The sequence below is a fragment of the Equus asinus genome, chromosome 2 (genome assembly GCF_041296235.1).
Source record: "Equus asinus isolate D_3611 breed Donkey chromosome 2, EquAss-T2T_v2, whole genome shotgun sequence".
In the NCBI taxonomy this organism is placed as follows: Eukaryota; Metazoa; Chordata; class Mammalia; order Perissodactyla; family Equidae; genus Equus; species Equus asinus.
In genome coordinates this window covers 67,356,006-67,469,285 of record NC_091791.1, presented here as the reverse complement: position 1 = coordinate 67,469,285, position 113,280 = coordinate 67,356,006, and the positions used below count along the sequence as shown (strand labels likewise).

The 113,280-nt window shown below is 39.6% G+C and overlaps 3 protein-coding genes, 1 long non-coding RNA gene and 1 pseudogene across 11 annotated transcripts; 3 read left to right on the top strand and 2 right to left on the bottom strand.

Moving 5' to 3' along the window:
- Positions 1-40,255: 40,255 nt before the first annotated feature.
- On the bottom strand, positions 40,256-60,368 carry LOC106828617 (cytoplasmic polyadenylated homeobox-like protein 2). Of its 4 annotated transcripts, XR_011495970.1 has the most exons (4): positions 59,861-60,061; positions 53,277-53,335; positions 45,135-45,331; positions 40,256-42,557 (listed from the first exon to the last, which is right to left on the bottom strand). XR_011495970.1 is itself a non-coding variant. In XM_070491379.1 (3 exons), the coding sequence occupies exons 1-3, from the start codon at positions 60,235-60,237 to the stop codon at positions 41,667-41,669; spliced, it is 1,095 nt and encodes a 364-aa protein (XP_070347480.1). In that variant the 5' UTR covers positions 60,238-60,368; the 3' UTR covers positions 40,257-41,666. The 4 variants fall into 4 exon arrangements, 3 of the variants coding, with proteins under 3 accessions (XP_070347480.1, XP_070347473.1, XP_070347476.1); XM_070491379.1 differs by lacking the exons at positions 53,277-53,335; positions 59,861-60,061 and adding an exon at positions 60,231-60,368 and having other exon boundaries at positions 40,257-42,557; XM_070491372.1 differs by lacking the exon at positions 53,277-53,335 and having other exon boundaries at positions 40,257-42,557; positions 59,861-60,050.
- Positions 60,369-60,501: 133 nt separating this feature from the next.
- TMEM254 (transmembrane protein 254) lies at positions 60,502-68,643 on the top strand. Of its 3 annotated transcripts, none has more exons than XM_070491402.1 (4): positions 60,502-60,634; positions 62,939-63,042; positions 63,220-63,279; positions 66,883-68,643. In XM_070491402.1, exons 1-4 carry the CDS (start codon positions 60,545-60,547, stop codon positions 67,001-67,003), a joined length of 375 nt encoding a protein of 124 aa, XP_070347503.1. In that variant the 5' UTR covers positions 60,502-60,544; the 3' UTR covers positions 67,004-68,643. The 3 variants fall into 3 exon arrangements, with proteins under 3 accessions (XP_070347503.1, XP_070347509.1, XP_070347494.1); XM_070491408.1 differs by lacking the exon at positions 60,502-60,634 and adding an exon at positions 60,792-60,930; XM_070491393.1 differs by lacking the exon at positions 60,502-60,634 and adding an exon at positions 60,853-60,986.
- On the bottom strand, positions 64,039-102,609 carry LOC139041166 (uncharacterized). Of its 2 annotated transcripts, none has more exons than XR_011495975.1 (3): positions 100,776-102,609; positions 90,486-90,671; positions 64,039-65,131 (listed from the first exon to the last, which is right to left on the bottom strand). It is a non-coding gene; the product is annotated as an uncharacterized lncRNA (long non-coding RNA). The 2 variants fall into 2 exon arrangements; XR_011495976.1 differs by lacking the exon at positions 64,039-65,131 and adding an exon at positions 74,162-75,067 and having other exon boundaries at positions 100,776-101,239.
- LOC139041163 (small ribosomal subunit protein eS1-like) lies at positions 85,201-86,130 on the top strand (annotated as a pseudogene).
- On the top strand, positions 96,566-109,176 carry PLAC9 (placenta associated 9). 2 transcript variants are annotated; one of them, XM_014837306.3, is made up of 4 exons: positions 96,566-97,040; positions 106,375-106,472; positions 107,747-107,870; positions 108,413-109,176. In XM_014837306.3, exons 1-4 carry the CDS (start codon positions 96,977-96,979, stop codon positions 108,451-108,453), a joined length of 327 nt encoding a protein of 108 aa, XP_014692792.1. In that variant the 5' UTR covers positions 96,566-96,976; the 3' UTR covers positions 108,454-109,176. The 2 variants fall into 2 exon arrangements, with proteins under 2 accessions (XP_014692792.1, XP_014692785.1); XM_014837299.3 differs by having other exon boundaries at positions 96,773-97,040; positions 107,747-107,883.
- Positions 109,177-113,280: the final 4,104 nt, after the last annotated feature.

Below are 113,280 nucleotides of genomic sequence, written 5' to 3'. Positions count from 1 at the left end.
TATGACATAAAACATTTCATTACAGAACTGAGAAAATATCTACAGCATACATTCACTGAAAGTACACATTTTAAACCATCTTCCTTGTAGGTCTTTAGGAAAATCTTCATACAAGACATCAAACATTTTACTACAGGCATGAGAGAATATCAATAACATTCATTCACTGAAAGAACACTGTGGTTAAACTATTCTCGTAGCTGTTTGGGAACATCTTCTCATAAGACAGTTCAAACAATTCCATATATGCCTACAGAACAACTATCACTCTCTTACAGTAAAGCAACACTGTGGCAAAACAATATAGCTTGTAACTGTTTAAGGAAATCTTAATATAAGACATTTTGAACCCATCAGTAAATGCCTTACATACAGGTATCATTTTTTTTACAATGAAATAACTTCTCAGTTAAACAGTCTTGTTTATGGCTGTTCAGGAAAAAAATCATATGACTTATCAAACATGTCACTACAATTATGAGAGAATATCTGTAACATTCATTCACTGAAAGATCATTGTGGCTAAACAATATTGCTTGTAGCTGTTTAGGAACATCTTAAGAGAAATTTCAAATATTTCAGTATATGACTACAGAACAGCTATTACTTTTGTAAATGAAAGGATGCTGTGATGAAACCAATTTCTGGTAGCTTCTTAGAAACATCTTTATAGAGGACAGCGTCAAGATGGTGACATAGGAGGACTCTGAATTCACCTCCTCCCATGGACAGAATAAATTTACAACTACTCTTGGAACAATTATTATTAAGAGAGAACAGAAAACTGGCTAAAAAGAATCCTGACAATAAGGGACAGTTCTGATTGAGGTGGAAGATACAGAAATCCACTTCTGGAGAGAAAAAAGCAACCTTTGAGCTGCAATGCTTCATGGCAGGCTGGGAGTAACCTTAAACTATGAAGCCTTCTCTGGAGGAGTCAGGGATCTGAGTGGGAGAGCATTACCAAAATAAGCAACTTTTGGTCTCAGTACAACCGAGACAAGTGTTATAATACTTGCCTTTCTGGCTATTAACTACAACAGGGAATACCCTGAGAAAAGTTATTGGATATAAGGGTAAAAAAAAGCCCGCTCTTAAAGGGCCCACACATAAATTCATCCATTTCAGAAAGCAATCTAAAATCATGAGAAAGAAAGGTACACAGTCCTTTGGTGAAAAGATACAAAGAGACTCAACTGATATGCTCTAGGTGCATCTCAATGAGAGGCAAGACCTTTCCAGGGACTTAAGATTGGTGGCAGCCATTATTGTGACCTAGTGCAGGCATGCTAACACAGATGCTGTCAGACAATATTGGAGTACCTTCCCTGGCCTGTTAGACCATGGGAATGCCACACCCACTAGAGCACTAATTTAATCCAGCTCAGCCAGGGTGGGCAGCCCACCCTAGGGACTGGCCCCAGCCAACAGCAAGCCCTTGGGCAACTTGTGGGCCAATATAGGTGGAGTGCCTGAAACCTATGTAACTGGGCAAGTGGGTCTGCCTCAGTAGGGTAGGGTGTACATGAGTGGTGGGCCTGCATTGGTGGAGTGTGTGGCACCTCTGCAGTGGGTGACTGGGTCCAATTCAGTTTTTCAGGTCACATACATGGGGCAAGAAGGTGTTCATGGAGCATGTAGCCCTGAAGGGGGTGGAGCCTGACAGCTGCAGCAGACTTGTGCTTGTCAAAAAACCACATAGGGGACTTGCCCCACTTCTCAATCTTGAAACAATTAGGTACTCCCATGCCTGGGGCTGGGCCCACTCAGCAGTAACAATGAGAGAGCTGACAACAGCCTCCTAGGCCAGAGGCCTACAACAATTGTAATCCCCTGAGTCTAGCAACCAATAATGCTGGAGGTCTACTCACTTAACAGAAAAACTGCAACAGGAATGTGCTATTAGAACTTGCATCCAACTATGCTGGGGCTCCCCATGCCTGATAAAGTGGCTGAAAGGATGATAGCAGCCACACACAGCTGAGCATAACAACCAGCAAGCTATGGGGACAGCCTAGCCTCCTTGGGTACCTGCAGCAAGAGCAACACTGCCATAAAATAAGGACACGTAAACCACAAAGGGAAAAACCCTGGAACATCGGGAACTGGTGATGAAAGGAAAGCACACTACTGGACCTCATAGGGAATCTTGTACACAAGGCCACGTCTCCAAACTGGGAGATGTAGCTGATGTAACTAATACATAGATATAAGCACAGAGAAGGAGGAAAATGAGGAGACAAAGGAATATGTTCCAAGTAAAGGAACAGAACAAAACCCCAGAAAAAGAACTAAATTGAACAGAAATAAACAATCTACCTGACAAAGAGTTCAAAAAAATAGTCATAAAGATGCTCATTGGTCTCAGGAGAAGAATGGATGAACTCAGTGAGAACTTCAACAAAGAAGTGGAAAATACAAAAAAGAACAAATCAGAAATTAAGAATACAATACTGGAAATGAAAAATTCTCTACAGGGTCTCAATAGCAAAGTATATGATATGAAGAATGGATTAGCAAGCTGGATGAAAGACTAGAGGAAATAACCCAGCCTGAACAAACAAAAGAAAAAAGAATTTAAAAGAATGAAGACAGTATAAGAGACAACTGGGACAACATCAAGAACAGTAATATCTGTGTTATAGGAGTCCCAGTGAGAAGAGAGAGAAAAAAGGGCAGAGAATCTATTTGAAGAAATAATGGCTGAAAACTTTTCTAACCTAAGGAAGGAAGCAGACATCCAGGTACAGGAATCACAGACAGCACAAAACAAGATAAATCCAAAGAGGCCCACACCAAGACACATTATAATTAAAATGTACACTATTAAAGATACAGAGAGAATTTTAAAAGTCACAAGAGAAAGACAACAAGTTACATACAAAGGAAACTCCATACTTCTATCAGCTGGCTTCTCAGCAGAAAACTTACAGGCTACAAAGGAGCAGCACGGTATATTTAAAATGCTGAAAGGAAAACACCTACGGCCAAGAATACTCTCCCTAGCAAGGTTATCATTCAGAATAGAAGGAGAGATAAAGACTTCCCCAAACAAGCAAAAGCAAATAATTTAACTCCAAGAAACCAGCTTTACAAGAAATGCAAAAGGGACTTATTTAAGTGAGAAAGAGAAGAACACAAATAAGAATAAGAAAATTATCAAAAAAGAAGACAATAAAATCACCAGTAAAGGCAACTATATGGTAAATGTAGCAGATAACCACCTATGAAGATAATACGAAGGTCAAAATACAACAGTACAAAAGTTATCTATTTCCATGACAAGAGAGTAATGGATACACATACATACAAAAAGAGGTTAGATAAAGGAGTGGAGTAAAAGAGTAGAGCTTTTAGCAAATGTCAAACTAAAGAGATCATCAACTTAATATAAACTGATATATACATAGGTTATTATCTATGAACCTCATGGCAATCACAAACCAGAAACCTATAACAAATATAGAAAAAATTAAGAGAAAGGAACCCAAACATAATACTAAACAAAGCCATCAAACCACAAGGGAAGAAGAAAGGGACGGAGAAGAACTACTAAAACACCCATAAAAATAACAAAATGGCAATAAGTACATTCTTATCAATAGATACAATAAATGTCAATGAGCTAAATGCTACAATCAAAGACATAGGGTGGCTGATTGGATAAAAAAACAAGACCTATATATATGCTGCACACAAGAGACACACTTCGGACCTAAAGACACTCACAAACTGAAAGTGAGGGATGGAAAAAGATACTCCATGCAAATTGCAATGAAAAGAAAGCTGGGGTAGCAATACTTATCTCAGACAAAACAGACTTTAAAACAAGAACTGTAACAAGATACAAAGAAGGGCACTACATGATAATAAGGGGAACAATCCAACAAGAAGATACAGTACTTGTAAATATCTATGCACCTAATATAGGAGGACCTAAATATAAAAGTGATTATTAACAGACCTAAAAGGAGAAATAGACAGCAACACAATAATAATAGGAGACTTTAACACTCCACTTTCACCAATGGATAGATCATCCAAACAGTAAATCAATAAGGAAATATTGGCCTTCAATAATAAATTAGACCAGCTGGACGTAGTAGATATATACCAAACATTGCATCCAACAACCTCAGAATACACATTTTTTTCAAGTGGACATGGAACATTCTCCAGGATAGATGACATATTAGGCCACAAAAAAGTCTCTATAAATTTAAGAACATTGAAATAAACCAAGCATATTTTCTGACTACAATGGTATGAAACTAGAAGTCAACTATAGGAAGAAAATTGGAAAAACCACAAATATGTGGAGATCAAACAAAATGCTACTAAACAACGATTGGGTCAATGGATAAATCAACGGAGAAATTAAAAAAATACCTGGAGACAAAGGAAAATGAAAATACAACATGCCAAAATTTATGGAACATAGCAAAAGTGATTCTAAGAGTAAAGTTTGTAGCAATATAGGCCTACCTCAACAAACAAGAAAAATCTCAAATAAACAATCTAACAGTGCACCCAATGGAACTGGAAAAAGAGGAACAAACAGGGCCCAAAATCAGTAGAAAGAAGGATATAATGAAAAGAGCAAAAATAATTGAAATAGAGTCTAAAAAAATAGAAAAAATCAATGAAATCAAGAGCCATTCTTTGAAAAGATAAACAAATTTGATAAAACTTTAGCTAGGCTTACCAAGAAAATAAGAGAGAGTGCTCAAATAAATAAATCAGAAATGAAAGTAAATTCAGAAACGAAAGAAGAGAAATTGCAACAGACCTAAAAAATACAAAAGATTATAAGAGAATACTATGAAAAGCTGTATATCAACAAATTGAATAAGCTAGAAAAAAATAGATAAATTCTTAGAATCATGAAAGCTTCCAAAACTGAATCAAGAATAAATAGAGAAATTGAATAGACCAGTCACAAGTAAGGAAATTGAAACAGTAATGAAAAACATACCCCAAAATAAAAATCCAGGACCAGATGGCTTCCATGGTGAATGCCAGCAAACATTCAGATAAGAAATGGTGCCTATCCAGATCAAACTCTTACAAAAAATTGAAGAGGAGGCAAAGCTTCCTAACTCATTCCACAAAATCAACCTTACCTTGAAACCAAAGCCAAACAAGGAAGACACAAAACAGAAAATTACAGGCCAATATCACTGATGAGCATCAATGCAAAAATCCTTAACAAAATACTAGCAAATCAAATACAAAAATATGAAAAATATCATGCACCATGACAATTGGAAGTAATTCCAGTGATGCAGGGATGGTTTAACATCTGTAAATCAGAGTGATACACCACATTAACAAAATGAAGAAGAAAAATCACATGGTCATCTCAACAGATGTAGAGAAATCCCTTGACAAGATAGAGCATACATTTATGATTTTAAAAAACTCTGAATAAAATGGTATAGAAAGAAAGTAGTTCAACATCATAAAGGCCATATATGACAAACCCACAGCTAATATTCTCAATGATGAAAAACTGAAATTTATCCATCTAAAACAGGAACCAGACAAGGGTGTCTTATTCCATCACTCTTATTTAACGCAGTATTGGAAGTCCTACCAGATCAATGGCAAGACAAAAAATAGGATCAAAATTGGAAAGTAAGAAGTGAAACCGCCACTTTTTGCAGATGACATGATTTTATATATAGAAAACCCCAAAGGATCCACAAAAGATTTTAGAAATAGTAAATGAATATGGTAAAGTTACAGGATACAAAATCAACCTACAAAAATGAATTGCTTTTCTATACACTAAGAATTGATTAGTAGAAAGAGAAATTAAGAATATAATCCCATTTACAATTGCAACAGAAAGAGTACAATACCTAGGAATAAACTTAACCAAAAAGGTGAAAGACCTACACTGAAACCTGTAAAACATTATTAAAAGAAATAGAAGAAGACACAAAGACATAGAAAGATATTTCATGTTCTTGGATTGGAATAATTTATATAGTTAAAATGTCCAGACTTTCTAAAGCAATCTACAGATTCACTGCAATCCTTATCAAAGTTCCAATGACATTTTTCACAAAGCAAAGAATCTTAAAATTTATATGGAACAATAAAAGACCCCAAATAGCCAAAGGAATCCTGAGAAAAAAGAACAAAGCTGGAGGTATCATACTCTCTGACTTCAAGATATACTCCAAACCTACAGTAATCAAAACAGCATGGTACTGGCACAAAACCAGACTCACAGATCAATGTAACAGAATTGAAAGCCCCAAGTAAAACCACACATCTATGGACAGCTAATTTTCAACGAGGGAGCCAAGAATGTAAAATGGAGAAAGGAAAGTCTCTTCAATAAGTGGTGTTGGGAAAACTGGACAGCAACATGGAAAAGAATGGAAGTAGACCATTATCTTACACCACACGCAAAAATTAACTCAAAATGGATTATAGACTTGAACATAAGACCTGAAACTACAAAACTTCTAGAAGAAAACCTAAGCAGTTCACTATTAGATGTTGGTCTTAGCAGCATATTTTCAAGTACCAGATCTGACTGGGCAAGGGAAACAATAGAAAAAATAAATGCATGGGACTACATCAAGCTAAAAAGCTTCTGCACAGAAAAGAAAATCAACAAAAATAAGACAACCTAACAATTGGGAGAAGATATTTGCAAACCGTATATCTGATAAAGGGTTAATATCCAAAATATATAGAGAACTCCTACATCTCAACAACGAAAAACTAACAACCCAATTAAAAAATGGTCAGGGGCCAGCCCTGTGGCACAGTGGTTGAGTTCACACATTCCACTTCTGTGTCACTAATTATGAGGGAAATGCAAATCAAAATTCCAGTGAGATACTACCTCACACCCATCAGAATGGCTATAATTAACAAGTCTTGGAGAGGATGTGGGGAAAATGGAACTCTCATACACTACTGGTGGGAATACAAACCAGTGCAGTCACTATGAAGAACAGTATGGACATTCCTCAGAAACTTAAGAATAGAACTTCCATACAATCCAGCTATTCCACTGATGGGTATTTATCCAAAGGACATAAAAACATGAATGAATAAAGATATATGCACCCTATGTTCACTTCAGCATTATTCACAATAGCCAAGACTCGAAAAAACACTTAGTGACCATCAAGGGATGAATAGATAAAGAAGATGTGGTCTACGTACACAATGGAATACTACCCCGCCATAAAAAAGGGTGAAATATGGTGATTTGTGACAACATGGATGTGCCTTGAGGGTATTATACTAAGTGAAATAAGTCAGAGGGAGAAAGTGAAATACCATATGATCTCACTCATTAATAGAAGATAAAAACAACAACAAAGTAACATAGAGACAGAGATTGCATTGATGGTTACCAGAGGGTGAAGGGAGGGAGGAAGGTGAAAGGGATGATTAGGCACATGTGTATCATGGTGGATTGTAGGCAGTCTTTGGGTTATGAGCGTGATGTAATCTACACAGAAATTCAAATATAGTGTTGTACAACTGAAGTTTGTATAATGTTATAGACCAATGTTACCACAGTAAAAAACAAAGATAAACCAAAATTGAATAAATAAATAAAAAGAAACTTCTTTATATGAGAATTATCAACATTTCACTACAGCAGTGAGAGAATATAACATTCATTCACTGAAACAACACGGGTTAAACCATGTTGCTTGCATTTGTTTTAAAAATATCTTCTTAAAACACATTTTTAAAACTTCAATATATGCCTTGTGGAATGGCTATCATGTTTTCACAATGAAGGAACACTATGGTGAAACCACGTTGCTCAAAGTTGTTTAAGAACAACTTCACATAAGTAATTTCAAACATTTCTTTACAGGCCTGAGGGAATATCTGTAATATTCATTCACTGAAAGAACAATGTGATTAATCCATCCTCCTTGTAGCTGTTCAGGAGCTACTTCTTATGAGACAATTCAAACACTTCAGTGTAGTCTGGAAAAAAGGCTATCAGCTTCTTACAGTAAAAGAACACTGTGGTGGAATCATCTTGCTTGAAGCTGTTTACCAACATGTTCATATAAGATACTTCAAAATTTCAGTATATGCCTTTCAGAACAGCCTTCATTTTCTTAGATTGAAAGGAAACTTTGGTGAAATCTTGTTGCTTGTAGCTCTTTAGGAACATTTTCATATAAGACTTATCACACATTTCAACATATGCATGAGAGAATATCTATAACATTCATTAACTGAAAAAACACTGTGGCTAAGACTTCCTGTTTGTAGTCATTTGGGAACATTTTCTTAGAGACAACTCAAACATTGCATTACATGCCTTATAGAATGACTGTTACTTTCGTACAATGAAAGATCACTGTCATGAAAACATCTTGCTTTAAGTTGCTTAGTAACATTTTTATTTAAGACATTTCAAATATTTCAGTGTAGACCTTACAGAGTGGTTGTCACTTTCTCAAAATGAAAGAACACTGTGGAGAAACCATCTTGCTTGTAGCCGTTTAAACACATCTTTATATAAGACTTATCAAACTTTTCACTACAGATGTGAGAGAGTGTAACATTCATTCACCAAAAAAATACTGTGATTAAACAACATTGCTGGGAGCTGTTTAGGAACATATTCTAATAAAACATTTCAAATTTTTCCGTGTATGTGGTACAGAATGGCTGTCACTTTCTTACAATGAAAGAACACTGTGATGAATCTGTCTTGATTGTTGCTGTTTAGGAATATCTTCACTTAAGGCATTTAAAACACTGAGTAAACGCCTTACAGAGCAGGTTTCCATTTCTTACAATGAAAGAACACTGTGGTTAAACCATCTTGCACATAGCTGTTTAGGAACATCTTCATATAGGACTTATCAAACACTTCACTATAGGCAGGGTGGAATATCTGTAAAATTCCTTCACTGAAAGATAAAACTTTGGTTAAACCATCTTGCTTGCAGCTGTTTAGGAACAGCTCCCTATAAGACCTATCAAACTTTTCATTACAGGTATTAGAGAATATATATAACACTCATTTACATAAAGAGCCTTGTGTTTAAAAAACATCTTCTTGTAGCTTTTTAGGAAGCTCTTTGTGTAAGCATTATGAAATATTTCAGTGCATTTGTGAGAAAATGTCATAACACTCTCACTGAAAGAACACTATGGTTAAACCATCTTGCTTGGAGCTGTTTAGGAACATCTTCATATAAGAGTTGCAAAACATTTCAATACAGGATTGAGAGAATATCTGTAACATTCTTTCACCGAAAGTACATGTGTTTAAACAATTTTCATTGTAGGTGTTTAGGAACATCTTTGTACAAGACTTTTCAAACATTTTACTACATGCATGATAGAATATCAATAACATTCATTCAATGCTAGAACACGGTGGTTAAACCATGCTACTTGTAGTTTTAGGAACATCTCATAAAACATTTCAAACATTTCTGTATGTGCCTTATAGAACACCTAACACTTTCTTACATTGAAGAAACACTGTGGTTAAACCAGGTTTATTTTAGCTGTTTGGGAACATCTTCTTATAAGACATTTTTTAAATTTCAGAATATATCTACTGAATGGATCTTTCTTTCATGAATGTTAGAACACTGTGGTGAAACCATCTTACTTGTAACTGCTGAAAAACATCTTCATATAAGACATCAAACATTTCACTACAGATGTGAGAGAATGTAACATTCATTCACTAAGAGAACACTGTGGTTAAACAATGTTGCCGGTACTGTTTAGGAACATATTCTAATAAGACATTTCAAATATTTCAGGATATGCCTTACAGAACGGATATCACTTTCTTACAATGAAGGAACAGTGTGGTGGCTCAATATTGCTTGTAAGTGTTTAGGGACATCATAATATAAGATATTTCAAACATTTCAGTAAATGCTTTACAAAGCCCCTGTCAGTTTCTTACAATGAAAGAACACCAAGGTTAAACCATCTTGCTTGTAGCTGTTTAGGAATATTTCCATTGTAAGACTTATCAAACATTGCACTATAGGCATGAGACCATATCTATAACATCCATTCACTGACATAGTACTTTGATTAAACCATCATGCTTGTAGCTGTTTAGAAACATCTTCTTATAAGACAATTCAAACACAGCAATTTATGCCTTATTGAACGACTATCACCTTCTTACAAAGAAGGAACACTGTTGTGAAAACATCTTGCTGGAAGCTGCTGAGGAAAGTCTTCATATGAGACATTTCAAACATTTAAGTATATGCCTTGCAGAGTGGCTGCCACTTTCTTACAATGAAAGAACACTGTGGCAAACCACCTTGCTTGTAGCTGTTTAGGAACATCTTCTGATAAGACATTTTTATCATTTCAGTATCTGACTTACAAAAAGGTATAACTTTTCTTTTGCTTTTACTGTACTTTTTAAAACTGAGGTTATATTAGTTTATAACATTTAAATTTCAGGTGTACATCTGTATATTTTGATTTTGTGTATATTACTTCATGTTCACCACTCAAAGATGAATTACTATCCATCAGCATACACACAGGCCCAGTGATCTCTTCCTCCCTCCACCCTTCCCCTCTGATAACCAACAATCTAATCTCTGTATCTGTGTTTGGTTGATGTTGCTATTGTTGTTTTTATCTTCTATTTATAAGCAAGGTCATATGGTGTTGGACTTTCTCCCTGTGACTTATTTCACTTAGCATAATACCTTAAAGGTCCATCCATGTTGTCACAAATGGCCACATTTTATCATTTTTTATGGCTCCATAGTATTCTACTGTGTATCTATACCACATCTTCTATATCCATACGTCCCTTGATGGGCACTTAGGGTGTTTCCAAGTCTTGGATATTGTGAATAATGCTGCAATGAACATAGGGTGCATCTATCTTTACACATTCATGTTTTCCTATTCTTTGGATAAATATCCAGCAGTGGAATAGCTGGATCATATGGTACTTCTATTCTTAATTTTTTGAGGAATCTCCATACTGTTTTCCATAGTCACTACACCAGCTTGCATTTCCATCAGCAATGTAGGATACTTCCCTTTACCTACATCTTCTCCAAGACTTGTCATTTCTTCTCTTGTTAATTATAGCCATTCTGATGGACATGAAGTGATATTTCATTGTAGTTTTGATTTGCATTTCCCTAATAATTACTAATGTTGAACAACTTTTCATGTTCCTGTTGGCCATCTGGATATCTTCTTTGGAAAACTGTCTTTTCAGATTTTCTCCCATTTTTTAATTGGGATGTTAGTTTTTTTGTTGTTGAGATGTATGAGTTCATTGGATATTTTGGATATTAACCCCTTATCAGATATATGGTTTATAAATGTCTTCTCCCAGTTGTTAGGTTGTGTTTTTGTTTTGTTGATGGTTTCCATTGCTGTGGAGAAGCTTTTTAGTTTTATTTGGTCCCATTTGTTTATTGTTTCTAGTGTTTCCCTTGCCTTGTCATACATGGTTCTTGAAATTTACTGATAAGACCAAAGTCTAAGAGCATACTGCTTATGTTTTCTTCTAGAAGTCTTATGATTCCAATCTTACAGTCAAGTCTTTAATCCACTTTGAGTTAATTTTTGTGTATGGGGTAAGATAATGGTCTAGTTTTATTCTTTTCATGTGGCTGCCCAGTTTTCCCAACACCATTTATTGAAGAAACTTTCCTTTTCCATGGTGTGTTCTCTGCTCCGTTGTCAAAAATTCACTGTTCATAGATGAGCGGTTTTATTTCTGGGCTTTCAATTCTGTTCCATTGATCTGTGTGTCTGTTTTTGTGACAGTGCCATGCAGTTTTGATTACTAAGGCTTTGTAGTGTATTCTTAAATCAGGGAGTGTGATGTATCAAGCTTTGTTGTTTTTCTTAGGATTCCCTTGGCTATTCAGGGCCTTTTGTTGTTCCATTTAAATTTTATGACTCTTTGCTCTATTTCTGTGAAAAATGTCATTGTAACTTTGATAAGGATTGCATTGAATCTGTAGATTGCTTTAGGAAGTACGGACATTTTAACTATGTTAATTTTTCCAATTCAAGAGTGTGAAATATCTTTCCATGTCTTTGTGCTTTCTATTTCTTTTGACAAAATTTTACAATTTTCAGTGTACTGGTCTTTCACCTTTTTGGTCAAGTTTATTCCTACGTATTGCATTCTTTCTGTTGCAATTGTAAATAATATTGTATGCTTAATTTCTCTTTCTACTACTTTGTTGTCACTGTATAGAAATGCAACTGATTTTTGTATGTTGATATTGTATCCTGCAAATTGACTGTATTCATTTACTATTTCTGGAAATTTTTGTTGAATTCTTTAGAGTTTTCTATATATAAAATGATGTCATCTGCAAATAGTCATAGTTTCACTTCTTTTCCAATTTGGATTCTTTTTCTTTCTTTTTCTTGACTGATTGCTCCACGTAGGACTGCCAAGGCTATATTAAATAAGAGTGGTGAAAGTGGGCATCCTTATCTGGTTCCTGTTCTTAGATGGATAGTTTTCAGTTTTTCTCCATTGAGAATGATATTAGCCATGGGTTTGCCATTTATGGCCTTTTTATGTTGACTTGCTTTCCTTCTATACCTATTTTATTCTGAGTTTTTATCATAAATGGATGCTGTATCTTGTTAAATGCTCCCTCTGCATCTATTGAGATGATCATGTGATTTTTGTCTTCCTTTTGTTAATGTGGTGTTTCACTTTGATTGATTTGCAAATGTTGAACCATTTCTGCATTCCTGGAATAAATCCCACTTGATCATTGTGTATGACCTTTTTAATGTATTGTTACATTCAATTTGCTAGTATTTTGTTGAGGATTTTTGCATCAATGTTCATCAGTGATATTGGCCTGTAATTTTCTTTTTTTGTGTTGTTCTTGTCTGGTTTTGGTAGTAAGGTAACGTTGGCCTTGTAGAATGAGTTAAGAAGATTCTCGTCCTCTTATTTTTTGAAAGAGCTGGAAATTGATAGGTATTATGTCTTCTTTTAATGTTTGGTAGAATTCACCAGGGAAGCCATGTATTCCTGGACTTTCATTTTCTGGGAGGTTTTTGATTACAGTTTCCATCCCTTACAGGTGGTTGGTCTATTCAAATTTTCCATTTCTGCTTGATTCAGTTTTGAAACATTGTATGATTTTAAGAAGTTATCTATTATTTCTAGTTTATCCAATTTATTGGTGTATAGCTTTTCATATACTCATAATCTTTTATATTTCTGAGGTTTTCATTGTAATTTTCTCCTCTTTCATGTCTGGTTTTATTTATTTGAGCATTCTCTCTTATTTTTATGATGATTCTGACTAAGGATTTGTCAATTTTGTTTACCTTTTCAAAGAACCAGCTCTTATTTTCATTGATTCTTTTCTATTGTTCCTTAGCCTTTATTTTATTTGTTTCTGCTCTTATTTTTATTATTTACTTCCTTCTACTGCTTTTGGGCTTTGCTTGTTCTTCTTTTTCCAGTCCGGTTATGTGCACTGTTAGATTTTTTGAGATTTTTCTTGTTTGTTTAGGTAGGCTTGCATTGCTATAAACTTCCCTCTTAGAACCACTTTTGCTGTATCCCATAAATTTTGGCAAGTTGTATTTTCATTTTTATTTGTCTCCAGGTATTTTTTTATTTCTCCTTTGATCATATCATTATTCAGTAGCATTTTGGTTAATCTCCACATTTTTGTGGTTTTTCCAATTTTCTTCCTGTAGTTGATTTCTAGGTTCATACCATTGTGGTCAGAAAGGATGCTTGGTATTATTTCAATCTTCTTAAATTTATTCAAACATTTTATGACCTAAGATGTGATCTATACTGGAGAAAGTTCTATGTCCATTTGAAAAGAATGTGGGTTCTGTGGGTTTTGGATAGAATGTTCCATATATACCTACTAAGTCCATCTGGTTTAATGTTTCATTTAAGGCCAAAGTTTCATGATTGATTTTCTGTTTGGATGATCTATCCTTTGATGTAGGTGGAGTATTAAAGTCCTTTAAAATTATTTCGTTGTTGTCTATTTCTCCTTATTTATGCTAATAATTACTTTATATATTTAGGTGCTCTTATGTTGGATGCATAGACATTTACCTGTGTTGTATCCTCTTGTTGGATTGTTCCCTTTATCATTACATAGTGCCCTTCTTTGTCTCTTGTTACAGTTTTTGTTTTAAAGTCTCTTTTGTCTGAGATAAGTATTGCTACCCCAGCTTTCTTTTCATTGCAATTTGCATGGAGTATCTTTTTCCATCCCTCACTTTCAGTTTATGAGTGTCTTTAGGTCTGAAGTGTGTCTCTTGTGTGCAGCATATATATAGGTCTTGTTTTTTATCCAATCAGCCACCCTATGTCTTTGATGGTAGCATTTAGTCTATTGACATTTAAAGTACCTATTTATAAGTATGTACTTATTGCCATTGTGTTACTTTTTTTCTGGGTGTTTTAGTTATTCTCTGTTCCACTCTTCTTCTCTTGCTCTCTTCCCTTATGGTTTGATGGATTTATTTAGTATTATGTTGGCTTCCTTTCTCTAAATTTTTTGTGTATTTATTATAGGTTTCTGGTTTGTGATTACCATGAGGTTCATATATAATAATATATGTATATATAGCCATCTATATAATGTTGATGGTCTCTTAAGTTTGACCTCTTGCTAAAAGCTCTACTTTTTACTCCCTTTCTCCTACATTCTATATTTTTGCTATCATATTTAACCCCTTTTTTGTGCATGTGTATCTGTTATCCTCTTATCATGGAAATAATTTTAGCAATCTTGTCTTTTGACCTTCATGTTCACTTCATAGGTGGTTGATCTGCTACCTGTATTGTATATATGCCTTTAACAATGATTTTCTTGTTTGGTTTTGTTGATAAATTTTTTATTCCTATCTGTGGTTTTTGTCTTTTCCACTTACATAAGTCCCTTTAGCATTTCTTGTAAGACTGGCTTATTGATATTAAACTTGTTTAGTTTTGGCTTGTCTGGAAAACTCTTTATCTCTCCCTCCATTCTGAATGATAACCTTGCCAGGTAGAGTATTCTTGTGTAGGCTTTTTCCTTTAAGCACTTTAAATAAATCACATCACTCCCTTCTAGCCTGTAAGGTTTCTACTGAGAAGTCAGTGGATAGACTTACGGGATTTCCTTTCTATGTAACTTATTGCCTTTCTCTTGCAGCTTTTAGGATTTTCTCTTTGTCTTTAGTTCTTGTCATTTTGATTATCATTTGTCTTGGTGTGGTCCTCTTTGGGTTCTTCTTGTTTGGTGCTCTCTGTGTTTCCTGTCTCTGGATGTCTGTTTCCTTCCTTAGGTAGGAGGGTTCAGCAATTATTTCTTTGAATGGCTTCTCTACCTCTTTGTCTCTCTTCTTCTCCTTCTGAGACACCTAATAAAGAAGTTATTGCACTTGATGTTGTCCCAGATGTCCCTTAGACTGTCCTCATTCTTTTTATTTTTTCTGTTCAGCTTGGGTGATTTCCTCTGGTCTTTCACCCAGCTCACTGATCTGTTCTTTTGTATCATCTATTCTGCTATTGATATCCTCTAGTGAATTTTTCCTTTCCTTTATTTTATTCTTTAGTTCTAGTTGGTTCTTTCTTATATTTTCCAATACTTTGTTCAATTTTTCACTATGTTCATCTATTCCTCTTCCAAGATTAGTGAGCATCCTTATCATGATTAGTTTGTACTTTTTATCAAGTAAGTTATTTGTCTCTGTTTCATTTAGTTCTTTTTCAGAGGATTTGCCCTGTTCCATATTTGGAAGATATTCTTTTGTCTCCTTATTTTGCCTATTTCTCTGTGCTTATATCTATGTTTTAGGTATATCTGCTATGTCTCCCAATCTTAGAGAATGGGCTTTATGTAAGAGATTCCTTATGAAACCAAGAAACATGCTTCCCTGTCATTACCTATTCCAGTGTTCCAAATGTGTCCCCTGTGTGGGCTGTGTGTGTCCTGTTGTGGCAGGGTGGCTCTTACTGCAGGCGTATGGGAAGGCTACTCTGTCCCTGGCTAGCTGGTTGTAAGGCTCAGCTGCATGTGACTTCTATGGTCCCTTCAGTCACTTTATTGGGCAGGGGATACCAGCATTGTTGGCTGAAAAGTCTAATATGACAATCCTCCTGCAGTTTTTCTGTTAAATAAGGAGGTATCCAGCATGGCTGGTTGCTAGGCTTAGGGACTCACACTTGCTGTAGGCATCTACCCTGCAAGGCTGTTGTCAGCTCTCTCAGGAGAGTAGCTGGGTGGCACTGGTCCCTGGTGTGGCAGCAAACAATTGTTTCAGGCATTGGAGGTGGGGCAGATCCCCTATGTGGTTATTTGAAAAGCACAAGTTTGCTGCAGCTGACAAGCCCCACCACCCTTGGGCCCATCCAACCCATCCACACAGTCCTGCCCTGAGTGCACACCCACCACACTGATGTGGACCCACTTACCCTGCTGCAGAGTCCCCACACACTCAGACACCCCAGGCCCACCCCTCATGCACTCTCTGTCCCATGAAGGCAGACCCATCCTCCCCACTGCAGTGAGACCACACATCCCACATATGCAGGCCCACAAGGGCTTGCTGGTCATGGGGCTCACCCCTAGGGAAGGCTACCTGCCCTGAGTGAGCTGGATTAAAACAGTGCTCTAGTGGTCAGGGAAAACTCCTAACATGCCAGTAACTCCAATGATGTCTGCCAGTATCTGTGTTAGTATGCCTATTATAGGTCACAATCATGGCTGCTGCCAATGTCTCAGTCCCTGTGGAGGTGGTCCCAGCTGCCTCCTTCTTCCTTGAGATGCACCCAGGGCCTATCATGTGAGTCTCTTTGCACCAAAGAGCTGAGCATCTTTCTTTCTGGTGATTTTGTGTTACTTTATGAAATGAGTAAATTTTTCATGGGCTTGTTAGGAGCAGGATTTTCTTTCTCTTATGTTCCATAGCTCTTCAAGGGGTATTCATCATTGTTTTTAAGAGCCAGCAAAGCCAGATACTATGACATTCATCTCGGTGGTGCTGAGTTCAAAAGCTACTTATTGTGGTTTAGCTCTCTGTGCTCAGATACCCTCTCCTCAAGGGAAAGCTTTGGACCTTAAGATTGCAATTGACTGTGAAGCACCATGGCCAGAATGTGTTGTTTTCTTCCCCAGAAAGATATTTCTTGATCTTTCACCTTAGTTAGCACTGTCCCTTGTTGTAGGGGTTCTTTTTATCCAGTTTCCAGTCGTCAAGTGTACTTGTGCCAAGGGTAACTGTAAATTTATTTGGTTCATGGGAGGAGATGAATTCAGAGTCCTGCTATGCCACCATTGTCTCAGCATTCCCCTGATAAGTCATATATGAAGATTTTTCTAAATATTTACCTTCGAGCTGGGTTCAGCACAGAGTAATTTCATTGTAAGAAAGTGTGTTCTGTAAGGCATAACATGAAATGTTTGAAAAGTCTTATAAGAAGATGTTCCTAAACAGCTACAAGCAAGAAGGTTTAACCACAGTGTTCTCTCAGTGAATGAAAGATATAGATAACCATCACACCTGTAGTAAAATCGTTGCTAGCTCTTATATGAAGATGTTCTTAAACACCTAGAAGCAAGATGGTTTAACCAGTGTTCTTTCAGTGAATGAGTGTTACAGTTATTCAGTCACACCTGTAGTGAAATGTTTATCATCTTATATGAAGATGTTCCTAAACAGCTACCGCGATATGTTCTGCAGTGTTCTTTCCTTGTAAGAATGTGACAGCCATTCTCCACAACATATACAGAAATACTTGAAAAGTCATACAAGATGTTCCTAAAGAGCCACAATCAAGATGGTTTAACCACAGTGTTATTTCAGTTAATGAATGTTATAGACATTCTATCCTGCCTGTGGTGAAATTTTTGATGGCTTACACGAAGGTGTTTCTAAACAGATACCTTCAAGTTGGGGTCAGTCAGTGTTCTTTCATTGTAAGAAATGATAGCCATTCTGTAAGATCTAACCAGAAATGTTTGAAATGTCTCATAATAACATGTTCCTAAGAATCTATAAGCAACATGCTTTAACCACAGTATTGCATCAGTGAAAAATGTTATATATATATTGTCATACCTGTAGTGAAATGTTTGATAAACCTTATGCAAGGATCTTCCTAAACTGCTAACTAGCAAGATCGTTTAACCAATGGATATTTTCAGTGAATAAACATTCTAGGTATTCTGTAATTCCTATGGAGAAATACTTGATAAGTTGTATATGAGGATTTTCCTAAATAGCTATCTACAAGTTGGATTCAACACAGTGTTAATTCCATGTAAGAAATTGATAGCCTTTCCTTAAGACCTAATCTGAAATGTTTCTAACATCTTCTATGAAGGTTCTCCTAAACAGCTACAAGCAAGATGGTTAACCTCTGTGATTTTTCAGTTAATGAATATTATAGATAATCTATCCCACCAGTAGTAAAAAGTATGTTATGTTCTATGAAGATATTTCTAAAGAGCTACCTTTTAGCTTCATTCAGCACAGTGTTCTTTCATTCTAAGAAAGTGATAGGCATTCTCTAAGGCCTAACCTGAAATATTTGAAAAGTCTTTCAAGAATATATTCCTCAGCATCTACAAGTAAGATCATTTAGCCACAATATTCTTGCAGTGATTGAATGTTATAGATATTCCCTCATTCCCGTAGTGAAATGTTTTATGTGAAGATGTTTCAAAACAGTTACAAGTAAGAATGTTTAACTACTGTGTTCTTTCAGTGAAAGAATGTTACTTATCTTATGTATTATCTTATGCTTGATGTGAAATATTTGATAAGTCTTATAAGAAGATGTTCCTAAACAGCTACCTGCAAGCTGGCATTCAGCGCAGTTTATTTCCCTGTAAGAAAGATCATTCTGTATGCCCCATGTAACAAAAGCTTGAAATTTCTTGTAAGAAAATGTACCTAAAGAACTACAAACAAGATGGTTCTGAACAGTGTTATTTCAGTGAATGAAAGTTATAGATATTCCTTCATGCTTGTAGTGAAGTTTACTATGTCTTATATGAACATTGCCTAAATAGCTACCAGCAAGATGGTATCATCAGAGTGTTCATTCATTGAAAGAAAGTGAAGGCATTCTGTTTAGCATATACTGAAATGTTTGAAAAGCCCATATGAAGATGTTCCAAAAGCACCAAGGAAAATGGTTTAAACAAGGTGTCTTTTCAGTGAATGAATGTTATAGATATTTTTTCACATGTACTGAAATGTCTGATAGGTCTTATAGGAAGATGTTCCTAAATACCTACAAGAAAGATGGTTTAACCACAGTCTTCTTTCACTGAATGAATGATATAGATACTCTATCCTGCCAATAGTGAAATGTTTGTTAAGTCTTATATGAAGATTTTTTTTTTTGAGGAAGATTAGCAGTGAACTAACTACTGCCAACCCTCCTCTTTTTGCTGAGGAAGACAGGCCCTAAGCTAACATCTGTGCCCATATTCCTCCACCTTATGTGTGGGACACCTACCACAGCATGGTTTTCCAAGTGGTGCCGTGTCCACAATTGAGATCCAAACCTGTGAACCCCAGGCTGCTGAGATGTGGAACGTGTGCACTTAACCACTGCACCACCGGGCCGGCCCCTATGAAGATATTTCTAAACAGCTACAAGTAAGATGGTTTAACAGATTTCTTTCCCTGAATGAAAGTTAAAATATTCTCTCCTGCCAGTAGTGAAATCTTTGATAAGTCATAAATTAAGACATTCCTAAGCAGCTACATGCAAGATGGTTGAAGTACAGTGTTCTTACAGTGAATGAATATTATATTCTGTCATGCGTGTAATGAAATTTTTGATAAGTCTTAAACGAAGATATTCTTAAACAACTACTTGAAAGCGGAATTCAGCACAGTGTGTTTCCCTGTAAGAAAGTGATAACTGTCCTGTACAGCATTTACTGAATGTTGGAAATGTCTTGTAAGAAAATGTACTTAAAAGGGCTACAAGCAAGATGGTGTAACCAACATATTATTTCTGTGAATGAATGTTATAAGTATTCTGATCTGCCTATAGTGGAATGTTTGATAAGCCTTATAAGAAGATGATTCTGGACAACTTACCTTCAACCTGGGTCAGCACAGTGTTCATTCATTGTAAGAAATTGATAGCTGTTCTCTAAGGCGTAAACTTAAATGTTTGAAATGTCTTATAAGAAGATGATCCTAAAGAGCTACAAGCAAGATGTTTAAACAGTGTTCTTTCAGTGAATGAAAGTTATAGATATTCCCTCACATTTGTAGTAAAATGTTTGATAAGTTTTATGTGAAGAAGTTCCTAAATAGATACCAGCAAGCTGGGTTCATCACAGAGTTCTTTCATTGTAAGAAAGTGATAGCCTTTAAGGCCTAACCTGAAAAGTTTGAAATGTCTTATAAGATGTTCCTAAACAGGTATAAGGAATATGGTCTCACCATAGTGTTCTTTCAGTGAGTGAATGTAATAGTCTGTCACATCTGTAGTGAAATATTTGATAAGTTTTATAAGATGTCCCTAAATGTCTACATGCAAACTGGGTTCAGCAGAATGTAGTTCCTATAAAGAAAGTAATAGCATCATGAATGGCATATGCTGAAATGTGTAAAATGTCTTGTAAGAAAATGTACCTAAAGAGCTCCAAGCAAGATGGTTTAACCACAGTGTTATTTCAGTGAATGAATGTTATAGATATTCTGTCCTACCTGCAGTGAAATGTATGATGAGTCTTATGTGGAGACGTTTCTAAACAGCTACATTCAAGCTGGGATCAGCACCTTGTTCTTTAACGTAAGAAAGTGATCAGTTTTCCCAAAGCCCTAACCTAAAACTCTTGAAAAGCCTTATAAGAAGATGTTCCTAAACAGCTACAAGTAAGATGCTCTAACCACAGTGTTCTTTTAGTGAATGGAAGGTGCAGATATTTCCTCACAGCTGTAGTAAAATATTTGATAAATCCCCTATAAAAGTGTTCTTAAACAGCTATGTGCAAGCTGGTTCAGCAAGCTGTTCTTTCCTCATAAGAAAATAATAGCCATTCTGTTCAGCATATACACAAATGATTGAAAAATCTTGTATGAAAATGTTCCTTAAGAGCTACAACATAGAGAGTTGGACTACAGTGTTATTTCAGTGCTTGAATATTATAGATATTCTATCACGGTTGTGGTGAAATATTTGAAAATCTTACATGAAGATTTTTCTAAACAACTACCTTCAAGCTGGATTTTCATAGTGTACTTTCATTGTACAAAAGTGATAGGCATTATCTAAGGTATAACCTGATATTTTTGAAAGGTCTTACAGGAAGATGTTCCTAAGCAGCAACAAGCAAGATGGTTTCAACACGTCTTCTTTCAGTGAATGATAGTTACAAATATTCCCTCAGGCCTGTGGTGAAATGTGTTTGATAAGCCTCACATGAAGCTGTTCCTAAAGAGCTACAAACTGGATGGTTATCTACAGTGTTCTGTCAGTGAATGATGTTACAGAAACTCAGTGACACTTGTAGTGAAATGTTTCTTATGTCTTACATGAAGATGTTCCTAAGCAGCCACCTGCAAGCTTGGTTCAGCACATGCTCTTTCCTTGTAAGAATATGATAGCCATTCTGTACAGCATATACTGAAATCTTTGAAAATCTTATAGGAGGATGTTTCTACAGCTACAAGTAAGATTGTTTAACTACAGTGTTCCTTTAGAAAGTAAATTTATAGACATTCTCTCCAGCCTGCAGTGAAAAGTTTGATAAATGTTGTATGAGGCTGTTTCTAAATGACTACCATCAAGCTAGGTTCAGCACAGTGATCATTTATTGTAAGAGTGTGATAGGTGTTCCATAAAGCATAACTTGAAATGTGTGAAAGGTCTTAAAAGATGTTCCTAAATAGCTACAATCAAGACAGTTTAACAGCAGTGTTATTGCAGTGAATGTATGTTATAGATATTCTGTTACAACTGTAGTGAATTCTTTGATTAAGTCTTATATGAAGGTGTTTCTAAGTAGCTAGCTTCAGGTGGGTTCAGAACAGTGTTCTTTCATTGTAATGAAGTCATAGTCATTTTATAAGGTATAATCTTAAATAATTCAAAAATCTTATAAGAAGATGTCTTATAGAGCTGTAAGCAAGAAGGTTTAACCAAAGTATTCTTTCAGTGAATGAAAGTTATAGATATTCACTCATGCAATAGTGAATTTTTTGATGTCTTATATGAAGATTTACTAAACAGATGCAAGAAAAATGCTTTAAGCACCATGCTCTTTCAGTGAATGAAAGTTATACATATTCTGACATGCCCATAGTGAAAAGTTTGATAAGTCTCACATGAAGATGTTCCTAAACAACTATGTGCACTCTGGGTCAGCACAGTGTTTTCCTTGCAATAAAGTGAAAGTCATTCTATAAGGCATATGCTGAAATATTTGAAATATCTTCTAATAAAATGTACCTAAACTGCTACAAGCACATTGGTTTAGCCACAGTGTTGTTTCAGTGAAAGATTATTATAGATATTCTCTCACACCAATAGTGAAATGTTTGATAATTCTCATATGGTGTTCCTAAAGAGCTACAATCAAGATCGTTTAACACAGTGTACTTTCACTGTAAGAAAGTGACAGATGTCTTTAGGGCATATAAGGAAATGTTTGAAATGTTTTGTATTAAAATGTTCCTAAACATCTACAAGCAAGATGGTTCACCACAGTGTTCTTTCACTGTAAGAAAATTACAGTCATTATGTAAGACATATACTGAAATGTTTGAAATGTCTTACATGAAAATGTTCCTAAATAGCTTCAAACAACATGGTTTAACCACAGTGTTCTTTCTCTGAATGAATGTTATACACATTATGTCAAACATTTCAGGTTAGGCCTTACAGAACAGCTATCAATTTCTTACAATGAAAGAGCATTGTGCTGAAAGCAGCTTGAAGGTAGCTGTTTACAAATGGTTACGCATAAGAGTTAGCAAACATTTCACAACAAGCAGGACAGAATATATTTAAAGTTCATTTAATGAAACAATAATATGGTTGAAATATCTTTTTTTTAGCTCTTTAGGAACATCTTATATTAAGACTTTTCAAACTTTTCAGTAGATGCCATACAGAATGGCTATCACTTTCTTACAACAAAAGAACACTTGGGTGAAACTATGTTGCTTGTAGGTGTTTAGGAACGTCATCAGAGAAGGCTTACATACAGTTCAGTACACCCCTTACAGAATGAATGTCACTTTCTCACAATTAAAGGATGCTGTGAATAAATGACCTTGTAGCTGTTTAGTAACATCATGATGTAACACTTAAACATTTCACTATTGGTGTGAAGGAATATCTATAACTTTCATTCACTTAAAGAACACTGGAGTTAAAAAATTTTGTAACTGCTTAGGAAAATCTTCTTATAAGAATTCTGAAAGATTTCGGTTATGCTTTGCAGAACCCTATCAATTTCTTGCAATGAAAGAACACCATTCTGAATCCATTTTAAATGTAGCTATTTAGAATCATCTTCATATAAGACTGTTCAACATTTCATTACAGGGGTAACACAGTTTCTATAAAATTAATTCATTGAAATAACAGCATAATTAAACCATCTTGCTTGTAGCTGTTTATGGATGTTTTCTTACAAGACCTCTCAAACATTTCACTACAGGCATCAGGGAATATCTATAACATTCATTATCTGAAATAACACTGTGGGTAAACCATCTTGCTTGTGCTGTTTAGGAACATCTTACAAGATATTTCAAACATTTCAGCTTAGACCTTACAAAATGCTGATCACTTTTATACATTGAAAGAATACTGTGCTTAAGCCATCTTGAATTTAGCTGTTTAGGAACATCTTCACATAAGACTTATCAACAACTCACTGCATGTGTGAAAGAATATCTATTACATTCATACACTGAACCAAGACTGTGGTTAAACCATCTTGCTTGTAGTACTCTGGGATGATCTTTTTATGACTTTGTAAACATTCCAGTATATGCCATACAAACAGCTATCACTGTCTCACAGGGAAAGTACGCTATTGTGAGCCCAGTCTGCACATAACTTTTTAGGAATATACAAATGCAGGTTAAAAAACATGTCACTACAGGCATGACAGAACACTTACAATGTTCATTCACTGAAAGAACATTGTGTTTAAATTGTCTTGCTTGTATTTGTTTAGGAATATTTTCTTATAAGACTTTTCAAACATTTCAGCTTATACCTTACAGAATGCCTCTCTTTCTTACAATGAAAGAACACTGTACTGAACCAGGCTTGAAGACAGCTGTTTAGAAACATCTTCATATAACTCTTAATGAACATTTCACTACAGGCAGGACAGACTATCTTAACATTCAATGATGAAATAACACTCTGGTTAAGCCATTTTGCTTGGAGCTCTTTAGGAACATCTTCATATATGACTTTTAAAACTTTTGACTATATGCCAAACAGAATGGCTAACAAGTCCTGACAAGGAAAGAACACTGTGCTGAACCAAGCTTTCAGGTAGCTGTTTAGAAATATCTTGATATAATACTTAACAAACATATCAATAAAGCTGTGGAAGAATATTTATAGTGTTCATTCACTGGAAGAACACTGTAGTTAAGCCATCTTGCTTGTAGCTTTCTAGGAAAATCTTTGTATAAAACATTTCAGACATTTTAGCTTAGGCCTGACAGACTGCCTATAACTCCCTTATAATCAAAGAACACTATGCTGAACCCAGCTTGCAGATACCTGTTAAGGAACATTCACATATAAGAGCTAACAAACAAGTCACTCCCTGCATGACAGAATATCCATAACATTCTTTCACTGAAAGAACACTGTAGTAAACCATCTTACTTCTAGCTCTTCAGAAACATCTTCTAATATGAGTTTCAAACATCTCAGTATATTCTGAACACAATGGCTATCACTTTCTTACAAGGAAAGAAACACTGTGTTGAACCTAGCTTGCACATAGCTGTTTAGGAACATTATCAAAGATTTCATTACAGGTGGGACAGATATCTATAATATTCATTCTGTGAAATCACACTGTGGTTAAACCAACTTGCTTGCAGCTGTTTAGAAACATCTTCCTCTATGGGTTTCCAAACAATTTAGAATATGCTGCACAGGATGGTATCACATTCTTACAATGAAAGAACACTGTGGTGAACCCAGCTTGCAGGTAGCTATTCAGGAACATGTTCATATCAGGCTTAACAAACATATCAGTACAGGTATGACAGAGTGTCTATAACATTCATTCACTGGAAGAACACTGCAGTTAAACCATCTTGCCTGTAGATCACTAGGAACAGCTTCTTATAAGATTTTCAGACATTTCAGTATATGTTATGCAGAACGACTATTACTTTATCACAAGGAAAGATCACTTTTCTAAACCCAGCTTGCAAGTAATTGTTTAGGAAAATCTTCATATAAGACAACAAACATCACAACCAGTGTGACGGAATATCTATAATGTTCATTCAGGGTAATAAGCCAGTGGTTAATCCATCTCGGTTGTAGCTGTTTAGGAACATCTTCTTACAAGACTTTTCAAGCATTTTAGCTAAGGCCTCACAGAACACTGATCATCTTCTTACAAAGAAAGAATATTGTGCTGTACCTAACTTTCAGGAACATCTTCTGATAAAGGTTTTCAAAGATTTTATTATATGGTTTAAAGAATGGTGATGACGTCCTTATAATGAAATAACACTGTGGTGAACTAAGCTTTCAGGTAGCTATTTAAGAACATCCTCATATAAGCCTTACAAAACATACCACTCCAGTTGTGACGTAATGTCTATAACGTTCAATCAAGGAAAGAAAACTGTGGTTAATCTGTCTTGCTTACAGCCATTTAGGAACGTCTTCATATAAGACAGATCAAACATTTCACTAAAAGCATGAGGGAATATCTATGAATTTCATTCACTTAAAGAACACAGGGGATAAAGAATCTTGTTTGTAGTTCTTTAGGAACATCTTCTATAAGACTTTTCAGCAGATGGCGTCAAGATGGTGGCATGGGCAGACTCTGAACTCACCTCCTCCCATGGACAGAATGAATTTACAACTACTCTTTGAACAATTACCCCTAAGAAAGAACTGAAAACTGGATAAAAAGAACCACCACAACAAGGGATGGTGCTGATGGCAGTGGAAGAGGCAGAAATTCCTTTCTAGAGAGGAAAAAAGCCATCTTATAGCCATGATTATTCGTGGCTAGCTGGACACAACCTTAAGGTACAAAGCCTTCCATACAGGAGTGGTGGATCTGAGCAAGGGAGCATTACCACAATAAACAGCTTTTGGACTCGGCACAACTGAGGCAAGTGTCCTAATACCTGGAATACTTTTGTTGGCTATTAACTAAAATGAGGAGTATCCCCAGAAACACTATCAGACACAAGGGGAGAAAAAGAGCCCATGCACCAATTCACCCTCTTCAGAAAGCTACCTAAAATCACCAGAAGGAAGGTGCACTATCCTTTGGTGAAAAGAGACTCACCTGATAGACTCTGGGAGCATCTCAATGAGAGGCAAGACCCCTGCAGGGACTTAGACATTGGTGGTAACCATTATTCTGGTCTACTTCAGGTGTGTTGAGACAGACACTGGCAGATACCATTGGAGTTCTTCCTCTGGCCTGTTAGTGCAGGAGTCTGCCCCCCCTACCCCCACCAGACCACCAATTTAGTCCAGCTTAACCAGGGCAAGTAGCCTGCAAAGAGCAAGAACTTAGACAACTTGTGGGTCCACATAGGTGGGGTGACTGATACAGATGCTACCAGGTGAGTGGATCTGCCTCTGTGGGGCAGGATGTGTATGAGGGGAAGGCCTGCATTTGTGGAGCATGTGGGGATTCTGCAGTGGGGCAATTGAGTCCACTTGAGTGAATCTGGACACACACTTAGGGCAGGACTCTGTTGACAGGGTGTGTGGCCCTGTGGGTGGTGAGGACTGTCAGCTGCAGCAGACTTGTGCTTCTCAAACAGCCACATAGGGGATTGGCCCCATCTTCCAAGGCCTGAAAAACTGGGCGTTCCAATACCTGTGCTAGGCCCACTCACCTACAACCCTGAGACAGCTGACAACAGCCTTGCCGGCAGCAGGCCTGCAGCAATTGTAAGGTATTGAGCCTAGCAACCAGCCATACTGATGGCCTACTCACTTAGAAAAACTGAAACAGGAATGTGCTATTAGTCCTTGCAGCCAACTATGCTGGAGCTTCCCATGCCTGATAAAGTGACTGAAAGGACCATAACAGCTAAATGCAGCTAAGCATTACAACCAGCATGCCAGGGGGACAGCCTACACTCCCTGGGCACCTGTAGCAAGAGCAACCCTGCTATAACAGAAGGACATATGTAGCCCACACAGAGACATCCAGAAAGAGTTGGAACTGGTGATGAGAGGGAAGCAAACTGCTGGGCCTCATAGGGAATCTTGTACATAAGTCCATCTCTCCAAGATTGGGAGGTGTAGCTGACATACCTAATACATAGATATAAGCACAGAGAAATAGGCAAAATGAGGAGACAAAGGAATATGTTCCATGTAAGGGAACAGGACAAAACCTCAGAAAAAGAACTAAATGAAACAGAGAAAAACAATCTAAGTGAAAAAGAGTTCAAGCAAAGAGTAATAAGATGTTCAGATGCTCACTGAGCTTGGGAGAACAATGGATGGATTTAGTGAGAACTTCAACAAGAATTGGCAAATATGAAAAAGAAGAAATCAGAAATTAAAAATGCAACACTGGAAATGAAAAATTCACTTGTGGGACTCAAAAGCAGAGTAAATAATACAGAAGAATGGATCAGCTGGATGAAAGACTAGAGAAATCACCCAAGCAGAACAGATAAAAGAAAAAAGAATTAAAAATAATAAGCACATTATAAGGGACCTCTGGAACAAGACCAAGTGCTCTTACATCTGTGCTACAGGTGTCCCAGAAGAAGAATATGGAGACAAAGGGGAAGAGAATCTATTTGAAGAAATAATACCTGAAAACTTTCCTAACCTAAGGAAGGAAGCAGACATCCAGGTACAGAGAGCACCAAACAAGATAAACCCAAAGAGGTCCACACCAAGACACATTATACTTAAAATGTCCTCTAATTAAACATAACGAGAGAATCCTAAAAGCCACAAGAGAAAGGCAACAAGTTATGTACAAAGGAAACCACATAAGGTTGCCTGCTGACTATTCACCAGAAGCTTTACAGGCTAGAAGGGAATAGAGTGATATATTTAAAGTGCTGAAAGGAAAACACCTACAGCCAAGACTACTCTCCCTAGCAAGGTTATCATTAGGATGGAAGGAGAGATAAAGTGTTCCCCAGACAATCAAAAACTAAGGGAGTTTATCACCAAGAAACCAGATTTACAAGAAATGCTAATGGAACTTAAGTGGAAAACAAAAGACCATAAGTAGGAATAGGAAAATTATCCAAAAAAGCAGTAAAATCACTGGTAAAGGCAAATATACAAGAAAGATCAACCACCTATGAAGCTAATATGGTCAAAAGACAAAAATACTAAAATTATCTATTTCCACGATAAGAGGGCAATGGATATACAGGAACAAAAAAGAGGTTAGATATGATATCAAAAACATAAAATGTGGAAGGAGAGGAGTAAAGGAGTAGAGCTTAGCAACAGATCAAACTTAAAAGACTATCAACTTAATATAGGTTGTTACATACATAGGTTATTTTATATGAACCACATGGTAATCACAAAACAGAAATTAATAATAAATACAAAAAAAATAAGAGAAAGGAACCCCAACATAATAAAAAAAAAAAAAGAAAGCCATCAAACCACAGAGAACAGAGCAAGAGAAGAAGAAAGGAACAGATTAGAACTACTAAAACACCCGGGAAAAATTAACAAAATGGCAATAAACACATTCTTACCAAGAGCTACTATAAATGTCAATGGAGTAAATGCTCCACTCAAAAAGCATAGGGTGGCCAATTGGATAAAAAACAAGACCCATATATATGCTGCATACAACAGACATACTTCAGACCTAAAGACACTCACAAACTGAAAGTGAAGGGATGGAAAAAGATACTCCATGCAAATGGCAAATGAAACAAAGCTGGGGTAGCAATAGTTATCTCAGAAAAAAGAAACTAAAACAAAAACTGTAACAGGAGACAAAGAAAGGCACTACATGATGATAAAGGGAACAATGCAACAAGAGGATATAACACATAAATATATCTGCAACCAACATGGGAGAACCTCCATATATAAAGCAGTTAATAAAAGACATAAAATGAGAAATAGCAACACAATAATAATAGGGGACTTGAACACACTACTTACACCAATGGATAGATCACCCAAACAGAAGATCAATAAGGAAACAGTGATCTTAAATGACACATTAGACCAATGGATTTAGTAGATATATACAGAACATTCCATCCAAAAACTGCAGAATACACATTCTTTTCAAATGCACATTGGACATTCTCCATAATATATCACATATTAGGCCACAAAACAAGTTTCAATAAACTTAAGAAGATTGAAATAATACCAAGCATCTCTTCTGACTACAACAGTATGAAACTAGAAATCAACTAAAGGGAGAAAATTGGAAAAGCCACAAAAATGTGGAGATTAAACAAAATGCTGCTGAATAACGATTGAGTCCATGAAGAAATCAAAGGAGAAATCAAAAAGTACTTGACAAATGAAAATGAAAATACGACATGTCAAAATTTATGGGATACATCAAAAGTGGTTCTAAGAGGGAAGTTTATAGCAATATAGGCTTACCTCAACAAACAAGAAAATCTCAAATAAACAATCTAACAGTGCATCTAACAGCCCTGGAAAGAGAAGAACAAAGATCAAAATCAGTAGAAGGAAAGATATAACAAAAATAAGAGGAGAAATAAAGTCTTAAAAATGGGGGGGGGAATCAATGAAACTAAGATCTAGTTTTTTGAAAACAAAATTGACTAACCTTTAGCTAGACTCACCAAGAAAAAAAGAGAGAAAACTTAAACTCAGAAATGAAAGAGGAGAAATTACAATGGATACATCACAAATACAAGATTGTAAGAGAATACTACAGAAAGCTATATGCCAACAAATTGAATGTTCTAGAAAAAATGGATAAATTCTTAGAATCGTGAAACCTTACAAAACTTAATCAAGAAGAAATAGAGAATTCGAATAGACCAATCACCAATAAGGAGATGGAAACAAATCAAAAAAGTCCCCCAAAATGAATTCCAGGACTAGGCATCTTCCCTGGTGAATTCTACCAAACATTCAAAGAGACACAATACCTATCCTTCTCAAACTCTTCCAAAAAATTGAAGAGGAGGGGAGGCTTCCTAATTCATTCTATGAAGCCAACATTACCCCGATACCAAAACCAGGCAAGGACAACACAAAAAAAGAAAATGATAGGGCAATATCACTGATGAACATCAATGCAAAAATTCTTAACAAAATACTTTCAAATCGAATACAACAATACATTAAAAATATACACTGTGATCAAGTGGGACTTATTTCAGGGATGCAGGGATGGTTCAACATCGGCAAATGCATCAACGTGATACACCACATTAACAGAATGAAGAATAAACTCTCATGATTATCTCAATAGATGAGGAGAAAATATTTGAAAGATACAGCATCCATTTACAATAAAAACCTTGAATAAAATGGGTATAGAAAGTACCTCAACATAATAAAGGCCATATATGACAAACCCACAGCTAATATCATTCCCAATGGTGAATAACTGAAAGCTATTCCTCTAAGAACAGGAGTTAGACAAGGATGCCCACTTTCACCACTCTTACTTAACATAATTTGGAAGTTCTAGCCAGAGCAATCAAGCAAGAAAAGGAAATAAAAGTGATCCATATTGGAAAGGAAGAAGTAAAACTGTCACTATTTGCAGATGATATGATTTTATATAAAGAAAACCCTAAAGAATCCACCAAAACGCTTTAGAAATAATAAATGGGAAAATAGTAAAGTTGAAGGGTAAAAAATCAACATAAAAATCAGTTGTGTTTCTATACACTAACAATGAAGTAGCAGAAAGAGAAATTAAGAAAACAATCCCATTTACAATTCCAACAAAAAGAATAAACTACCTAGGAATAAATTTAACTAAACAAATGAAAGACCTATACACTGAAAATTGTAAAACATTGTCAAAAGAAATAGAAGAAGACACTAAGAAATGGAAAGATATTCCGTGCTCTTGGAATGGGAAAATTTAACATAGATAAAATATCTATACTCCCTAAAGCAATCTACAGATACAATGTAATCTCTATCAAAGTTCCAAAGACATTTTTCACTGAAATAGAAACAAGAATCCTAAAATATATATGGAACAACAAAAGACATCGAATAGCCAAAGGATTCCTGAGAAAAAAGAACAAAGCTGGAGGTGTCACACTCCCTGATTTCAAATTATACTACAAAGCCATAGTAACCAAAACAGTATGGTACTGGCACAAAAACAGACACACAGATCAATGGAACAGAATTGAGAGCCCAGAAGTAAACCCACACATTTATGCACAGCTAGTACTCGACAAGGGAGCCAAGAGCATACGATGGAGAAAGGAGAATCTCTTCAATAAATCGTGGTGGGAAAACTGGACAGCCACATGCAAAGGAATGAAAGTAGACCATTCCCTTACACCATGCACAAAAATCAACTCAAAATGGATTAAAGTCTTGAATGTAAGACCCAAAACCATGAAGCTTCTAGAAGAAAACATGGGCAGTACGCTCTTTGACATCGGTCTGAGCAGCATATTTTCAAGTCCCATGCCTGACCGGGCAAGGGGAACAAAAGAAAAAATGAACAAATGGGACTACATCAAACTAAAAAGCTTCTGCACAGCAAAGGAAACCATCAACAAAACGAAAAGACAACCTAACAATTGGGAGAAGATATTTGCAAACCATATATCAGATAAGGGGTTAATATCCAAAATATACAAAGAACTCATACAGCTCAACAAAAAAAAAAACCCAACAATCCAATTAGAAAATGGGCAAAAGATCTGAACAGAGATTTCTCCAAAGAAGATATACCAATGGCCAACAGGCATATGAAAAGATGCTCAACATCATAAGCTATCAGGGAAATGCAAATCAAAACTACAATGAGGTATCACCTCACTCCAGTCAGAATGGCTATAATTAACAAGACAGGAAACAACAAATGTTGGAGAGGATGTGGAGAGAAGGGAACACTTGTTCACTGCTGGTGGCAGTGCAAACTGGTGCAGCCACTATGGAAAGCAGTATGGAGTATCCTCAGAAAATTAAGGATAGATCTCCCATATGATCCAGCTATTCCACTGCTGGGTATTTATCCAAAGAACTTGAAAACACAGAAGCATAAAGATACTTGCACCCCTATGTTCACTGCGGCATTGTACACAATCTCTAAGACTTGGAAGCAACCTAGGTGCCCATCAAGGGATGAATGGATAAAGAAGGTGTGGTATATATACACGATGGACTACTACTCAGCCATAAGAAATGACGAAATCCGGCCATTTGTGACAACATGGATGGACCTTGAGGGTATTATGCTGAGTGAAATAAGTCAGAGGGAGAAAGTCAAATACCATATGATCTCACTCATAAGTAGAAGATAAAAATGACAAAAAAAAAAAAAACATCGCATTGGAGATTGGACTGGTGGTTACCATTTGGGAAGGGGGGGAGGGCAAAAGGGGTGATTAGGGTCACATGTGAGGGGATGCACTATAATTAGTGTTCGGGTGGTGAACATGATGTAATGTATACAGAATTCGAAAAATGATGTACATCTGAAAAAAATAAAAATTAAAAATTAAAAAAAACAAAAATAAATTTAAAAAAATTTTTTAATTGTTAAAATGGTAAATTTTATATTATGTATTTCTTACCACAATTAAAAGTTTTAACAAAGTAACCAAATAAGCAAAGATGCAACCTTTATACTTCCAAGTGGTTTATGTTCCTTCTTGCCCCCAAACATGATGTGTCTCTCATTCATCCACCTTAAATCACACTGATTCTGCATCAAAGGAAAGGAGGCATGGATCAAGATTGTGAGAATGATGCTTTCCTCCTACTAAAGCAGAGGCCCTGATGAGCTTTGCAGCATGTGGAGCAGAGCTTGAAAATCTTCACTGAGAGGTTGTTCAGGTCACAAATGGTCCTCTGCTGATAGATATGGATTCAGAAAGATTGTCTTTTCCTGAAAATGTGGTTGACAAGAGTTGATGTAAAATGCTTGAGGTTTCTACAGAGAGCTAGTGTGGTTGGTCAAATGGACAAGATGGCTCTTCAGGTAGCTGGCCCTGCTGCTTCAGAAAAGTGTCTCAGTGTGTCCAGGCAGCTGAAGCATCCCATCATAGGTTTCCCATTCAGCAATCACAGACTGGAATGACTCATTCCAACGCTGCATAAAGAGAGATATGTCTCACGGACCCAGATCATGCAACTGTCACTGAGGACTGTCAGGGTCATGCTGAGGGGAGTCTTGGAAGGACAGAGCTGCCATGCCAGTGTGCTCATGCTCCCAGTATTTTCCTTGATATGGGGGCTAGAGAGGAGGGTGAGTAGGTGAAGGATGCCCCTCACTGTTGGTCCTGTTGACAAGTCACTCATAAGTGTCTGAGGAAGGTGAGAGTTCCCTCCTCCCTTCACAGCCTGAGAGGGCTGGACCACCATGGCCTCCAGTTACTGGCCCACATGGCCCCCAGAAAAAATCCAAGGAACAAAAGATGTGTGGAGTGGATAAAGAGTCAGTACAGGTGATTGTTTGCTGATGAAATAATTGAGCATAGGAAAGTGATGAGAGCTGCCTGGGGCAGTGTGCAGGTTGCTTTGTTCCAGCTGAACAGCCAGATAAGGTCTCCTACTTGGGGTCTTTCTGCCAGGAAATTCACAGCTTCACTTCTACTCTGCCCTGGGTGCTGAGCTCTTTGGTTCTGAAACCATATCTAGGATGGATAAAGGAAGATACGGATATCAGAGCATTCAGCTCTATCTTTCCTGAATACAGGAGAGGTAGAGGGCCATGCATGTTGGCCTAATCTCAGGGGGGATTCTATCTATACCTTTCTTCTGGTCTTTGAAAACTAGGTACAAATTCAGGGTAACTACTGAGACCTGTGTAGGAGTGGATCCCACATTTATTGGCTGGAATTATGGGCCTTTCACACTCTGCCCAGGAACTCTCTTTCTCTTCATTTCCTGGAAATCTATACCTTAATATCAATCACCTTATGAGTTCTAGGGCAAATATTTAGATATGCACCTCTTCTTTCCTACCCAGAATACTCCAAGTCCTCAAGTATATATGCATTCCTCGGAACCTTTTGTCTGTTTGCTAATGGCTGCAACCCAAATGGAAATCACCTAATCTGGCTCAGAGGTTATCCCTGGTTCAGTCATGGGTTGAAATTCATGCCTCTAGTCCATGTGTATAGTTGATGTGTATACAAGCACATCTATTATGGATGGAGGTCATGACAAAGGTAGCCACTGAATACAGATGGAAAAGAAAAATGGATCTAGAATCAGCCCAGGCTGGATCAGGAAAGGAGCTCTCCTGACCAGCTTGAGTTTCATAGATAAGAACACAGGGCTTCTGAATGCATGTTCAATTAGAATCCTAGGTTCTTTGATCCAAATGAGAGTTTCCATCTTGATTTACCCAAGCACCTGCTTCATAATTCACAAACATTTAACATACATGAAACCACTATCCTCATGACTTATGTAGAACAGTAGTTGTCCAGTAGGGGTCATTGTGCACCCATCCCCACCCCAGGTCATTGGCAATGACCCTAGATGCTTACAATTAGGAGAGGGGTGGGGTCAGGGCCTCTACTGGTGTCTAGTGCCTAGGGATCCAGGATGCTGATGAACATCCTCCCACACACAGGAAAGCCCTCACAACAGAGAACTAATTAGCCAAACATGATAGTACTGCCGGGGTTTGGAAGCCCTGCCACAGACTATGTTCTCAAAATAAGTATCAACTTTCACTTTTTTCCACTTTTTGTCCTACTATTGGTTCTAAATGCATATGCTCCTGCCAATTTGATTTGAAAATATGTCCTTTTTCCAGACTCAAACTCACAATGTCAGGTGTTTCCCATTATATATTTTTACGCTAGATCACTGGAATAACCCCAAATAGCCCTCATTTCTTCATCAACATCTCAGGGGGCATACCACTTCCAGAGAGGACAAAATTGTGTGCCACAGACAACTTATCCGAATTCTGGGTTCTGGAATGTCTGTTTGTCTAGCTAGTTCTTCCCTGGTGCTGATACCAGGAAATCAATTCCTCTCAAAGGCTTGAACAAGTTGGTGATCCAGTGATGGATGTCTCCTTTTGTCTGGCTTCTTTTGGTAAGCATTGTAAAGGAAAACTCGAGAAGAAAAAAGGGTTTTTAGGCGATCTTTCACATTTAACCTCAAAACAGAGATTTCTAAATATCATTCTGACAACCTTCACTCCCTCTTATTTCCCCGAGGAATTCATCAACAACTCTTGGCCCTTGGATAAAACCCCTGAGGTGACAGAAGAGCAGGACACTGCACTGCTTAGCAACAGCAGAAACAAAGTCCAAAGGCTTTCTTGCTAAGAACCTGCCTTTCCCAGCAAACAGTGGGATGATGTTTATATCTTTGACACTAGGATGCCCCAACCATACTATTATTTTTTCCTGTTCTGTGCAGTTGTTTGCAGAAAATTTGGGCACAACATGCAGAGTTGTTTATCCTCTCAAGGAGATCTATTACTGAACTGTATTTGGACTGCTGACTTCTTACCATGAGTCCTAAGATGAGGCTTATCCCATCCTTGGGTTTGATAGTCTCCTAAGGAGCATTCAGATCTCAGCCATCTCTATCTAAGCTGTGGTTTTCAAACCAAATCTAAGTGGGAAAAGAAGGTGTGAGTCATGTAACTCAGTCTATATCACTCCAAACATTGATCCAATTGAACAACGCTGGTTTGGCATCTGCTGGTGGAGTATTATCCATAAGAGAAAGGCAACGTATTATTCTAGGAATGTTATTATCTCAAATATTAGCAAGAAGTTCAGGACAGCACTTGATCCACACTCAAATTAGCATGTCTTCTATGATCATTCTCATAGTATCCAAAGTAAATTTCCCTCGTTCAAAACACTGCTATGTCTCCTCAAAGAAATCCCTCTCTCGGTCTCTGTCTATCTCTCTCTCTCTCTCTCTGACAGCCAAATCTCTCTGACAGGTGTTTCCACATGAATCACTTTCATTACCAGAGTTTGAGTAAATACTGTCTTCCCTATCCAGAACAGATACATAGAGAGATAAGAAAAATTTCTTCTTTTCAGCATCCTCCAAGACTGAGGTCATTCTAGCCAATTGTTAACCTGAGACTACATAATGCATACAAAACCCTGAACTCATTTATCTCTAAAAAGACATTTTTACTTATCTTCATCAGTTTAAATACTGCTTCACCTGGTATAATTATATACATCTATCTCTTTAATGATTAGGAGAAATTCATCACAACAGCAGTTGTTTCATTTTTACATCAACAATTTTATTCAAAATAATTCAATACAGAACTTTACTTCCAACACTCTTTTGTGTATGAATCACACTTCAGACATTAACTAAAGATTAGCCTATGAATTGGCAATTTCCATGAATTCTTACTCCACAGTTTTCTCTAAATTATATGTTATTGTTTTTGCTGTATTTAATCCAATAACTAAAGGCACCATATCATTATCATACTCATCCAATTCTGTACTATATTCTGTAAATCTCAAAATTTGCTTTCATTATCTCCTATGCAGAAAGCCTGAGCCAGTACATCATCCTTCCCCCATCAGTGAATACACACAACCAATATTTCCACTGTTAGTAAAAGTTATAAACAGAATTCTGTATTTGTGTTATTTTTCCATTATACAACAGGAAAAATTTCTTGGCAAAATACCTGATATAAGAGAATTGCTCAAAAATGTTTAGCCTAGCTTTTCTTGTTACTTTGATTCTGAGAGAGAATGAAATAGAAATTAATGCCAACCGTTATTCTAGGTTCTAGAATGTCAATTTCTTTGGTCAGTTGTTCCCTGGTAGCTATTCCAGGATAAGCGTTCTGTTCAAACCATGATTGGAGGATATCCTTTTCACTGTGGTTCAAAACAATCCTCCTTTGCTGGGCTCTCTTTGTAGTGAGCCTGATGAAAACAAAAAAGGGATAGGGAGCATGAAGGATTGTGGTGGAAGCACATAGTTTTTGTTTATTCCAGGTTGAAAGTCTGTACATTCAATGATGACTATATATTTTTACTTTAGGGACACAGATTAAGCCATGCTACTATGGACACAAATAGGTATAAATATATATTTTAGAAAGGATGATAATCAATGATCGAAGTATACAAAGCAAGAGTTTACAGAACATCCATGACATTACATGCAAAGAAAATAGGAAGGAACAGAACCTAGGAAAATTCCTGAAACTAAATGAAACAATATCATGAAAAAATTAAAAGTTTGAATAAAATCATAGAAGTTGGTACAGTGGAATAAATGACATATTTTGATAAAATTAAATATATAATGTTAGGAATTCCTTGTGTTTTGTCCAACTAAAATGTTAACTTTAACACTTCAGGTAAACAACTCATGTGTGGTACCCCTGGTTGCCATCTTAAACTTGAAATTACAGTAACACTTTTCAAAAAACACCATCCTTGGATCCAGTTTATCACTGGGTCTCCTCCAAAAACATATCCCTCCAATCATGGTGATAATTTAAACTTTCATAAACTCTGGAAAATAAATTAGGCTTTTGTTATTATAAAAGAAAACAGTGAAGAGGTTGATGGGAACTTATCACTTGAAATGCTGATCAAATCCATATTGGGAGAGTCACCTAGCTTTCACAGAGACTGCTGGCCAATTTAGCAAATCCCAGAGACACAGGATTTATCAAGACCTAGGGTGGCCCACCTATTTCTTAAATATCTTTCTATTTAATCATTTCATTAAATATTTAATGCCTTTACAAAGGATTTCAAAGCAATCAGATTAAGAGGAAGTGAAAGTAAAGATTACAGTAGGTAATTTTGCATCTATCATAATGCCTTTCCAAATATGACTTTGGTTCTGTGCTCTCTAGTTTATACATATATAAACATGTTGTTCTTTACTATGTTCAAGTTCTCTTGTTTCTTAATTATCTTGGCTCGGCCATTTTATTTTATGTTGGATAGGCTTTTTTTTTGTGAGGAAGATTGGCCCTGAGCTAACATCTGTTGCCAACCTTCCTCTTTTTGCTTGAGGAAGATTATCCCTGAACTAAGGTCTGTGCCAATCTCCCTCTATTTTGTATGTCGGATGCCACCACAGCATGGCTTGATGAGCAGTGTATAGGTCCGTGCCTGCAATCCAAAACTGCGAACCGCAGACTGCTGAAGCAGAGCACGTGAACTTAACTGCTACACCACCAGGCCAGGCCCTGGAGAGGCCTTGTAATTTGTGCAGCGTTCATGCATTCTCCACAGATTTTTTTGATCAGATCTTTTCTATTGAAAGCAGGTGTGTCATTTTTCAGCTGAGAACATTTTCAGTGAGAGACAGACAATGCCCCAAAGAGGTCAGGGTGTGGTTCTGAGAGGCAACTTTATCCACCATTCAAGAACTTTACAATGCTTTTTGCTAAATATTTTCAACGAGAAAGAAGTATTTGCTTATTTTGCAACTGCAATTCAAATATTTATTATAGAGTATGATGTAGAAAGAAATGAATAAACCTTTGTGCAAATGTTTGCTCCCCAATTCTTTCTTTCCATCTATCTGTCTTTGTCTAGGCGATTATAAAACTCAGTTTGACTTTCAAAAATTGCAGAATGGACATACTGATAGGCAGACAATCTTCATGGGACTTTTCCTTGGGGTGTACCTCAAAAACTGTGTTGGTTTCTCCTATTCTTGAGGAAATGAAAGGAATATTCTGTTCATTCTGTAACTATCTCCCATCTCTTACTATAATAGTAATTGCCACTCAGTGTAGTTTCTGCCATGTCAACCACTGTTGTGATGGGCTACCAAGGACTTGAAGTGAATTAAGATATAGGATCCAGATGAAGCACTTGTAAGGAGATAAAAATACCTGTGGTATTTCCTATAGGAATTCATTTTGACCACATCTTATCTGAGACAAGTAATAACACACTTTAAGAGGTTTAATACTCTTTTCACCCAAAAACTTTGCATACAGCTACCAGCCATCTGACTTCCACCCATGCCCCAGCCAAGAGAGGTATCAAAGGTACAGTTTGGCTCCTGCCTGCCTGGAACACATAAAGGCTTTTAAGGAGAGGCCCCTCAGTGACTGGGGACTATCTGAATCCCCACAGCAGTCTCCCCTCTGTAGCTGGCCAGTTGCCTGACACTCTTCTTTTCTTCTTCAACCTTGGTTCTCCACTGGAGCTGGTTGGGGAGCAACAGGACTGCACCTGACTCCCTGGGAAACTCTTCAGGGGTACAAAGTCCTTTGTTTAGGGCCAGCCACAAATTCCTGACTCCTGACTTGCACAAAGTACAAACTGGCCAGGCCAAGGAATGAGTCCCAACTCTCCAGCAAGAAACAGCACTTGGACCTTCTTCAGAGCCTAAGATCTGACCTAGACTGCTAGTGAGTGAATCCCAACTCCCCTTTCCAGGTGCTAAATCCTGCTCCAGAGGCAAAGGGGAGGCTTTTTGCACCTGAGGATTCCTCTCCGCTTTAACAGATGTTCCCCTGGAGGAGACTGTCAACTGATGGGAATGGACCAGACCTGACAGAGGCCTTCATGGGCAAGGTGACAAGATGTAATCCACTGCACAGGTCTGCATCCTGAGGCTTCTCTGGGCTGGCCTGGCCGGGTCTTTCCAAACCTCTGCCAAAGAAAGAAGGAAAGAATAAAAAGTACAAATATAAATTGTAAAATGCAATATACATTACTACATATGCTCCAGGCACATCAGTTAAGAGGATATTTCCAATGACTTTATAGCAATAAATTTGAGAACAGAGATGAAATGGACATATTCTTGGAAAAGTTCAACTTGGCAAAAATGACTCAAGGAGAAATGGTTGTCCTATGATCATTTAAAATATGGAATTAGTAGTCAAAAATCTTCCCATAAAGAAAACATCAGACTCAGACGGATTGACTAGAAAATTCATTTAATGAAGGAATAAGTTTTTACACAAGATTTTAGAGAATAGTGAGAGAGGTAGCAAACCTAATTCATTCCAAGGCTGGTTTAACATGATCCAGACCCCTAAAGATAGTGCCAGTAAAGAAAATGATTAGAGGCCCACTCCTTTGTGAACATAGATGCTATGATTGTAATCAAAATATTGGAAACTACAACCCAAAAATACATAAGAAGGATACATCATGACGTAGTTGGGTTATTCCAAAAACATGACATTCTTTGATATAAGAAAAATCTATTTAAATCACCACAGGAACAAGTTACAAGAGAAAAAAAATTATATAATTGCAATCAATGAAAAAACATTTAAGTGCTTCAAAATCCATAGAGAGGGAAGAAATAAAGAAACTGAACAAATTAGAAATAAGTGGACTCCTTTTGCAGAAATTGATAATATGCAGTATAGTAAATGCCACATACTAAATATGAAACTGGGAAATACTGACAACGATGTCACCTCTCACTCTGCTGATTCAATGTATTACTGCAGTTTTCAGCCAATACAGTAAAAGGAAAATAGAATAAGGATTGTATAGAAATACAGGTGCCATTACTGGCAGATGAGGTAATTGTGTACATATGAAATAATGTAGCATTCAGATGCTCAACTGGGTACTCTCAGATCTTGTGACATCTGCTTTATGCACATCCACAGGAGACTTGGTCAGAACACTCTGGGTTCCCAGGCAGCAGCTCTCAGGTAAGGGGGATGGTGGGGGCTGCACACCTGACCCAGCACAGGATCCTCCTGGGGCTCTTCAAAGGGCAACAGCTGGGCCTGTAGCTCCACTGAAGTTCTTGCCTTAAGTGGGGAAAACTTGGGTGGCCTCAACAAAGGGACTGCCTTTTAGATGTATGGAGACCTGGCTGACGTTTGGATGTCTCTCACAGTAGGGCTTCAGTGAGGCTGCTGCAGGACATATGGCTACTGCGGTGGCTCCATGGTGTAGGAACATTGCAGTAGCAGCCTCATAGGCCTCTCATCCAAAGGCTGCTGCAGTGGGGTCCTTCGGATTCTTGTTGGCTATCTCCCCTCTGAGGGGCAGAGAATATCTGAAACAGGTACTGTGCAAGGGCCTCTTTCTTCTGAAGCACAAATTGCTTTGGATTTGGCAACTGCTGTTTGCTGGTTGTCTTGCTATGTTTGTGTTTGTTGGTTTTGTGCTCCATCCTCTAGCCCAGCCCTAGAGGGCACTATAAGCTGTATGATCAGGGGCTAAAACACTGGTGGACACTGCTGCCCAACCAGAAGGGATCAACAGCTCATGGAGCTTTCCTCAAGACAGTGTTTATGTTCAGGCTCTGGAGAGGTGTTCGCCTTGATCTGCTGTGTGGATTACTATTGAATGTTATATGGTTATTATTTCCTGTGGCCACAATCTCGATCCCAGCAGTGGACCTTTGCAGACCCTTCATCCCAAAGATGCTGCATTTCAGAATGGGATTCCTCGGCAGCTCCTTGACGCATACCTTGCCCAAGAGGCATTGGCCGAGACTTGACCACCATTTGTAGAGGTGTATGCTGCAGCTGAGAACACAGGGGCTCTCCATTAGTTTGAGAAAACCCCCTCTGCTCTTGTGATGGAAGGGAAGGCACCTGCTGCCCTAAATCCCCACAACTCAGGTGCATTAGATACTGAGCCTGGAAGAGCAGATTCTCTTGATAATCCTGAAGCTGTTGAGGCTGCTGTAAAGGACATCTGCAACCATTAGCCTGCTGTCCTTGAAATAGTGAGTGATGACAATGGGCCTTCTTCTCCTGTTGCTGTTGCCTCTCTCCCTGCACAGTAGAAATATGGTGCAGAATGAAGGGCCTTGCATGCTGGCTTTCTTCTTTCTCAGGCCCATCCCTCTCAAAATACTGCACAGAAGATGTAGGAGGATGAAAAAAGAGTGCTGATTTGTAGCTGGAAAATGGATAGGCAGGACAAAGTTTACTTCTCGTATCACCTTGATACTCCAAAGTACAGCTTGGTTCCTTTACAATGCCTGGGACCATAGTGTCGCCTGGGCCATCCTGTTGACTGGGAATTTCCTGTGTCTCTAGAGAAGAACAGCCAGCTCTCCCCAGTACAGCCTCCTCAGTAGAAGAGAAGTTGTGCTCAGTGGTGTAGTTGGGAGATTCTGCCTGAGTATCCTGGAGGCTTAAACATGAACGACCTTGAACAGGGAATTCATGTAGTTTCCAAATAGCAAACATTCTGTGTCTCTCTCTGGGTGGCAGTCGGGCTCTTTTATTCTGGAACCAGTTCTAAAGAGAAAAAAAGAGTAGTGTTTTATCAAATTGACTTATCTGGTTATATTCCTCAGTATATTTCCATAATGTAGGAGAGAATTTTGTAGTTAAGCCTAGTCTCAGCATTATCACTGACTTTCCTCCTGACCTTGTACTCAAAAATAAAGGCAATCTTCCCTGGGGCTACACGTGTGATTATGGAAGTCATACAGTACACAGTTCCAAAACTCCAACCACCTTCAAAGTCTGCACTGGCCCTTCTGTACATTCAAACCTAAGCCTTTCAAAATCTGCCCCTAATCTGTTTGCAATCCTGTGTTTAGACAGAACCTACTCCCAGCTGTTCCCTAAATACACTGAATTTCTCCCACAACGTTAATTTACTCAAGCTGCTGCATAAGAATGAATTCATGGCTCAATGTATTCTAAATCATGTTCTTAAATTCATTGTTTTCAAACGTTATACATAAGCAAGAGTTTAAGTCATAACTTTACTGTATTTTATACGTGTCTCTAAGCATTTCATTTTAACACCTCTAGTCTCCATTGTTCATCCTCCCTAAAATGAGGATAATTATACATGCCAACCCATAATCCCCAGGACATTGGGTGAGCTGGAAATGATAAAATGCTTTTGTAGACAATCCATCCTAATAAGCCAGGGTTGCTGTAGACAGTTAGAGTCATGCAGCCTAAGCAACAGTACCTGGGGGCCTTTTGCCATCTGCTCACTCCTGGAACTGCCCTCTGGCTCCAAGTTCAGAATAGCTTTAGGCCATTAGTATCACTAAAGCTAAACGGATCTCTGATCCCCTCATGATGATTGTTTAAAGCAAAATTCTGACTGTGCACAGTGACCCTGACACCTCCAAACACACTTTCTCATTTTTTCCTCACAACTCCACAACATAGATAATTTTACAGAAAGCTGAGTTACAAGAGTCAATTTGTCAGAGATTATAGGGCCAGTTCGAATGTCGATTTCACGAAGACCCAACCAGAAAACAAGTGCTCACTTTCCCTAGTCTAACAGCCTGCCCTGATCCTCCCCCAACTGTGTTTGCTTCCTGATCACATCATGGACACTCTCTCTAAGCACATGCAGCTCAATTCAGTGCAAGGCAATTTGAATGGCCATATCTGTGAACTTCATGTTATAAAACTATCCTTGTGACATGTTTGGAGGATTAAAAAAAAAAAAAAACTAAAAAACAGTCTGAACTTGAGAAACCCAGTGGTCATGAATCCAGAAATGTAAAGAAAATACAGTATAAAAATGTTTTAAGTATTTGACCAGTCTCTATTGTTTCCTGGCTGTTACCTTTTTCAGAGTTTCTACTTAGTTATATGAAATCATTAACTTGTATTTTTCTTGAAATGTTTCCAACTCATGAAACTCTTATAATATGATGACATAATTACTTACATAGTATTTGCCTATACTTTTATCCTCCAAAGCTACTCTTGCATTCCCTTTCTTATTTCCACCAAGATAATTTCCTCCTATTGTCAAACAACCAATAAATTCAAAGATCTATGGACAATTACAGGACAAAGAGAAATAAGAAAATCTTCCTAATTGTGTGTATGGCACAAAAAGTACAGCTCTAATAAAATTTCATGGAGCTATTATCAATCATTTCTAAAAACAATCATATGAGAGATTCCCTGGACAAAATTTGGTTCACACAACAAATGGTTATGAAGCACCTGCTATAGCTGTGATGTATTGTGCCAAGTGATGGGACACTATTGAGCCAAGTCCTTTCTCTTGCACTTCAGACTTGGATATCCAACTATTTACTTACTATTTCCACTTGGAGGTTTAATTGGCATACTGAACTTAATATGTCCAAAGTAAAGCTCCTAATGCCTCTAGCATAAAACCACTCTATTTCAGGCCTCCCTATCTTAAAGGCAACTCTAATCTTCCACTTGCTTAGGCCAAAATTTTGGATCCCTCTTTATTGGATATACAGTGAGAAGATGCAAAGACCTCTCAGCAAACTATTGGCTCTACCTTCAAAATAATAGTTCTCTAGGTGCCAGCCCAGTGGTGCAGCAGTTAAATCCACACATTCTGCTTTGTTGGCCTGGGATCCACTGGTTCAGATCCTGGGTGCGGACCTATGCACTGCTTGTCAAGCCATGCTGTGGCAGGCGTCCCACATATAAAGTAGAGGAAGATGGGCACCGATGTTAGCTCAGGGTCAATCTTCCTCAGCAAAAAGAGGAGGATTGGTGGCAGATGTTAGCTCAAGGCTAATCTTCCTCAAAAGTAATAATAATAATAATAGTTCTTTATATTTCTACAGTCAGCAACCTAATCCAAACCATCATTGTCCTTATCCTAGATAATTACAACAGAATCTTAACTGGTCTCTGCTTCCAAACTTGATCCACAATAGTCTATTTTCCATAAAACACATACATAACATATTCATGCCCACATTGACATAAATAAGAAAAGTGACCAGATGTCAACACTTTGTTCTGTGTGATGAAATACTATGAAACTTTTTCAGAATTCTTTACATTTTATATTTGTCAATAAAAGATATATGAATGCAAAGCTTTGAATATTTCATTTACATCAATTATATATACTTGACAACGCAGTTGTTTGGCCAGTTCTTTTCGAGTGGTAAAATCAGGGTAAGGAGTCTCTTCAAATGTCTGATTAAGAATATACAATTCATCCGTAGTAAATTTATGTCGTTGTTTTCCCTTTCCTCCTCTCCATTTTGTTCCTTTAACTTCCTTATGATCATCTTCTTCGACTGGAGATCCTGAAAAATATATAAATGGAAAGGGAAATGCATTGAGGAATAATGATAGTATCTAGAAAAAGAAAAGACTGTTCACTGACTAACCATTCATAAAAGATTTTTAAAAAGTGGAACCCCACCTCACACCTATTTACAATAATAAGATTACTAATAGGTTAAAGGCCTATCTTTAAAATTATGAGGAGAAAATGAGATTTATGACCTCTAAGGTAGGGAATCAACTCAACAGCACTAGCAACAAGGGTAGGGAAGGATTTCTTTAGTTTAATAAGAAGTCACACATTATAAAAGAAAAGGCTGATGAAAAAATGCTCAGCCTCATTAGTAATTGAAGAAATACAAATAAACCAGCTCACACCCATCTGATAACCAACTTAAATGTATGGGACTAGAGTAGGGGAAGAATGATAAAGATTAAAGAAAATAGGAAATCAGAAGCAGGGTTGGTATAAGTATAAATTCTTAGAACCACCTTGGAAGTAATTTTATTATATACAATCAAATTGAAAATGCACATATCCTTCAACACAGCAATCAAAGGACACTTGAAAACAGTAGGAAGGTTTTGTAGTGAGGTTACATGAATGGTAAAAACAAGAACAAAACAAAAAAACAAGGTTTAACTATACACTGTCTATGAGAGACTCATTTTGGACCTAAGGACACATATAGGCCAAAGAGTGAAAAGATGGAAGAAGACATCCCATGCAAATAGTAACCAAAAGAAAGCACAGGTGGCTATACTAACATCAGGCAAAATATACTTCAAGTCACAACTGTTATGAGACTAAGACATTATATAATGACAAAAGGATCAATTTACCAAAGAGATACAATAATTTTAAGTATGACAGACCAAACCTCAGACCTCTCAAATATATGAAGCCAACATTGACAAAATTGAAGGTAGAAATAGTGAACAACATAATAATAGTAGGAACATCAATGCCCCACTTTCTATGATGGATAAAACAACCAAACAGAAGATCAATAAGGAAATAGAGGACTTGAACAAAAGTATAGACTAATTAGACATACCAGACATATACAGAACACCCCACCTAAATGCAGAATATACATTCTTCTCAAGTGCACATGAAACATTTTCTAGAAGAGACCATACATTAGGCCACAAAAGCAGTCTTAAAAAATTCAATATTGAAATCACACAAAGTATATTTCCAATTACAGTGGAATGAAATTAGAAATTAATAGCCAAAAGGAAGCTGAAAATCTACCCATCTGTAGAAATCAATCAACATACCCTAGAACAATCAATGGGTCAAACAAGTCACCATGGAAATTAGAAAATACCTTATGACAAGTGAAAATAAAAAACATAACACCAAAACTTATGGGATGCAGTGAAAGCAGTGCTAAGAGAGAATTTTTTAGCTGTAAGTGAGTACGTTAAAAAATATATCAAATCAACAACCTAACCTTAGACCTCAAGGGATTAGAAAAAGAACAAACTAAATCCAAATAGAAGACAGAAGGATATAATAAAGATTAAAGATTTTTAAAAATGGAGAATAAAGGGGCCGGCCCCATGTCCCAAGTGGTTAAGTTTGAGTGCTCTGCTTTGGCAGCCCAGGGTTTTGCCAGTTCAGATCCTGGGGGTGGACATGGCACCACTTGTCAGGCCATGCTGAGGTGGCATCCCACATGCCACAACTAGAAGGACCCACAACTAAAAATACACAACTATGTACTGGGGGGCTTTGGGGAGAAAAAGGAAAAATAAAATTTTTTTAAAAAGTAGAGAATAGAAAAAAACTGAAAAGATCAACAAAACTAGCAGTTGGTTTTTCTAAAGGATCAACAAAATAGATAGATCCTTGTCTACATTAACTAAGAAAGATTCAAATAAAAATCAGAAATGGGAGCATCACACCTAATACCATGGAAATAAAAATGAGTACAAGAGAATACTACGAACAATTGTGAAACCAAGAATGAAAAAAGTTAAAAAATCTCCCCTAGAGCAGAAAACTTTGAGATAAGCTTTGCTAACTCCAGCTTTGCATAATCAACTATTGTTTAAAACTAACCAGATTTTGATGTCCCTCCTTAGTAAAGGAAGGAGCTGTCTTTCCCAGGAACTCAAGACCCAGATGTCAAGATTCAGCTTCATAAGGCCAAATGTAGGCTGAAGATGAAAACTAAACAGAAAAGTCCAGTCAAGGGAAAAGAAATTCAGTCTTCAAGGCCAAATGCAGGCTGATGAGAAGGTACCAACCAGCAATGCATTATGCTCCCGCTACCCCTACTTAACACTCCAGCACATGCTCTCCCTTTCCTACCTAAAACCCCAGATAAAAACCCCTCCCTTTTTCCCTTTAAGGAGGTGAATCTGAGTTCTAACTCCCATGTCCTTGTCTGACTGCCTTTCAATAGTAAACCTCTTTCCTTGCCACAAGCCTGACATTTCGCTTATTGTGCCTACAATGCATCAGGTAAATGAACCTGCATTTGTGTTTCATAACAACTGTATACCAACATATTTGATAACCTAGAAGAAATGGAAAAATTTCTGGAAACACTCAATCTACCAAGACTAAATCATGCAGAAAAAGAAAATCTGAACAGACTAATAACAAGAAGACTGACTCAGTAATCAAAAACCTCCCAGTAAAGAAAAGCCTAGGACAAGATGGCTTCACTGGAGAATTCTACCAAACATTTTGAGAAAAATTAATGCCAATCCTTCTCAAATACTTCCAAAACATTGAAGAGAAGAGAATACTTCCAAACTCATTTTATGAGTTTTACCCTCCATTATCCTGATAACAAAGGTAGACAAAAATATCATAAGAAAACTACAGAACAATATCTCTGATAAATATTGATACAAAAATCCTTAACAAAATACTAGCAAACCAAATTCAACAGCACATTAAAGTGTTTATACATCATGACCAAGTGGGATTTATACCTGAAATGCAAGGATGGTTTAACATACAAAAATTTCAATGTAACATACCATATTAACAAAAAGCACAAAAACCATATTATCATCTTAATTGATGCAGAAAAAGCACTTGACAATTTTCAACACCCATTCAGGATAAAAACACTCAACAAACTAGGAACAGAAAGAAAGTACCTCAACATAATAAAAGCCATTTTTGAAAGACCCACAGCAAATATAATACTCAGTGATGAAAGACTGAAAGCCATTCCCAAAGCACTTGCTTGGAGGACTTCACATCCTACAGGCACTGTGATTGAGCCATCATTGCTTTGGAGTCTCTCTGTTGCAGATTTTTGCCTCGAGACAGAGATGGTGATGGGAGCAGTGGACTCCTGGGTCCACCATACATAGTTCAGGAGCCTCTGACAAATGAGTCACATATTATTCATTGAGCACAACACCAAAAGATATAAGACACAGTTGGAGCAGACCACAGAGCCTTCTCTCCTCAGTTAAGGTTCTTCTAAAAAAAAAAAAAAATCAAAGCCAGAACACTGATATTTTGTGATAGCTACCTTCTCAAAGAACAAGAGTGTCAAGTCTCTTTCATACCCCAAGCTTGGAAAGTTCCAAGTTATTTTGAATTGCACAGAATATCAAATCATTTGGGAACCAGGGGGGAAAAAAATCCCAGGACCACTTCAGCAATTCTTCCAGGATAGCTCTTTAGGTTTGGGAAGGTTTTTTTTAACTTTTTACCCTGTTAACTTTTAAACATGCATGAAAAGTAAGAGAGAAGAGAGGAATGAACCTGATGATCCTATCACTGACTCAAATAAATGGCACTACATAGCCAGTCTTATTTCATCCACTCACCTCCTTGACACCCCTTCCCATTACTCTGAAGTGAATCCCAGACATACTGTTTCACCCAAAACTACTTCAATATATATCTCTAAAATATAAGAAATATTTTTTATAATGAGTTCCATATTGTTGGATATTTATTTAGGTTTGTTCTCATTTCTCTTTTTTATTCCAGTTTTATTGAGATACAATTGACAAGATATCCCTTTTAATGTAATCAAAACTTCATTTTCAAATACCTGAGCCTCTCAGAAAGTCCTAGCACCCAATTCCACTGTTCGGCAACCACAAACAATTACATCAGTGACATGAGCTGTCCTCAGCCTACAAACCTGCACTTTTAAAAAATGAAAGCTCAATCCCTCGGAAAGCACTAGTACATAAGGTAGGCTGCCTCTCACCAAAGAAACTCACCGTTGGAAGACATGTTGAATCTCTAGTCCAGGGTCTTTTGGAGTGACAAAGTGATGAGCTCTGGAGCAGCAATAATATACCCCTGAGGTGCCCACCCTAGACACACCTTAGACACAGCCCTAGACATGGCTCCACCCTAGGTGGGGCTCCACCCCAGATACACCCTTGGATCACCTTACCTAATCCACCTCTTCAAAACCTGGCTTCCATTCATTGAGCACCAACTGAATCCAATTTTCTTATTTATCTTTGTAATACCCTGACAAAGTAGGTACTATTTTACCCCCACTTAGACTTAGAGGACACCAGGGACAGAGAGATTTAGACCATAGAGGAAGCCTCTGACCCAGACAGTCTGATCTCTGACCTCATGCTTGTCACTACCATCCTATTATGTTATAGACTGCAGGATGTGTGAGTATGGAAGGCTTGTCAGGCTCACAGAGGATCCACATTGCTTGATATATCATTCGACTAAGGAATACTGAGATTGGGAGCAGAAGTGACCAGAGACTAATATTGAATAAGGATTATAGACATTAGATCATTTGCTAATTCATCTTATCCTTGAAACAGTCCTTGAGATAACCAAACCCTCCATTTTACAGATGAGGAAACTGCAGGCCATTGGAGTTTTCTTCACAATTCTAGGACTTTTTACCTTCCCAAATGTGTGGGAGAAGGTTTTTATATACTCCAGGTCTGAAAAACATAACACATGCTTGACAGTTCTTTCATATTAATTCATCTGAATTCAGAGGGATCCACATGTGCCCCTTTCTATTTAAAAAAATTGCTACAAATTTATGTGACAAACCCAACGAATTGATCTCTCACACATTATATTACTTAAGTCTTGTAATAGCCCTACATGGATATATATTACTCATACCTGTGATACATATGAGGACACTGAAGCCCAGAGAGATGAGCTAAATTGCCTGAGGTCAAACTCTAAGAAGAGGAAAATGCCTAGAGGAACATAAAGCAGGTGGAAGTAAGGTTTAATTAGGCATGTTAATGGCAGAGGTGCAGGCAGAGGGAAAGCCCGTGTTTCTGACTTGATTTCAACATAGATCACACCTTACCAACAAATGAAGATAAAGCACAAGGAAGAGACTTGGTGGGCAGATGAAATCATGGGAGGTCATGTTAATGAGTTATGACTGTAGATTGGTCCTCTGCTGTCTGCTTGGGGTCAGAGGCACTGATAGCCAAGCCAGTGCATTTGGGCAGTACCAGGTGCTCTGAGGTAGTTGAGGGGAATATTTTGGGAGCTGGAAGTGTTGGAGGAGTTTGGAGGCTAAGAGAGCAGAGCAAACCAAGATAAGGTTGGACCTAAACTGATTTCTCTGCTTTTTTTTTTCTTCCCAGTAATTCAAAGTTCAAATCAGCTATTCTTGGCTTTATTTTTTCTCTCAGTACCTTGAATTCACACTAGGTGGTGACCTTTCCTGTGCCTCCTCCATCAAGCTGCTTCCAAAATACATTCTGCCAGACACGTTCACTTCCTTGCTTCAGGTTCTTTCCCTAACTCCAGTCAGTCTTGCCTCTGGTCCCATTCCATCATTTAGATGTCACTGACAAAGGTCAACAAATCAGCCTCTAAATTGCCTAATCGTATAGTTAAACTTCCTCCCTAAGGCATCAAACATCGTTGGCCAATCCTTTTTTTCTTGAAAACTCTCTTACTTCAGATTCTTTATATTGATAAATAAATGGCAAGCAATAGGATATTGGAGTATATGAGGAAGCCATTTGGTGCAAAACTAATTTGGCCTAACCTTGTTTTTTCCCAAAAGGGCCTGAGGTGGCCATTGAGCATACATTGTATATCTGCTTTAAGCATCGGCTATGTCCCAAAGACAAGAAAAAATGCCCTTGAGATAAAGATGCACCTCCTGGTGCATTGGCATTTCCTTAAGGATAAGCATCTCTCCCTAGACTAGGAATTGATTGCTGCACCCACTTGTCACCACCCAGCTCAAGACAACACACCTGCTACTTTCTGTGTCCACCAGTCATGACAGGGCAATCTCATCACTATTGTAAAAGGGGCATTTCAATCATATTGATGTGGATTAAGGCTGCCCCAGCTAGAGAAGCCCAAGGTGACCTGGCCTACATGCCAAACTATACGACCCAGGGGACTTTTTTTATGGTATGAATTAGGACCGCCCCAGGGAGAGAAGCCCAGGGCATCCTCACCTACATGCCGATCTATATGGCCAGATTCGTATCTAAAGTTATATGACCGCACAATAACCAGACCCCATCTGCACTGAAATCATTTAATGACTTTTTACATCATCTTTTCTTTTCTCCAGTAAAAATAAGTCACGTACCCATGCCTTATAAAATTAGCCCTAACCCTCAACTCGGGGCAGCAGCAGGAGCTCTGACCGCCCATGGGTCCTGTCCCCACGCACCAGCTCTGCCTGCCCATGGGTCCTGTCCCCATGCCAGCGGGGGCAGCAGCAGCTGCTCTGCCTGCCCATGGGCCCTGTCCCCATGCCAGCGGGGGCAGCAGAAGCGGTGGCAGCAGAAGCTCTGACTGCCCATGGGTCCTGTCCCCATGCTATTCCACACTATTCTCTAAATAAAAGAGCACTACTGCCAGATCTTGAGAGTCTAAGAAATCTTTCTTTCGACTCCTCAGCTCACCGACCCCGCATCAATATGACACATATTTTCTGGTGGTACACAACCACTCTGTGCACCCCTACTTCTGTGGAGTGCGCCATTCCTTTGTGGAAGGACTCTCCTGGGCTATATGGCCCTCAAATTCTGGCTCATAATAAACTCACCCCAATTTTGATTTATAGATTGGTTATGGATTATTTGCATCAACAATATTAAGCTTGGCTTCAAGGAATATCCACTTGAGTCCTTTATGCTTTTTAAAAATACCTCATAACGTGAGAGCCCAACATAGACCAGGTCCTGTGTATTCAGCCCTGTGACACAGCTGTGCAAAAGCACAAATGCAGTCTCTGCTCTCAGAGAAGCAACATTAGAGTGAACTTTTAGAAGTACTTAACTCCCAATTGTCACCTGCAAGGAAAAGCCAGAACTTACTAGAATGCCTAATAAGGAGTTTCATGACCTGGCCACTACTTTCCTTTCAGCCTCGCCTTTGAGACTCTGTGACTTCCTGCAAACTCTTAGCTCCAACAGGCTAGGCCACTTCCAGGGACTGAGATACTCTCCGCCCTCCTGGCCTGTACATCTTGACAAATAAAAATGGCAAGTAATAGGATATATTGGAGTATATGAGGAAGCCATTTGGTATAAACCTAATTCACCCTGACTTCTTTTTTTTCCTCCAAAAGGGCCTGACTGGCTATTGAGCACGCATTGCATATCTGCTTAGACATTTCCTATGGCCAGAACAAAGGCCCTTGAGATAAAGATGCAACTTCCCCCCACATTAGCATTTTTCCTTAGGCTAGGAACTGATTGCTGCACTCACCTCCCAGCTCACCTGTGACCACCCAGCTGGAGACAACAGACTGCCACCTGCTGTGTTCACCGAGACAGAAGACCTACCTGCTATTTCCATCAATCGCTGTGCCGACAGAGCAGTCTCGCGACTATTGTAAAAGGGACATTCCAATCATATGTGAAACATTCTCTTTGAGGGTATATAATGACCCTGTATACCCCCCCAACTCTTTGGAGTGACCTGTTCCTTTGTGGAAAGACTCTCCCGGGTTATAATCCTCAGATTTAAGCTCAGAATAAACTCACCCAAATTTTCATTTATAGATTGGTTATGGATTATTTTCGTCGACAATCTGCTTCAGGTGCTGCAAAGAAAAGTCCCAGGTGACATTAGAAGAAAATACTTTAACCAAAAGCAAGTTGATCAACATGGCAATTTGATTAAAATAATCATCTGGTTAAAAAGAAAAAGGCAGCAATAACAACAAGTGATTTAAGAATTTGGTGCTCTGTAGAGTAATTTTGTTTTCCTTAAGTGTTTTCCTCTGGGTTTTTCCCTGCCTGCAGAATTTGGGGATGTTTCCTCTACTTTTTGCATCCAGTGAATTTTTAATTCATTTTCCCCATTGTTTTTGTGATGTTAAAATTTAAACCATAAATGCACAAAAATGTGGTTAGTCCTCAGTTTGCCTACTGCAAAAATATAACATTTGCCTTCTACACAGATGTTGGAAACAGAATATTTCATTCATTCACTTATTAAATAAATATTTCTGAGCCCCTCCTGTGTGCCACAATTGTTCTATTTAGCGATTAGCAATAATGTGTTTGTTATACCAAAGTTTGGGTCATTTTTTCATTGTTTTTATTTAAACAAAGCCTTTGGCTTCACCTTTAAGTGATACTTTTCTTTTTGTTTTTCAATGTACATGCTCAAAGGGAAATTATTCAGCATTGTGGACAGATTTTTGGGACCTCTCTCCGTAGTATAATAGGTAAATCTAGCAAGCAAATTTCATGGGCTTTAAGTCAGTACAATAACGTCTGTGCTGCACTGTGAAACAGCTGTGCAGGCCATCTTCAGCCTGTGTTAAAATGACCTTGCAACCCCACACCTCATGACTGAAGATGCCAGCTGGACAGATCCACAACAGGAAAAGAGAAAGGGGTACCTCACTCTCACATCTCCCAGCTGCATCTTAGAGATTGAGGGAATAATTAATGACCCTGGTCCTTGCCTCCCTCCCCACATAGATAATGTCAGTATCTCTGAACTTGTTTGATATATAATCAAGAAATTCTTGTTTATGTTACCTTTATTATATAATCTAGAGAAAAGCCGCGATGTGCTCTATCCCTTTTGTTAAGATATGTGAACTCTAGTTGTAAGGGGTTTTTTTCCTCTTCCCTGCATGTACACTGTTTGTGAAAGAGACATAAACTGCACTTAATCTCATACCCCTCAGAGCAGTTCCATCAGAGCACTCTCTTGAACAGTTTTCCTGGGGTCTGAACTCCTCATGCTGATTATTGAATAAACTCCTTCTCTAATATCACCTAGACTCTTTATTTCAGGCAACAGTAGTTTCACTTCCTTCCATCCCTTACCCTATGCTGAAATGTTGGTTATTCATGAGGAGAAGTTGATCTCTGTCAAACTGTATGCAATGTGCTACAGTATTCCAAGAGGAAGAGTAAAATTATTCACACAGGCTTAAGGATGCCTGGGAGGGTTAACCACAAGGCCACAAGCCTAGTGGAAGTAAACTGAGAACAGGCCAAATGTCCTGATGGGGTTCAAAGCAGGCTGCCCCAGCATATGCCACTCTGTTATGCAGATTATTTTGAGCTGAAGACAATAAAGATTCAGAAGACTCAGGAAGAACATTTCACCTTCCCCCAAACTGCCTAAAAGGATTTAACATAGAAGGCCTGATCCAGGAAGCAGCTAATACCATGAGATAACTATAGTATAACGGAAAATAGGTGTGATAAGAAAGGCACCAATAAGCTCATCTTATCAAAATTCTGTCTCTTGGGCCACATTCTCTATAGGGGGCCCAGCAAACAGATGTCTAACAAACATTTGCTTTCCATTTCCATGTGAATTGTCTTCCTCCCCTTTGAAGTCCCAAACCGATACCCCCAACATCCTCCTTTGCCTTTAGCTGAAGATGATATTTAAGGTGACACCTTTGGCCATTCTGGCAAGTTGTTCAGTTTTCCTGGGTTTCTCCCATGTACACGTTATTAAACTTTGTTTTACTTCCTCCTGCTAACCTGCCTTTTTAATGTTTTTTTAAAAGATTTTATTTTTCCTTTTTCTCCCCAAAGCCCCCTGGTACATAGTTGTATACTTCTAGTTGTGGGTCTTTCTAGTTGTGGCATGTGGGACGCCACCTCAGCATGGCTTTATGAGCAGTGCCACGTCCACATCTAGGATCTGAACCAGAAAACCCTGGGCCACCCCAACAGAGCACACAAACTTGACCACTTGGACAGGGGGCCGGCCCCCTGCCTTTTAAATTTTTTGACCAGCCATAAGAACCAGAGGGAAATGGGTATGGGGGAATTCTCCCTAACCCCCTACAGGCTCTATGGGGACCCCCAAACTGTTACTGGCTACAAACATAGGTTCTTTACCCGCCACACAAGAGGGGACAAATAAAAACTGGAATGCCAGGCTTATGGCAAGGAAAGGATTCTATTTTGGGTGACGTCAAGCTGGGAGTTGAGACTGAGCCCTCAAATTCATCGTTTCATCTCATTGCCCCAAAAGATCAGAGGCAAGGGGTTTTTAAAGGTTGCAAGGAATGTGTCCGCTTGTGGGTGGGGGGAGTCAGTGGCCTTGCTGGTTGGAGCTTTCTCACCAGCCTGCATTCAGCCTCAGGAAGCTGTTTGCAGGGAGGAGAAAGAGATGATAAGGAATGCAGGTGGCTGTCCTTGGTTGTCTGCCTCAATCAGTGATGGCGGATTCTGGTGCCAGGAAGCCAGGGAGTAAGCAGGGAATAAGTGCTTTGCTTTTAACCCCATATATTCTTGGTTTAATGTAGGGGAAACTGATATCAGGGCCAGTATCAAAACTAGCCCTAGAAGTCAACACCTGGATTTGTGGGAGGAAAATAAAAGTCTAAAGCCATATGTAATCCTAACTAGTACAATACGCTATCTGAAAACTTGGCTCAGAAATCCTTAAAAATTCCAAAGTTCAACAAAACAGGAAATGACATGTTAAAAGATTCACAAAATATCAATATAAACAGAAAAGTTACTCCATGACCAAAAGTAAACATGCCTGACAAAGCTATATAACATACCTATTGAAGTATTAAAGCTACACTCCATAAATCTGGTGAATTTGGCAAACTGACAATTCAAATTCGCTTTGAGCACTTTGGGTTTTGTTGAGATGATTTTATGTAAATTGCCCATTCAATGAATTGTATTTTCTCAAACTGAATTTTATCCATTTGCTTGCCTCCTCCTCCCATATCACAGCACTCAGTTCATGGAAGTATAAACAATAGTAAGAACAACAGCTAACATTTATTGAAGATTTACTTTATGCCACTTCTAAACTAACCATTTCCCAAATACACATAATAAATCAGTGTCCTATAGGCCAAAATCCTGCACAAAATCTGATTATCATCATCGTCATCATCAACCATCATCATTATTTGAATTTGAAGATTTTTAGGCAGGACAAACCCACCTTGGTTTCCCCAGAGTTTCACCACACCAAATTGGATCATCCCTATCCCTTTCATTCATTTGTTAATTTAATGCCCTGAGGACATTTCTGTTTGCAACCCATGAATGTAGGATCTCATACCTTAAGGTCAAATGGTCAGTTGTATTAAAATATTAAGTTATGCTGCCTCTAGTAAATTCCTATTGATTTGCCTGTCATCAGAACTACACTGTACCCAACCTGAAGCCTGGACTGTATTTGTCTTATTCACAGCTGTATCTCCAGGACCTAGCACTGCACCTGACACTAAATGAGTCCTCAGAAGAACTGACTGAATATTTGAGTGAATGACATAACCTTTTCTCCATTCACATTATACTTTGTCAACCTTTCATCTTTCCTAGTTTCCCTGATTCCAATTTAACTCCATCCAACGTACACCATACATTTTCCCCTCACTGATTAAAAAAAATAAAATTGGGGGGCCAGCCCCATGGCGTAGTGATTAAGTTCACTATGCTACACTTCTGCATGCCAGGTTCGCAGGATCCCCAGTGCAGACCTACACCACTTGTCAGGCATGCTGTGGCGGCAACCCACATACAAAATAGAGGAAGACTGGCACAGATGTTAACTCAGGGCTAATCTTCCTTGAGCAAAAAAAAAAAAAAAAAAAGTTTTTACTGACTTACCTTGGCTAAGGGATCAAATCAAAACTACTTAGTTTGATACCTAATGACATTCATGATCAGGACCCTACCCACCTTGTGAGCCTCAACTCCCTTCACTCAACTTCACAATGTTCCCACATTGTTCCTTCTTGCAACAACAAATTGCTCTTAATTCTCTGGACACAATGCTGTATCCAAATTCCCATAAATTTGTTTAGATTGCTCTCCCTTCCTCACTCCCCCATGATCCTGGAAAACTGGGTTGCTATATTAGCACACGCCCATCCTACACTACAGCCATCTCATCAGAAATCCCCTAGGGGTACTATTATCTCTGGACGTCATGATACTGCATTATTGGTATACTTGTGTTGGGGGAGGGTAGAGTTTAAAATATTTTTTCCCAAATAGATAACGAATCATCATAAAATAATTTAATGAATAGTTCATTCTTTCTTCCTTAATTTGAAATGCTACCTTTATCATAAATGCTTGTGTATATGTCAGATCTCTGGAGTATCATTTTCCACTGATTTATTTGATTTACATATCAAATATCAAATGTTTTTAATTATTATAGCTCTTTATAGTGTGTCTCAATACCTGGTAGACCAAGCTTATAGGAAAAAACTATCTTTTTTTGCTTTATTTTGCACATCCCAAATTATCATTAAGGTTGAACGTCTTTTCATGTTTCTTGGCCATTCAAGTCTTCTCTTTAACAGATGTCCAATTCATATCCTTCACTCATTTGCCTATTATATACATTGAAGAATTTCTTCTTCCAGGTCCTTCAATGTTACTTATGGTGCCTTTCATAAGAACAAAGTTTTTAATTTAGATGCAGTTAAATTTTTTATCTTGCCCTCTATGGCTTTGCATTTTCATATCTTGCTTAAGAGTTTCTTTCCCCTCTCTCAAAGGTTGTAAAACTCTTCTCCCATATTTTCTTCATTGTTTTCAATGTTTAGGTCATTAATCCATCCAGAGGGGAAAGAAAGAGATAAAGTGTAAAAGGGTAAGAGATTTCTTTGCCAACCCAGAGGGGATGGCAATATAGGATACAGAATTTAGTTGGGGGGCCAGCCCCATGGCTGAGTGGTTAAGTTCATGTGCTCCACTTCGATGGCCCAGGGTTTCAACAGTTCAGATCCTGGGCATGGACCTAGCACCGCTCATCAAGCCATGCTGAGGCAGCATCCCACACAGCAGAACCAGAAGCACCCACAACAAGAATATACAACTATGTACTGGGAGGACTTTGGGGAGGAAAAAAAAGAAGACTGGCAACAGATGTTAGCTCAGGTGCCAATCTTTAAAAAGAAAACAAAAGAATTTAGCCACCTCTGGCACGTGTGGAGAGGGTAACTTAGGTAGAAGAGAGGAAACCCCTCCGAATTTCCAGTTGATTGTGAGTTCCTTGTGGATTGACATAAACTACTCATATCTGAGTAAAGATCTTCTGGTACCTTCTGAATTCCTTATATGTGCATGACAGCCTAACCATAAAAGAGAAATACTGAAAAATAGTCTAAAATTAGAGAAATTCTTGAAAAGTTTTGTTAAAGGCTTAATCAGCAGTGTACTTGAGGAGAGTTACCCTGTCATTTGTAGGACAAATTCGATAAACGGATTGCATGTGGGTTGTTGAAGTGGTAGAACGTAGGAAGGAATGACCCAGGGAGGCAACAGAAATTAAACCACAGTTTAATTCAGAGGATGAGATATCATGTTAATCAATAGAACACTTGACAGCAGACTAGATATGAGGGCAGCCCAAGGGGGGAATCTGGGTACCTGGAAGAAGGAAGATGCTATTAAAATAAATAGGGGAGCCTTGGTGAGGACTGACTTGGTGGATAACAACAGTGGACTTGTCTTTGAGGTGTGGTGCGATACTTAGTGAAAGTTACCAGCAGGAAACTGAGAGAGGCTAAGGCTGGAGAGATTGTTTTAAAGTTATCCAGATGGAGGTGAAATTGAATCTCAAAGATACTATAAACACAGAGAGAAGACAATAGGGAAAACCTGTATCTAGGGGACAGGTAAAAGGAAAGCTGAGAAAACAGGTATTCAGAGAGGGAGAACCAAGAGGGTGATATGATGAAGAAAGATTACGACTAAGACAAGCTGTTTAGCACTGGTAACCCTGATAGTGACAGGCACTGTGGTTTACCCGGGAAAAGGATTTTGTCACATATTCTGGAATTCATTAAGACATAACCGAATACACTCATGTAAAAAACAAGGAAACAGAACCTTAGCTGTTTCCATGTCAACTGAAGAAGTTCTGGAAATGTGCCACACCTCATATAGCATGGTCCTTAAGAGGACCAGAGCATTCAGCTACCACTGGCTTCCAATATTCCTACCCACTTGCAGGACTTTAGGCACCTCTCTGTGCTGTCTCCTCTTCTTTCAAATGAAGGACAATAGTCTACTGCATAGAGTTGTTTAACAGTACTTTAAACAATGTCTTGAACGTAGTAAGCACTCAATAAATATGAGCTATTGTTTTCACTCACTTTTAAGGTCCCGGCGAAATGGTCTTCCTCTCATGAAGTCTGAGAACACGCTTCTGTCTGATATGTCTCCCACTGCGCACTGATGACACAGTGCTTAGCACAGGCTCGGCACACACGTCGAAGGCTCAGTAATATTAATAATAACCAAAACTTATAAAGCACTAGGGGCCAAACACTTTTGTGAGTGTAATACACGCATAACTCATTTAATCGACCCAAAGCCCCGGGGTAGAGAAATCAAGGCACAGACAAAAAGTTAATGGCAGAGCCAGGATTTAACCCGGGTGTCTATCCCACAGCCCCTGTTCATAACTGCTGTGCCCTAGGGTTCGATACTTCACTAATGAAGAAGCATGGCATGATTTCTCACCGAGCATGGCAGAGCTGAAGTTCAAAAATTAGACTCATGGTTATTAGAGGCGGAAAGCACCATCTATTCCAACATCTTTTTCTTAAACCCAGGAAAGTGACACTGAGAGAGGGGTCTCCCCTGCAAGATGACCAGGGCACCAAACCAGAGCTCTGCAAGATTCGCTCCCCAAGGTTCCGAATCCTTAGACCTTCACCCTCCCGGAGGGAAGTGGAGAAGGAAGGGCGGTCGCCGAGGCCCCGCCCCGGGTCCTGCCTCCAACCTCCAGCGGAGCAGTGTGCCCCGGCAGCGCCTTCCGGGGATGTGCTGCAACGATGGGGAAGGCCGCCGGCGACGAGGCGTACTTCCAGAGGAGCAGTCTGTTCTGGCTCACCGTCATCACCCTCTCCTTTGGCTATTACACCGTAAGGGCAACGGCCTAGCGTAAGATCCGCGCCTGCGGGCGAGGAGAGTCCGCGCAGGCACATTCCGGCTCTCAGGCGCTTTGAGCCAAGTGAAAGGGGTGCAGGCCGACAAGAAGACGCAGGCGCACTCCTCTGCCCCTGCCCGTCGCCGGGGCTCGAGGTCCTGAGAAACCGGCTATTCAGGCTTTCCCTCTATGGGGGCGGGGACGGCTTCCCACCCCATGACTCAGCGTCTAGCTCTTTCAAGATGGTGGTGGCGAAGTCAGAGGGCAGCAGAGCTGCTACGGCCTATTTCCGTACGTCCAGAGCCTTGCCCTCGCTGGTCACGGTCGTGGGGCTGGGATATTTTGCGGTGAGGTATAGGGCGGGACGGGGCATCTATTTTGGCCTGCCAGGCCCTCGTACAGCGGGCCGGGGCGGGGGGGGGAGGGGGACGGGGAAGCTGTGGAAGGGAGGTCTTGCGCTTGCGTGCCCGGTGGTTGCCTAGGTTACTGGCGTAAGCGGAAGTTAGGTTGGCTCTTTGGACGGTTTCTGCTTTAAGAGTGTTCATGCCTTTGCGTCCTCGCACATCCACGGTTGCTAGACTAAATTGAGTGTGAGGAGAGCTGACGGAGGGGGAATCCAAGTTGGCAGACTCCCGTAGGCCTGCGAAGTCAGGATAGGGCTTCCGACGCAGAATGCTTGCGGCAGTTAGAATTGCTTGGAAAATGGGAATAGACCTAAGGGATGGGTAGGATAGTTGTTAAGAAGGGATAGAAAGGATAAAAATGTATGGCATAGATATGGAATCAAGAAGACTGAGGATCTCTACTAGAAGAGGAGCGACTTTTGTCTTGAGTTCCTTTAAAGGATAATGGGATAGATGCCTGGAAAAGTAGGTTGTGGACTAAGTTGGTATAATTTTGAAGGAAGGCAAAGCTATTTGGATATTGCTCAGGAGATTGTGGTGATTGGGGATTAGAAGTGTGTTTGTCCATGTGTGTGGTGATGAATTGAAATTAGTCTTTGGGTGGTGAACATGATGTAAGCTACACAGAAATCGAAATATATGACGATGTACGCTTGAAATTTATATAATGTTATAAATCAGTGTTACTGCAATAAAAAAAGAAAAGGAAAAAAGTAAAAGAAGTGTGTTTGTCGTGTCCACAGTGTTGATTATTGACGAATCTGACCACCTTTGTCCTGATTTCCCCATACGTAAAATGGAGGTATTGAACTGAAAACTCTTGAAGGTGCATTTCTGTTCTGTGATTCTGCATCTCTGACTAGTTAGAATACAGATGGAGGAAAGCTTTGGGGACTTCAAATTGGGATATTTTGGAACTGGCAGGTGCTGCTCCTTCTAGTCCCCTTGCTTTTGGAGGATGCAGTGATTTTTCATGCTTTATTTATATTTTGGATGTGTAACAACATGATAGGAGAGGCAGTACTGCTCCTGGCTGAGATCTGAATGGGACAATAAATTTTGGGCCTGTTGGCACATAATTGTTCTCAGAAAAGCCTAAGCTGGCAGAGATTACAACACAGAGACTGAGGGAAAGCTGATGAGATTACAAAAAGCTTATGTGATTAAGTAGTTGCTATTAGCACTTCACAAACCTGATCTCACTTATTTTCCAACTTTGTGCAGGATCATTCCCAATTTTAGAGGTAGAAAAAGTGAAAGAAGAGAAAGGGATTTTAAATTAAACTGGGGTTTCGGGGGCCGGCCCGGTGGCATAGTGGTTAAGTTAGTGCCCTCCACTTGGCAGCCTAGAAGTTCTCTGGCCCAGATCCCAGGCGAGGACCTACACACCACTCATCAGCGATGCTGTGGCAGCATACCATATACAAAGTAGAGGACGATTGGCATGGATGTTAGCTCAGTGCCAGTCTTCCTCAAGCACAAAGGAAGATTGACGACAGATTTGAACTCAGGGCCAATCTTCCTCACCAAAAAAACCCACAGGCGTTTGGCTCAAGGCATGGTTTCTGCAGTAAAAAAGCTAGCCAGGGCACATAAACTCTTAAAATGTGTTAATAAACTGTATAAAATAATGTTTTTGGTGGAATTCATTAAGAAGTCATCCAACTTGGACATTGAGTCTGATAACCATATAGTTTCCTGAGCATAAATCTCCCACTAGAATAGTGTTTAGAAAATAGAAGTAGAGAGTGGAAGCCCAGGTGACTTAATTCAGAGTTTCTTTGGTCTATAGTTGTTCTTGTGGAATCAGAATTATTTCCTAGCCTCTCTCAAAAGGGAACATTTGCTGATTTAAGTGACCTAATAGGTATTGTGTGCCTCTGGTTCTTTTTCAGTGGGTTGTCTTCTGGCCTCAGAGTATTCCTTATCAGAACCTAGGGCCCCTGGGCCCCTTCACTCAGTACTTGGTGGACCATCATCACGCCCTCCTGCGTAATGGGTAAGGACAGCTGCGGAAATGGGGTGTGGACACTGCAGCTCCGGTCTCACTGTACGCCAGGAAGGCCTGCAGTTGCCTTTAGATATTTAAGAGTAGTGCTAGTTCACATTAAAGCACCTTTCTTTTTGAGGTTTCTGTGATAACCATCACCTTAAACTAGGCTGACTTTTGTTTCAGGTATTGGCTTGCCTGGCTGATTCACGTGGGAGAGTCCTTGTGTGCCGTGGTATTATGCAAGTAAGTGTTTTTAATAGGTCTTTGTCGCTTTTCTCTTGGTATCTAAGTTGAGAGTAGCCACATTTAAATAATTCATGCATTTGTAGGCTGAGAGCACTCTCAGGGTAGAGTTGAATCCCCACACCTAATACTGAGCCTAGCTTAGAGGGAGTATTCAGTAAACATTTAATTAATGAATTCATTTCATTTGTGTTAGCTAATCAATTATTTCATTACTTAATTTGATGATTTTTGTATTTTTTTTTAAATTCTCTGTATAGCCCCAACTAGAACAAAAGATTAGGAGGCTACCTTCTAGTTTGAAGAGGGGCTAAATTATTGACTTAGGCTGATGATGCCCCATTCTAGTTTCACAACAGAATCACCTGACGAGCTTTTTCAAAATGCTTATGTCTACATATCTGGTTTCCAGACCCAGAGATCCTAACCTGGTAGGCCTGACTTCGGGCATGAGAATTTGTTATTTTTTCAAGCTTCGCAGATAATTCTGGGTTGCAATGCAAGTTAAAAGCCCCTTGACTAAACCCTACTCAACAGATGTCAGTGTAAGTCAATACTATGTGACAGTAATAGAAAAGATTCTCTTTACATTTGTACTTATGTAAGCATATACAGAAAGTATAATGTAATGAAAGAGATGGCTATAGTAATGCCAGACTGCTTTGCAGTTAACTTTGTTTCTGGTCAAGATTAACTGCCACCTGTGTTATTGTTGTATTACCTCTAAAAGTGGAAAATAAGATACTTTATTACCACTACTTTTTAATAATAGAAATAATATTTATTGGGTGCACCCTATGCCAGACACCACTAAGTGCTTTAAATAGATTATCTTCTGGTTTATTAAACAAGCTGGAGTTTTTGGGAGAGGAGCAGAAAGAAACTTTATTTTTTCTCACTCCTCTCCAAGTAAACTCATTCTGTGGATTATTTTCTGCCTCCCTCCCAGCCCTGCATGAAATCAGAAGCAGCACTATAGATTTTCCAGTCACTATCTGATATTATCCAGTCTAGTACAGTCTATTTATTAAAACTATAAACTTTTATCTAATTCAAAATAGCTCTTCTCATCCAGCTGGGGATCAAGAGCCTGTTGTGGGGAAAACAGTGTAGTTAGTGCCTTCTCTTATTCCACCTTTTTGCCATATTCACTAGCAACAGCTGCTTGTGCCCGTTGGGCTGGTAGGAGCAGTTAGGGGAAACAGGGCACAGTGTGCCTTGTGATCAGCAGTGAGGTGCTGTGGATGTTGCATACCCAGTGTTGGCTCTTTCTCTCCAGAGGGTCCCTGGTGGATCTTTGAAAAACCACCCATCACTGGGGATCTCCTTTGTGCAGTTCCCACGACGATTCCTTCAGGTGCCTCCTCCAGCATGCCAGTCACAGTTTCCTCTCAGGAACTATGATTAGGGGGGAATTTCCCTTTTATTGAGAATTTTTCTGCCGTTCAGTTAGGTCTTTAGGCCCACCCATTGCCAGCGCCCTTCCACAAGATCTGTATGGCTCACGATAATAGCTTCCTTATCCCTCCAGTGGGATAAAATCTGCAAGTGCATGCGGTTCCCAGTGCATGCACTTTAATTGCCTACCAGCCTTTAATCTTTTGAATCAAATATAAATCCCTTCCCCCAAATTGCAGGGGACTTGTGTCAAGCTCTCCAGTTGGTTCTATTGAAGCTGTTCTTTGGGCTTGATTTGTGATAGGAAATGCCACAGCACTAGCACCTCTTTCCACTGGCCTCTTCAGCCTCTCGGTGAAACCTCAGCTTGGAGGTGTGTGGTCCAGCCACACTGACACTGTCCACTGACAGTGTTGGAGTACTTGACACCTATTTTGTCGTTGGCATTTGAAACCTGTAATGAAAACAGAAAGAATCAAATTTAACATCCTGCCATGCCGTTCTTTGAAGGGTGGAGGGAGAACAGGCATAGAGAGGTTAGGTCACCACTATTTTGTTCTTGAAATCATTTGTTTATGGTCTAACATGTTGCAGTGTATCATTGGTCACTATAAATCAGAATAAATATTCCTTCTGAATAATGAATTAATGAGCAAGTGTAAGTGAATGAATCAATATATGAAGACATGCAGGACATTTGTGTAGGACAGTTGGTGAATTCCTTTTAACCAGAGATAAGATTGGACTCTATGTTCTACTTTATAGACACCATAATATGTGTACATATAAATATAAACTCTTTCATAACTTTTTTCTTGTGTCGTACATGCCTATTTTTCCATGTCTAGACCTATAAATTTACTTTATTCATTTTATTAGTGCATAGTATTCTATTCTATGTATATGCCTTAATGTATTTAACAAATCTCCCTCATGATGGACTTTTAAGTCTCTGGTTTTTTTACTGTTATAAATAGTACTGCATAAACATAAATGTCTCATACATCCCGGCCCACTTTGGTATATCATTTTTTTATTGTTTGGTGGTAGAATGTATGAATATAGTCGATTTTTATCTGTTGACCTTACACCCAGTGACCTTGCTAAATTCACTTATTAATTATAATAGTTCATCTATAGATTCTTTTTAATTTTCTAGGTACACAATTGTGTCCAGAAGTAAAGACAGTTTTATTTCTTCTTTTCAATTTTATATACCTTTTATTCCTGTTTCTTCCCTTATTGCCCTGCCCACTACCTCCAGCACAGTGTTGACCAGAAGTGGTGATAGTAGGCATCCTTGCCTTGTTCCTGATCAAAGGGAAAGCTTGCAACATTTTGCATCATGTTTTTGTAGAATTATGTAGATTTCTTCTATCAGAATGAAGACGTTCTATTCCATTTCTATGTTTGCTGAGAACTTGTGTTAAGAATGGATGTGGAAATTTATCAAATGCTTCTTCTGCTTTTATTAAGATGATCATGTGATTTTTCCCCTTTAATCTGTTAGTGTGGAAAATTATATCATTTTTACATAGATTGTTTTTAAATTTTGTTTTAAATTAAAATTCATCCACATGAGACTTAATTATATACAAATGAGACTGTAGCAAGCCATTTACTTCTTTTGGGATATTTTCTTTTAAGCTTTGTTTTAAGCCGTTTGGTTTGAATGACTGTACAAACAGGTGTTTATTATTACTATGTGCCAGGCCCTTTACTAAGCACTTTGTTTATATTATCTTATAAATCATCTCAAAACTTTGGTGAGATAAATACATTATTCCTGTTTTTCAGACAAGGAAACTGATTCTGAGAGAGAGTGAGTGACTTGCCCAAGGTCACAGCTGGTAATTGGCCAGTTACATCTGGTCTATCTTCAAAACACTTGCTCTGAAGCCATATCAGTGCTTTTTGACCCTATCCCCTCATCAGAATCACGTGGGAAGCAGTTCTATAACACCATGCCCTAGGCAGTAGCCAGACTGCTTCTCAGGGAAGAGTGAGTGTACCCTCCTAAATGCACAAGAAAAATGAAAATAAATGAACTAAGTATTCAAGTTAAGAAGCTGGAGGAAAATGGCAAAATAAACCCAGTGAAAGTCGGTAGAAGGAATAAGTTTTTTAAAAAATAGAAGATAATAACTCCTATGAAACCACAACATTAAAATTCTGGTGGTTAAACTTTTCTTTTTCTTTTTTTAGGTCTAAAGGCATCACAGATGGTCGAGCTCAACTACTCTGGTTCTTACAGACGTTCCTCTTTGGGATAGCATCTCTCTCCATCTTGATTGCTTACAGACCAAAACACCAAAAACAAACTTAAAGAAGATATCCAAAAGCTTTCTCTTCCCTTTGATATTCAACCCCACCTTTTTTAAGGGGTGCTGTGTTTTTCTCAAACTTTCTACTTTCTAGAAAGTTAAGACCCTCTAGTTATTCATTATTCTTTCATACATTCTGGTTGAGCTTGAGCAGATAATAGGAAAAGACTTTAACTTTCCAATTCTGCAGACTGACCTGTTTGGCAGAGGACTTCTAGCTACCTTCTTGAGGTCCTTGGCTGTGTTGGTGCTCTCCCTATCGTCTGGTTTAAGCCAGGCACTAAATTTGCCTGTTGGCATACCTTTGCTCCCACCTTCTGATTAAAACACCTTACCCTTACCAGCACCATCTTTGTTCTCCTTTCGCACAATCTTTTCCACCTTTCTGGAACAAGATAGAGTGATACTTCCACAACACATCAATTCCACATGCTTTACTAGGCACCTGTGAATCAAGATCTTATTCTTGCAAACTTCTATTTCTCACACAACCAAGAAAGATAAGGAAAATAAACAAGTGCCTGGAATGGGGCAGGCTGAGCGATTACATAGAGGCAAAGAGGACCTGCTGAGAACCAGGAGGAGAGGACTGGGGAATGCCTTCCTGATCCTTCCAGCCAGAAGTGATCCTGGCCGCCACATGGCCCCACGGAGACAGTGCTCTGTAGTGTGCAGGGGTCTAATGGCCACCACTAGATTGCTCCTTCAAGTCAGGACCACATCTTAGACAGCTTTATTTTTCTTTTAGCACCTGTCCCGTTGCCTTGCACACAGGTATTCTGTCAGTGTTTATTGAACAAAGGAGGGAAACTCTGATTTCACTTTCCACTTGTTGAGTATCATTCCAATTTGTGTGTGAAAAGTTTAGAACCCATTCAGTGCACCCTCAAAGAAAAGCACAGGACTGCTTTTGACTGTAGTCTCACCATTCTGTGGGTCCCCTGATAGGAAACCTGTGTCTTTCGCACTTTCCTATTCTGGGTCACTTTCTCCAGGCTCTCTAGATGTCTCCCTCCAGCTCTGGCTTACTCAAATACAAACATTCCTTTTCTAAAGATTCTAGCCCATGGCTTATCCAGCTAGTTACTACTACTCCTATTCACCTGGTTGTACCTTATGACTGACTGGTAGGGGCAGGAGGGTCATTGACTGTGTCCCCTGACCCTGGTAGAATGACTCTGTCACCTCTAGAAGCCATTAGGGCTTCTTTCCTGGAGGACTACCTTCTTGTTCTCTAGGCACTAGACCTTATTTTCCTTCCATGATACAGTAGGGCATATTATTTGTTTTAAGCAAGCATTTGTCAGAAACAGCCCTTTCCTCCAAAGAAAGGCCCCAAGTAAAAGCACAACAACAAAAGATTACGGACTAATGAATTGTTTCTGGTGGAGATCAATTTCTGCAAATTAATGTCGGTCTTTCCCTCTGTTTCTCTTATGATTAAGGGGTTGCTTTTTGGTAAAGAAAAAGATTTTTGATCATAGAGTTAAACATCATGGAACTCCAACCCAGATTTTTTAGAAGCAATGGTCCTCTTCAAAGAGAAATAATGAGGATAATATTAATGGTGCCACAAACAATATGGCAGATTAGTGAGCGAAATGGACTAACTTGAATAAAATGCTGTGAATTTCTTCAGAAATGTTTCTCCAATCAAATGCTTTTTTTGTATGTCAGGTTTGATAGATTGTCACATGCTTGATTGTACTTTTTCTCAAATAGGCTCTATTATGGAACTGTTTGTACAGTTCAGGGATTTTTTTTCACTGGTAAGAAATACAGATGCCCTAGTTGTAGGGCGTATGTTCCTCATTATGTTTACAGAGACGCCATAGCGCATTTGACTCCTCCATGCACTGAGTCATGGGTGGACGTGAGTGTCTCCTTTCATTGTAGGATTGTCCTCTTGTTTTATGTTTCACTCAGCATTTGATACAGTCTACACACCAAGTGAGAGTAGTATTCTTTTTTTAAGTGCCAAAAGTATAAAATCCTCTAATCCTGTTTGGAGTATTATGGCTTAGAGCAAAAAAGGATCTTAGTGAGCAAATGGTGCAGGTCATTCATTTTATAGACCCATAAACTGCATCCCATCAAGGTGAGGTAACAACACCACACAAAAATAATTGAGTGTCCTGTTCTCCCCTGCCTCAGCAGAGGAGCTTAGAAGTAAGTCTGTGAAGCAAAAAATAAACAGAAAAATGGTGACATCTTGGCTTTGTGTTGCAGTCATAGTAGTGACATGGGAGAAACATCTTTATGTTGAATTTGGATGAGAAAAGGCCAGAGGCTCTTGGTGGAAGCAACTATGGAGGGCAAACAAACTAAACTTTTCTTACCCACCCCCTACCCCGACCCCGAAATATCAAAAGCATGTATAGTTTTGGTAGGACAAAAAAGAAAGAACCAATTAGGAAAAATAAAAAAAGAGAGAATGACCTCACAACCTAGTAACAGGCCAGATTTATAAACTATTTCCTGCATTCAACATGTTATGACTTCATGCAATCCAATATAAACATTTTATAAGTCATGGTTTTAAAACAAGTCTTGAGTTTAAGAGGTTATACTCCAGATGTGTAAAGAGGTTCTTTGGCAAAACAACTTGCTATCTGAGAGCCCTTATGTGTTTACATATAGGCTCTGAAAACAGAGAAGTTAGAGAACCTGCCATTGAGGTTAGAGAACAGAGTGCAATCTCATTGTTATCTTTGCATGGGCCCTTGCTGGAGCCTTGTTAATTAAAGCTCTTAGTTTAGCAACCTGGCTTGTAAATATTTATCCTTCCCTTTCTTATCAGCACAGACCAAAAAATGCTAGTAGGACAGCTGAGTAACATATTGTTAAGTCTTTGAGACCCTTCTCTCTACAAGACTCCTTGACCACATCAAATTGGAAATTTTGGTTTCCCTTTCATCAAGGTTGGACAATGAGAGTGTATAATTATCATTTCACATTTCTCTTTATGAAGAGGAGATCTATACTGATTTCACAGTGGACATTTGAAAGTCCTATTTTAAATACTGTGTTTGCAATTTCTATCAACAAACATTTAAGATGGCTCCTAACCTTTTGTAATAGGTTTGAGTATACCCATTGCCTCATTTCTGTTTGTAGTAAGTCATAAAGTTGGATTAGGGAAAATACCTTTGGCATACTAATACTGTTCAGGGAAATAATCGTGAAAGAACTTTTACTTTTCTCTTGTACCAACACGTTGCACAGGATGTTGCTAGTAAATAAAAATTACTCAATAAAAATTGCCACTCTTGACATTGCTGTAAATGAAAGAGAAATGGCATCTATAGTATAAAGCAGTGAAGTGTTCCTTAAACCTCAAGCATGTAGGGCCCACTCATAACTTTAGTCATGTCTACACTGCACCTGAATTCACTTTTTAAAAAACCTTCCTAAGCAAGAATAACTGAAATGCCAGGCTTGGTTTGTTCATTATATATTCCTCTAATACATATGAGAAGAGAATAAAGCATAATTATTACCTAAAATCACCATGCATACTAATGATATGTTCAGCACGCTACTAGTAATTAGAAAGTATCACAGTACTCACTGAGACTGAAGTGCGGAGTTTAACCTGGCTCTAACTACAGGATTTTTGTCACCGTCCTGGACCTCAGTTTAAACTCATCATTAAAAAGAATATAAGTAATTTTACATTGTGGCTGGGGTGAAAATAGAATGGTAAATTTAAATGAAATCATCTAGGTAAAGCAACTTTTTACACTATAACGCATTAAACAAGAGTATAGTTTTATTGGAAGGCTGGCTGAGGATGCATCCTGCACTTCTTAAACTTGACCATGCAAATGCATCACGTGAGATCTTGTGAAAGTGCAGATTCTGATTCAGTGAGTGTAGAGCATGTCCAAGTTTTCACATGTCTAGTAGGCTCCCTGGTCGTGTTAAAGCTGCTGATCTGCAGATCACTTTGAATAGCAAGATTTTTAGAGAAAATTTAGAACTAGAAATAAAACAATTCAACTCTGATTTCATGAGGCTTTGGGTTGATTTCTATGCATGCCAACATGTTTTTGTAAGAAAAACAGCTAAACACCCTCACTGGGAGCTCAGCACTTGGAGTCCTGACATAATCAGCAAAGAGCACTGTTGCAGTGCTAAAAATGCTGATGAAATTAGCCAATTGGCATGTCTGCATACTCCCCCTCCTTGAGGATAAAAGTTTGGAATTGAGGCCTTTTGAAAATAAAAAACCCAATACTTTTCAAACATTTTGTTCTAGACACTGACATAAAATATGCAAAACCCACAACAATTCTGTGAGGTAACAGTTATGCCCATTTTATAGTTGAAGACCCTGAGGGGATCTCTGCTCAGATGGCTCACTAGCTCAGGCCACTGACTGCGTCTTCCAAGATCAACCCTGAAAAAACAGTCAACGCACAAGAGAAGCATGGATTCCTAAAACCGAGGAAAAATTAGGGAATCTCCCCTAGACAAGACTACTAGAATTGGTGTGGAGTGGGGAGGGGTGGCCGTGGCCTTGGGCAGCAGGGAGAACTAGCTTGGAGGAGAACTTTTTACCTTCCGTTTCTGTCTCTCCCTCAAGTTGCCTTAAGACAGACAGTCATCTCTCTCCGACCCTTCAGCACAGAAGTAGGTAATAACAGTGCCCATGGCAGTGTCTGTCAATATTAGCAACACAAAACCCTCACTGGGAGACAGGGGAAAGTTCATGAAAATAGACACAGGCATTCACTCCACCATGCTCCCAACCAAATCACCAGGATTGTGGATTATGTTGTTATTTCTTCCTAAAGGTTTAAAAGAGAAAATCTCAGGCAGAAGACTGACTGGTGGAATGGCGTCAGTTTTCATGAAGGGTTCTGTGGTTCCTGGATTCTCATCTTTAAATCTCTGATTCCAATATATAGTTAAGGCCAATTCTAATTGGCTTTAACCCTCCCCCAATGCATAGTAGCAGGCATGCTAGTTGATGCCTGAAGGGAAAATGAGCTCACAAACCAAATAACCAGACAGCTAAGGATGACACATATACACCGAGCCACACATACCATCTGAAACAAAAACTCTGGAACAGAAAGACCTGGAATCTAAAGATGTTCCTTAAGTAGGAGACAAGGCATTATTAAAAGAAGATATTAGCAACATGAAATAAGAACAAGAAATCATAAAAAAGAAGTAAGTGAAAATATTAGACATGAAAAATAAAATAGTTGAAATAAAAACATCTAATAAGTGAAAACAGAGTAAGTGAAATAGAATGAATATAGTTGAAGAAAGAATTTGTGGACACAAGATTGTGGAAGTCTCACAGTAGGAAAACACAAAAAATATAAAATATGAAAGAAAAGCTTAGAAATGTGGATGATAAATATAGAAATACCAATGCCTGGGCAATAGTTCCAAATGTAGAGAAAAGTAAAAATGCAGCAGAGAAGATATTTGAGGAAATAGTGGAGATAAATTTCCGCTAAATAACCTTATTCGAAAGGGCTCATAAAGGGGCAGAGAACAGAGATCAGGAAAAATCCATTCCTAGGAATAACAATAAAATTTGAGAATAATGACAAAGAGAAAAGTCTAAAAGCTTCCAGAGAGAAAGAGCAGATCACCTCCAAAGAAATGACAATGAGATGGATATCAAACAGCTACATTGGATGCTAGAAGACAGTGGAATAGTAGTTTAAAAATATTGAGGAAAAATAACTTTGTAGAATTTTATATTCAGCCAAATTATCGTTCAAATAGGAGAAAGTCATAGAAAATTCCCTGTATCCAAGGGCACAGAATGTTTGCCACACAAAGACCCACATTGAAAACACCTTTGAATGAAGTCCTTAAATAATGAAAAAAGTCAGGCAGTGCTGCAAGAGATATGGGGGAGGAAAGGGGAGAGAGTCATGAAAGAAAAATAAAAGGAGATAATGTTTTCAAAATAACCCCAAATTTAAATTATATATGTTCTAGAAAATTTCCATGATAGCATGTGTGTGTGCATGTGTGTATGGGGGAGGGAGGCAGTAGGATGAGTTAACTGGGCATGAGGGTAAGTTGAAACTGACAAGTAGAAATGGCAAGCAATAGGATATATTGGAATATATGAGGAAGTCATTTGGTCTAAACCTAATTCGGCCTGACTTTGAGTTTCCAAAAAGGCCTGACATGGCGATTGAGCATGCATCGTATATCTGCTTTAAACATTTCCTATGGCAAGAACAAATGGCCTTAAGATAAAGGTGCAACTTCCCCCCACATTGGCATTTCCTTAAGGACAAGCATCTTTCCTTAGGCTAGGAACTGACTGCTGCGCCTGCCTGTGACCATCCAGCTTATCTGTGACCACCCAGCTCGAGACAACAGACCTGCCACCCTGCTGTGTCCATCAATCGCTGTGCTGACTGAGCAGTCTCACAACTATTGTAAAAGGGACATTTCAGTCATATGTGAAACATCCTCTTTGGGGGTATATAACCACTCTGCACACCCCACTTCACGGTCCTCACATTTTAGCTCAGAATAAACTCTCTCCCAAATTTTCATTTATAGATTGGTTATGGATTATTTTCATCCACTAAACAGTTGCCGCCTTAGGAGGAAATATAGATACTAATAAATTTTAAAAAGCAATCAGGATGAACAAACATGAAGTGATGAATTAGGTGTGTGAAAGATGACGTGAGTGGAGCCATATTAAAACAGAGCCAGAGCAGCCATTTCAGAGGAATTGCCTTGCAACACTTGTTTTCTTTATCTTCCAAACTAGACCAAACCACCAACATTCCAAGAAGTGAGTAAGGACAAGAATATCCTGTTTGTAAGGACTGATGAAACTGGATTTTGCTGATGACCAATCATTAACCAAACAAGTCTGGCCTTTTGCCTGATGATCATACCGCAAGCCAATCTCTGAAGTACAAAGCTAGCCTTACCTTATCTAGCACAAATGAACTCTTCTTTAATACAGCTCCTCTCATCCTCCCTTTTCCCCATAAAAACCCTAAGCCCCTCTCCTGTAATTAGGACAGTATTTGGGTTTCTACCTGAATCTGTGCTCCTTGAATTGCAATTCTTTGATCCCAAAATAAACATCTCACTGCCTCTCATTTCGGCTCTTTATTTTTAGGTTAACAGGCGCAACTGCCAAAAGAACAAAAATAGGATATGTAATTGTTTTTATTTGAAAATTTTCAAACATTCAGAAAAGTCACAGAGAAGAGGTTAGAGGACATCCACATACCCTTCACCTCCCAGGTTCACCAGTTAACATTTTGCCACATTTGCCTTATCACTCTCTTTTTCTCTCTCCCTATATAACTTTTTCTTTTTTCCCCCAAATCATTTGAGAGCAGTTGCTGGCACCATGACACTTCATCTTCAGTGTGCATCTCCTAAGAACACAGGTGTTGTGTTACACAACCCCCACATAAGTATTACACTCAGGACATTTAACATTATCTTATACAGTTCAGATTCAAATTTCTCCCATTGTGCTGATAATGTCTTTAGAAGCCTTTGGACTGCAGTAGTGGGGAAGTCCAGGATCCCATCCAGGATCACACACAGCATTTAGTGATCAAGTCTCTTTGGTTTCCTTTAATCTAGAAGGGTTCCCTTGCCTTTTTTGTTTTGGTTTTTACCTTTAATTACTGACATTTTTTAAAAGCCCAGGCCATTTATGTTGCAGAATGGCCCTCAATTTTGTCTGCTTCCTCATGATCAGACTGAAGTTAAACACACTAGGAGTAGAGCCAGATGACGCTATGTCCTTTTCAGTGCATCACATCAAGAGCCACGATGTTTGTCCCATTATTAATGATCCTAAATTTCATCACTTGGTAAGCTGGTGTTCAACAGTTTTCTCCACTTTAAAGGTATCTCCTGAGGCCGGCCCCGGGGCCCAGTGGTTAAGTTCGCGAGCTCCGCTGCAGGCAGCCCAGCGTTTCGTCAGTTCGAATCCTGGGCGCAGACATGGCACCGCTCCTCGAGCCACTCTGAGGCAGCGTCCCACGTGCCACAAACTAGAAGGACCCACAACTAAGAAGATACAACTATATACCGGGGAGCTTTGGGGAGAAAAAGGAAAAAAAAAGGATATTGAAAAAAATATTACAGATATCTCCCCTCCCTTTGAATTAATAAGAGATCCGAGGAGTTATACTACAATACCACATGACCACATGTTCCCCACCAATTGTTGAAGCATCCATTGATGATTCTTGTCTCAAACAATTTTTACCACGATGTTTGTAAACTGGTGATTTTCCTATTTCTATCACTTCTTCTACATTTATCAGTTGGCATTTTTCTGCATAGAAGAGTTTTCTTCCTTCTCCTATTTTCATTTATTGGTTTGTTTAGTATTGAAGGTATCATTATGAACTTATGAATTCTTTTTTATTCAATGTGTTATAAATTGTTTCTAAGTTCATTTATTTTGCTGCTAAAATTTGGCCAGTGGGAGCCCCTTCAAGGTGATTTCTGCGTTCTTTTGAAATGCTCTCATCAGTTTTTTAGTATTTTCAACAAGCTGTAATTTTTCTATGCTAGGCCTAGAATCAGCCTATTCTCCAAGCAGTTTGGCTTTCTTGCATTGAAGAAAGGTGTTTAGAAACCAAGATCTGGTTTGTTTCTTGCTGCCAAGGGTGTCCTTGCTTTAGAACCATTCAGTGGACAGAGCTAAGGACATAGATTTTTTTTTTTTTAATCATGAATTCATACTGATACCTTGTAATTCCAATTCTTTGCAACAGGGTTTTTCCTTTCCTTGTGTCTCCTCCCACAAGGAGAACTCTAGTTCAAATATCAATGTATTTACTTAATCACTCAGTCCTACAACACACACAAAATAGTTTTAGAATAGCTGACTTGTCAGCCAATATTCCTACGAAGAACAAACTTTCTTGGCAGTCCTTTTGATCCGTACAATGTATGTCATAGGAGTTATATTTTTGCCTCCTTGTGAATATGCCATAGTTGGTGTTCAGTTAGGTTTTAAGTTCATTTGCTAATTTGTATTCAATTTTCGGGTTTCCTTTTTCCCCATCCTTGTTAATGTTCTTATGTTCTTTAATATATAAGACATCAATAGGGTTCAAAAGGCAAAACTATATAAGAAGTATAATTGAAGAAGTCTCATTCCCTCCTCTATCTCTTCCAGCCCAATCCTACCCACTCTCTATAGGTAACTGTAGGAGGAAAAGCTAAAAATAAAATCTCTTGCCAACCCAGAAATCCTTTCCACAAATGGAGAAAAGAAAGAAAGCAGTTTTATTATTTAATAAGCACTAAACCAGACTATGATGTGCCTCCCAGGCAATCTTCTAACAAGATTGCAAAGACAGAAAGAAATCTCACCCTTCTAGATAGGCAAGCAGATAAGATCCATTACATACATGTTCTCAAGATAAATGATAACTAGTTTTCACGTAAGGGGACATGACAGCACCAGTTGCTGTACATTTTTTCATAGTTCTTCCTAAATTCACCTAGTAAGTAGGGTGACCATCTGTATTACCTTCATCCTAAGGAAAGATAAAATTTCTCTCTCTAATGACAAGCAGGTAGCTACAGCTTGGTGCAAGGCAGTAGGCTCAATTCTCACGGTGTCAAGGTGATAGGGCCACTGTCTCCCTGGATATTTACATTTCTAAGCAATAGCTCCCAAGCCTTTAAGAAAACATTCCTGGGTGGTAACATCATCAAGAGGCTTATTTAGCTTTTACATAAGGTTTATATACATATCAAAGAGATGGGGAAAGGACTCATAAATATAGTTTACTCATAAATACAGTCATAAATACAATTACATTGTTATATATTATATATTTATTATATTATACATTCATAAATGCAATTACATGTTATATATATAGTTACATATTGTATATTTACTATATTAATTATACACTCATAAATACAGTTTCTCAAGGAAATGCTCCAAGAAAAGAGAAAGAGGAAAAGATCTCCTTCCCTTTGGGCAAGAGGGAAAATTCAATCTTATTTTTATTTACACTTATGTAACAAATATCATTAATTCCCAGTTTATCATTTCTGTGTGTAATTTTTCGAATAAAAGTAAAGACATATAAATATTATTATTTCACTTTTTTCCTAGGTGTCAAGTCTTGTAATAGATGCCCACCATGGAGTACATTCCCCAGACAAAATGGGCAAAAGTTCTTTCACAACACACCTGCTGTGCTATTTCAGGTGCCTTGGGGCCAGCCCCATGACCAAGTGATTAAGTTTGTGCGCCCCACTTCAGCTGCCCCAGGTTTTACTGGTTCGGATCCTGGGCACAGACATGGCACTGCTTATCAAGCCATGCTGAGGTGGCGTCCCACCTAGCAGAGCCAGAAGGACCTACAACTAGAATATACAACAATGTACTTGGGGGCTCTAGGGCAAAGAAGAAGAAAAAAAGAAGATTGGCACCAGATGTTAGCTCAGGTGCCAATCTTCAAAAAAAAATAAAAAATATATATTTCAGGTGCCCATCTCTGGGATAGTGGTATATCACGTTAAGAACCAAAGTTTGAAGAACTTCCCACTTTCTAACTCTCTAGAGGCCTCTAAAAATCTCTGTGAACTGGAATTATTCACCCTGATACAACCTCAGAAACCCTGAGTTGAATTAATTTACCTTACCTTTCCTGTTACTGGAAGATGAAATCACCCAAAAAAGACAAGATCTGATAAAGACAAAGCTCCCTAAGAGGGAATCTTGCAAGAAGTTTACTTCCAGAGGGAAAAGTAACAGCATAGCAACCCTCTGAGAGAACTGATAAATAACAAGCCGCAATTCAATCTTTTGTTGTTATTGTCGTAGTTTCCACTTAAGAGCAAAAAGGCTGCAGGATGTAGTAGAACAAGGTCCTGGCCTTTTGAGTGACACTGTGTTCAAATTGTTACCCACTGCTTACTAGCTCCATCACCTTGGGTAAATGTCATCCTCTCTTTGAGTCTCAGCAACTACTCTCCTCTTGTTTTGTTTGCTTCCTTTTATCCCCCTTCCACTACAGTCCCCCCTCCCAGGCAACAATTCCAATGTGTTTGCTGTGCATGTATTCTTGCACAATGTACATTGTTGTTTTGTGAGCATGTATTTTTAATTTACATGAATAATATTTTGATATATATGACTTAAAGACCCAATCATGTTGCAATATGTCAATTGCTACTAAACTTTGGCATCTTGAAAAGGATTCCAAGGACAGTGTGAGTTTGGTAACTTAATCTGATTTTCATTTAATTCTTGACAATTTGCCAACAAGAGCTGAGTTGTCCACATTCCATGCTGCTCCCTTGGAGGGGGAAAAACATCTGTCTCTAAGACAGTATGAGAGCCAACTGGAACCCACGAGGTTTATGAACAAGACAGATAACAATAGAAAAAGAAAGTCCAGGCTGGCCAACTAGCATAGCTAATCTTGGACACCTCCACAAATCTATCTTAATTTTGCTCTACTTAGCCAGAATTGCATCAAACTACACAGGATATGAGATGAAACCATGTTTGTGGTTCACTTGTAATCAGAATGCTGGAAGGGACTGCAGAAATCTTAAGATAAACACCCCACACACATACACACCTCTTTACACTGGGAGAAACTGAGCACCTACAAATGAACGTAACCACCAATGTCACACAGCCAGTGTGGTGGCAGACCTAGGTCCCCACCTCCTCAATATTTCACCAAGCTCCCTCTCAGTAGGGACACAAAACATCCAAAGTAATGTTCTCCACAGCATGCTTCACCTCCCAAATATCTTGTAAATATTATCCAAGAATGATGCATTAAGAGTAAGAATAGTTTCCATCGTTGTTAGCTGCCATAAGCCCCTACATCCAGTTCATGTTGCTGGCACCTGCCTTTGACACTGTATCCATAGCAATGCACAAATATTGTAAACACTCTGCAGACTAGGGGTTTTTTTGCCAGGGTTAATCGTGAAGCAATAATACGTTGCACATGTACACAGAATTGGGGTATTTACAGCATTTATGAAGCTTTAACATCTGCACAGCCAGTTTGCCAGGCTTGTGTTGTGGGTATTACAAAGTATTTCCTAGGAAACAGAAAATAAATATATTATGAAATTTCAATTTTCAACATGTCAGTAGTGTTGTACTGGCATCCTGTCACACCTGTTGCAAAACACACTGTTGGCCAGAGGCAGGAACTCCTTATGAAATCCCATTACATCCTTTGAATCTGCAGGAATCCCACAGAATGACTTCTATGTTAATGAAAAGAACAAACCTTAACTGAATACTCACTGTGTGCCAGGCATTATGATTAGAGCCTTGCTTGCATCTTTTCATTTAATCCTCACCTTAACCCCTAGGAGGTGGGCACTGCCATTCTATTTTCCCAATTTAAAAATTGAGGCCTAATGAAATTAAGTAGCTTGTTAACAATCAGAGCTAGTGAGTGGTAGAACCAGGAATCAAACCTGTATCCCTGTGACTCTAAAGCCTGTGTTTGTAACGTGTATTCATGGCCTATTGGTTGTAAATTACAGATGTGACCATAGTATAAAATCATTCCCTGGATTCAATATATTCACAATGAAATACATTGCTCTGTGAAATAGGTATTTAAAACAGACTCCACCATCTAATTCCCTTTATAGAAATTATTCCATTTCTACTTCAAGCAAGGGATTCATTTGAAATGCCTCTTTGAAATGGCATCTATTAAGAAAAGACATTTCCATTTGAACACGAGTCTGAGCAAGGACTGTCCAGAGCAGCCCCCTCTGAAGCCACTGAGGAACTGTGCAGCAGAGACTCAGGCCGGGAAAAGATCCCAGTGATGCCTTCTGATTTCTCACCACAACTAGTTAATTCAAGAGCCATTTGCAACAATATGGATGGACCTTGAGGGTATTATGTTAAGCAAAATAAGCCAGACAGAGAAAGACGAATACTGCATGAATTCACTCACATGTGGAAGATAAACACACACACGGACAAGGAGAACAGATTAGTGGTTACCAGACAGGAAGGGAGTGGGTGGAGGGTGAAGGGGTACGGGGGCTCATATGTATGGTGATGGATAAAACCCAGACTATCCGTGGTAAACACAGTGCAATCTATACAGAAACTGACATACAATAATGTATACCTGAAATTTGCATAATGTTATAAGCCAATATGACCTCAATAAAATAACTTTTTTCAAAAAAGGAGGAGGGGCCAGCTCAGGAACACAGAGCTGGCCATGCTGCCCTCTCTGTGAGGCATCATCCAAGGTCGTGTCAGCAGCACAGAGGGCTTCTGGGGGTGGGCAGGGCCAGGCCCCTCTCCTGAGCATGTACATATGCCATCCTTCCATAGTCACTGTGGGGAAGAGAGCTCCAAGCAATTCAGCTGTAACTCTTTCTCCAGACTAGGTGGAGCAGGTTAGTAAACGGATATCAGCCTTCAGGGGGCCTGTGAGCCCGAGACCAGGCATCTTCAAGCGGGGTCAAGGTGGAGGTTAAGGGGCCACTGGGATTAGAGAAGGCTGGGCTTAGCCCAGGAGCAGAGTAGAGTTGAATCAGCCCTGTGACTGTGGGGTGGAGGAGGAGGATTGTCTTACAGAATGTAGCAAGGAGAATTTGGCCTTCATCACTTAGAAGTTCTAAAATGGAGGTTCTCATCATGGGTTCCACGGATGGGTCAGTGAACCTTCAATATTGTCTGGGATTAGGACTGGCCAGGTGGCATAGTGGTTAAGTTTGGCACTCCACTTTGGTAGCCCGTGGTTCGCAGGTTTGGATCCTGGGTGTGGACCTACACACCACTCATCAAACCATGCTGTGGCCACGTCCCACATACAAAATAGAGGAAGATGGACGCAGATGTTAGCTCAGGGACCATCTTCCTCACCAAAAAAAAAAAAGTGTGTGTGTGTGTGTGTGTGTATATATATATATATATATATATATTTATATATATATAATCTGGGATCCAAAGAGGCCCCGCAAACAGACAGCCTGGGGCCTCCAGGAACTGTTCTTTGGGGAGTGTGGGGGGCGTTGGTGGATGCAGTACCAAGGCTCTCAGATGCATTAAGGAAAATGGACTTAGTGAGCAAGAGCAGAAGGCAGAAGAGGGTAGCAGCTGCCACTTAACTAGCCATGCAATCTTGAGCAAATCATTCCACCTCTTGAACTTGGGTTTCCTCATGAGGCAGTTACACTTGATGATTTATAAGTTTCCAGCTTTAAAATTCCAAAAAATTCCAGAAGCACTATCTACTAGTGATAGACAATTTACTGGGAGAAGTAGTGAGTTCCCTGTCACTGGAAGTGGGACGCCTGCCACAGCATGGCTTGCCAAGTGGTGCCATATCTGCACCCGGGATCCGAACTGGTGAACCCCGGGCCACTGAGAAGCGGAACGTACGCACTTAACCGCTGTGCCACCGGGCCAGCCCCTACAAACTACATTTATACCTGTGTCAGAAACACGCAAACCCACTCCCCCATTTAAGCTTTACAACATACAAATTTCTCAATATATTTTAAGTTTTTAAGAAATAAAATCTGCAGACTGGTAGGAACACTTTAGAATTCTCCATTCATCTACCCTGTAGTCCTAGGGAATTAAGTTAAAAGCAAAATTGTTCCAGGGCAAAGATACTTGCATAGGCCTTTTTTTTCTTTGTTTCTTTGTTCCTTCTTAGTCAAGTTCAGTGGTTTTCAAATTTGTGCTGCAACATTCTCAATTTAATTGTGATTTGAACGGTGTCCAAGGACTATGTAACTTTAGGCCATACTCAGGGCTCAAGGCACAGTCTGGAGCATGTTCACACTTAAGAGCAAGCTTTGGAGTCCAGGGTGACCTCGGGCAGGTTTCTTATCCATTCTCAATCCCTTTTCTAAAATGGAAGTGATGACAGGGGCTCCTTCACAGAAAATGTTTGAAAGGGGAATTCGTGACCCCTGGGCCTCTCCACCCTGCTCTCTGGCACCCACTACACTTCTCACTTCACCCTCAGCTGTAGTTAGAACTAGTCATCAGCATCATCTCCCATTGGCATCGTGGTCACCTTCACATTCAGGGACTGTGCCTTGTGCTGCAAAGCTGAGTCCCAAAGCCCTGTTCACTTTCTCGCTGGACCAGGGACACTCAGAGTTTAGGAGGCAGTGCCAAGCCCCTCCTGCTCCTTATGCTCAATACATTTTCTATGCGTCTCCCCAGCTGGGCCTCCTCTGCTCACCTATTCTCCCTCTAAGTCCTGCTTCCTCATCGGCTCCCCTCTCCACTTCATTGCTGCTAACCTACTGCCTAAACCTGGGCAAGGCCCTTTCTGTGGGCCTCAATTTCCTTTTCTGGACAAAGATGAGCTTGGCTGCAACAAGAATTACTGTTACTGCTATCACAAATGTATCCTGTGCTTGCTGTGAAACACCAAATAGTTCAACAATGAGAAATGTCTAACATGAAGTTCCCCATTATCCCAGTACCCTCACTCTCAACCTAACCCTTGTGTAGAAAAGCAATTACACTTTAGCAGTTGAATGTGCACTTTTCTAGATATCGGCTATATATATAAAAATAGGTATGAATGAAAGAGTGTATAATATACATGCATACATACTCATAGACATACTTTTGTTTATGAATGGGATTGTATTACACACACTCTTCTGCAACTTGCTTCCTTTATTCAATGATAAGTCTAGCAAGTAATTTCCTGCTGGTATACATAGATATAGTTCATTCATTTTAACATCTGCTTAGTATACCACATACCATTTTTATACACTTGTTTCATTATGTATGGAGTAGATTCTTGGAAGGGAAATTGCAAAGTCAAAGGGCATCACATTGAAAATTATTGTAGACATTGGCAAATGGCCCTCCACAAAGGCTGTACAAACTTACATTCCTACCAACAGTACATGAGACTTAGATCATGGAAAGGTGGAGCAGTCAGGAGAACCAAATTTGAGGTGATAGGTCAGTAGTAGAGCCTGAAAGGAGGAACCTCAGCCCAGAGGACTGGGAGAAAGTCTACTTCTGCAGGCTGAGGATGGGCAGAATAGAGAGCACCCCAGGGTCGCTCACAGTGACATAGTATTGGTTACTTAAGAACCCAAGGTGGGAGGATGCTTCATGCTATTGGGAAGAGAGAACCAGGACCTTTACCTCAATTCTATCACAGGAGGATCACAGCCCTTTGGTTCTTAATCTCTTTTGGATTATGGACCTCTTTTAGGATTTGATAATCCTAAATCCCTGAGTGTGCACACATACTCACACAAATGCACCTGCAATTTTGCGTATAATTTTGAAGAGCTAACTGAAAATCTCAGAGTATTAGACATCATGTACAAAGCCTGGACTAGCCTTCTGAAGGATGAGATACCATGTAGTCATTCTATTCCTCCCAAACAAGGCCATCAAAAGGCTACTAGTCCTAGCTATCCCATCAGCCGATCAGGTTCATAAGTGAGTCCACCTGAGATCAGAGGAGACCAACAGAAAAACCACCCAGCTGAGCCCAGCACAAACTGATAACTTGCAGAATCATGCACTAAATAATAGCTTGTGGTTTAAAACCTTTAGGGGCAGGGCCAGCCAGAGGAGGCAAGCTGTCCCAGGCCACGGTCACCCGCCCCTCTGCTCGCTGCAGCCCTGCGCTCCCACCATGCCCTCCTGGTGCTGCAAGGCGCTGATGGGGAGTCATCTCCATCTGCTCAGGGGGCTGGTTTGGCAGGCAGTGGGCACTGCGGCATCAGGGATGGAGAACGGCACATCACCATCTTTGGGGAAGTCAGCAATTGCTCCTGTGAATCGGATCCAAGTAACGACTTCTGATAATTGTGTGGTAATTTTCTCAAAAATATCTCATTCTTATTGTACAATGGCAAAAAAACTTTTCCATTACACAAATGTTAATTATAAAGTGGTAGAATTGGACATACTTGAATATGGAAGCCAGTTTCAAGATGTTCTTTACAAAATGACTGGTGAAAGAACTGTGCCAAGAATATTTGTCAATGTAACTTTTATTGGAGTTGCAACTGACACTGATAAGCTCCGCAAAGAAGGGAAATTGTGTCCACTAGTTCATCAGTGTTCTTTCTTTTAAAAAAGTAAGAAGAATTTTAGTGTTGTAGATTCTCATAACTTTGCTAGTAAAATGTCAGTTATTTAAAGTGATAATGTCTTTTAAATGTTTGAGGATGTTTTCAATATGTGAATTATCTTCATGAAAAAGTTGTAGAAATAATGAACAATAAATCACTGTAGAAACCTCAAAAAAAAAAAAAAAGCATTAAGTTTGGGGACGGTTTATTATACAGGAAAAGCTAACTGATACAATCTCCATGAAGAAAACTTGGAAATGCTATTGGGGGACACCAAAGAAGACTTGAACAAGTGGAAAGACATACCATGCTCTTGGACAAGAAGAATCAAGATCATGGAGATAGCAATTTTCTCTAAGTTATTTTATAAATTAAATAAGCTACAAATGAAATACTTTTATAATCAAATGAGCTGATTCTAAAGTTCATATAGACAAATAAAGTCAAGAAGAACCAGGAAAAAAATCAAAAACAGAAGAAGAGGAACTATACCAATCAGATATTACAGCATATTATAAAGCTTCAGTAATGAAAAGAGGATAGAACTGGTCATGAATAACCAACATAACAAATAAACAGAATAGATAGTCCAGAAAAAGACCTAAATATATGGAGGAATTTTGTATGGTTCCTAAGCAAATTTTAAAATCAGTATAGGAAAAAAAAGTTGTGTAATTAATGTTTCTGGGGAAACTAGATAGTCATCTGGAAAAATATAGAATTGGTATGAGTCACATTTACCTCAAGATTCAAATGTAGCCCTTTAGGCTCTCTGAGTAGCACCATGGCAATCAGCAAGAACAAGCACTTTAAGAAAGGTACCAAAAAGGGAGCCAAGAAGAAAGTGGTTGATCCAATTTTTAAGAAAGATTTGTATGATGTGAAAGCACCAGCTATGTTCATATGAGAAATAGTGGGGGCCCAGCCTGAGGGTGCAACCATTCACATGTGCCACTTCAGTGGCCCAGGGTTTGCCAGTTTGGATCCCAGGTGCACACCTAGCACTGCTTGGCAAGCCATGCTGTGGCAGGCGGCCCACATATAAAGTAGAGGAAGATGGCCACAGATGTTAGCTCAGGGCCAGTCTTCCTCAGCAAAAAGAGGAGGATTGGTGGCAGATGTTAGCTCAGGGCTAATAGTCCTTTAAAAATATACATAAAATATATATATATAAAATAAAATATATATAAATAAATAATAAACAAATATAAAAATATATTTTAAAATATATATATAAGAAATATTAGGAAAACTAGTCATGAGAACTCAAGGGACCAAAATCACACCTGACGGCCTCAAGGGTTGTGTGTTTGAAGTGAGCCCTGTTGATCTGCAGAATGATCAAGTTGCACTTAGAAAATTCAAGCTAATAACTGAGGATGTTCAGGGCAAAAACTGTCTATCTAATTTCCATGGTGTGGATCTTACTTATGACAGAATGTGCTCTATGGTCAAAAAACGGCAGACCATGATTGAAGCTCTCTTGTTGATATCAAGACTACCAATGGTTATTTGCCTCGTCTTCTCTGTGTTGGTTTTACTAAAAAACACAACAATCAGATTCAGTAGACCTCTTATGCTCAGCACCAACAGGCGTGCCAAATCTGGAAGAAGATGATGGAAGTCATGACCCAAGAGGTACAGACAGATGACTTGAAAGAAGTAGTCAGTAAACTGATTCCAGACAGCATTGGAAAGACACAGAAAAGGCTTGCCAATCTATTTATCCACTCCATGATGTCTTAGTTGGAAAAGTAAAAATGCTGAAGAAGCCCAAGTTTGAACTGGGAAAAGTCATGGAGTTTCATGGAGAAGGTTGTGGAAAAGCTACTGGGGATGAGACAGGTGCTAAAGATGAATGCAAGCCACCAGCCCAAGAATCTGTTTAAAATTCAGACTTTTAATGGTGATAAATAAAAAATCCTATTTGTGGAGAAAAAAAGATTCAAATGTTAAAAACCCTGAAAACATGAAGTATTAGAAAAAAATGGGTATATATACTTTTAAACCTTGTAGTAGGAAAGGTTTGTCTACAACATAAAACACAAATGTCATTAAAAAAATATTAACAGAAATGCTGGTAAATTTTACTACAAAAAATTTAAAATTTATGTTAATAAAAAAATTTATGTTAAAACAATTGTAAGAAGACTGAAAAGACAATCATGAAACTGGAATAAATATATGCAACTCATATCGCAGACAAAAGTGAAGTTCTCTAATATATAAAGAACTTCCACAATTCAATAAGAAAAAGCCTAATAACACAATAGAAAAAAGAGTAAATGATATGAACATCTAGGTCGCAGAAAAGGAAATACAAATAGTTTTTGATATTTTAAAAGATATTAAACCTCACTCATATTAAAAGAAATGCAAATTAAAACAGTACTCAGAGAACAATTTTCCACCTATCATGTTGAGAAAAATATTCAACTTTTCTAACACACTTGGAGCTTGTGTGAGGAAAAAGGCATTTTTATACACTGCTGATGAGTGTATATTAAACCACCTCTGTAAGGCAATTTGTCATTATCAATCAAAATGTAAATGCACATAACCTTTGACCTAGGAATAAAGATATATTCTGATGCATGGAAGTAATGTATGGACAAGATTTTTCATTGCAGCATTATTTGCCATAGCATATAATAAAATTTTATGCAGCTTTAAAAGAAACTGCATGAGGAAGTTCTTTTATGTACTGATATGGAAAGATCTCTAAAATACAAGTAGAAACAAATGAGGAGTACAAATGCTAATATTTGTGATAGAACAGGAGGTGTATGTGTGTGTATATATATCCACATTTATTTGCTTATATGTGAATAAAATAACTCTTGAAACTTGCACATTAATTATTTGTATGATAGGAGTATACATTTTAATTCTACTTTGGTATGCTTTTTCCTAAACTTATGCATGTTTACTGATCAAATAGGCTAGCAGTACTTTTACATACTGTTTAAATTTATAAATGCAAATTTGTTTTAACAAAGTTGAACTGTTATGCTGATGAATTTTATTTCAAAAGTTAATACATTTTGTCGTTTATCAGCTTGAAGATATTTTCCAGGATCTTTAAGTAACTTAAGAGCTTGGACTGATTAATTTAATTGATGGATAGTCACTGGGTACTTAATTTTTTTTTTTTTGAGATTAGCACCTGAGCTAACAACTGTTGCCAGTCTTCTGGGGTTTTTCTTCTTCTTCTTCTTCTTCTCCCCAAAGCCCCCCAGTACATAGTTGTTATTCTAGTGGTAGGTCCTTGTGGTTGTATTATGTGGGACGCCACCTCAGCATGGCCTGTTGAGCTATGCCATGTCTGCACCTAGGATCTGACTGGCAAAACCTTGGGCTGCCAAAGTGGACCGTGCAAACTTAAACACTCAGCCACAGCACCAGCCCCTGGATAATTTCTAAGCAAAGTGGAATACTGAAACATGCATACCGAGCATAATTTAACTTTATATACTTTTGCTCCTTTTTTTACGTCTACAGAGAGCCTATATCTCTGGGTCTGTTAATGAACATGTTCATTTTTGTCAAAGAAGTTTTACTATACAGGACACATATAGCTGCAGAAATTTGTGAACTCTGCTAGTCTGCTAAAATGCTAATGGGTGGACAGTTCACAGTCACAAGCATCCATCCTCTGGTTTCTCTGTGAAATAGAGAATTAAATCATGTTTATTTTATAATCACTATTTATAAATCACTTAACACATGTTTATTTTATATCTGTTTGACAGTCATGATTTTATCTTTTTTTTAATGTACCTTTTAATAGCACACAGGACAGAAGCCCTATTCATTATAATTCTTCACAAAAATGGAAGCCTTAGAGTTAATTCTTGCCCTTAATCTTAGATGAGAAAACCTGGAAGGCAGTAACTGGAAGATCAGAGATGGTGTTAACCTTCAACAACCCTAATCTTGTCCCTCCTACTCACCCTTCTAGTCGAGTGGGCCTAAATAATCTTTTCCCACCCTACACCACCAGGTGGGGCTGGATCAAGGGTCCTAGCCCTGGAAGGCTAATACCAAACACGCATAGTCTGGAAGGAACCAGGAGGGTGAGGGGGCCAGATTAGATTATTGAAGGTTAATACCAGTTTACATGATCTTTCAATTAGGATTAAGGGAAAGAATTAAATTCTAATGCCTAAGGTTTAGTGGTGGGTCCTGTTGTATTCAGTTAATGGGTTGCTGCAGCCGCTGAGGGGAAATGAAGATAACATGAAGTTTAGAGCTAGGAAATAGAGATTTTTTTTAAACTTTTTATTGAAGTATAACATGTATACATCTTAAGAATTGAGCACACCTGTGTAACCAGCGCCCAGATCAAATTGCAGAACATTACCAGCATCTGAGAAGCCCCCTCATTTTTCTCAGTCACCACCCACCCGCAGCACACACAAAAGTCACTCAATACTGAGTTCTCACAACATGGATTAATTTTGCCTGTGTTTGTACTTCATATAAATTGAATCACACAGATTTTTTTTTGTGAAAATTTCTTTCATTAATTGTATTTTTCCAAGATTCATCCATATTGTTGCATCTAGTGGTAGATCCATTCATTATCTAGTCTGCTGTCAATACGAATTTGGGTAGTTTCCATTTTAGGACTATTATGATAGTACAGCTGTGAACATTCCTGTCCATATCTTCTTATGCCATGCATTTCTCTTAAGTATATACCTGGGAGTGGAATTGCTAGGTCATATTTATTTCTATATCTATCAGTTTGTATATATATATAAAAAACGATGAATTCATGCTGATACCACTGATTCCAATCTAAGACAACAGGGCTCATTTTACCTTCTCCCCTTTCCTCATTTGCAATTCCTTTCTTCAACAGTGAGAAACGTAGCTCCCATTAAATATAATATATTTTCTTATTTACACAATCCTAGAATGCCCATAAAAAGAACTGCTAACCCATATTCCCCAGCTCTGTCTGCTGACAGGGCTTAGAAGCAATGACGCCTCAGTGCAATGAACACACTCAGCACCCAGATCTTCATTTCTAGATGTCATTCTCCAAGAAAAGGAACCAGGGTTCCTTGGAGAAATGACTGAGTCTAGGGAGGGGGCAATGAAAATACAAGATGAGCCTGAAACATCTTGTGGTGTCAGAAAGTAAGGAAGTGCTCAAAATAGAATGGGAGTATTTCAAAAGGACGCAGGAGCCAACTTGAAGATGCTCCTAATGACCATATGTGGGACAATTTGAGCAACAAAACAAAAAATGTTAGTAATGGATTATAATCTGTAGAATAAAATAAATATCAATGAGTTAATACTGGAATAAATAACTGAATAAATAAATAGGAGGGAAGGTACAGCTCATCCTTACAACTGAATTTCAATTAATAAATGGAGAAGGAATTATGCAAATAGAAAATCACCTTTGGAAAATCAAAGGTAATACATATTGCAGACAAGAATCATCAGTGAATGCTAGAATTAGGTAGTTGAAAGTAATGATAAAAAGATTTGTATAGTCTCAAAGTATCTCCCCAAACAATACTTATTAATTACAAAAAGGAAAGCAGTAATTTTATAGCGGAGAACCCTAGCAGACATCATCTTTACCACATCATCTTTCAAAGTGAACATCACCAGTAATGAGACACAGCAATATCACATGTGCCTTCTGATATGATGCACTGGGAACGACACAACATCACTTTTGTGGGATGCTCACCAAAAATGGATAACTTCAACCTCATCATGAGAAAACATCAGACAAATACAAGTTGAGGGACACTCTACAAAAATAATTGGCCAGTACTCTTCAAAACTGTCAAGGTCACGAAAGACAAAAATAATTGGCCTGGACTCTTAAAAACTGTCAAAGTTATGAGAGAAAAAAAAAAGACTGAGGAGTTGTTCTACATTAAAGAGTCCTTAAAGAGACATGACAATTGAACGCAGTGTAGGATCCTGGATTACATCCTGGACCAGAAAAAGAACATTAGTGGGAGAACTGGCCATATCTGAATAAAGTCTGTAGATTCTTTAACAGTAGTATATTAATGCTAATTTCCTGACTTCGATAATTCTCCTGTAGTTATGTAAGATGTTATACTTGGGGAAGCTGGTAAAGAGTATTCAAGAACTTGCTGTATTATCAAAGGAAAAAAGATTTTTAAAAAAGAAGAAGGGGGTGGGGCATGATTGTGTCGTGCTTCAGCCAAAAACCCTGCAAGCACCTCTGCCTACGGCTTAAAGACTGACTCTCCTGAGAGTGGCCTTCAAGGCCCTCAATAACCTGGCCAAACATTCCCCCAGAGCTATTGCCCTTCACTCTCCTATCACCCGCCCACACCCCACCAATCTCCACAGCACGCAGTACACACCGCTTAGAAAAACCCTACTCACGTTCAAAGACCTCCTGCACAGGACCTTGACTCTGCACCCGCTTCAGGAAGCAGAGGGAGCTTCTGGCTCTTCCTGGGTCAGCAGCTGACTTTCCTGACTCCCTGGAAATCTTGAACTCCCTCTAAGGGCCTCTGCAGGCCAGTCAGGCATTGCTGACACCCTTTCTACCCTCAGGAAACTCGCAACCTGCAAATGAATAAGAAAGGAAACAATAGTGACAGGCTCAGGAAAGCTCAAGGAGGCAGGTCAGAGAAAGGCAAGGGAATTCACATCTTCTGCTGTGAAGTAGGTGTTCTTCTTACTCCCTCTTTGCTAGTGAGGGAATTGAAGCTCAGAGAGGTGACCCGCCTAAGGCTACACAACCAGTAACGTAGAGCCAGGTTTGAACTCAATTCCCTGCTCCCCCGGCTGAGGAATTCAACTCTCAAATGCTTTGAATAGTCAGCCAAGCAGGGTCCTCAGACAGCTTACATTTTACCCCAACTCCAACCTCAAGGAGCAAAATGAGATCTTCCTAGAGAACACTGCAGACAAAGTTCTCAAAGAGCTGAGGGACATGCCAACTGACTCCCTACCCACCAAGCCCACAGAGGATCCTGGAATCATGGATGAACTTGTTCTCAGGAAATGTCAATGGCTTTTACAATGAACTAAATTGACATGAGCTATGTGAGTCTGTGCAAAAATATCCCAAAGCTGAGCAGGTGGGATACCTTGCTAGACACCATTTGGCCGGCTTCCTCCACATTTAAATGTGGATTCATCACTTCAAAAGACACTGGTTGGGAAACTGCTATTGCAAAGCTCTGGGTGAACCAGCAAACCCACCTGGTAGAGCGGCAGCGGCGATTAACTGAGCGACAGAGCGTGCTTGACACCAGTGCTTGACACCAAGTCAGAAGCAACGAATGTTGGCTATTAGGACTACAATTATTGATATTATAATTGTTCATATCAAACCTCTACCCTCCCCACACACTTCACTTCTCCCTGTACCCAGCAGGTTTTCCCATCTTCCTATATCTCCCTCCCTACCGGGGAGAATTCGGGACTGCATGCAAGACAGGGAGTATATTTTATTTTTTTAAAAGAAAGCACTTCTTAAATTTCAACTTGTCAAGACCCCTGCCCCACTCAGCTTTCCATCTCCCAACAGAGACCTCCATACCCACACCCCACTGCTTCACTTTCTCTGACCATAACTTACGTGGCCCGGGGCTAGTGGTCCCCCTCCATCTCTGTGGAGAGGAGGTGACCCGGCCCACCCAGCATGGTCTTGCCTGTGCCAAGACAAGAAGAAAAGGAGGCTTTGTGTGGCTCTGACCCCTCTGGCTACTGAGGCCCTTCCAGTTAGGCTGTCACTCTTCCCTGATCTCTACCCCTAAAGAGACGGCCAGCCCCTATTTCTTGTTTCCCTTGGCCCCTTGCCTTAGGCCTGGGCTGGGAAAGCAAGACTCCCCACCATTTGTCCCCTCAACACAGCTAGGGTGGGAGGCCGGTGTGCATCCTGTAGCATTGCCTGTGGAGGCACGGGCACTCTGGAGGCAAATCTCCACATTTCTGAATGGCATCTGTGTGACCTTGGATCACCTCCTAACTTCACCGAGCCTCACACTGTGTTCACTGTGGATCTTGATGTTACCTGCCAGAGCATTAGACGAAAGAGAAGCTCTGCACATTTCGGTGCTTCATTTATGAGGTGGTTATGGGTGGTCTCCCCCTAGCCGCTCTGAGGACTTGCCACTCTGAGCCCCCAAATACCCCCTTTGCCCTCTTCTCACCTTCACCTCCCTCCAGATTCCCTCACCATCTAGTTACACCTCTGGGGCGTGAGAGTCAAGAGGTCTGATAATGCAAGAGTACGGATTTCAGAAGCACATCTACCTGGTTTTCAAGCTGAGATTCGCCACCCTCTGACCTTGATCAAATACATCTTATTTGACAAATGAGATAAGGATACCTACCAGATAGGTTTATTGACGCAAGGATTAAATGAACAACACGTATATGGCCTTAGCACAATACCAGTTTCAAAGAAGTGTAGCAGTAATAATACATAACAGTGTTTATTGTCATTAGTCCCAGCTGGCTGCCAACTTGCTTCGAGGCCTGGCATATGGTTGGCATATTTCCTAGTTCCTGACAATGACACCAGTTTCTCTTATTTTTAATTTCATGGGTCATTTTTGGAGAATGTTGAAAGGAGGACATTAGCAAACTGGGTCCTTATTAACATCTGGAAGTTTTCCTTTACCTGTTTGGGCTGGCTTCTATTGGTATGAGGAAATAAATTGATTTCCAAACACTTATCCTAAATCCAGCCAATTTATGGAGTAATTCAAGTAGTTCTTCTAGTTCTAAGATTTCCTAAGAAAGCAATTTAATCTTCTACTGATAACCATAATTTGTCTCCTTCCCCATAACTCTTCATTTGTGCTTTATTGCATTGATCAGATCATGGATAATGAACAATTGTGATGGTATCATCTTTACTTCATTCCTGGCTTAATGAAGAATGCCTCTCTCTTTTCTCCTGTATGTACATGTGAACTATTTGTTTAAGATAAAGGTAATTATATTGTTAAGGAAATCTCCCTTTATTTCCTTTATTTCTAACTCTTAGAGTTTGTTGTTTTTAAGCAGGTACGGCTGCTTAATTTCATCAGTATTTATTCAAATAAGGTTATTTTATTTTTGTTCTTTGACCTTATGACAGACATGATGGCTAAAGACTTTTCTGGAACTCCACTTGGGAATGAATAGCTAACCAATAATTTATTTTATGTTCAAATTAGTGGATAAAGAATGGACTATGCAACAAGGAGCATTAGAATATTTAGACATCCACTGGGGGAAAAATTTTGTTTGAACTTTTCCTCTCAATCCCATAAAAAATTCTAGATGGATTAGAGATTATACCATTAAAAAAACTTAAAACTATTTGAAGAAAATATTGGAAAATATTTTTATGGCCTTGATGTGAGAAATCATAAGCAGTGTGTAAAATCTAGAAGCCATAAAAGAAGACATGGAGAGATTTTGCTACCCAAACATCCAAAACTTTTGTACGATGAAAGACACCACAAAGAAAATTAAAGACAATGGAAAAATGAAAGAAAACATTGCCAACATATACAACAAGCATTGGATTACTAATCAGAATATGTAAAGAAAAGAGGAAAAAATATTTGAGTAAAGCTCAACTTCACTCATAATAAATAGCGTGTAAATAAAAACAAGAAAGTAACATTTTTCCTCATCAAATTGTCAAAATTTTAAAAGATAAACACCCAGTGTTGGGGAATGTACATGGCTGCTAGATCTACAACTTCAGGTCTCCCACTCCAGAAGCATTTTATGTAAATAGCACCCCTGCAGGACAACATGGACTACAATGTGATGGGTGTGTCTTGGAGCAGTGCTCTGAGTGCCAGGCCCCTCCTAAGGACTTAGTGAGGTTTTTGTCTACCCAGCAAAACATAAAAGGCTCTCTGACTCAATGATTCCTCTTCCAGGAATCTAGTCTTTCAGAAATACATGAGTATGTAATATGTATATAAAGATATATGCAAAAGGATGTTCATTAAAGCATGCTTTATATTGGAGAAGACAGGAAGCAAACTATATGTCCATCAATAGGGGATTGTCTGGACAAATAATGGTGCACACATTCATGAGATATTTTGGAACTCTTAAAAAGAACCAGATGGATTTAAGTGTATTAACATAGAATGATCTTGGAGATTTGATGTTATGACTGTGATAAGCATTAATGTGAAAGCAAATCCCCAAAATATCTATTATTCAATCCCAGGTATATACAATTGTGTCTGAATACGTATTAGATAGATAGGGCATGCATAGACAAGGAACTGGAAGAGTCCACCAAGCTGAGGGGACTAGACTGGAATCACTGGGCAGGAGGAGTTAGTGATAGGGAGGAGTTTCATGTTTTACTCTGTTTGCTGTATTACTTTGTGACTCTACCACAATATGAAAGTATTGTATATGTGTTGTGTTTATTGCAAATTCAAAATATTAGGTGGCCTGCTCATTCTGAGCTTCAAGAATCCCTGTGGGTCTGGCTATTCTTTGACAACTTCCCACCTGGGTAAACTACCAAGGACTGTCCTACTACCCAGTGTGAGAAATTCTTTTTTTATTATTATTTTATAGAGGTCGCATTGGCTTATAACATTGTGTAAATTTCAAGAGTACATAACTATATTTCAGTTTCTGTATAGACTGCATTATATTCACCACCAATAGTCTAGTTTTTATCCATCATCACACATGTGTACCCCTTTATCCCTTTCGCCCTCCCCCCTCCTCCTTCCCCTCTGGTAACCACTAATCTGTTCTCCTTATCTATGCGTTTGTTTATCTTCCACATATGAGTGAAATCATTTGGTATTTGTCTTTCTCTGTCTGGCTTATTTTGCTTAGCATAATACCCTCAAGGTCCACCCATGTTGTTGCAAATGGCACAATTTTGTCTTATTTATGGCTGAGTACTACTCCATTGTGTATATATACCACATCTTATTTATCCATTCGTCCATTGATGGGCACTTGGGTTACTACCACATCTTGGCTATTGTGAAAAATGCTGTGATGAACATAGGGATGCTTGGCATTCCTGAAATAAACACTTTTTCTGAGCTAGCTCATCTGGGCATCCTAATCTCCATGAGAGCTTTTTAAAAATTTAGATCCAACTTTCTGCCCAAGATCTGCTGACTCAGAACCGGAATTTCTGTGCCCAAGGCTATTACCTGGAGGAGGAAGTGAGAATTTAGGATTACTGGATAGTGTGGTGACTGTACTGGACAATTGCATAGCCACAGTGAGGAACAGAGAAGGCAGAGGGGCAGCCTTAATCTGCCAGGACTCCAGTTAACCTAATGGGGACCCTTGATGGATAAAGACATGCTCGTGGGTTTGCTGGTGAAGACGCTCTGCTTACAGCCAGGTGAGGCACTCAGGCTCTGCAGCACAGACGTCGGGGCTGCAGCTCTTGCTTTTTCTTTTCACTAAAACTTAACTTTTTTTACACTTGTGGGTGGGGTGTCCAATGGGTGAGGATTCGACTATTGTGTTCTAAACTGGAAGGAGGTGGGGACGATTTGAAGTTCACTGAAAAACCCACCCAGCTCTTCTTCTGATCTTGCTTAGAATGGAAAATACAACCTGGCTCTCAGGGACCTAGTATATATTATTATCTAAGGGCTGGTCTGCAGAGACAGCAAAACTGGATTCAAATCCTGACTCCACATTATACCAGCTGTGTGACTATTGGCAACGTTCTTAACATCCCTGAGCCTCAATTTCTTGATCTGCAAAATGGATGTAATGATGTGCCCCTCATGGAGTTGCAGTGAAGATCAGAGAAGTGGTGCATGTAGAAGTAAGTCCATCACAGCTTAGCTACTGTTTATTAATATTATGGTGGCTAATAGACTGTGAGCTCCTGGAGGGCAGACATATGTGAACATGAGAATTATTTCCTTTCCTCCCACCTGCAGAGGTTACCTAACAACTATCTAGTACAGAGATTAAGTATTTGCTGAACACTCTGATTCTGATTCTGATTTAGTTAGGGCCTGGGCCTTTCATTGCCTTTGAGCCATTTTAGAAGTCGGCAAACTGTAATAGCAATGCAACATAATTCTTGTCTATAGATATGCAGATAATTCCTGTTATAGGTTCAATTAATTCTCCTCCCTCCCTGTGTGGAAGAAGCCAGTTTTACCTCCTTTTGCACATTCGTGTCAATATTCCAGCTCTGTCTGTTTGTAGGACTGGTTGTCACCTCTTACTGGTTCCCTCATTAATGGTGAGTTAAAATCTTCAGCACATGCTCGTTTTATATCTGAATGAAAGTCATGATTTTACCTTTTTTTGTAAAGTATCTTTTAACATTACTATTACTCCTTTAGCAAAATAATAAGTTTCTATAGAAGGCAGACACCACTTTTGAGTCTACTGCTCAGGGCCAGGCGCTGTCACAGGCGGACAGAGAAAAGCTTCCATGCTCCAAGCAGTCAGTGTTCAGATCCTGTGCCACAGCTGTCGGTGACACAGAGGAAGGCGCTTCTCTCTAAGCTTCAGTCTGCCCATCTATGAAACGGGCTCACAACCAGTACCTGGGCCCCGGGGCCCGTCGCCTAGAACCCACTCCCTCACCCCTCTCTCTCCCCTTCTGCGCCCCCACCCCGGGAGGCGCGGGGAACTCAGAGGGCGGCTCCCTCCTGTGCAGGCGCCCAGGCTAACACGTTGGCCCCTCCGCCTGCGGGGTGTTTAGGCTCGGCGCTGCCCGCACGTTGCGGAGGGGGCCTCTGGAGGGGGCGGGTTCGCTCAAGCCAGAAAGCCGGGAGCCGCCCAGGAATTTTGGCTAGGACTGAGAGCATTTCCTCCTGGGCGGGCCCGGCGCGATCCTGGGGAGAGCAGCTGGGGGCAGACGCTGCGCTGCGCTCGGCTGGGCCGGCACCATGCGGTCCCTGCTCTGCGCGCTGGCCGGGCTCGCCCTGCTCCGCGCCGCGGGCGCCTTTGTCGGTGAGTGGGACCCGGGTGCCGGGTGAGGGCGAGGGCGAGGGCGAGGGTAGGGGAGAGCTGCGCCGAGCGAGGTAGGATGAGCAAGAGAGATGAAGGGAGGGAGGGTGGAGAGGGGGGAAGATGGAAACAGAGCCAGATGGAGAGAAAGCTGGAGAAAGAGATGCAGAGAGGGGGAGAGAGAGAGGGAGAGAAAGAAAAAAGAGAAAAAGAAAGAGAAAAAGGCAGATGGGCAGAGAGAATTAGAGAGAAAGGAGAAAGAGAAGAATAAAGAGAGAAAGGGAGAGGCTGAGAGAAAGAGACTTTGGAAGTAAACAGATGGGTATGAACTATGAAGGAGGAAAGATAGAAAAAGGAGTTTGAGAAGCAAAAGGTACAACCAGGAAAGAAATAGAGGAACTAACCTGGTAAGAAAAAGAAGGGAAGGGGAGGAGAGAGAAGGAGGATATTGAGGAAAAGAGAAAGATTTGAGAGAGACTTAAAGAGAGAGAGTGGAGAAACCCGATGCCCAAGGAGAGAGAGGAAGGGACAAGGATCACAGGGTGGGAGGTCAAGTCTACAGGGTGGGGCAGCCCCCCAGGCCAGCTTCATCCAGAAGGCCTGCAGAGGCGTCCAGGCCTGGTTTTACTGGGCATTGCCGGGGAAGCTAAGCTTCCACAGTCGGATGACCCAGGCCTGGCCTAGCACAGCCAGCCAGTCAGGAACCAGGCAGGCGGGCCCAGGAGAAAGGCCACTGGGTCACCTGCCAGGAGGCCTAGGGGGGTTCTGCTGTCTGGGGGAGGAGGCAAGTCTCCAGGCTTCCGGAGAGCTTCCCTGAGCCCCTGAGTTGCCTTGGGTGGGTGGGTGGGAACAGGGTACAGGAGAGAGAGGTCCTCTGGGTGCTCCCCTGGCTGGGATCCTTGCCTTGCACTCTCTTCCCTCCCTTCTGCTGACAGCAGTCTTAGTGCTGCCCCTTCACAGGTGAGGCTCAGACAGGATGGCTGCAGATGTACTTACGGTACACACAAGTGCTCATTCCACCCCCACCCCCAAGACTCTGCACAGCACTTTAGAGTTTACAAGCCACATTCCCATTTACCCAGCATCTCGTGCAGGCCCCAGCCAGAGACCACTGGTGCTCATCCCAGCTGTGCAGGCGAGAGGAAGGCTGAGGTCTCCCCAAGCATCCAGGCCTTCTGCCCTCTCAGTCAGCCCCTTGCCCCCAGCCAGGCTGCCCCCCATCAACCTGGAGTCACCCAGCTGAAGTGTCTATGTTAAGATGGAGCCCCCCTCACCTGTGCCCAGTCCCTTTTGGGGCACAGTGAACTGTGGGAGTAAGCTCTCAGGGAAAGGATTGAGGCCAGTGCTGAGCGACCTTGGATGTCACTTCACTTCTCTGAGGCTGTTTCGTCCTCTGTAAGTTGGAGAGAATAATACTCACCCCACAGGGCTGACTTCAAGGATTGGATGAGAAGGAAAGGGCCCAGCATGGAACACGTCTCAACACATAGCCTCCTTCTCTTGTCCCCTCAGACAGCTCCACTGATCTCTCTGACTCTCAGTTTCTCCACGTGTTAGGGAGGACCAACAACCACTTCCTCACAGCCTGTGAAGAGTAGCTGGGATGATGCCCAGCACAGATCCAGGCCCATAGAGCATGAGCTTCCCTTTTGCTCCCTCTCCCTTACCCTCCTCCTGGAGTCCCCAGCTCCAGGAGCTGAGGGGACAAAGCTTCATCTGTGCTCCCCTAGAGGGAGGAGCTGGCTGCTACCCACAAGTGGCTCTTCGTGGCCCCTTGGCCATAGATGGTATATACACTTTAATTTAAAACTGTTTTTAAACATTTTCTTTCTGATTATGCTTGCTCATTGCTACACATTAAGAAAAAAAAGAGGAAGTATAAACATACTAATGTAATTTCACATTGAGGTCACACATTTTTGTGTATAACCTTTCAGACTTCAGATAATATACCGTTGTTTTTCTTAAATTTTGATTATGAAATCTTTTGGATAGAAGAGCAGAATAGTATAATGAAGCCCCATGTACCTATCACCCCTCTTCAAAAAGGGTCTATTCATCTACAATTCCCACCCTCCCTCCTCTCGCTCAGATTGTTTTAGAGGAAATTCCAGGCATCATATATTTTCATCTATAAATATTTCCTTATGTATCTCTAAAAGATAAATAATCTTTTAATAAGCATAACTGCAGTACCATTATCACACCCTAAAAATGAACAATAATTCCTTAGCATTATCAAATGTGCAATCAGAGTTCAAGTATCCCTGATTGTGTCATATGTTTTTATATTTGGTTTGTTTGATCCAAATAAGGTGCGTGCATTGCTTTTGTTTGATATGTCTAAGTTTCTTTTAATATGTAAGTTCTCTTTTCCCCTTTTTTAAAAAAAATTTATTTGTTGAAGAAACTGGGTAATTTGTCCTGTAAAGTTTTCCACAATTAGATTTGAGCTGATTACATCCCCTAGGTGACATTTAAATGTTCTTCTCTCCCCTGTATTGCTTATAGATCTAGAAGCTTGATCTCATTCCAGTTAGATTTTTTTTTTTGCAAGAATGGTCTTTATTGCTTTAATTCGCATTTCTTTGATTATTCCTTAAGTTAGACTTTTCTTTCAAATGCATATTGGTCATTTCTACTAATCTGTGCAAATTGTCTTAGACATTTTAATTTTGGTATTGGGATTTTTCATATTGATTTGCAAAAGCTCTTTATGTATTGCATGAAGCAAACTGTTTTGTGTTACTTGTACAGACTTTTTTTTAAGTTAAGGCTTCAGCTAAGTCCCTTTCCTATTTTGCTGTCAGAGGGATCTGAAGGCCTAGAGCCTGGTCCTTTTAATCAGTGTAACCATTCTCACCCATGCCTTGGGGCCCATCAGGGAAGCTCTCACTGTGCACTGCTGCTGCAAGTCCCCGTGGACGTCTGTCCTGTATTGGAATTCTGTTTTTTGCTTTGGGTGAAAGGGGAAGATGCTGAAGGGCTGTGGTGAGGATCACAGCATTTCTGTTTACAAAAATGGATGTTGTGGGGAATGAACCACCCAAAGATAATTTGACCCAAGGCACACTATTTGGGTTCTTATAGGGCCTCCAGACAGCTGCAAAGGTGTCATGTGTGCAGGTCCCCTTTGCCCATACCTGTCCAGATCCTTATTTACAGAGCAGGCAGCTGAGACCCCAAGATGGGAAGCCCTTAACTTATACAAGTTCACATGATTGCCAGGACACAGTATAGACAGTGTCTAGCAGGTATATTTAAATTCTGTCCCCACCACCTCCTACCTGTGAAATCTTGGGCATGTTACTCAATCTCTTTGATCTTTGGTTTTCTAATCTGTAAAAAAGGAGGTACTGAGCTCACGGATCAAATTAAATGAGATCATGTCAGCACGCAACAAAAAGCCTAGCATGTAATTAGTGATCACAAATCAAAAGTAACTTTGAGTATAGAGTATGGTTATGCCTATTCTCAAGGTGAAGAAACCAAGGATCCAGCAAGTGGGATTGGCTTGTAACAGAGCCCAGAAAGCCAGGTCAGCACTCAGCCCTTTGTGCACTTGTTGCAGGAGCCCCTGCCAAGCATCCCTTGGATCCCTGCACGGGATTAGTCCTAGAGCAGACACTTCCCCATCTTGGGGAGACCTGATCACAGTGATCTAGCAAGGAGCACTGGCTCCATGTGGAGAGTCAGCGCCCTGGGGGCTTTCACTGCCTTGCTCAGTCTTCAGCTCACCTGGTAAATGCTTTCCATGGTGTTTGCACATCACTTGGCAATTCCAAGGCATCTTCAAGGGTAGGATCCCCTTTGATCAGCACAGCAGTCCCTCAAGGTAGACAGGGCAGAGCAGGTCCCTCACAGACGAGGAAGCTGAGTGAGAGGCAGAGAGCACAGTCAGTAAGCAGTGGAGTTGGGACTGCGTCTCCCACTCCCAGTCTTGTGTTCTTTCACAGCACGTGGAGAGAGGTTTATCCTGGATGGCTGTTTAGACCTTCTCAGTATTGTGGAATTTTGGAGTGTTCTAGTAGTACATTTTAACCCAGTGGATTAAAAAAACAGTATTCCAAGATAGAAGGAATCTGGATTCTATACAGACTCAAGGAGCTGCCTGCCAGCCCTGACCACCAGCCAGTCTACCTCTGAACCCATACATGAGAAAGAAATAAAAAACGTCTGTAATCGAGGGGAGTTCTTTGTACAACTGTCTGGTTTGTATCCTAAGCAAAATACTAACTTAACCAGATACTGAATGTATTGGAAGGACATTGGTAAGCTCTCAGACTGGTCAGCTGGGCTCAAATCCACATCTGGAAAATGACGCGAGACTGAGGGAGATAGGACTTGTCTCTAACAGAATGGAACAAAACAAAACAAAAATGTGCCTCAGAATCTGAGCTCTCTCTTTGGGGGCTCGAGGGTCTCTCTCCTGTTTCAGCCAGAGCATTTCCACAGATTGGAGTTCTTCATATAATTGTTTAAAAATAGTATTCTTCTAGTTAAAAAAACAAAAAACAAAAAAAAACCACTGATAGTTTTGAATAAATCATAAATTTTAATACAAATATTGAATGTGGTAAAGTTTATTATTCTCTTATATTGAATGTGGTCAAATATAATTAACCCCAAAGTGACAATTGTTCCTGGTGGAATAGATTATGTCTTTGATGATTCAGGAGGCACAGCAGCACGCCTCAGGGTCACCACCGAGAAAGTATTTGTCATCATCCAGCATGGCAGAAATCATTTGAGTTGTAGGCACCTTCTTAGTGTTTGGGTCCCAAATACAAAAGGTCTTCTATGCCTATGAGTGGGAGGGGGCCGTACTTCCCACCTCTGAGGACCAGGACGCAGTGGCCATGCCTCTTTAACTAGAGAAGTTATCCCAGCACCTCCACCTGGGCCTCTGGGCTCTAGCACCTCTGCCTGGGCCTCTGGCTTCCACCAGTAGCCTGCTCTCCCTAGTGCACAATGTTCCACCCATGGCTGCCATCCAGGGTGCACACAGGCCCTGAACGGGAGGCAGGCCAGGGAAAACAACCCAGCATCCAAGAAAGTCCATTTCCCAACTGGCCAGGGCACGGAGGGTGGGAGCAAAGGAAGGAAGGAACACAGAAACCACAGCTTTGGCTGCTCAAGGTTGGTCATGGTAATCCTTCAGCTTTCCCCACTCCTACTATTGTTTGAGCTTTCCAAAAGTCCCGTAAAGCAGGCATTAGTGTGTGTGTGTGTGTGTGTGTGTGTGTGACACCCAGGTCTTGCCTTGCTGGAGCTTCTGGCCTAAGAAGAAACTTGTCTTTGACTCATCCCAGTTCTGTCCTTGTAGCTAATTTTTGAGGCCTCTCAGTAGGCTTTGAAAGATAGCAGAATCGTGAACTACATGTGGGTGGCAGTGTCTCGAGCCTACCCCACCCTGTATTACAGAGGAGGCAGCAGAACCTCAGGGAGAAGGAAGTTTCCACAGGCCTCCACCAATTAGTGGCCAAGCCAGGCTGAGAACAGTGTCTCCAGTGTATTTTCTGCCGTCATGAGTTGAGGTCAATGCCATGAGGATATGTGTAGGGGAGGGAGCAGCAGTGCAGGATGGTTGTGGGGTCCCTGGTCCTGCCCCCAGCTTTCTCTCTCAGATGAGCTTGTCAGGAGGACTGGATGAGCTCATGGACAGTTGTGCAGTGGAGCGCAGGGCACAGTTCTGTCCAGATGTAAAGGATTAGTGCTGTGTGATGTGGAGCGCAACCTCAGCCCAGACTTTTCCCTGGAGGGGTTTTGGAGCCAAGTTAGACCTCATCGAAGAATGTAGAGAACATGATGTTTTGGGCCAATGGAGAGGAGCAGATTCATGTCATTCGTGACTTACAAAGCTGGCAGATCCCCACTTGGCCGGCAAGGTCACATTGCTTGCTCTTGGCCTAAGCTGGGGGAGCTTTGAGGGGAAAAGCGTAGTTTAGAGAGGGTAGTGAGGCTCAGGGGAAAAGTTTGGCCAAAGGCCCCTGGGCGGAGCCTGCAAAGGGTATGTGTGAACACAGATCCATGTTGAAACAGACCCCCATCTTCTCAGACAGCCCTCCCTGTGAGTGAGAACAACTCTTCCTGCCTTCTCCATCTTTCCTCTCCAGGCTGAGCACCCCTGTTCTTTCAGCTGAGAGAAATGAGTCAAAATTTGGAGTCCCTTCACCATGGCACCTCTACACCTGCTCCTGTCTGTCAAAGGCCTTCTCACAATGTATGGCCCAGAATGGAGCACAGCCCTCCAAGTGGGGTCTCTCAGATCACCACCCTCCCTTGTCCTGAACATTTTATATCAATGCATGCAGCCCATGATGACTTCCGCTTTTTGCTAACAATCCTATCAGACAACTGGCTTTTGTTATAGATATTTCAAACCATATATACAAAGATAGAGAGAATAATGATTCCATGTCCCCCATTACCCAATTTTAACAATTACCAATCTTGGCCAATCTTATTTGCTCTATGTACCTACCCATGCCTCCTCCCACTCCCAGGCCTGGATTATTTTGAAGTAAATCCAGGACATCATAGCGTTTCATCTGTAAATATTTTAGTATAGATCTCTAAAAGACTCCCTTTTAAAAAAAAAACCAAAGTGCCATTATAATGTCCCCTTCCTTCCCCAAAGTCAACAAGAAGCCCATTGTCTTTTGAAGAGGCTTTTCTAAGTTCAGTGGAGGGAAATAATGAAAAGGAGAATGTAAAAAAACAAATTGTTCTCCACAAAAGATGCTTAGAGTGGAAGGAAGTTTTGTCCCTGCTCTTGGTTCTCACCCCTGAGTGGAAGAGCTAGGATCTAGAGAATCGCAGGCCAGGGGGACTCTGGCAGAGTTCCAGAAGGCCAGATTGCTCAAGTGAAGTCAGGAGAAGGCCAGGGTGCTTGGGGTCCAGTCATTTACTGATTGTGTGACCTTGGGCAAGTTACTCAACCTCTCAGAGTGACACATCATCACCAGCAAAATGGATCACCATCTCTGTCCTTACCTTAAGACCTGCCACCCTTCTGGGCAACTTTATATGTCACTTTGAGCAAACCAACCAATACCAAGGCCTTACAGTTACAAGAATTTTGCATCTAGAAAGATTGAACCCAATAAGTCTTACCTCCATTCTGCTTCAGATGTCCGCATCCATGGCTACAATCTTGATACTGTCACTATGAGGTTGCTCCATCTCGAAAAGCTAAAACTGCAGTATCCATTACCACTGTTCCTTCTGTTACCTCCATCATCTCATCACTTCTCCCAACTTAGTGGCCCTCCAATTGGCCTCCTTTCCTTCCTTATCCAAGCTAAGCTCCAGAGCTCATCCCCTTAAACCATTGCTGGTCAAATCAATGCTTTTGTGCTCTTACCCTCCACCACACTCATCCTGCAGACTCTCAGGTTTTAGCTCCATCCAGCCATCTGTCTTTGCTGCTCTACACCCAGCCTGCGAAGCTGCTAGGGGAGGAATAGCACTTCCAAAGTTCCTCACTGATGTCAGGTCATCCCGCACAGTCCTATACTGCCTCCTGTTCCCTTCATCCCCTTTTGGAGCCATCTCTTTATTCAAGCCCCCAACCCAGTGGTGTGCTGATAAACTGGCTCTTAAAAAAAAGAAAAAGACACTTGCCAGTTTTTATGGTGTAAATGCTCTCACCAAGACTCCCATTTTAGTGGCTGTATTTAACAACCCACGCACAGAATTTCTGAAAATTTAACAACTAGCTCTCCTCCTTCCTAACTCTCCATGAATTTTCAGCAGATGAAGACCCTCTTACTTTACAGAGTGAATAGAGGCCATCAGGTGGGAAGTCACTCAACTTTTTGGACCTTAGAGATCTTGGAGCAGAACTTTTTGACCCATTTTTGCTGCATTCTCTCTCTCTTCCTTCCATGTTTTTCCTATACCCCCACCATCATTTCTGGATTCCTTGGCCTCTCATCCCTTCAGGAAATGCATTCCTTCAGTTCTCCAGTCTTCTTCCTGTTCCTCAGGCTATAAGCATGGTTGTGTTTCTTCACTGCTTAAAAAACCAGAAATGACAACAATAAACACTTGTGTGGACCTTGTGATGTGAGCTCCCTTGTTTCACAGCCAAGCTTCATGAAAACATTTTCCTTCTCACCCCACTGCAGTCTAAACTTTGCTTTCTTCCACAACTCCACTAAAAGTGCTGGGGTAGAATTTAGCAGTGACTTTGCTGTTGCTATGTTTTTTGGTCCTTATCTTTCTAGACCTCCCTGCTGCTTTAGGCCGCGTTGGCTGCTTCATCCTCTGTAAAGCTCTTTGCTTCTCTTTGTTTCTGAGACAGCATCCTCCTTCCAAGATTCTTGGAGGTTCTTCAAGGTTCCAGCCAACTCTGATGCCCTGCCAGCATCTCAGAGCCACCAACTCTGAAACCTGAGTTTGGGACCAGGGCTCTAAGACTTCTGGTATGAGGGTTGGTGGTGCCAGGAAGAACCAGGGAAGAACCAACGTAGGGAGAAAAATGATGAGTCAAGAGTTGAACAGGTTCAACTTCAGATTCTCTGCTTACCAGCTGTGTGACTTTGGACATATCATTTCATCCCTCTGTGAATCGATTTCCTTACATGTAAATTGGGGATAATAATAGGCTGTTGTAGAGGTTGACTGAGTTAACACATTTGTTTAGCCCACTATGTGGTACATAGTAAGCACTCATCAAATGTCGATAGTACTAACTGGTCACCAATGTCAATGCTACTACTAGAATATTTCCTTACTGTCTATTCCTCCTGCTACTGCTTCCTTTCGTCACTTCTTACTTTATTACTGCAGTAACTTTCCTTCTTCAAAGACAAATCCCTCCAATTCACTCCCTGTATTTTAAAAACTCATATATGACTATGTCATTCTTCTGTTAAAATAACCCCCCAAACCAGCATCATGATTGGTTTATTAGGGCCTTTGGCTTCATTTCTAAGACCCACCTCTCCAGTCTCATCTCCCACCCACCCTGTACTTTGCAGCCACTCCAAACTCCCTGAGGGTTTATACACTGAGCCATGCTATTTCATGCCTCCCTATCTGCACATGCCATTCTCCCTGGCTGAGACCTTTCCTCCCTTCCTTACCTTACCCAGTTCAGGCAGCAGCTCCTTGAGGAAGCCCACCTGGGTCTCCAGGTGACCATGGCCATAGAGATAAGGGAGTGATTAGGGGAGCCCCACACTCACACCCTGACCCACACTGAGCCTTCCTTTGCTTCTCTTTGTGATGTTTTCAGGACCCACCTCACTTGAGCCCAGTGCTTTACAGGAGTCTCCAGTGTTACAGGGAAACTGAGGGCCCCACAGTGACAAGACTTGTTTTCCCACAGCTGCGGAACCCCTCATCCCCTCCCACGGAGACCTAGCTCGGAGCCCCAGGTGTGACAGACACCTAGCTGTCCACAGCCGTTTACACGTCATAGAGGAGGTAATAAGGGTGACCGGGGAGGACATGCAGCTTTAGGACCACCTGCCAGGCTTCAGGCTTTATAGGGCTGAGGCCAACCTTCCTTTGGAAAATCGAGGAAATCTAGGCCAATCCTGCTTTCTGGCCACCATGTTAACCATCTCCCTGCCCTACCTCGGTTGTTAAGCTGACCAGCCACCAACAGAGCTGCCTCTTCTGGGGCTCTTGCTCATACCAAGCCAGAGATCTCCACACAATTACTGGAGAAGTGGAAATTCATTCCCTTAGTGTTGTTATATAGCCACGGTTTGTAACCTGTGGTCCCCAAACTTGTGCGGGTGAAAATTCCAGTTTATTTCATAAAACTTTAACTGAAATTTAGCATTCCCATTCATTCTAAATGCAGACAACAAACCGTAGTAGTAATTACAGCTCCGTGACTTTGTCATTGATAGAAATCAGGTAATTTCTTCCAATTATAGTTTTTATGAATATCTCAACATATCATTCATTCTCATAAGTATGTCAAAATTATGGTGGCTGTTAGATCTGATGCTAGATCATGTTATGTAGTGAGTTAAATTTTTTACCTCAAAAATTTAATTTTGGGATAAAAACTAGACTACTGGTGGTGAACACGATAGTCTATACAGAAACTGAAATATCATAATGTACACCTGAAAGTTACACAATTACAAGCCACTATGACCTCAATAAAATAACTTTTAAATATTTTAACTTTTAATATTTGAATAATACTTTGATGCAATGGCTGTTCTTATAAATCCTATATTTTATTTTTTCAGTTAAAGCATTTTCTGAGAAGGGGTCTGTAGGTTTCATCAGACTGCTAATGGGGTTCATTCACAAAAAAAGTTAAGAACCCCGAATAAAGAAAATTTCCAAATCCCAAACCTGTCATTTGGCAGGGTTGCCACCTGGGGGCAGGGCAACAAAAGGAATGTTAGCTCGCAGTGACAAAGTCCTGAAAGGGAAAAGGGGATCTCAGACTCGCTCCAGGCCAAACCTGTAAAACTGCAGAGTGCCAGAGTGACCTTAGAGAGAGAGCTCCTAGGATTTTTGTCATCGGGGGAACTGGAAGGTAGGTAGGGGCAAAACCTGAATGAGGAGGTCCCAGGTTGCCTGTCACTCAGTTCTGTCCCCACTGCACCCCAGTGGTCCTCCAGGTGCTCCTTAGGATGTGGCTGATTAAGCGGGACTTGGCACCACTCTTGTCCTCCACTCACCCTGCCCCTCCCCCACCCCCACCCGGCTCCCATCTCTCCTTGCTCTAGATGGTGGAGAAGACGGTGGAGCACCTGGAGGCAGAAGTGAAAGGCCTGCTGGGTCAGCTGGAGGAGCTGGCCTGGAACCTGCCCCCAGGACCCTTCAACCTGACCCCTGACCTCTTTGGAGAGGGTGAGCAGCTCAGGTAGCAGAGACTATAGCGTCTGGGGCTGGGCAAGCAGGATAGGGATGGCTGATCCACCACACAGGTGTAGCCCTGACAAGCTAGGAGCGGCTCCAGCTCCACCTGGGACAGAAGTGGGAAAGCATCCACCTCACCTCACCCTAAGTGTTCTCTGCCCCTACCCCCACCCTGGGGGTTGCCACAGCCACAGCTCGGGGCTCCTGGAAGAGCTGGCCCCATTCACCTGAGGGCCACTCTCAGCATCACCCTGACACAGAGCAGCTGTGTCCTCTGCTGGCCCTTTTCATGCCTCAAACCTCCTTGGCTCCTTTCATCTCCCTTCCAAGGAACCAATTCTGTGGCAGCATAACACCCTCTCAGGGAAGACTGGCATCCTCTCTCTGATCAGGCAGTGGAGGGATTGCCACCCTGCTCCCTCCTGGAGCCCTGTGTTTCCTGGAACAGGAGTTCCCTGGGGACTGGGAGGGGCAGTAAGGAAGGCTTCAGCACCCTCTGCTTGCCCACTCCAAGGCTACTCCCTTTCTTTCAGATCCCTCCTGGGCACGGGAGGCGGAGGAGCCCGGCAGCTGACGTGATGTACCTGTCAGACAGCTTTCCTCTGAGAACAGAGCCGTGCATTCTGGCCTTCCTTCCTCAGCTTTGTGCACAATAAAAGCTACTTCTTTGGTCCCCTCTGTGTCTCTGTCAGTGACCTCTATAGCTACAGCCCCTTCTCCATCTACTTTCATGCCCTTAGGCCCACATTCACCTGCAGGCTCAGACCTGGGAGCCCCTGGTGAGTCTGTGCTTCTGCTCTCCTTATTTATAGGAGCTGATGGGGCACAGAGATAAGGCCAAGAATCCTAAGGTGACACAGGATAAGGGCCCTTTGAGTAGCCTTCCTGCTCAAAACATGGCCACAGATGAACAGCAGTGGCATCACCTGGGAGCTTATCAGAAATGCAGAATTCGGGACACACCTTGGCCTCCTGAATCAAAATCTACTTTTTAATGAGATCCCCAGAGGATTCATGGGCACTTTAAAGTTTTTTTAAAAAAATTTCTATGTAAAATTCACATAATATAAAATCCAAAATTTTAACCATTTTAAACTACAAATTCAGTCACTTCAAAATGTTGTGCAATCACTACTCTCTAATTCCAGAACATTATCATCATCCCCAAAAGAAACCCTGTACCTATTAAGCAGGTATTTCCCATTCCCTCTCCCACCATCCTTTGGAAACCAGTAGTATTTCTGTCTCTATGGACTTGCCTATTCTGGACATTTCATATAAATTGAATTATACAATATGTGGTCTTTTGTGTCTGACTCTTTTTTCACTTAGCGTAGAGTTTTCAAGGTTCTCTCATGTTGTAATGTGTATCAGTACTCTGTTCCCTTTTATGGCTGAATGATATTCCATTGTATAGATGAACCACATTTTATTCACCTATTCAATTGATGGACATTTGAGTTGTTTGCACTTTTTGGATATTATGAATAATACTGCTATGAACATTTGCGTATAAGCTTTTGTGTGGATATACGTTTTCATTTCTCTTGGGTCTATAACTAGGGCTGGAATTGCTGAGTCAACTGATAACTGTGTCTAAGTTTTGGAGGAACCACCAGACTGTTTTTGCACAGCAGCTGTACCACTTTACAGTCCCACCAGCAATGAACACACAGGGTTTCAGTTTTTCCACATCCTCACCAACATCAGTCTTTTCGATTATAGCCATCATACTAGGTGTGAAGTCATATCTCATTGTGGCTTTAAGTTGCATTTACCTAATGACTAGCGATGCTGAGCATCTTTTCATGTGTTTGTTGGCCATTTGTATATATTTGTTGGAGAAATGTCTGTTCAAGTCTTTTGCCCATTTTTAAAATTGGGTTCTTTTTCTTGGTGAATTGTAAGAGTTCTTTATGTATCATGGATATTAGGCTTCTATCAGAGGATTTGCAAATATTTTCTCTCATTCTGTGGGTTGTGTCTTTACTTTCTTGATAATGTCTTTTGAAACACAGAAGTTTTAATTTTGATGAAGTCCTTTGATGAAGAATTTATCTATTTTTTGTTGTTGCTTGTGCTTTTGGTAGCATATCTAAGAATCCATTGCCAAATCCAAGGTGATAACTATTCCTATGTTTTCTTCTAAGATTTTACTAGTTTTAGCTCTTACATTTAGTTCTTTGATCTATTTTGAGTTAATTTTTGTATATGATGTGAGGTAAGGATCCAACTTTATCCCTTAGTTTGTGGAGATCCAGCTGTCCCTGCACTATTTGTTGAAGAGAAAATTATTTCCCAATTGAATGGTCCTGGCACCCTTGTCAAAAGTCAGTTGAGCATAGATGTTTAGGTTTACTTCTCAATTTTATTCCATGCGTCTATATGTCTGTCTTTATACCAGTATCACAGTTTGAATTACTGTAGCTTTGTTTGTAGTTTTGAAGTAAAGAAGTTTGGGTTCCCTGACTTTTTTGTCTTTTTCTAAGACTCTTTTGGCTATTTGGGGACCAGTCCCTTGCAATTCCATGTGAATTTTAGAATCAGCTTGTCTATACCTGCAAAAAGACAGTTGGAATTTTGATAGGGACTGGATTGAATCTGCAGATCAATTTGCAGAGTACTGCCATCTCAACAATACTAAGTCTTCCAATCCATGAGCAGAAGGTATTTTGTATTTTTCAGTGTATAGGTCTTACACCACCTTGGTTAAATATATCCTTAAGTATTTTATTCTTTTTGATATTATTATAAATGGGATTGTTTTCTTAATTTCATTTTCAGATTGTTCATTGCTAGTGTATAAATATACAACTGATTTTTGTATGTTGATCATGTATCCCCTCCTGCAACTCTGCTGAATTCATTTATTAGCTCTAATAGTTTTTGTGTGGATATTTTAGAATTTTCTATATGTAAGATAATGTCATCTGTGAATAGAAAGAGTTTTAATCCTTACTTTCCAAGTTGAATGCTTTTCTTTCTTTTTCTTTCCTAACTGCCCTGGCTAGAACTTCCAATACAATGTTGAATAGCAGTGGCAAGAGCAGACATCTTTGTCTTGTTCCTGATACTGGGGGAAAGCTTTTATCCTTCCCCATTAAGTATGTCAGCTGTGGCGTTTCATAGATGCCCTTTATTTCAGATTGATAAATTTCCCTTCTAAATTTCTTAGGAATTTTTTTTTTTTTAATCATGGAAGAGAGTTGGGCTTTCTCAAATGCTTTTTCTGCATCAATTGAGATGATTATTAGGTTTTTATCCCCCTTTATTCAATTAATAGTGTGTATTATAGTGATTGATTTTCATGTATCAAATAATCCTTGTATTCCTTTGATAAATCCCACTTGATCATGGTGAATAATCCTTTTAACATGCTGCTAGATTCAGTTTGCTAGTATTTCACTGGGGATTTTTGAACTTTTTTCGTGATGTCTTTGTCTGGCTTTGGTATCAAGGTAACACTGGTGTCATAAAATGAGTTAGGAAATGTTCTTCCTCAATTTGGGGGGAAGCGTTTAAGGATTGGTGTTACTTCTTTAAATGTTTGATAGATTCACCAGTGAAGCCTTCTGGTACGGGTTTTTCTGTTGAGAATTTTTTGATTATTGATGTAATCTTATTATAGGTCTATTGAGATTTTCTATTTCTTCTTGAATCAGATGTGGGAATTTGTGTTTCTAGGAATTTTCCCATTTCATCTGGGTTATCTAATATGTTGGCTACAATTGTTAACAGTATTTTCTTATAATCTTTTATTTCCAGAAGATTGTTAGTAATGCCCCCACTTTCATTTCTGATTTTAGTAATTGAGTCTCCTCCCTCTCTCCATCTTCCTGTCAATCTAGCTAAAGGTTTGTCAATTTTGTTGATCTTTTTCAAAGAACCATTTTCTTGTTTTATTGATTCTATTGTTTTCTATTCTCTATTTTGTTTATCTGCCCTCTAATCTTTATTTTCCTTCCTTCTTGTTGCTTTGAGTTTAGTTTGTTCTTCTTTTTCTAATTCCTTAAAGTGGAAGCTTAGGTTATTGATTTGAGATTTTTCTTTTTCGATGTAGGCATTTACAGCTTTAAATTTCCTTCTGAGCACTGTTTTCACTGCATCCCATGTTTTAGTATGTTGTACTTCCATTTTCATTAATCTCAAAGTATTTTCTAATTTCTCTTGTGCTATCTTCTTTAACCCATTGGATTCTGTGTTTTGGTTTTTTTTAAGTATGTTGTTTACTTTCCACATATCTGTAGAATTTCCAGATTTCCTCCTGTTACCCATTTCTAATTCCATTGTGGTAATAGAAAGTACAATGTATGGTTTCAGTCTTCTAAAATCTATTTAGATTGTTTTGTGGTCTATCTGGAGAATTTTCCTTGTGCACTTGAGAAGAATGTGTATTGCTGTTGTTGGGTAGACTGTTCCATAGACGTCTCTCACGCCTAGTCGGTTTACAGTGTTGTTCAAGTTCTTTCCTTATCTTTTGTTTAATTGTTCTATCCAATAGGGAAAGTGGGGTGTTGAAGTCTCCATTTTTGTTGAACTTTTTCTCCCTTCAATTCTGTCAGCTTTTGTTTGAAACTTTCTGGGGCTTTAGGTGTATATGTTTTTAATTGTTGTATCTTGATGGATTAACCCTTTTATCAGGATATAATGTCCTTTGCCTCTCAATCTCTGCCTGTTAATTGGAGAGTTTATTCCACTTATATTTAAGGTAATTACTAATAAGTAAAGACTTGTACTGTTTTGCAATTTGTTTTCTGTCATTTATTTCTATAAATAAATTCCTCCATTATTGCCATATTTTGTGTTAGATAGATGTTTTCAAGTATACTGTTTTGATTCCCTTGTTTCTTTTACTGTTTTATTTTCTGGGATTATAGTAACACCTTAATTTATAACAATCCAATTTGAATTAATAGGATGCTTCAACAGTATATAAAAACGTTTTTCCTATATAGCTCCATCATTGGCCTTTATGTTGTTATTGTCACAAATTATATCTTTATACATTTTGTGCTTATCAACATAGAGTTACAATTATTGTTTGGTGTAGTTGTCTTTTATCAAATAGGAAAAAGAGCTACAAACCAAAAAACACACTAATATTGATGTTTATATTTACCTATGTAATTATCTTTACCAATGTTTTTTACTTCTTCCTCTGTATTTGAGTTACTGTCCAGTATCCTTTCATTTCAGCTTGAAGGACTTTCTTTAGCATTTCTCATAGGGCAGGTCTACTAGCAACAAACCATCTCAGCTTTTGTTCACTGAGGAATACCTCAATTTCTCCTTCATTTTTGAAGACTATTTTGCCAGATATAGGATCCTTGGTTGACTTTTTTTTCTTTCAGCACATTGAATACACCACCCCACTGCCTTGTGGCCTCCATGGTTTCTGACA

Excerpts from the sequence above, each read along its gene's own strand:
- LOC106828617 (XM_070491372.1), bottom strand. The coding sequence starts at position 59,894 with ATGAGAGGAAGACCATTTCGCCGGGACCTTAAAA. Across the intron at positions 45,332-59,860 it reads ATTTCGCCGGGACCTTAAAA|GATCTCCAGTCGAAGAAGAT; the intron begins GTGAGTGAAAAC and ends TATATTTTTCAG. Across the intron at positions 42,558-45,134 it reads GTCAAGTATATATAATTGAT|AACTGGTTCCAGAATAAAAG; the intron begins GTAAATGAAATA and ends TTTTCTCTTTAG.
- TMEM254 (XM_070491393.1), top strand. The coding sequence starts at position 60,882 with ATGGTGGTGGCGAAGTCAGAGGGCAGCAGAGCTGCTACGGCCTATTTC. Across the intron at positions 60,987-62,938 it reads TGGGGCTGGGATATTTTGCG|TGGGTTGTCTTCTGGCCTCA; the intron begins GTGAGGTATAGG and ends GTTCTTTTTCAG. Across the intron at positions 63,280-66,882 it reads TGTGCCGTGGTATTATGCAA|GTCTAAAGGCATCACAGATG; the intron begins GTAAGTGTTTTT and ends TTCTTTTTTTAG.
- PLAC9 (XM_014837299.3), top strand. The coding sequence starts at position 96,977 with ATGCGGTCCCTGCTCTGCGCGCTGGCCGGGCTCGCCCTGCTCCGCGCC. Across the intron at positions 97,041-106,374 it reads CGCCGCGGGCGCCTTTGTCG|CTGCGGAACCCCTCATCCCC; the intron begins GTGAGTGGGACC and ends GTTTTCCCACAG. Across the intron at positions 107,884-108,412 it reads GGAGAGGGTGAGCAGCTCAG|ATCCCTCCTGGGCACGGGAG; the intron begins GTAGCAGAGACT and ends CCTTTCTTTCAG.